This window comes from Citrus sinensis, chromosome 2 (assembly GCF_022201045.2).
Source record: "Citrus sinensis cultivar Valencia sweet orange chromosome 2, DVS_A1.0, whole genome shotgun sequence".
In the NCBI taxonomy this organism is placed as follows: Eukaryota; Viridiplantae; Streptophyta; class Magnoliopsida; order Sapindales; family Rutaceae; genus Citrus; species Citrus sinensis.
In genome coordinates this window covers 26,215,105-26,329,939 of record NC_068557.1, presented here as the reverse complement: position 1 = coordinate 26,329,939, position 114,835 = coordinate 26,215,105, and the positions used below count along the sequence as shown (strand labels likewise).

At 33.3% G+C, this 114,835-nt stretch overlaps 13 protein-coding genes and 1 long non-coding RNA gene across 17 annotated transcripts; 6 read left to right on the top strand and 8 right to left on the bottom strand.

The window, feature by feature from the left end:
- Positions 1–372: 372 nt before the first annotated feature.
- Positions 373–2,079, bottom strand: LOC102612926 (pentatricopeptide repeat-containing protein At5g66520-like). The gene has a single exon (XM_006468527.4). The coding sequence runs from the start codon at positions 1,865–1,867 to the stop codon at positions 503–505; it is 1,365 nt and encodes a 454-aa protein (XP_006468590.2). The 5' UTR covers positions 1,868–2,079; the 3' UTR covers positions 373–502.
- A 10,307-nt stretch (positions 2,080–12,386) lies between these two features.
- On the top strand, positions 12,387–13,750 carry LOC112497189 (transcription factor MYB86-like). Its single transcript, XM_025094887.2, has 2 exons — positions 12,387–12,609; positions 12,708–13,750. The coding sequence occupies exons 1-2, from the start codon at positions 12,480–12,482 to the stop codon at positions 13,592–13,594; spliced, it is 1,017 nt and encodes a 338-aa protein (XP_024950655.1). The 5' UTR covers positions 12,387–12,479; the 3' UTR covers positions 13,595–13,750.
- A 2,232-nt stretch (positions 13,751–15,982) lies between these two features.
- On the top strand, positions 15,983–27,845 carry LOC102613228 (uncharacterized). 3 transcript variants are annotated; one of them, XM_006468528.3, is made up of 13 exons: positions 15,986–16,226; positions 16,345–16,469; positions 16,893–17,033; positions 18,392–18,522; positions 19,303–19,533; positions 19,999–20,180; positions 20,656–20,756; positions 21,667–21,825; positions 22,637–22,692; positions 22,777–22,834; positions 26,936–27,056; positions 27,147–27,254; positions 27,345–27,845. In XM_006468528.3, the coding sequence occupies exons 1-13, from the start codon at positions 16,217–16,219 to the stop codon at positions 27,461–27,463; spliced, it is 1,542 nt and encodes a 513-aa protein (XP_006468591.2). In that variant the 5' UTR covers positions 15,986–16,216; the 3' UTR covers positions 27,464–27,845. The 3 variants fall into 3 exon arrangements, with proteins under 3 accessions (XP_052290746.1, XP_006468591.2, XP_024950654.2); XM_025094886.2 differs by lacking the exon at positions 16,893–17,033; XM_052434786.1 differs by lacking the exons at positions 26,936–27,056; positions 27,147–27,254 and having other exon boundaries at positions 15,983–16,226; positions 27,345–27,543.
- A 5,223-nt stretch (positions 27,846–33,068) lies between these two features.
- Positions 33,069–34,656, bottom strand: LOC102629434 (peroxidase 7). The gene is made up of 3 exons (XM_025094945.2): positions 34,282–34,656; positions 33,836–34,178; positions 33,069–33,736 (listed from the first exon to the last, which is right to left on the bottom strand). Exons 1-3 carry the CDS (start codon positions 34,615–34,617, stop codon positions 33,324–33,326), a joined length of 1,092 nt encoding a protein of 363 aa, XP_024950713.2. The 5' UTR covers positions 34,618–34,656; the 3' UTR covers positions 33,069–33,323.
- Positions 34,657–44,698: 10,042 nt separating this feature from the next.
- LOC102629727 (LRR receptor-like serine/threonine-protein kinase GSO1) lies at positions 44,699–49,528 on the top strand. Its single transcript, XM_006468591.4, has 2 exons — positions 44,699–48,843; positions 48,927–49,528. Exons 1-2 carry the CDS (start codon positions 45,459–45,461, stop codon positions 49,295–49,297), a joined length of 3,756 nt encoding a protein of 1,251 aa, XP_006468654.2. The 5' UTR covers positions 44,699–45,458; the 3' UTR covers positions 49,298–49,528.
- A 382-nt stretch (positions 49,529–49,910) lies between these two features.
- LOC102613610 (uncharacterized) lies at positions 49,911–51,965 on the bottom strand. Its single transcript, XM_006468529.4, has 3 exons — positions 51,797–51,965; positions 51,527–51,664; positions 49,911–50,158 (listed from the first exon to the last, which is right to left on the bottom strand). The coding sequence occupies exons 1-3, from the start codon at positions 51,885–51,887 to the stop codon at positions 50,142–50,144; spliced, it is 246 nt and encodes an 81-aa protein (XP_006468592.1). The 5' UTR covers positions 51,888–51,965; the 3' UTR covers positions 49,911–50,141.
- A 1,515-nt stretch (positions 51,966–53,480) lies between these two features.
- Positions 53,481–59,274, top strand: LOC102613905 (uncharacterized). The gene is made up of 7 exons (XM_006468530.4): positions 53,481–55,106; positions 55,207–55,328; positions 55,790–56,710; positions 57,143–57,704; positions 57,795–57,933; positions 58,037–58,130; positions 58,239–59,274. Exons 1-7 carry the CDS (start codon positions 53,943–53,945, stop codon positions 58,354–58,356), a joined length of 3,120 nt encoding a protein of 1,039 aa, XP_006468593.2. The 5' UTR covers positions 53,481–53,942; the 3' UTR covers positions 58,357–59,274.
- Positions 55,616–56,206, bottom strand: LOC127899100 (uncharacterized). Its single transcript, XR_008050955.1, has 2 exons — positions 56,072–56,206; positions 55,616–55,986 (listed from the first exon to the last, which is right to left on the bottom strand). It is a non-coding gene; the product is annotated as an uncharacterized LOC127899100 (long non-coding RNA).
- A 4,355-nt stretch (positions 59,275–63,629) lies between the features above and the next one.
- On the top strand, positions 63,630–66,254 carry LOC102614205 (hypothetical protein). Its single transcript, XM_006468531.4, has 5 exons — positions 63,630–64,365; positions 64,522–64,579; positions 64,737–64,820; positions 64,946–65,081; positions 65,343–66,254. The coding sequence occupies exons 1-5, from the start codon at positions 63,804–63,806 to the stop codon at positions 65,628–65,630; spliced, it is 1,128 nt and encodes a 375-aa protein (XP_006468594.1). The 5' UTR covers positions 63,630–63,803; the 3' UTR covers positions 65,631–66,254.
- An 8,765-nt stretch (positions 66,255–75,019) lies between these two features.
- Positions 75,020–78,532, top strand: LOC102614492 (galactan beta-1,4-galactosyltransferase GALS3-like). The gene is made up of 2 exons (XM_006468532.4): positions 75,020–76,550; positions 77,832–78,532. Exons 1-2 carry the CDS (start codon positions 75,283–75,285, stop codon positions 78,175–78,177), a joined length of 1,614 nt encoding a protein of 537 aa, XP_006468595.2. The 5' UTR covers positions 75,020–75,282; the 3' UTR covers positions 78,178–78,532.
- A 4,879-nt stretch (positions 78,533–83,411) lies between these two features.
- LOC112497296 (uncharacterized) lies at positions 83,412–86,403 on the bottom strand. Its single transcript, XM_052435300.1, has 2 exons — positions 84,546–86,403; positions 83,412–84,409 (listed from the first exon to the last, which is right to left on the bottom strand). Exons 1-2 carry the CDS (start codon positions 86,367–86,369, stop codon positions 83,540–83,542), a joined length of 2,694 nt encoding a protein of 897 aa, XP_052291260.1. The 5' UTR covers positions 86,370–86,403; the 3' UTR covers positions 83,412–83,539.
- Positions 86,404–92,764: 6,361 nt separating this feature from the next.
- On the bottom strand, positions 92,765–94,511 carry LOC102630905 (uncharacterized). The gene has a single exon (XM_006468595.3). The coding sequence runs from the start codon at positions 94,016–94,018 to the stop codon at positions 92,942–92,944; it is 1,077 nt and encodes a 358-aa protein (XP_006468658.2). The 5' UTR covers positions 94,019–94,511; the 3' UTR covers positions 92,765–92,941.
- A 137-nt stretch (positions 94,512–94,648) lies between these two features.
- Positions 94,649–99,141, bottom strand: LOC102614778 (ycf3-interacting protein 1, chloroplastic). 2 transcript variants are annotated; one of them, XM_006468536.4, is made up of 5 exons: positions 98,586–99,141; positions 98,328–98,441; positions 96,689–96,769; positions 95,381–95,545; positions 94,649–94,982 (listed from the first exon to the last, which is right to left on the bottom strand). In XM_006468536.4, exons 1-5 carry the CDS (start codon positions 98,922–98,924, stop codon positions 94,965–94,967), a joined length of 717 nt encoding a protein of 238 aa, XP_006468599.2. In that variant the 5' UTR covers positions 98,925–99,141; the 3' UTR covers positions 94,649–94,964. The 2 variants fall into 2 exon arrangements, with proteins under 2 accessions (XP_006468599.2, XP_006468596.2); XM_006468533.4 differs by having other exon boundaries at positions 94,649–94,855.
- Positions 99,142–109,930: 10,789 nt separating this feature from the next.
- LOC102631205 (probable purine permease 4) lies at positions 109,931–111,423 on the bottom strand. The gene has a single exon (XM_006468596.3). It carries the CDS (start codon positions 111,209–111,211, stop codon positions 110,060–110,062), a length of 1,152 nt encoding a protein of 383 aa, XP_006468659.1. The 5' UTR covers positions 111,212–111,423; the 3' UTR covers positions 109,931–110,059.
- Between the last annotated feature and the right edge of the window lie 3,412 nt (positions 111,424–114,835).

Sequence of the window (114,835 nt, the reverse complement as noted above, 5' to 3'; positions counted from 1 at the left end):
GGGAGAATGGGGTAGGCATCCCCACCCCCACCCCGCCCTATTGCCATCCCTAATGAAATTCAACTCAAAGGCCGAACCGCCGGAGCCTTTAAATACTTCTATGCTACCAAGTAGTAGGACGAACGCACAATGATGAATTATTTCTTCCTCCTCCATGGATGTAATTCGGTTTCATCTTCTTATGTTCTCTTTCTTTTCTTTTTTTTTTTCTCTTTAAAAAAATTGAAATGATCTTCTTATGTTCGCTCAAAATAGGATCGTATGAGCTGTAAGAGAGTATGTTCGATGGTCATGAAATTAAAGATCATTCCTCGCACAGTGGCACAAGATAGTATTGTTCAAACACGTTAGAGCTCTTAGCTCGTTCGCCAGTAAAATTAAAGTTGAAATCAAATTAGCTAAAGAATGATTATACTGATAGACTACTCTTTCTGTACAACAGTAACAACTTAAGAATGTAAATAATGTACAAAATAGAGTCAACGACTGAAAGCAGAACTAATTAAGCATAACAAATTCTCCTAGGATGATGACAGTTGCTGTGACGATCAGGTTCAGGTAATGCGATGACACTAGATCCCCTAGCCTTCCTCACATTTTGGTTGAGCATTAATTTCCTCACCCTCTCTGCACCTTCCCACTTCTCATTCATAGTATATAAATCACAAATAAGAGTGAAAACCCCGCCATCATTCTCTGGCTTTACCATCCTTAATGCCTGCTTAATCACTCTTTCAGCCATGTCAAACTGCTTATGCTCCTTACAAGCAGCCAGGAAAGAACCCCAGATAATAACATTGGGTTCAAGCCTCATTGTTCTAATAACCTCATAAGCTTCCTCCAAAAACCCTGCCTTGCCAAACAAGTCAACCATGCATCCATAATGCTGAATTCTTGGCTCCAAATCATACTCTTCATCAATCATCTTGAAATACTTTCGCCCCTCATCCACTAACCCCGTATGCACGCACGCAGTAAGAACCCCTGTGAACGTCATTTCATTAGGTTTCACTCCCGTTGCTTGCATCATTTCGAACAAAGACAATGCATCCTCACTATAACCACGATGTGCCGACCCACAAATCAATGCAGTCCAGGAAATCACATTCCTTTCCTCCATCAATTCAAAAACCATGAGGGCATACTTTAAGAAACCGCACTTTGCGTACATGTCAACCAAAATGGTTGCAATTTGCTCATTCAACTCCCACTCGTTTTTTACTATGAACCCGTGAGCAGATTTCCCCATCAATAAACCAACAGAACCCAAGTGAGAACATCCTGAAAGAACTGCTCCAATTGTCATTTGGTCAGGTGTTAGCCCCTCGTTGCTAATCATTTCTCGAAAAAGCTTCAACCCAGGATCATAAGCACCGGCATTCAAATACGCAGCAATCATGGCAGACCACGATGCAACATTCCTCAAGGGCATCCGTTCGAAGAAGTCACGCGCTTCGCAAACGTTGCCAGACTTTGAATACCCTTTTATCATCGTATTCCACGTGACAGCATTTCTCTCAGGCAATTCATCGAACAGTTTACGTGCGAACCCGAATGACGTAACTACGTACTCATGGAGAAGAGAAGTGGCCACGTATACGTGGGAAATGAAACCTAGTTTGAGAATATGAGAGTGGAGGTGGTGAATAACAGTGAGATTGTTGAAATGGGTGCATGATTTGAGAATGTGGAGTATAGAGAAACTATCGGAGGGAACCGATTGGCGATGCATTTGTGAGAAAAGTTGCATGGCGTTGTTGGATGAGGAAGCATCTTTTATGGCTAAAGCCCATGTGTTTAAGTGTTTGATAAAATGGCAATTTTGATATTTTGTTGTGGGTTTTAGCTGGCGATTGATCACAAGCATAACTTTCTTCTTCGCTTCTATACAGCTCCCATGGCTTTCTGTGTAAAGTTTTGCATTTTTGTGTTACGGTGTCCTAACTTTGGAGCCCAATTTTACCTGAGCAAATGCTAACTGGACAAAACAATGACAAAAATTTTTTAGTTAACTTTGAGAAATTTTTTTAAAAGAAAAATGTAAAATCATTAAAAAAAATTTAAAAAAATTCACATAAATGTTTTTACTTTTATCATATTTTTATTCCTTCATCATTTTCTATTTTATTATGCCCAGGGTATATTGGGTCTTAATTATTGAAAGCTTATTTTAATAATTCTTGCAAAATGGAATTAGTAATTGTTAATTATAAGAAATAGATTCATAAAGTCTATCAAACATTTAGTTGACGTGTTTTTAGAATTAACCCAATCAGGAAATTTGGCAATAATAAGAAAATTGTTTTCATTTTTGAGAATGAAAATATGCTAGCACTTATGAAAAACGATTTATATGTTAAAAATAAATTACATGTTTGTATCTGTAAAATGAAGTTTCCGTATTAAAAATGAAAACAATTTGATTTTCTTGCCCTCGAAAAAAAAAAGTCAATTCGCTAACTTTGGATTTTTACTAACCACAAACGGTTTTTTGTCCCTTTTTTTTTTTTTTCTAACTTTGCATTTATTTCTAGCAAATAGTAAAATTAAAATTTTCCCAAGACACTATACTATTTCAACTTTTCAAGGCAATACAAAAAGCAACTTTCCAAGAAAAGAAAAATAAAAGCACTATTTTCTTATAATTTACCAGCATTAAAAAAAAAATAATAAGTTAGACCTGCTCTAAAAGTGACGGAATAGCCCTATTATATTTAAAGGAAAAAAAATCCAATACGAGTATGTTATATTTCTTATTTAAATCATATTATGTCTATCTTATCGAATTCTTTTCATAAAGATGCAATTTTTTTATTTTTTATTTTTATTGAATGATCACATCAGTTAAAGGTAATTGACTTATCATTTTAAGAATTTTAAGCAACAGAAAAGGGTATAGTGAATTGCAAGGGTGTTAATACGTGATAGTTTTACCAAGTTTAGGGGGTACATATCGGTATCATTTGTCCATTAAATTTTTTTTTTAAAAAAAAAGGGAATAGTAGTATGAATTCTTAGAAAAGCTTGATTAAATTTACTTTCTGGAGCTGAATTTTATTCTTTTGAATTTTGGAAAGATGCACCTTGTAGAAGTATTATGTTAATTAGATTAATTTTTATTTCTCTTTCGTCGTACAATTAGTTCACCGTTTCACAAATAGGCAATAGCTTGATTTGACATTGTTATGGGCTCAAGTATCTTTGTAATTCATATGCATATAGTATCCTAGAAGACTGATTTGTGTGCCCAATGTTGCTTTGCTACGGGACTACTGTTTTTTAAAGTATTAATTCTTTCGATTTGTCCATGAATAAAAATAAAACAATGAAAGTGGCAGTTTCAAGAGAACTAACGTTTTTTTTTTCGAATGATCTGAAAATTTTAGCTGAACTAATTTATAACCGACAACATAAGATGATGATAACTACATATAATATATATGAAAATATAATTAATCTTGATTATACATGGGTTTGGCTCAGTAGTTTTCAAATAGCTTTATTTATTTATTTTTTACCTATACAAATTTCTTGCAATATTTTTTATTTGTATTATTCTTCTTTGATCCAAAACATCTCCCCTCAAGAAAATTATGTATCCCTTAGTTAGAATCAATCTGTGAAAAATCAGCATAAAAACTTTTTTTTTTTTTAATCTATAAGAAAAAATAGTAGTTCAAAAAATTTACAAGAGAGAGTCTTAATTTTTTTGTTTCCAAATATGGCTCTCACAATTATGAAGAGATTTAGGCAGCATTCTTTTTTTTTTTTTTTGTTTAAAATCTGAATGGGTCTAAATTTAACTGAAGTTTAAATAAGTCTGAATACATATGTCTGAATAACATATTTGTTTTTCTGTTTTTAATATATGAATATAAGTGTTAAGTGTTGAGTGTTAGAAAATGTATATTTATAAAGGAGAAAACCATCATTTTACATTTCAAGTTTTACTAACAACTCTTACTTTTATGTATTTAACCTTCTTGTGATGTAATTACGTGTGTGTTATTTTAATTAAGTATTTTATGGGCATTATAGTCATTTCACAATAAAGAAGAGATCAGACGGCAAAACGGACATCACTTTTGAACTCAGGACGATCGAAAACCTTAGGAGGAGCATAAAAGGAAAAATGGCACTATTCACATGTACGGTACTATTCACGTATACGGTACTGTATATGTTACTGTTCACGGCACTGTTCACATAGACGGATCGATGGCGTGGCATTGACCGATGATGTGGCATTGACTGATGAAGTGTCACGATCCTGTTGGACTAAAATTCTTATGTACTGTTGATGGTGACGTGGCAGCATATCAGTGGACGAAAAATCTCGCGTACGGTGCATGCATTACACAGGATTATTTTCAACCAAACCGTGTTACTGTTCATCCGGGTCAAACCGTGTTACTGTTCATCCACGTGGTCAAACTGTGGACTGTTGACTGATGACGTGGCGCAATCCTGAGCGTCCAAACTGTTTTTAATCCGATGGCCATGATTTACTCCATGTATCTATAAAAAGGGGGCCTCCCCCCCCCTAATTGGATATCTCTAAATCCATTTTCTGTAATTCCTTCTCCATCTTGTATTTTCTTTGTATTTTAATAAATTCCCTTTTTGCCCCTAATTCAATTATGAGTAGCTAATTTTCTTTCAAGCTTGGCTTGAAGGTGAAGTCTCAACATGTGTCATGGGCTTAATTTGGTAAATTTATTTTCTCTTCCCCTCTAGTTTTTGTGGATGTTTTGACTTCTCGTCGACAAATAATAATAATCTTGTCTAGATACCGCCTTGGTTACACCGGCTCTCTAGTATAAGGTTATTATTATTTGGCACGATAAGCCCTTAGCACCATATTGATTAGAGCGTGGTTCATGAGGTGTGGATTCCCCCCTCATGATTTAATTGGCATTAATACGGATTATTTAGCCCATGATGCATGTTGATACGGATCCAGATACCCAAGTACGTCAATTTAATCGATTTTCTCTACAATTTATTTTCGTCATTGCAATTCCAATTTTAGCATATTTTAAATCACTTCCACCACAATTCCAACCACCCATTTACAAAATTATTTCTATATATAATTAAAAATCCACCTCCTCGTGGGATCGACATTCGTCACCATTAGTCTATACTACAATAGATTCGTGCGCTTGCGAGTACATTAAAATTTGCACAACATTAAGTTGTTTGTTTTTCAAAAGAAAACATTTGAAATATGATATTTTGACATATATAATCTCATAAATATTAACAATACTTATATTTTTTGGGTAAACATGTGGCAAGTTATAAATAAGTTATTTGATTAGTAAAAAAATGATAATATTTACCTTAACAAAGCATGAAAAATAAAATATGTATTTAAGAAAAATAAAATATGTATCTAATACATAATATATTATATTTATATTGTTATTTTAGTATATTATATTGATATTTTTTCTTGTTAATTACATAAGTCAATCAAGAATTGTTTAATCATTAAAATTAAAATTAATGTATTAAATAAAATTCAAAATATATTATAAAAATAGTAAATACAAACACGAAAAGATGGACCAAATTATAAATTACACTCACCTAAAGTTCTATTATGCTTAAAATCCCTCATGCTCAAAAGCCAAAAAAAAAAAAAAAAAAACATAGTTGAATACACGTATATAACAAAAAAAGGATACATAAAAAAATAATAAAAGGATAATTCATATAATAAGAAATAAATTTATTTAATAATAACATTAATGAGAGAAAATATTAAAGTTATATTTATTTATTTTTCTATTTAAATAAAAGTCAGAATATTTAATTTTTTTCATTCGAATCTCAACATCTTATAATAAGATATAAGTGATAAAAAAATAAATAAAATGAAAATTGTAAATGTAAAAAAAAAAAAGATTCAGACTTTACACAAAAATCAAACAAACCCTTAACTTTTCACAGAATAGACAAGAGAAGAAGATATCAAATATCAACCAACTCAACTAAAGAGTTACTTGACAAGAATGTCTTAATCAACCATAACAAATATCGATACTATAAAATAAAAATATATCACATATACATTTATTTTGATATTTATTAATTATTGTGAGATTATCAAAAGAATAAGAAAATTAAGTACTCCGACAAATTTGAAATTAATAAGTAATCATGAAAGCTACAAATTGTAAAATGAAAAAAAAAAAAAAAAAAGACACACCCCTCCCACTAATAAATTAATCAACACGTCCATATATCTGATGATTTGGGATCGGTATGATATATTACCAAATACAGCTGGGCAGCTACCAAAAGCAACTGAAGTCAAGTTATGTTATTGTCAAATTAAGACTCGCGTCTTTGCAATAAATATGTTTGTCGGTTTGAAGTGAAGACTTCGATCATCACTTGAACACTTCATCTTCCCTCATTATTTAATTTCTAAAGCATGGAAATCGATGTCCTTATTTTTTTTTTTATTTTTTTTTTCTTGGTGCCATTAGAAAGGCAATGCCCAAAACAAATTATTTCATTCCTCTCTTTGCGTACGTACTCAAATGATATAAAACTTCATGAAATTTATGCAATTAATTATTTTGTTGCTTGAATTTTTAGAAATAGACAAACTGGCTTTGCAATGCTAGAGGTGTTTTTGGTCAAAATTTTAATGTTAATATATATAAAACACAGCTGGCCAAAACCACAAAACACACTCCATTGTTTTTAATTATAGAGGAAAAATTTTACATGTATTTGTGTTGATTACAACTAAGTCCCGTATTTGAGTTTAAATTTAGGTAACCCTAAATTTTGTTCTTTATTTTCTAACTATATTATATATGTATTATGTATGGTCTAGTGTTGTAAAACTTAATTTGAATGTCATCAACATAAAAACTGGTGGTGTTGTAGTTGTACATTCATATATAATTAAACCTAAACACACACAAGGATTGCTTTTTGGATCCAAGTGATGAACTTTAAATTTTAAAACATGCAAGTCGTACGTAAAATTGTTTAAAAAATAAACCAAACATGCTGGAAACAGTGGAACCGGCTAAGTTACTTTCAAACTTCTCTAAATTTCCGAGTGGCTGGAACACTATTCTGACTGAATACGCTAAAGACTTCAAAACCCATTTCGTAATGAACTAAATAAAATAACAACCATGGCAATGATGGTTGCAGCTATCAGCCAATCACCTTAATAAATACCTATACGATTCGATATATTTGAAGAAAAAAAAAAAAAAAAACTTTACCGGCAAGATTTCAAGCTTAATATATTTTAATTTCCTAACAATATTTAGATGCTGACCATCTTCCCGAACACATTAAATCACTCATAATATATAATCTGAATAAGAAGTTGATAACAATTAATTTTGTTTTGTTTTTTCCGAGTAAAATCTACCCATATTTATAATTAAAAATATGCTCAAACTTGTCTTGGTCAAATTGACAAATGACCATAAGCATGTAGCAATTCAGACAATAAAGTAAAAAGGGTAGGGTTAAAAGACACCCACGTGATCCGTATGGTTGCGGAAGAAGAAGGGAAACGGACTCAAGAGTTGTTTCGTGCATTGAGAATAGTATTATTAAAAGGATGGTTAGTGTTAATGTATGAGTATGAGAGAGATTATATAACAACCGCAAGTGTGCATGCTGTACAAGAAAAGAAACCCCTATGGATCGATGGACATATAAACAATAAGTATATTTGGAGATCTGAGAAAGAATGCATAAAGAAGTTGAAATGAGTTGATATATTATCAAGACATTGATAGCTCGACAAGTGGGGATAATCAAGTTTGTTTGGCTTTTGAACATTGAAAATGAATTCTAAAATTAAGATCATGATCATACTAAATGTCGGTAACAATAATTTATAGAGGACAATTTATAGTGGAACGGTACTCCATCAAGCCTAATCATGCAATTCAGGTCCCCTCCTTCACACAAGGGGAAAAAAAGCTATGGCTTAATCTGCTGTATTTAGTCAATTGCTAATTCTAGAAGGTTGAGGCAAAAAGCTTAGCAATGTCAGAGCATTGATTTGGCTATAAACTTTTATTTTCTTTTCTAGTAACAACAGACATTCTAAAATTAAGAAATTTTTGAGTGTTATTGGAGCACTATTCCTTTTCCATTTATTCATTGTCATGTGTATGATTCAACTAATCATGATAATATACACATACTCATGTGGCAAGTAATAAATGGATGAGGAGAACTGCTCCTTGAACATCTAAGACCTTTTTCCTAAAATTTTATCTCAAATATTGTGGCATGGATGTATCATTATTCATTTAGTAATTAATAATTTTAACAACTTTCATATGAATTAATTATTATCATCTCACCATTTAATTGATAAATGTTATATCACTTGAGATAAAATTTTAAAATAAAATTTTGAGATGTACAAGACTCCTCTTTTTTTTTCCCTCCCTCTCTTTTGAGTCAACAATTCTTTTTTTGTGTAACCTAATATAATTATCTTGACTTTGCATCTTTTCATGGTACTATAACTAGTTTAATTTAAGACAGAAAAGCAATGGATTTTATATTTAGCACTTATTTTGAGGCAAAAAAACAAAAATGACAATCAATGAAATATTATTAAAATTAAGCGGGTTTGGAGGGTTTTAAAACATGTAAGGAAAACAATTGATTTCACCAAACTGGAGCAGAGTTTTGGTTGCTTTCCACTTGTTTAATTGATAGAACTTTTTATTTTTATTTTTATTTTTAATAAAAGAAATAGAATATATAGGAAGACGACTTTGATTTGAGTCTCACTCGCATCATGATTAGCCGAAGATTTGATTTACATTCATGTACTATTTTTGGCGGCAAGTGACACGTGGCATCAACCTCTAGCTAAGAAAAATAAAAAGAGCATACTCCATGATTACTCTTTTATTCTAGCCTAGAGAAACATTTCCACTTTGCCCTTGCTGTAATGATTCTTGGGTGAAACCAGAGATTGACATTTCTCTAAAAGGTCTGAAGAACACATATGCACTGCACAAAGTCTGTGTGCTTTAAACTTGTCACGGCTTTGCTGCTTTGCTTTTCCACGTGATTTCCTCTCAGAAACAATTAAATAAAAATTATAGTTTAATAACAGAAAAACCAAAGGGTGAAATCATGACTCATGAAAGCGGATATAACCAATCATCATCATCTTCGTTGACACCAAGAAAATTGACACCCTTAAGCAACGGTTGAGTGGAGAAAGGGTACATATTATGCCCTACTATTTATTTAATATATATGCATATACTTCACATGAATTTATGCATATGGCTGTATTCATATAATTATACATGATTTTTTTTTTCTTTTCGTGTGTAATAAGAATCAAGCCTATAATTGCTAGGCGCATTATCTTACATTGGATATGAGAATAAAGTTAGAGGCAATTCTGATCCAGTGGCCAGGACCCTACACTCACAACTGTGAGGGTAGCGGTTCGAGCCCCGCGATGCATGTAGATGTTTATTTTCTTCCTTAATTATATTATATAATTAAGTGAAGGCAATCTTCTCCTTTTCGAAATGTGAATGTAGTAGATCTCCCTCGAATATTTGAGAGGGTAAAATTTGGGCAGTGCTATATAAGAATTAATGTAAACTAATCCCAGTAATTGTCTGATTGTAAATATTAGTTGTAAATCTCATATAATATGAGTTGTAATCTGAGCATTAGTCTAATGTAATTCAAAAAAAGAAAAGAAAAATTTTATAAAAAAAAGAAAAGAAAAAACGTTAGAGGCAATTCATAAACTATCTTTTTTCGTTGTTAAAATTAAATTCATGCATAAGACAAGAACAAGTTACAAAGATCAATATAGCTGAAAATGAATATTAGGCAATATATTTGAGCTTCAATTCTTTTATGATCTAGACACATGAATTTCTGCATTAATAATTATTTGATATCGAAATACTTTAGATTACGCAGTGTGCATGTATATTTTTATTTGAGAATTACACTCCACCAATCAAATGCATAAAATTTTTCGGTTATGCGTGGATAGACACTGCTGTATGTCTAGCTATAATTTAACAATGCATTATATAGATGATTAAATAACGCAGTCGATCCAACCTCAAATTTCGCATTTAAAAAAAATGTGGAGAAGAAGCTGCATGTGGGATATATATAATACTACATGTAAAAGTTAAAAAATGGCACACGTATTATTGAATTAAATATTCAATATCAATGCACTAATATAATTGTCACCAATGAGTGACTCACTTTGCATCCTGACATTATATGTATAGTGAATTTTATAATTAGATGGTAATCATATTCTAGAGAGGAGAGAGAGAGCTATTTGTCTGGAAAGCTTTAATTTGCATGTTGAATTTTGATGCAAGAAATGATTTGTGTTATCTTTGAATCATTAAGTCTTCTCCAAAATCAATGGCCATATTATCATTCATCCTCCACCATTAATCATATCTCTTTTCCTTGGGTAGCTAGATAGATTGGATAATATCTTTTCATGCTATAAATAAAGTAAGCTAAATTGATTTTTTTGACCTCTATCTCCCTTAACTCGACTGGTTAAAAAAAACAAATTGATTGATAATCACTCAACCAATAAACCCCTTGAGAGAAGAAATTAGAATTAATTTCCTTCGTACAATTTTAAATAGAATTTCATATAAAGAAATAGGCTTATGTTAGCTAATCTATTGTATGTAACTTGCCCTAGTGGCAAGAAAATGACTAATATGATTTATTAACTAAGACTATGTTGAAAATTAAACTTACTTTCAATTTTTGCATGAGAAAGTAAAATTTCAACGAATTAACTTGACTCAGCAAGAAGAGAAGAAAATAACAATTATGTATTCTCCAAAAAAAAGTGGGCTCGAGAAATTCAACTCCAAAAAAAAAAGGCTATCAAAAGTGTATACAATAATATATAAACTATGTATTTTAATTATTGGTTTCTTGTTATATTGCCTGTCCTTGTGACAGGTGAAATATCATGGTACACTTCAATATCATGTTCATGGCTGTCTATAGAGACAAAGATGCACTTTAATTGACCTAATTAGACCCTCAAATTCTTAATATGTATATTGAGTCAATCTTTAAAAAAATGTTATTGTGCTTTCACCACTCTAGGGGTTAAGGTTCTTGCTTCTTTATCAAACTTCCTATTATTATTATTATTATTATTTTATTGTTTGTTCGTATAATATAAAAATCCTTTCAGAAAACAATTTAGATAAACTTTCGTAGAGATTTTCTAAGGTTTGTCAAAATATCAAATGGGTAAATTTTATTAACCATTAAAAAAGCTAACATTTTAATTTAATTGATTGTGATTGCAAAAAAAAAAAAAAAAAGTTAACCTCTAACCATTATGGAATCCAAATTCATATTAATAACAGTTTTGGGATCTTATTTAATTGAAAATTTAACATTTTCCTCGTACAGTTTTCAACTTTTATCCATTACTCCTATAATAGCTTTCATATTACCCAACTACCCCATGATGTCAAAAAGTTTAATAAAAAGAAAAAGTGAATGATATGTGACCATGATGAATTTTTCAGAGAAAATTTCGATATCAAGGAGAAATAGTGTATGATTGAAACTACGAGGGGAACTCGCGTAAAAGCTGAAAACTCTGAGAGGAAAAATGTCATTCTCCATCCTTTATTTATTTGCTAATAATTTAACAAAATTCAGAGGTTTTTGTAGAAGCACGAGCTAAATAGCTGAGTTACTCTCGACAGATGTGAGAGATTAATTTTTCTTATCACTCTCATCATATTCAGCTGGAGAATTGAGAGTTGTCTAAGATTTATACTATTAGTCCAAAAATTATTCTTGACTTATGTGGAAATTTTTTTCCCTATCAGTTTAGTAAGAAATCGTAGAATATATTAAAAGTAATACAACCAATTAATGTATGTATGACATTTGTAATTGAATTTAATATAACTACTACTTTTTTGTTGGTTTTTCAAAATAATACACACATATCATAATATCATTTACTACTTATTACCTTTAATGTATTTTAATATTTCTCCAGTTAAGCAAATTGTTCATTTTCTATTTTTCGCTTCTAGTTATCAGTGAATAAATTAATTAAGAAAAGTAATAATCAAGATGTTTGTGGTTCATATGGTTGAATTTGAAGCTGCCGAAACACTCAATGATACCCAGTTGGTCCTCCTCTCAATTAATGAGTACGCCTCAAGTTAAATTTTTTAGCCACTCTCTCTTTCTCTTTGTCTCTATCATAGAAGTATATCTAATGTAGGCAAATTATTTAAGAGAAAAACATCCACACTATATATAGAGAAGAGATCATTCACGATTTCAAAATTGGAAAAAGATACAAAGAAGCAAGCACGAAGCAGCATAGAAAAGATAAATTAAGCAGCTAGATAGCTCTACCTGTGTTAATTATTGAGAAGCTTGGGGAATTAATTGGCAGTATGGGACATAACTGCTGCAGCAAACAGAAAGTGAAGAGAGGGCTTTGGTCTCCAGAAGAAGACGAGAAGCTTATCAAACATGTCACCACCCATGGCCATGGCTCTTGGAGTTCTGTTCCTAAACTTGCAGGTGTATATATGTATATGTATTGATAATATTACACACAGGATGTTTTTCTTCTTTGACACTCCATTTTTCTCTTAACTCGTTTGCTACTAATATCGCAGGTTTGCAGAGATGTGGGAAAAGTTGCAGGCTGAGATGGATAAATTATTTGAGACCAGATCTGAAAAGGGGTTCATTTACAGAACAAGAAGAAAGGATCATCATTGATATTCATAGAATTTTAGGCAACAGATGGGCTCAGATAGCTAAGCATTTGCCTGGTAGAACAGACAATGAGGTGAAGAATTTTTGGAACTCTTGCATAAAAAAGAAGCTCATAGCGCGGGGGATAGATCCCAACACTCACAATCTCATCTCTCCAACAAGCTGCGCCCAAATTTATACAAACAGCACTTACAGCAATGCATGCAATAAGCTTCCTCATCAAGTCCAGCTTTCAAACTCACCGGTTTTCTTAGCAGATTCACATATGAAAGAGATCATTAAATCTCCTCATCTCACATCACCTTTTAATAATGTTTCTTCTCTTGATCTCATTAATACTACACAGTACTCTATATCACCATCAATACTGCATGAAATCTCATCATTGTTACCAGCCTCTGAATACCAAAACCCTAATCAGTTTTGGACTTTACCAGAGCAGAACCCACATGCTTCTTCAATGGAGTCTGCAAATCCATGCGGATTTGGGCTCATAGATGAGAATAATGGCCTGTTGGGTGGCAGCTGCTTTGAAATCACTGAAACAGATGCAGGAAAGGAGACGATGCTGCAGCCATTGATGATTGATGCTCAACAGGAGAAGGTTTGCGAAGTGGGAAATGGGAAAATAACAAATGAGTTAAATGATAATGGGCAAAACATGAATGCATTATTTGAGAGAGCCGACTTTGATTTTGATGATCATTTGGTGGAGTCTACAGCATTGTCGTGTGGAATGTATTGTAATTTCAGTCCCATAATGAACCAATTTGCATGGGATTAATCACTGACATGTATATTTTTGTCAGGAGTTGTCTCTCTAATGATCTAGATAGCTCTTTCTATGTAGTTGTCTCACGCGGTACTCTCAGTCTCAGACAAAATTAATGGTTGAATTAATCTCGTTAAATATGAAATAGACATTACAGTATTGTCTGTGTACCAGTTTGTGTCTTTTTATTTACTATATGTATTTTCTTGTTTTCTTAAAAGAAAAGAAATCTCTTTCGGTCTCGGTTTTTGGGTTCATGGGTCGAGGCTTTAACGGTCAACCAGACCGAACAAAAAGAGGAAATTGAATAGCACTTTAATGTCTCATTGACTTCGCTGCCTCAGTAAAATAACTCGACCTTAGTGGTCGGGGTTGGCTTTGGGATTAGGGTGTGCATATATGAATATGTATAGTTCTTTTTTTTTTTCCCTTTATCTTTTTAAGAGTAATGATATAGCTACAAACTCTTGTACAAACTTATTTTGTACAAACTGACGTGGCATGATAAGATTGGTTGAATTAAATATCACTTGGCCCACATGATTTGTTTTTATTATTTTATATTTTCATTTAACCAATGAATTAATGCCACGTCAGTTTGTACAAAATAAGTTTGTACAAGAGTTTGTGGCTGTATCATTACTCTCTTTTTAATCACGTTTAGTGAAATTATAATAAAAATGCCGTAATTTGCCTTCTAATATTTGGAAACTTATCTTTCCTTACTAGTAATAAGCACCAGGAGCATCAAACTTTCCCCCACATTTGTAAGGAAAGGAGTTACAGCCCAACTAGTTGAATGCATCCGTTGTAGTTAGTACACTGTACGTCAGTTTTAGGAATGTTGTGAACTATGAAACAATTGATGATTTCATAATTCAATACCCCAAGTTTTCATTAGTGATATGATGCAAAAAGATTATAATGATAATTGCTAAGAGTTTCGTTGATTGTTCGAACACCACGTCTTACTCTGCTATTGAGATCGAAGATTAGAGTCTTTCCGTTGTTGTTGGAGTTAGTTTTTCTATTTCTTTTTAAGTTGATTTTACTTTAGACTAATATGATACATTGAGACAAGTCTAAAAAAATTTGTTATGTATTCTATAATATAACAATAAAAAATAATTTAAAAATTAAGTCTAAAATTATATTCTGAAGGAGAAAATAATCAATGTACATATATTCAAAATTTTATTGTTAAATAAACAAAATAAAAATTGTTAGTTCCATTCTCATCATCTCATGCATCCATGGGAAAGTGAGAATCTGGTTACACAACAATATTACTGGATTCAAAATCTTATCGATCTATCTAACAATAAGGACAATGCAGATTAAAGAGGCACGTTCCAAGTAATATGGTAAAAATATTAAATAGATATAGATCGAGAACAAAACGGTTAATTAATAACTATGTTAACTAATTACTAAACCATAACAACAGCAATTAAAGCGTTAACAATGAATAATTAAATAGTGATGATGATAAAAAGTGGGAGGAGGGTTAATTTCTTAATAATTTTATCTTACATAAGTTCGGCAATTTAAAATAATTTGGGCTTTTAGGCCCAGGGACAGCATTACCTATTTGAGCTGTGTTGGGTCTGAGATTTTAAGTTAAACCCAACGTTAACACCCCCCCCCCCCCCCCCCCCCCAAAAAAAAATCTATTAAAATTATAAAAATAAACCAGTGACCAGTGTCTGTTACCAAGAGTCTGAGTTCGTATCTTAAAGGAAAATATTTGGCAGAGCTTAATGTATATATTTTGGTATTTTCTTTATATTATAGAAACTCATTTTGTACAAATTGATCAAACGTAAATTTATTAGTTGAATGAGAAGATAAAATAGTAAAAATAAATTATGCGAGGTAAGAGTGATTTAATCCAACTAATTAAATTATAACACGTCAATTTATATAAAATAAATATATACAAGAGTTTGTAATTTTATTATTACTCATAAATAAATAAATAAAAAAAAATATATATATATATTACTAGAGATTCATAAAATCAACCCTTACCGTTATCATAAACATATTCATATTTTTCAATTAAAAAAATGTTTACAAAAGCTTTTAAATATATTTATTTTTTCCTTTTAGAAATACAATTGTTATTATATATAATTTTTCATTTAAAAATATAATTTTAAAAAGTAAAATAATGTTATGAATTTCAGTAATTAAGTCTCAGTTGATATGATATTCAACTATTCAATAATAACGAAGTAATTTTATTTATTTATAAAATTTACTATCAAATAGGTTAATGATGCACATTAGTTGTGAGAGCTACACAGTCAGCATGCATGCACAATTACTAATTTACCATGTATGCAGTCTGCGAAGGTAGAAAGCTTAAAACGAAGGGGGGTGAAAAATGAAATTAAACCGAACAAATAATAGACATCAGTCAGTAACCCAACAATCAGGAGCCAAGCCAAGCGTGTCCCTCTGAAACGAAGCGTTTCGACTTTCGCCGCCAACAAGCAAACCGTATGAAAGAATAAAATAACGGTAGGAGTTCAGACGCTTCCACCGCTTCTTCTTACCATTACAGACTTGCGTCCCGCTCAACAAAACGATTCATCCTCTGTCGTGTGAAAGCAAAACGATTTAATTTCCATGCCTCAAGGTTCTTCTTCGTCTCTCCCTTTTCGATTTGCTATCCTTATTGTGTTTTGGTTCAGCATAATTACAATATAAAAATGAAAAATATGTTTAATGAATTATATGTATAACGCGTCTGGCAGAACTTCCTGGGTTTTATTATGATGCGGAGAAGAACAGGTATTTTCCCATCAAAGGCCCAATTCCGGGCACTTCCCGTTCTTCTTCAACCGCTGCTCAAAAACCAATTTCAAAGCAGCCCACCCGGGTAATCTTATTTCTATGTACTATTTCATGCATTGTGCTTACATTAGGAAGCTGTTTTCACTTAATGGGCATAGATTTTATATGTATATTTCCTTAGGCAAAGGTAATGTTTTATTATCTTTAGAAATTTCTCTGGTAACTTATTAACTAAGCTAAGTGTAAGTGTTTGGTGAACATTAGATGCCAAGTAGATGTAAAATGTCGGGTCCCTGCAGGTTTCTTAATGTTAATTTGCTTTGAGAATTTACTGCATTCCTTTCTTTTGCACGTGTGATGTTACGGATCTCAGTGCCAAATCTGTTAGTGTGGCCGCCTCAGTACCACTTCTCCTACTTTTTCTAGGTTCAGCCTTTAACATAATTAACTCTTGGTCTTATTTTAACCTTTTTTCCTTTTTTTTTTTTTTTTTTTTTTTTTTTGGCAGGCAACCAATTCATCTCTGACTGGAGCAACAACTTCCAAATTGCTTCAGGCTAGAGAGTTGAGAGGTAATGTTTTCTCTCTTAGTAAAGGGAAGTGTAACTTTAAGGAGGAGTTCCAAAAGAGACTAATATCTCAACCAGTGGTAAGTTGATGGAAAATGGGTTTGTGATTTTAGAAGCTATACTTCTTCTTTTTGGAGCATCATAATGCCATCAGAGTCCTCACATCCAAATCCAAGTTCCCCCACTTTTGATCTCTTAATCAAATATCTTCTTTCAAATTATCTTATATTATTCCATGTTTCAGCGTAGACAGGTCCCTAAGATTTTTTCCTTTTACCTGAAGTTATTCGAACATTGGTGATATCTTTGGCTTGGTTTCTTTATTAAGTGTATCATCCAAGGGATTGTAGTAATTAGTTTTTAAACAGGAATTATGCTTAATATGTTTTTCAAATTTAAATAATTTATTTGAAAAATATAATGAACAAATTCTCTATTTTTAGTTATAGAAATTCACTTTAAAAAGGTTTGCTGGACTTCTTTTCCATTTCAACTCACCGTTTTATGAACGTTATAAAAACGCACTTAGAAGTCATCTTACTTAAATCTCAAACTGTAAGATTTGCAACTACAAAAATCCGTCTAAAGCTACTAGATTGAGGTGAGATAACCAACCCAGATTTTATGGACACATTCTTAGGATTGCTCCATAAAGAAGAGGAAACTGATCTCCCAAGGAGCAATTCCCAATCCAATTATCTTCAGAAAAGCAAATATTCTCTCCATTACTGGTTGCAAGGTAAACTGAAGGTATTACTTGGAGATGGCCTCCCAAGGATTTCTATGAGAATCAGAGGTCATCGTTTTAACATCCTATCCATTAGAGTGACGACTGTATTTGCTTCAGCGGCATAGCAATTTAACTGGGAGGTCCTTTGTCCCGCCCCCCCGCCCCCCCCCCCCCCCCCCTCAACTCCCAATTCCTAACCCTCCACTCTCCAGTTTCTTTATGCTTGTCAAGAATGACCCAAATTGATGAGATGAAAACCTTTACCTTCATTAAAACCTTCCCGTAAAAATATTTCAGCAATCTTTCTATCTTTTTGGCAACCACTACGGGCAGTCTTGAACAATGATAAATATTGGAATCCATTACTTCTTATTTGGAAAAGAGTGGTAACTTGATTTGAAGAGCCCGTGTGTATCTTGAGTGGCTTTACTGCATTGGATCTTGAGTTATTTTGTAGATCTTGTAGATGTCTGGAATGAAAGCAAATCCATCCTCTCTTTTCTCTCTCTTGGATGCTCCCTGAGAGATTAAAGTATGCTTATAATCTTGTTTTTCTATCTAAATTTCTCCTTAGATTTGAAGCAATAGTTGATTCACATATTTGTCTTTGTCTTATTCACTGAATTCTGTATGGAAAATTGTTACAAAGCTTGAGTAATCTATAATTTAAGGTCTTTGTGGTTTTTTTTTTATCCCCCGTCCTATTAGGTTTGGAGGTATGAGGCGACAAATCAAACAGGTGACATCACTTTGGAGCAAATAGAACTGAATGTACAGACGCCTGAGGGTCAGTTCAGAACCGATGTTCTATTAACTGGAAGTGTAAATGGCTTCTTCAGGTATAAATAAAGTTATAATCTGATGTTCTTGTTACTGGTCTTGTAACAAACATACAGGACCTCAAAACTGTGTTTTCATAATGACATAAATATCAAAGTTTTTGATTATTGAAAGTAGAGATTATGGAATAAGAGTTACAAGATTTTGAAAAAATACTTAAACATCATCATGTATTTAAAACTTTTGTATCGTCATTTTTCATACAATTTGTTTTGACAGTAAAATCCGAAAACATATGTTTTATTGAAGGGAAAAAAATAAACTTTAAATGAAAATGTCAAAGCATAGTTATAATAATATTTTGTTTGATTGAGTGGAAAAATGAAAGAGTATGTGTTGGGCACTTTGATTGATTGAGTGGAACAGTGAAAGTGTATGTGTTAGGCACAGTTGCTGGTTAAACCAATGGGTGGAATTATTTCTTACAAGTTTTAATTAAAATGATACTAGAGCTAACTCAGGCCAGAACCTGAAGTAATAGTTTCAGACTTAACTATCTGCATCGTTGTAAACAAATATTAAAAATTCAGTAAAACAAACCTTCACCCAAATGAAAATAATTAAGTGAAATCAAACTAAAAAGGAAAATGCCACTAAGTACTGAAAGGAAAAATTTGCTTTACATAACTTTGCTGTCCGATAGTGCCCTGAAATAAAGTTCGTGTCTACATCTTGGCCTTTTTTCATATTTTGATAATTTTCTTTGTAAATATATATATCTTTCTTTCCTCTAAGTGTTTATCACAAGCTATTGCTTTTTACGTTTTGTGCTATTGCAGTTTGTTTGAAGTTGGAAATGTAGGACAACATGCTCATGATACAGTTAAATTCATTCCCAGCTGTGTGTGGCCTCGCATCAAAGATAATAAAACAGAAAGTTCTAAAGCACCTGAGCACATATGGAGACTGAATAAAGCTTCAATACTTATGCCATCAAGTGTATCTTGTATCAAATTGTTTGGAAAGCACCCTTCTTGTGCAACTGATGGTGGTTCTGTCCGGCATGCATTGTATCCTTCCATGATTACAGATTTTGGAACACTTCTCTATCTTGCTTCAGCACATATAGTTTCTTGATTTTTAGGTTGTTTACTCCAGTGATAACAGCAATTATTGATAATTCTGGGGATAAAAGATGTTTTCCAGTTATAGGTAGCAATTAATCTAACCTTAAATTTTCTCTTAATTTTCTAAGTAATAGTATTGAAGCTTACATGGAAGAGGAGGTATTTCTATTTGGCTTTGGAATGTTGAGTTATTCTATTGAGAATCACAATTAGATTATCATGTTGCTTCATGTCTTTACTTGATTAATATATTGCAGTTTCTATTTTTCAGTTTGCTTTTTGCCCATTCTTTTTCGCTTGTCATACATATTATTTTTATATTAATTTGGTTTTTCATAGCTTACCTGATAAATAAGTTTTTCAAAGTTATAGTATTGGAGCTCGCAATACCTTAACTTCAGAAAACAGGATCACTTCCCTGGGGTCGGAGACAACTGGGGGATCTATTTATGCTCTTAATCTTGACAATCCATTAGATATAGGTCCTAATTTTTCAATCATAAGACGTAGCACCATGCATTTGGTTGCTTCATTCAAGTGTACAGTTTGGACTGCAGATTTCTGTACTAATCCAAGTCAAGCAGTGATTGGCAAGTTTTTCACTCTAATTTTTAGTTTCCATATTGCTTATGAATTTGGCTTTGATGTTTGTTCTATTTGCTACTGTTTAAATAGTCAGCCTCTCCAGTTTGTTACAGAATTTCTGCATTGTAAACATGGTTAGATTCTTCTAGTGCAGCACCGGTTCAGTAAAGGAAATAACTTTATGTAGCTTGTGTCAAGCAATCATTTTTAATTTGTTTGCTTTCTTTATGACTTATTAGCCTTTAGCTTGTGAAGTATATTTTATTTCTGCATTATGATTTACAAGCTTAAATTAAATCATCCTGTTTGAATGTTAGAATTGAAAAATAGATAAATCAGTGACTGTGTTTGGCTTTTAGAAGGAATGTAATGTTCTACACAAGTTTCAATTGGATCAAGTTGAGTCTAACAAGAAAACAAGAATAGTTACCCTGCCCTTTGTTAAGGTATTTATACACTTGTTGTTTTTGCTTCCTATAGGAACCAATCTCGGTGCTGCTATGGTCGACATGGAAACAGGAATGACATCATGGGTCTGTCGTAGTAAAAGTGATATTCTGGCACAACAAGTTATTCATTCGGTAACCTTTTCATCATTAAGGTTCTCTAGATGCACACAAGCTGGGTTATTCATCATTAATGAAGTTTTTGTCTACTTTTATTTATTTTGAAGAGGGAAGGGAAGGCTGGGGGTTGGGGGGTTGTATGTTAGTTTCTTAGTGGATAACAAACTAAACAGAATTAATTTATTAGTAGGGAGAAATGAGCAAAGAAACTCCTTGGGGAAGGGGAAGGGGAAGGGTATCTTTCCAGAGAATGAAAACTCATAAGCTTTTGTCAACTACAGAGAAAACAACCCAAGATCCCTACAGGAAAAATATCCTCAAGAAATGAGAACCCTTTCACTCTTTAAATGAATGAATAGTGGAGAAATGGAGGCCTAGAAGGCTGCGGGATCTTGTCCTACAAACAATTAACTTGAAGTAATGTTGTTCCTTTCTTGCCAATCTCCAAAAAAGATCTAAGACAACACACTTCCAAAGAATCATATAAGTTGCTTGATGATCTCTGTTTCCTCTATACTTGGATAGTTTACACTTTTGGATATCTTGGTCACGGTTATCTCAAGACAGGAGATTGAAGTGACAAATAAATCCTATCTCACATTTCTAAAATGCCTCATATATTGTTTGGACTAAATTTAAAATGATGCAGTTGGTGACAGCTCTGATCATGGACCAGTCATGTTCATGGATTGGTGGATGAAACTGAATAAACTCTAAAGAGTACTATCATTCTAACTCCTAGATCCCTAAGAAGGCAGTTTTCTTATTTTGTACACATCTGGCACTCTGAATTATTTTTCTTATTTTGCACGGCTAACTATTCATTCATTTTTAAGATACTCCAGTTACATAGTCTCTCTCTTCTTCCTAGGCCAACTAACTTTGGATATCTGTGAAATTGGTAATGATCGTTTCTTGTGTGCAGGGAAATGTTGTTTTATGTGGATTCAGGAATGGAGCAATTGTGACAGTTGATGTTCGTGAGAGACAGCGAGGGTGTTCTTCTAGAGCTGGTAGACGACAGCGGATACCTTACTCCCGTTTGCAAAGAAATGATCGAGTTACTAATGAACAATGGTTTGAGGTATATTTTACTTTTTTGTTTATTTATTTGTTTAATATTTTTCTAGATAATGATTTTGTACCCTTTATGCATAACTGCATGACTAGAACTCTTTTTGTGGTGGATGCTATATCAACTTACCAAATTTTTTCAATTTAATTTTGTTCTAGATTAACAGTTGAAAGTTACTGAAATTCCTTGCTGCTTTGACAAACAGTAATTCCAGTCAACTTCGTTTTGCATCCACCAATTCTTTGAGAAGAGATCACTCGTTGTACTATCTTTCATCTTATGTGATCACTAGTCACTACTTATTTATAGTTACTTGTTTCATTCTTATGATTAGATATATGACTTGACCGTTAAACAACTAACTAGGAGATGGGAGTATAAGAATCTAATGTGCATAGAAAACAGAGTGTGCACGTGCGTCTTGTTTAATCTTTATGTACTTTTGTTGTCAATGATTTCGAAACCAGATCGAGATGAGATGGAAGATTTTTGTGAGAATATAATACCGATTGAGTGGGCTGACTCTCTTGATTTTGATGGACCCTTAAGAGGATGTGTAATTGTTCTTTATATATATATATATATATATATATATATATATAAATATATCCCTTGTAGTTGTAGTTATAGGAAAATAGTTTTCCTAGGTTTATTTTAGTATTAATGTTATTTTTCTTCTGTATTTTTTTTTCTTTATTTTAACATGGATTGTTTCAACCAATATTTTTACCCATCTGTCATGAAGTTGCATGCGTACCTAGCTTGAACCCCTTGTTTTGTCTAAAGTGTGACTAATGAGTCTAGATCTTATGTTTTGCAGCTGAAGGCAAACATTTGGCCTTCCCACACCACTTTTATGCCTTCATCGATATCTTGGTTAGTGGCTTTTACAGCATCTATTCTTATAGTTTCCAGTTTTACTGTTATTGTCAATTTTATAACTTTTATTTAACACTTTAGTCTGCAATCTCTTCAACTCTACGACCAGTACTTCTTGGCAAGCTCAATGGATGGAACGGTTAGTGTTCAGTTCTTTCTCATTATGTGGATATTTGCCATCCCAGTATTACCCTGTTTTATGTGCTGCAATATTACATGATGCCTTCTATGCAATGTCAAAACATTATATTTTGTTTTTCATGTCTAGTATTATTTGCTGCAACATTAATAATACTTGAATTTTTTATGGTTCTGTTTCCATCAAAACACTTTTGGTGGGAGATTCTTCTCTCGGTGACTACTGTATAGTTAAATCAGTCACGGTCGAGGTTCAAATCATGGTATCATTTATGTTATCCTAAGAGATAATTTTATTGTCCAATGTCTTATTTTTTTTGCCCCCTCACAAACTCAGTGGACGCTTTTTGCAATTTTTGGTTTGTTCGATGTGATGATACGACATGCATTTGTGTTAACTATTGGTAAAAATGCAGTGTCAAATTTGTCGTCCAATTAGCACAGTGTTGTTGACCCTAGGTTTTATCTGGCTTAATCAGTAACAACTGCAAGATATTTTGTTGGTGTATCTCATGTGTGTTGGTTGAACAATGATATTTTAGATATTTCTTTCTTTTAAAGAGAATCTGGAGACTCCCTTATAGGGCTTAGGGTTAAATCAGGGCTGATTTTTATTAATTGGATCAAAAGAAAGAACAATCCTGACCTATAATTCGAGAGATAGGTCAATCTCTCCCAAAACTCCTAATTTCTCCTAATACTTGACAAAACTCAACATAAAACCCTAAATGACTCCTTATTCTCTTATTTATACTTGAGACCTAATTAGTAAATAAGCAAAACTACTAAACTGCCCCTACCCCTTTATATTTGTGCCTAACATGAGTTTTCATCGATGTAACATTACTCCCCTCCCAAAAAGACAGCTTGTCCTCAATGTTGAATCTTGGAAACTAATGTTGTATCAACTCATATGGCTCCCATGTCACCTCATAGCCTGGCAGGTCTTTCCATGTAATCAACACCTCCTTATTAGCTGGTTGTCCTGTCGCCCCTTGGCGTACTTCTCTACAGCAACCAGTTCTAGCACTACCTCCATATCCTCAGTCAGTGGTGGCGGAAGTGAAGGAGATGGTGTATGTTCGCCAATAGCTCATCTCATCTGCAACACATGAAACACTGAATGAATGATCGATGTTGGTGGCAACTTCAATCGATAAGCCACTTCTTCGATCCTTTCTACGATCTCATATGGCCTAAAATGCTGAGGGGAGAGCTTTTCATTCTTCCATCGCGCCAGAGACTTCTATTGATATGGCCGTAATTTCAGATAAACCCAATCCCCCACCTTAAACTATACGTCCCTCCTATGACCATCGACCTGTTTTTTAATTATCTGCTGCGCCTTAGACATATGCCTCTTTAACTCTTCCAGTATTCGATCCAGTTCCTCTAAATATTGATCTACTTGTGACACAAGTGTTGAACTCTGCACATAGTACACTAAATGCGGAGGGTCACGCCCATACAAGATCTTAAAAGGGGTAGTCTGCGTAGCAATGTGATAAGAAGTGTTGTACCAATACTTTTCCCATGCTAGCCACCTCACCTACGGCTTAGGCGTGTTTGATGTGAAACACCGCAGATAGGTCTCTACACTCCAATTGACTATCTCAGTCTGTCCATCAATTTGTGGGTGGTAAGCAGTGCTCCCTTTCAAAATTGTTCCTGCATCCTAAACAAGTCCCTCCAAAAGTAGCTTAGAAAAATCTTATCCTGGTCTATTACTATCGACTCTGGATTTCTATGTAAACGTACCAACTTTCGCATAAACGCCGATGCAACAGTCACAGCAGTATAAAAGTGTTGTAGGGGCATAAAATGAGCATACTTGCTTAGTCGGTCGACCACTAGCAAGATCACTGTGTACCCATCCGACCATGACAATCCTTTATTAATATCCATCGTCACCTCCTTCCAGATCTTATCGGGTAGTGCTGATGGCTGCAACAACCTTCCCAGCGCCATTGCCATGTATTTGTGGCACTGACATACATCACACACCTTGGTACCATCTCCTTGACATCCTTCTCCATCCCCGCCCAATACAGCTTTGCTGCCAAACGTCGATAGGATTTTGGAACAACAGAACGTCCCCCAATAGTACTCCCATGAAACTCCTGCAACAACTTTGATATGTGGGGTGATGTCCTAGGCAGCACAAGACGTCCTCGATATATCAGTTGTTGTCCATTCATGGAATAGCCCGAATATTCCGTCTCCCCACACAATAATGCAACCCAGATCTTCGCCAACTCCTTGTCCGCCTCAATCTCTCATGACAATGCATTATAATCCATCACCAGAGGCACTGATAAAACTACCATTTGAGGTTCCTCATCCCGTCACGATAAGGCATCTACCGCCTTATTCTCCAACCCCAGCCGATACTATATCTCAAAATCATAACCTAGTAACTTCGACAACCAGCGTTGGTATTCCCCAAACCCCAATCACTATCCATTGCTCCAATAGGAACTTGAGACTCCGCTGATCCGTCTGGATGATGAAACATTGCCCTAAGAGGTATGGTCGGACACTAATAGGGGAAGTCTCTTCCTTCAACATTATAATATCCTCATGTTCCCATCGCGGAGGTAGACCACTGGGCATCTGTAAAACCCCCCTCAAATTGCACCAACAGTTACTGAATTGGTTCCAGAATAACTATTGATGCCTTTGTCCGTACCCCTTCTAGGTTATGCAGCTCCACCAAGAATCCTTGTTCCGCATATTGAATCGCTTTTACCAGGGTTTTAAGTGACACCAAGGTTTTGCATAAACTCGAATCACCCCCTAGTACTACTGCCTGACCACTTATTCAAAACTTGGTTGTTAATAATTTCCAATTCGCTTTCATCTCTCCCAGCGACTGTAACCATTTCATTCTCAAAATTGCGTCTTGTACTTCCTAAGTCCAAAGGAAGGAAATCCTCCCTCACCTGAACGCCTGGTAACAGTAAGATTAGCCCCCTGCATATTCCTCTACTCTTCTCTACTTGGCCCATCATTGCTGCCGGTGGTGGGTTGAGATGGAGTTTCGTCTGTTTCAACAACATGGCTTCGAGGGATGAAAATTGTTATTGAACAGTGTTAAATCGCTGATCAATGGTGGCCTTGAACGATCCCACCTCCGCTTCCAAATTCTCTTCAAGCGCATCCGCCTTCTTCGTTGCCATTGTCTCGGGATCCTTGCTCTGATACCACTTTGATAGGGCTTAGGGCTAAATTAAAGTTGATTTTTATTAATTGAATAAAAAAAAATAACAATCCTGACCTATAATTCGAGAGGTAGATCAATCACTCCCAATTTCTCCTAGTACTCAACAAAACTCAGCATAAAACCCTAAGTGACTCCTTATTCTCTTGTTTATACTGAATAAGCAAAATTACTAAATTGCCCCTGCCCTTTTATATTTGCGCCTAACATAAATTTTCATCGGTCTACCCTCCCAGATACAGATAAGCAGAAGATTATTCCTTCTGTCAGTGAACATTGTCATGATTGGTTAGATTTGAAAAAAAACCATTATGCTAAATGATGTTTAGATAAATAGATGCATTTCACATATCAAAATCTCACGTTTTGAGATTTGAGGTGCTTCTATTAGATTTTTCAGACAGCATTCTTCCCACTTCTTGAAAGAGAAGATTTATTCTCTTACCTGCAACATTATAAGCAAGTATAGGAAATGTTGATTGATTTTAGATGATATAGTGTCACCTTGGATATTTTCATTAGGAAATTGTTTACCAAGAATATCTTGTCAGAGCTGCTTGTACTAAACTTTATCAAAATGTCAACATCCGTTTCTTTGTTTTTCATGTGTGTCTTGAAGTAAAGTTGGATCTTGAAGTTAGATGGGCCCGGACTTCCAGATTATTATTCTCAATCGGCTTATTTTTAGTTGGGCATATAACTCCCTTATATCATGTGCTCTGTCATATTACTTATTGTTATCTTGCTGCTACTTTCATAATCTTTTGAGTATCAGTTTCTAAGATAAGGTTTGTTAGATTTAGTTAAGGTATACTGAGAAGAAAAGATAAATAAGCCCAAGTTCCTTCATCTGTTCCGTGGGCTTATTATTTCTCTTAACAGGTTAAGCTTTATGATCATCGCCTAACTACGAGAGGGGCTGTACAATCTTATGAAGGGCATGTAAATTCTCATACTCGAATACAGCTTGGAGTTGACCAATCTGAGAGATTTGTTATGTCCGGTTTGTAACCGTTTCAATGCATGTTATTTTCTCTAAAGGAGTTTCAGAGATTGGAGCTCTGACAATATATATATATATATATAAAACTAGGTGGAGAGGACTGCAAGTTACGGATTTGGAGCATCAGGTCTGGTGAACTGGTCTTTGAGGATAAGTTTTCTAATTCAGTCCCATCTGCTGTGTGCTGGAGAACTCAAAGTATAGTTTAATTAGCCTCTACATCATTATTTATCCTGATTCTATTTTACTTGTTTTTCATATCCCTTTTAATCTTCAACTCTTCAACAGGATCTATGGGACCGCAGATTGAAGGGAAAATCCACGAAGAGTTTGACTTAGGGCAGAGACACAGTTGGGAGGCATGGATTGGAACACAGGAAGGGCTGTTCCGCATGAACTGGTCCTGACTCAGCTGCCGTCTTGGATCCCCATGTGCAAAATATACCAGCAAACTGTGTATGGTTCAATATGCATGGCAATAGACAATAGTTATTAGCAGTGGCTGCAGTAGTGAATTTATGACCCATTTTCCGGATTCGGGTTTGGCTAACAACAATTTGGTCTTTTATATTTCAGTGACCAAATTTGTATTCTAATTTTCAGAATTGACTCGCTCTAGCTAAGTTTAGAAGGATTTGTTAACAACATACATTGTAGCTATTTTTTTTTTGCAAACTGCACTACTTTTATAGGAAGGTGGGATGGATGATATCGTTTGTAATCTAATTTATAAAATCTCCTGAGTGGTAACGGAGATGTAAGGTTCAATAGAGTTTGGCTTATAATTAATGTAATATACAAAATTAAAAATCTTATATTGATCAAATAAAATATATAAATCAAAACAATGGGTATATATAATATGCTAATGCAATTGAAAATTCTTCAATTTAGATTTAACATATTAAAGTCCGGAAGAGTTTATAATATTGAAATAATGAGTTTATTTCGAATTCTAATATGAAATTTTAATTGAGTACCTTGACTCATAATGCAATTACCCAAAACAAGAAAAGGCTTAAATAGTGCAAAGCATACTGCATGCTACACACACATTAGTACATTACATAGTACTCTCATACTTTCAATTTTAATTTCAGCTTTTAGCATACTGCATGGCAAGTGTTTGTTAATATTGTCTAATCAACCTGTTAATGTGGTCTAATCAACTCACAGTGATTAGTTTTCTTTTCTATCCATGCACAAAAGGATATTGGTCAGTGGTCACCAAGGGCTCCACTTTTTGTAAAGGAAAAAGCTTTATTAAAGAAACTCGTTGATCACTTTCATCAAAGGAGACGATCAGTTCTCTCGCTTTCTCAGTGACTACACTCTACCGATGATAGGTGATTTATTTGAAAAGTGAGTTGTTATGTCATAGACTCATGGTATTGTTTGTTCATACAAGCGTAACCAGGACGGATCTAAAAATTTAATTTATTAGAGATAAAATTATAATAAAAATTAATAATTTATAAAATTGATTCTAATATCAAATTTTTTTTTATAAATTTATTCCCACTGAAATAATTTTTTTATAAAAATTAATATGAAAATAAATGAATTTTTTTATTGAGTAGTTCAATTTTTCCATAGTACTGCCCTCTATGTAAATAAGCATTACAATTTTGTCTTTCTACATAGTTCCACCATGTATGATTTTATACTTACAAATTTCTTACTATTAGACTTCTAACCTCACATGTTAAATTTATAATTTTATTTAGTAGACTTGTTATTTATAACACCAACTTTACAATCGTGCATTAATATTTTATTGTATACCTTAAAAGATAGGGAATAAATGAATATTTACTCAATATTTAATTGTATAATATCCTTTTTTTTAAGGTTTCACTTAAATATAATTGTGGTTAATCTTTCAGTTTTGAACGTGTACATTGGTCTGTTGGGGGAGGTTTAGGTTTGGTGCATGGTTGAGTAATTGATACAAAAGTTTAATATAAGTGATAAACATAAAGCACTCCAAATCAAAAGTGATAAAGGTAGACAGAATGATGCTTTGATTGCCAAAAGCAAGTCATCTTCACCTCCTCTTCTAGTCCCAGACAAAATTGATATGTAAACTATTTGCGAGAGAAATAGAGACAAAAAATTTTAGCGTTAATATGTAGTGGTCTTTTTCTTGACTTAAACTTGCTTTTTGCAAAGTTATTAGAATGATTAAAAAGTAATGGAATAAATTCCTACACAAATATCCTGTCTTTGTTACATGCAAAAATTAATGGAGACAAGATGCCACCAATGTCAAAGCATTACTTGTTTCAAGATTTTGTATTATGAATTCGTAAATGTGCATGTCAAGTTTCAAGTTTTAAGTTTAATACTAATACAAAAGAAAAGTATACATTAGGTTATAAGTCAGAGTCTCTTATTTATACGAGTGGAACAATATTTTCTTCCAAAATATTTAAGAGTAGATTCAACTCACTTGTACCTACATATTTAGGTTGCAATTATAATAAGTTTAACTAATGTAAGGAATCTGACCAATTATTGAATATCAATGAATTTTTAAAATAAAGTTAAGAAAAAAAAATGTAGAAGTTTAGTCTTATTTGAGCATGAAAGTTACCCATCCCAAATTATATCCGGAAGCTTTTTGAAATTGCATAGGTAATTCCACACATTAACCAACAAAGAATGGTACCAAACAAGGGGATAAAACACAGGAGAAGGCAGAAGAGGACATAGAGGACACTTTTTATAGTGATTCAGCTTTTAAAAGAAGAAAACAGTGGGGACAGAAATGTAAGTTACCATAAGAAAACAAGGGTTAATTTGGAAAACAAGGGCAGAAGGAAAGTGACCATTCACCAATCACCATTGCTTTGGATGCTAGGTCCTCGTGACTTTACGCGAAAAACAATGGAGTCTTGGGCCTCCTCCTTTTACTTTCATAATTACAATTCAGTCTCGTCTTCAACAAAAGGCCCAAACCCACATACATTTTTGCATCATTGTGTTTCTCTCTCTCTCTCACCATTTTTTTTTTGTTTTTTTTGGCTATGAGATTTAAAGGATCGTGGTAGAAAATTTTCGGAAATTTTTATTAAATTTGGGATGCTTTTTTTTTTTTTTTAATTGAATCACAAAAACCCCCTTGCAGCTTAACACTCTAATTTTATGGTTCCATTTTCTCATTCAAGAAAAGAAAGTCTAGGGCATCATCTCGAATGTGCTATGATGTACATTCATTTTAAAAGTTGCCGATCAAAATGTATACAAGACATGACCCTGGCTGCATGATTGTTCAACAAAGATCGAATGTGTTATAGTTTACCCGATTTGTGAACGAAACCGATCTCAACAACATTAGACATACTGAAAATGTAAATTATGCTAGCACTTCTATCTATTTTTTTTTTATATGTTTCTTTATTTCTTTTTGGATATGTTGCCTTCAAGAACTGATAAATTAAAAAAACTAAGGGTTTCTTCCATTTAACTAGTAACCATGCTAATCTTCTGTCTTTGGGATGTAATTGATAATGAATAATCTCGTGATTTTGATAAGCACTTTTAGAAAATTAAATAGGTGGTCCTCATTCAATATAAATATATATTTATGGAGGCCGACAACAAGAGCGTTAACTACTAAATAATAATAATAATAATAATAATAATATATGACAGTATCACTAGCTAGCTGCAGCTGCTGGGAAGGAATGTGGCATAATTATGAAAAATCATCAAAAGAAGGCAAAGAAAGATAATGACTAGAATCTAAATCTCATGTACATACATCCTCATGGTTGAATGATTGGTTGGTACTTAGTAGCTCGCTTACCAGCTGGGTTCTATCTCTTTCAAAAAATAATCATAAAAATGAACTGTAGTGATATTACATTGATGTAGTAGAAGAAAATTCAAAGATATATATAAAGGTGACTAACACGTAAGCTAGCTCTCTGTGTAAAATATTTATAAGAAGATAAAACAAACACAAACTAAAAAGATGAACAACTCATATATATAGATATAAACTTAATTAAATTACCTATTTGAAATGGGATTTGGACCACTTGGAACTTCATGGGCACTGTCATTGAAGATCTTTTCTAATTGGCCTCCAGGCTCTAAGGGCGATCTTCGAGCTCGAAACCTCTCACTCTTCTCAGCCGCCACCGGAGGAATTTGATGGACTGTGTTTGTGTTTGAATTAGCCGTCTTGTGTTTTCTTGTGGCAAAATCCATGTTGTTTGATCTCTTCAAATGCACAGGTTCTTCTCCATTTTTTGTGTTGAGTGAATAATAACGAGGAAGATTACTTGCGGTGTGAGACTCCTTGTCAGCAGCTGCACTGGCTTGGATTAATAGAAGAAGAAACAAGAAGAGGGTCATGGTTGTGATATAAGGGGACATTGCAGCACTAGCCATGCAAAAGCAAGAGATCTCAATATAAATTAAATCATCCAAGATTTTGGTTAAGTAATGATCAACATGCAGGTGCCAAGGAAGAAATTAAGTTCCGAGAGTTCAAAAGAGGGGCCAAAAAAAAAAAAGGTGCTTGTAGAGGAAGTATATTTTATGTTTTCAATGAAGAGGGTAAATTTTTAGCTAGGTTTATTCAAATGAGAGAGAGAGAGACAGAGAGTTAAGGCCTTGAGGGGAAAGCAAGAGGTGTCAGTGGTGGACTACTTTTGCAATGTTTTTGAGGTGGATGGCTTTATCAGTGTCCTGTTCTTATGGCGGTGATATTACATAAAAATAAAGATTTGACTACTATCCATATCATCTAATTACAAGTATCTTAAGTCAGTTGGAAGTTTATGTCAGATTTTAGGTTACAAGTGGTGTATAACAATTTTAGATATACGCAATTCTAGCATACTTTCATGAATATCTACATCTAAATTTTCGAGTAATTTTTAAATAATATAATAATTTGTATATTTCAGTTTTCTAAAAAGTAATAATAATAATTTAGAAGAGTAAATTTCAATTCATCTTTTAAATAAAATGATAATATTTAATTTACTTCTTAAAAATGTGAAAGTCTCATTTTAGTTCAGAAGATAAGAATAAACGGGAGGTGGGTTGATTTTTTTTTTTTAATCATCTTTTTGGAGGTATATTGAAAATTTTTTATTGAATGAATAAGGAGGTAGGCAGCATGAAACTAACTGAGTGTGGTTGTATTTGTGTGGAAGAGATATGAAAGTGCTGGATATTGGATAGGGAGAAGCAACCTACAGTCTCCTAGGAGGAGAACCAAGGGTTAGCCCACAAAGACATTGAGAAACAGATGAAACATTTACAAGCAGTCAAAAGTAAATAAATATAATAAAATTTCGTCTGTTTTGATGCTCGAAGCACAAACATCCAATATAAAATTCAAATAGAACTTTGGCTTCCACGATATTTACAAGTAGAAGCAGTCAAAATAAACTTTGTTTTCATGCCAAAAGCACAAACATACTGTACAAAGCTGAATGAAAAGAATTCGCTTCATGCCAGGCACAAATAAATTAATGAATTTTGTTATCTTTTGTTAATGAAAGGCTTTTCATTTAATTAATAATAATTTTATCAGCGAATAACAACATCTAGTGTATATTTAACGGGAAAATCTTGGGTGCTTCTTATCATTTCCATTCAGTCCTTGCAACATATATACTTCAACTCATTTTTTTTTTCGGTGTATTAAACCATTTGGTATCCGAAGACCACATTGGGCCTCGACTAATCCAGATTCGAGCCGGGTAGGACCCATTTGGTAGCCAAAGACCATATTAGGCCTCGACTAATCTAGATTCGAGCCGGGTAAGACCATTAGGGTGACAAAGCTCTCCCAATAAGTATTTAACGTAGCTGCATTCCCAAGCCTCGAACCGAGGACCTTGGTTAAGATAGAACAACCTTATGCCAATTGATCTACGCGCTTGTTGGTATACTTCAACTAATTATGATAATATGTGTACTTACATGACAAGTATTGAATAAATAAGAAGTAACAATTTAACATCACCAAATATCTTGTCATATTGAACACTTTTATCTCAACACAATGCTTTAGGAGCACCACAAATCTTCTCATATTTAACATTTCCATCTCAACACGAAAGGTTTAAATACATACAGTTCCACAACAAGAAATAAAATAACTGTGGAATGATAAAAGTCAAAATCCTCAGCAGTATTAATAATTGCAATAAAAGCTGAAAATCAGGCAAAAAGAAAAAAAAAAAGAAAAGATCAATAAAATGAACACATTAATGTTTGAAGCTTGGGAAAACAAACTAATTAATAGCTATGAGAATTGACAAAATTGCAATTGGTGCGGATTTCTCCTTCATCTCCTGATAAAACATTAACTTTGCCAAATTTTTTCATGGAGGCCCCGAATATTTGGCCGTAGAGGAAGGATGGCATGCTAGCCAACGCTTTAGCAATGGGTTCAGTCCTTTTATCAGAGAGCAAGAGTTGATCTGTTGGTAGCAGCCCCAAGCCGTTTTGAAGATTTTTATAGTACATGTTGTCAAATTTCCAGGGACTTTCAGCATCCAATTCAGCATCTTCTGATGCCCATCTGCATCTTCTTTGCAAGAAGTTGAGGTATTTTTCATTAATGGAGGGATCCGGTTTCCCTGTCCCTTTGTAATTGTAAATCCTGTCTTGAACTTGTGCACATGATGTCCTACCGATTGTATGTGCCCCTGGAGAGAGAAAAATATACACATTAACACTTAAGTAATAAATTCATAATTTCTGAACTCTCGTGAACTTAAAATATATATATATATCTTTGGAATTACCTGAGAGAATAACCAAATCGGACACTTCTAATCCCATAGATTGGAAAAACTCGAGCAGGGTGGTAACATTGTCGTGACCCATTGGCACAATGTCAGCTTCCTTGCCAATAGACACTCGCCCGTCTTTCCTTCCTAAGGGAACGTCCCAGTATTCACCACCAAGAAGCACGGTGGCGTCCCTGGCGGCCGCTGCCAGAATGTCGGCACAGGAGACGGTTTTCGGGCATTCCTTCTCCAGCTCCGCCTTGATATCATCGATCACCTCGAACCCTCTCAGTGTTTTGCTTACATTAGCCCTTCTTTCGCTTCCGTCGTTGTTCAAAAGAATTGAACCATCACATCCCTGCATTATTAGTTAAAATGACACATTGTTTTTTAGTATGTTATTTTAAAAATTACTTAACGTTTTAATAAAAGAAAAAAAAAAAGAGATACTATTTTCTTACCCTAACTGCGCAGTCGTGGTAGTGCAACCTTAGAAGGCTGGGAGCAATTTTGTAATCCTTGTCAACCCATTCTTTAACCTTTTTATTGATGATTTTTTCAACGTTTTTATTTGGACACCTCCGATGATAGTAAGAGGAGGATGGCCATTCGTCGGAATGCAACATCTCTGACGATGCAAAACTGTCGTCTAAACCGATATCACCAACTGGGAGGTCAACATCCAACGGGGATTTTTTATTTTGATCTTGCTCATTGTAGGCTGCTGATGAGATTGAAATCAACTGAACAAGAAGAATGATGAAGAAGAAGAAAGAAATAGAAGAGGAGTAATTCATGGCTTTGTTGTTCTTGTTTCTGCTATATAAGAATTAGCTCTGAACCAAGAGAAGCATGTGTTTTTTATGAGCTTTCAAAATTTGTTTCGACTTGTATATATAGCATTAGCATGCGGTGAAAAAAGAACCCATATTATTATAACTGGGAAAAGAAATACGTGAGACGCACTCCCACAGAGACAAAGATGACATGCTAGCATGTATTAATATTGTAAGAAGAGTTGACAATAATAGTTTTGCTTTATTTTCTAATTATAATAAAGGAAGTATATGATTTTAAATTTCTAAGGTTGGTCAAAATGGATGCCCAATTCCAAGCCAATTATTAAGATTAGTTCTTTTTAGCAAATTTTATCCAGTTTTTGTTTTAAATTTTAAAGCGGAGACATAGCATTTGACCGAGTATGTTTTAAGATGGATAGCTTAACTGTGATGGTCTTATAAAATAAAACTGCTTAATTAAAGTTTGGTAACAAAATGTGTGTAATGTAATTTATGCTAGTAACAATTGAGATGAGAAAGTATCATGAGATTTGTCTCACTATGAGATGAGAAAGTGTCATGAGATTTGTCTCACTATGTGGCCCATTAATTAGTTTGTTAATGATATTATTAGTTTTTAAAATTTTAAATGTTTTAAAAAAATCGAAAAAATATTTTTGGGGATATCAAATGTATGGTGACTTATGGGCCAACCAAATTAAACAAACAACTCATTTGACTAAAAGACCGGGTTCAAATTAAAAAATAAAATGAGTGCTACTATTGGCACCCCCTCCGAATCTTTTAAAACCCGTTGCTAATTTTTCTTGTATTAATAGAAATGGTAGGTGCATTATGTTGGACATCTAGTTATGCAAGGAATCTTCAGTTTTTTGAAAATAAGAGTGAAAATTCCCAACTATCAGTGACTAAAGTAAAAGCCATTGTGGAGTCATAACAAAAGAACTAAAATGTCTCTCATACGGCAAAGTCCACATCGGTAGCACCAAATCTAGTGAATGGAGTCCCCACCAGAAGGATGGATCAAAATCAATGTAGATGCAGCAATGAGAGCAGAACAACAGATTGTTGGGCTGGGGATTGTACTTTGAAACTCAGATGGAATTTTGTAGCAGCTGGAATGAAGAGATCAACTTTCACTGGTGAAGTTTCGTTTACAGAGGCTGAAGCAGCCCTTTGGGGAATAGAAGCTGCAGAGTCCATTGGTCACAACTCAGTGATAGTGGAAACCGATTCACAAGAGACAGCTGATTTATGCCTTAATATAAAAGGCAGCAAGCAGAAAATAAATTTTTTGGGTGATTTTTGAGATTCAACAGATTATGAATAGATTGACAAATGTTAAGATTCGGCATATATAGCAAGCTTGTAATTCCTTAGCTCATTTGATAGATAAACTAGCTCTAGACAAATTAGAGCCTAATGTATAGCTAGGATAGTATCCAGTTGAACTTATGTATTTATTTTCTGATTTAAATGGATGAAAGGTATATTTTCTTAAAAAAAAAAAAAAAAAAGGCTTCATTTTCAATAAACCCATTAACTTTTTACCATCACCACCACAAAATAATCCTGATCACATTTGGCATCCGACATCTTCCGACCAAACAAATCCATCAGCGGCCAATAGACAAATTCTAGGAAGGAGGCCACTTTAGTAATAGAAGAAGAAGCCAATATGAAGTTAATAATTACAAGAAGTAAACAAAAAGTTTACATATTCCTTAAATGAAAGCTCCCTTTTTTTATCATTTTAATTTATTGCGCTTTTTTTTTTTTTTTTATCATCATCAGTAAACATGAATGAATTCATAATACATACTAAAAGAACGAAGCAAAAGGACGAAAATAAAAGAAACGCAATCGTAAATATTCTACATATGTAAATTTGTCGACCACGACATTGAATATAAGTTTAGAGAAAAATATCAACTAAATTTCGGATTTTATAGGTAACTCTCGGGAATCTTATTTCACCATAGCGAACATATTGAAGTGGGGTTAAAGAAAGAACAAAGAGATGAACTGTCAAGACGAGACTTATTACAAATTATATGGGATGTACCGATGTTGAAATTTTTAAAAGTGTAAATATACGAAGAAAGGAGTTTTAAAAGATCTATAAAGGGGCAGTGCCCATATTCAAACTCAAAAAAAAAAAAAAAAAAAAAAAGATGAGGCGGCCCACTGCATATATTTTGATCGGCATTAGTCATGTTTTGGATTGGGCTTAAACAACAGAAGATATCAAATGAATTATGATTCGTTGGATCTCGTCCACAAAATTGGATTGTGAAATGAAAGATTAGACAAAGTGAGTTTTCCGATTATCTTGTCAAAATAAAATCCAAAAGAAACATCTTTCCTTTCTTTTTGAGTGCTGCTATTTACCCCGAATTTACACCCCGAAATCAAAACGCACCGTTTGCTCTGAGTTAATCACGTGTCCATTATCTTGCTTTATATAAAGGAAAGAAAAAAGTTGGGGAAAGAAAAAGCAAAAGCAAAGCTGTTTCTTCACGTGTTTCTTCAGTCAATGTGTGGGCCTAACTAGAAAATTTGTTGTGTCCAGCTGTGGTCTGCTTATTTTAATTTGCTTTGCTATTTCCTTCCTTCTTTGTTATTTCCTTCTTTGCTATTTACTTTGCTTTCGGGAAGATCTGAAAGAGAAAGAGGAGTTCATTGCTTTACAAAGTGAAAAACTCTACATTACAAAACTCATAAGTATTTATTGTTTCTACATTTAGTTGTGCTGGACAAAGACTCATTTATTCTACAGCATTTTAAATTGACCATTTTTCTTCTTTTGTTCTATTTCAGAATCAGTTGAAAAGACCATGAAAGCATGAATAAATGAAGCCAAAATGTGATATTTTTTTTGCTTTCTTGAATATCACGATTTCAAGTATGAAGATTTTGCCATGCAAGAATGTTGTGTTCAAGTTCCGCATGTACATTATGTCAATAAATTTCTTAGCTAGTTCCAAAATAAACAAGTGAAAACACGAAGGAAATTTCTTGGAAATTCACAAAACTAGAAATCGCTATAGGATAAAGAAACAATTGACATCAACTAATCAATTAATCAATTGCAAATTAATACATAGTACAAAATAATACAACTTAAAAATAACACTTGAATAGATAACATATCACAACAATTACAAGTATTTTAATGTAATCATATTTTGGTGTCTGTCTCCTTCGAAGATCGTTATCATACAATAATTGGAATTTAACGGACAAACACTCAATCTCTAATGCTAATTTTCTAACCTCCTCCACTAACATCAATTTTCTCTTCGCTTGGTTTACGATATTCAGCCCATTGAAAATTATTACATCTTTTACAAAGCCAAAATTTACGATTTGGATTCTTTGTTGTACGTGACGTTAATAACTCCATGTAATTACCGCATCCGTTAAATAGCTGCTGTGAGTTTCGAATTTCACTTGTGCTAGTTGACATTATGGTTAATTGATTTCCGAAACTACGAAACAGAAAATAAATCGAAAATAAATCAGAACATACAACAATTACAACACCAGTTACACACAAATAAAACAGAAATTAAATTCCCAGGGTGTCAAAGTGTCCAATTCCCAGGGTTGGAGGAAAATAAAATAGAAACATGAGAAAAGCTCTCTCGAGATTGGTTGCCCAGGTTGTTAAACAAGCATGGTATCTGTTACCCATAATGATTCATATACTGAAGCAATATTCGTCCATTCAAATATAACTACATCAAGTTCCTACAATAATAATAAATTATCATCAAATTTTCAATTTCTTGCTTCCACCATTTATTTAGCATTTTAATCAAACTCAAAAAAGCCAATCAATTCAAGCATACATCACAAACATACCAGTCTAAACATTTTTAACTGGTAAAAAATTATTAAAAAATAGAAGAAGCAAGAGTAAGTCAAACAAAAAATCACTATGTTCATAACCAAACACCAAGCAACCCTCTGTTTCACCCCTGAAGAAACAGAACACCACCTCCCCAGAAGAAATGACCAAAATAGGCATAACACAGATAATTAAGGATCTAAGCACAATAGCAGCAAAGCACAACCGATATTCATCATTCAAAACATCGAAATCCAAACCAAAGGAATCAAGTACAGAAGCCTTGCAACTAACAATAAAATTCTTTTCCGAAGATAGCAAAGCGAAATATGTAAAATCTGTCCAATTTAATTTTTGTAATTTACAAAATCTTATAGCAATCACACCCACAGTATCCGACTCGATAACTAATTCAATTAACCAAAAATAATTAAATAAATAAAGCTACCGCTACCACAAGAAGCCAACATAAAAACCACCCATCAGATGATGATACATGCATCAAATACAATAACGAAAATTGAACGAGAGCAAGAGAACGAACCATCGATCAAGAGTTGAGGGAAGGGGGGGGGGAAAAAGAGATTGAATTGAGACGCAAGTGGCGTGGTTGAGTGGATTTGAAACCAAAAATGGAATGAAATCCTCCTGACTTAACAAACGAATCTGCCTGAAGAAAAAGAGTGCTGCTAACTAGAAAGAGAAATGGAAAGTGACGAATCTGCCTGGAGAAAAAGAGTGCTGCTAACTGGAAAGAGAAATGGAAAGTGAAAGCAAAATGTTTACCTTGCTTTACAGATTGCTTTACGGGCCTAACTAGAGAAATGGAAAGTGAAAGCAAGGAAGTGGAAAGTGGAGGTAAAATGAAGCAACACGTGTGGAGAGAAAAAAGTAAACGGTGCGTATTGATTTCGGGGCGCAGATTCGGGGTAAATAGCTTTTTCCTTTCTTCTTTTTCTTTTTTTTATAGATACCAAAATACAACTTTACTTGATTGAAATTGAAAAATAACAACGTGAATGGAGGTAGGAATGATTCCATCCAAACTACAGGATTTTCAAATTCTAAAGCTTTCTTAGTTAAAGAGTGGACAATAGCATTATATTCTCTTAGTATATGGTGAATTGTTGACTGATCCAAGCTCTGGAGACTATAATGAATAGTTGAAATTGTCCAAAAGATTTCTGTCAAGCTGTCTTTCATGTTCAAAATTAAGTACACTACTTTCTTCAAATCAGATTCAATGATCATTAAAGAGCAACCTGAATTCCAAGCAGTCTTGATACCCAGTCTCACAGCTTCAGCTGCCAAATTAGCAATATTATTTTGGAACACTGATATTTGAACTATAGTTGCCATTACATTTCCATTTGAGTCTCCTATTGCCACTCCCAGCTTTGCCATTCTATCCTTCATCTTCACTGCTGCATCAACGCTAACTTTGAACCAACTAGAAGGTTGGGTTTCAAGTCTGATGCCTGTTCACTTGCTAGGTTTGGGGAGATTTAACAAGCTGCACTTTGATTCTTCTATAAGATTTCAGAATTACTTCAGCTCTTGCAACTAATATTTGTAAATCTTCTTTCTTGTTCTCAAAGATGAAAAACATTCCTTAGGTACCAAATAGACCAACACAAAGCAACTATCGACTCTAACTCCTTTGGCCACTTTTTCCTCAGCATTTCTTGTAGCACACCCATCATATATCGGGGGTCCAGTATCTTAACATCATTTGCAAAACTAATAAACTTCCACACTTTTTGAGCAGCTTTGCATTCTACCAGAGCATGAAAAACATCTTCATTTCTCAAACCACATCTCTAACAAAGAGAATTATGCATAATTTTCCCTTTTCAAATATTAGCAGTTGTTGGCAGGAGGTTTCTGACAGCTCTCAACATGAAAATCTTAACTTTTTTGGTAACTCACTAGACTATATAATACTCCATTGATTTTGAGAGCTGTCTGAACTACGAGGGTTATCTGAAAATTTTAATTTTAGTGCAAGTTCATATCCACTCTTAACAAAATACTGATCTTTTCGTGGAGTTCTCATAAGCTGAATCTGCAGGATCTTGTCAGTATCTTCCTTCATAAAATGCTATTGAATCTCTTTTTCGTTCCAATGCTGGTTTTCATTTTCAATTCAGCAACCGCTGCATGAATTTTAAGTTATATCATATAAATAAATTATTTAACTCTTAAAAATTTTGATCCAGAAGGTATAATTGTAACGATTGTTTTTTTATAACTGAGTAATTAGCTCAAACTAGAAGGACTAAATGAACAATTACGTACCATTAGAAAGGGTGATGATATCTCTACCCTATAGTTTTTGTAAATCCACCCCATTTTCAAAAAATAATTACAAAAGTACACATTATTTTTAAAAAATTTCAAATAAAAATGAACTTTGGAGAATAATTAATTAAATCTATCGTAATTTACTTTTTTTTAGTTAGATTTTTTATTATATTTGATTATAAAGATTGTTTTTGGCATAAGTTTAAATTGACTATTTTATTCTTATAATATAAAACTACCAAGAATTTACTTTAACTTAAATATTTTTCTAATTTTTTTACCAAATTCATTGTTTCTTTCTGATACTACTTTATTAGTATAATTATTAAACTTTAATTAAACTAACATAACGTCTTTATGGCACAATACCCAAGTAAATTATTGAGCTCTCAAGTTTATGTCATTTACATGTAAAGGTAGTGGAAACAATAATTATATTTCATTTAAAAGTGTTAGATAATAAGTCACGTGATTAAATACCGAAATTATCAGACATGGTACCTCATGTCTATTGGGGCAATTTGGTCGTTTTTTTATATTATAATGATAAAATAGTAAAATTCATATTAAAGTTTATGATCAAAGATGGTGAAAGAAACTTAAGAAAAAAAAATTAATAGAATGATTTAATTGATTAACTGCATAAAATTTTTATTAATTTTTTTTTTGAAAATATTGTGAATTCATTGTGATTATTTTCTAGAAATGGGTGAACTTACAAAAATAGTAGTGTGAAAATATCCCCACCGCCTTAGAAATTATGGTTAGTGATGAAAGTTGCGAAAGAGAATAGTTTTCAAAAGATTGTTGGTTACACATGCTATCTTGTCAGAGTTGTTCGTTCAAATCTTGTAAATTTGCATGCTTACATAGATGGTTGATTTCGTCTCTGATATATTGTCCAACAACTCTTTTCCCTGGTCATTTTTCAACCGACCCAGATTCCATTATCGAAATTGGGAAATATCCTCGTTAATTTTTTTCCTGTAGAAGCAAAAGCAAGTTTTTTATATGCATGTGAATTACAAAACGGGATACGCATGCATGAAAGTCATCACTTCCGAACAAGTTGAATACATGTAATCTTGTTTTGGTTGGTAATAGCTGGTATGGTATAAAAAGAAAGACGACGAACAAATTTGAAAGGGATGAACTCAAAAGGCTTCAATACTGTGGCCGTCAATAGCAACTCGAATGTATCTCTTTCACATGACAATTAGATTTTGATTTGGTCAAGTTATTCACATTTCGTTTGAAATTCTTGTATGAGATGATGTGTGGTTCGAGAACAGTACATTGTACATAATAATAAGTCGATGATGAAGCTATTTATTCACTTGATATATCTTTTAACTTTGCAATGAACCAAATCTCTTATAAATCAAAATTGAAGGTAGAAATTTGGAAGATACATATACACTGAGAATTGGGCTACTTATTTTCTAACATTATTTTGAACGTGTATCAGCATATTTTAATTTTCTAAGGAATAAATAATTACTTGATTCGAATATTGCGACATGGCATATGTATGATTGATCTCTACATCATTAGAAACTAATATTATTAATGTAGCCAAATCATTGTCTGAATAATTTTGTCAACTTAATATTATTGTATAGCGTGATGGGATAATATTGTTTGATTATCAATCGATAGCGCCATATTGGCATGTATACACGAATTATATTTAATTGGTCACGGGATAAGAACCTTTTATCTACATGCGTGTCCTTTTATATGTAGGCAAAGTGATGCGTGTCTCAGATTTATCATGAAGCTAAGGCACAAGAGCTAATACATTTTTCCCTTTTTTTTTTAATTTATTTAATAGATGTAGGTGGGTTAGAGAGAATTTTTAATACTGGTAAAATGTAATTAAACGCTGTTCGACATCTAAATCGTCTTTCTTGTCTTCGATGCCTAAATAACACATAACGTTGTTCCTAATTTCGAGATATTTTTGTTAGGTTAATGCAAGAATTAATATCTACTTTAGAGTGATTTTGACATTAAATTTTCAACTAATTAACAACTTTTTTTTTCCTTTTCATGAAATACTCTTTAGATTGAAAATAATACTGAAGTGCGATTATTTCAGTTATTATATTACAATACACATATCACAAATTTTCAAATTTCAATCAAGGTCATTATTATTAGGTAGGGAGATAAGTACTTAAGTAGTTTTATAAAAGTAATTTTATTACAAAAAAAAGAAAAGAAAAGAAAAGAAAAGAAAGAAACACTTCCAAACACCAAATACTAGCATTATACATACATACATACATACATACATACATACATATATATATGTGTGTGTGTGTGTGTGTGTATAAAGGAAGACACATGAACAAAGAAACGTACTATAAGTCAGACAAAGGTGAGTCAATCGTTGTTGGCATAAACGTAGTTTATGTAACTTAATTTTGTACTTCTTAATATTATCTTGTTGTTAATTTGTTCTTGATAATCAATTTTCTTTTTACGTAAGACGATTAGTTTTGACCCAAGTGTCCTTGCTGTTAAATTTAATGCATGGCTTGAACTTCCAAGTCTTCAAGCGTAGAATTTTGTCTGTACGTCCAATATTGAGGTCGTTTTCAAGTGTAAATTATAATTAAATTACAAATCAAACCATTTCATGAGATTATATAACTATTTAACTTCTCTTATTCGTCAATTCGTGCATGCAATAATTCTAACTTTATGGGGCCTGCAATCTAATTTTATATCAATGCAAGTAAATCATGAAAAAGATCGAAAGACGTATATTTCGTACGTTTTAAAAAATAATAATATTATATAAAGCTGTTGGTGCACCTGAAGGGGACTAATTAGAGAAAGTAAAACAACTTATTAATCTCTTTCGTTTCCTGAAGTAGGTTTGATTTATTTGCAAAGAAACAGATAAGAAACCATAAACAATTACTTATATATATATATATATATATCATTCTCAAGTACGAACGTCCGTATTTTTTTTAAGGCGGACACATTTTAAAACTGTGCGGTTTAAGAGCGGTAGTTATTGAATAAATTATAAAATCATGTAGTTTTAAAGAGTTAAAAACTAACTATTTTAAATCCCGCAGTTTTAATTTTGTTTAAGGCTTACAGTTTTAAAGTTTTCCCGTATATTAAAATTTTGGACTGGAATATATATATATATATATCTCTCTCCCTCCCTCTCTCTCTCTCTCTCTATATATATATATATATATAGATAGATAGATGAGGGTGCTCTCTTTATTTTTTCAATGTGAACACACAATTAAGCCATGACACTTGATAAAGTTATTTTTAATGTTATAGTTTAATAATATTAAGATATGATTATATTAAATTGTAAGGTTTAAAAATGTATCTGAATGAAAAAAAAAAATTAAAGACGCCCGCACTAGAAAAGACCTGTATATATATATATATATATATATTTTATGGAATGAGATAATTGATAGGCCAAGCACAAACGCATTAATTAGTGTATTTGGAGAGGCTGTAGGGTATATTGCATTGCCATTTGCATGGGATTTAAATATAAACGGAAGGTCACAAAAGGACATCGGGATTTGGTAGCTCAAACCAATAAGAACAATTAAGTAAGAGCAATTATTAATGGTAATATATATATTCAAGAAAGTTGATTATATTCAAGCTTTAGATTAATTAAACAAGACTATTATGATGGATGATGCTTTGGAGTAAGTTGAGCTTTGGAAGTTTGTTGCATGCGTACGTACGTGGGGAATGTCAAGAGTTTGTGGGGACTTGTTTGACTTTGTAAATGCTTCAGAAGAATCACTTAATTAAAGTTGGATATATCTCAAACAAATTAATTATATTTCTCATCTTTTTACCATTTTGAAAACCAAAATGGAGACGTTGGCTTCTATAAATAATTTTTGTATGCAAATAGAAATTCAACCGCTCACTTTCGCATATGTTAGGGGTTTAAGTAATACTGAGCTAACACACTAGTAACAAGCAAACCCACAAGCAGAAGCAGTCAGCTATCAAACCCCAACCACTGTATCTTCCCCAATGACATGTAAAAACCCCATACCATACCCCATCTCTATTCATTTCATATCATATGTTTGATACATTTTGGTCAAATTTTGATTTTGGTTTCAAATTAATGTTGTTCCTCTGACCCATTTTGACCTAATTCTCAATCTACCCGTCACTGCAAGCTGCAGCATTTAAGAGTGTTGGCTACAGCTCTGTATCTGAATAAAACAGTTGAATCTAAGCGGTTGCCATTTATGGCTTTCGTTGAAGTTAGCTGCTGACACATAGCGTGTGCTCTTATTTATAATCTCTCTTATCCCCTTCTACTCTTTGTCACAAATTTTAAGGCCACCCTCTGCTGCAAACTACATACAAGTCAATTTCTTGCATGCCTGTACAGTTCACTTGTTCACAACCCCCATGCAGATGCGGCATTCCTTCATTTCTCTGTCTTGTATTTTGCTCAAACCACGAGTCTTCTCAGCTGTCTTTATTAATGCCTGCTGCGGCTTGACCAAAACTCAGCTCTCCAATCCATGCAGTATCCCAGCATGCAACAAACCCCTTAACTAGCAATATAATTAAGCTTTCTCCATCTTCTTCTTCTTCTTCAAAGCCATTGATCAGTTGAGAGAGAGAGAGAGCTTGTTTTCTTCTTTCAATCAATATGGTCATGTTCAAGCAAGTTTTATTAGGTCTTTTGCTTCTTTTGCTCTGTTTTTCACCTGGGTTTGTGCTTTGCAAAGATGAAGAGCTATCAGTTCTTTTGGAGATTAAAAAGTCCTTCACTGCTGACCCAGAAAATGTGCTGCATGCTTGGAATCAAAGCAACCAAAATTTGTGTACTTGGAGGGGAATTACATGCGGGTCGAGCTCAGCTCGTGTCGTGAGTCTCAATCTCTCTGGCTTGTCACTCGCCGGGTCAATATCTCCTTCGCTCGGTCGTTTGCAAAGCCTAATCCACCTTGATCTTTCTTCTAACAGCCTCACAGGTCCCATCCCAACTGCTCTCTCAAACCTTTCTTCATTGGAATCTCTGCTCCTTTTCTCTAACCAACTCGCGGGTACAATCCCAACTCAGCTCGGATCACTCACCAGCCTCCGAGTTATGAGAATTGGTGACAATTGGCTCAGTGGTTCTATTCCTACTTCGTTCGGTAACCTTGTCAACTTGGGCACTCTTGGTTTAGCGTCATGCAGCCTCTCGGGTCCCATACCGCCACAGTTCGGCCAGTTGAGTCAACTCGAGGAGTTAATATTGCAGCAAAATCAACTCCAGGGACCGATTCCTGCTGAGTTAGGAAATTGTTCGAGCCTGTCTATTTTCACCGCAGCTGAAAACAATCTCAACGGATCAATTCCTGCTGCGTTGGGTCGTCTTCAGAACCTCCAGCTTCTTAACCTGGGAAACAACAGTCTCTCCGGGGAGATTCCTAGTGAACTCGGTGAACTCAGTCAACTCGGCTACTTGAACTTGATGGGGAATAGGCTTGAGGGTGCAATCCCAAGGTCTTTTGCTAAGATGGGTAATCTTCAGAGTCTTGATTTGTCTATGAACAGGCTCACTGGAGGAATTCCTGAGGAATTTGGAAACATGGGTCAGCTTGTCTTTTTGGTTTTATCAAACAACAATATTTCAGGTTCAATTCCCAGAAGAATTTGTACCAATGCTACCAGTTTGGAGCACTTGATTCTAGCAGAAATTCAACTTTCTGGTGAAATACCTGTTGAGTTGAGCCAGTGTCAGTCACTAAAGCAGCTTGATTTGTCCAACAACACACTCAATGGAACAATCCCCGTTGAGCTTTTCCAGCTTGTTGCATTGACTCATCTCTATCTTCACAACAATAGCTTGGTGGGTTCAATTTCTCCATTTGTAGCCAATCTCAGCAATCTACAAGAACTGGCTCTGTATCATAACAATTTCCAGGGCAGTTTGCCTAGAGAAATTGGAATGCTTGTGAAGCTTGAGCTTCTTTATCTCTATGACAATCATTTATCTGGACAGATCCCTTCAGAGGTTGGCAATTGTTCCAGCTTGAAATGGATTGATTTCTTTGGCAACAGCTTCACTGGGGAGATTCCCACATCTATTGGGAGGCTAAAAGATTTGAATTTTCTTCACTTGAGGCAAAATGAACTTGTTGGTCAAATTCCCGCCAGTCTGGGTAACTGTCATCAACTAATCATATTGGATTTGGCGGACAATAAACTTTCTGGTGGGGTTCCAGCCAGTTTCGGATTCTTGCAAGCTCTAGAGCAGCTCATGCTTTACAACAATTCTCTTGAAGGTAACCTTCCTGGTTCACTGATTAATCTTAGAAACCTTACCAGAATTAATTTTTCGAAGAATAGATTGAATGGTCGCATTGCCACGTTGTGTAGCTCGCATTCTTTTCTTTCTTTCGATGTGACAAACAATGAATTTGATCATGAGATTCCTCCCCAGTTGGGAAATTCACCTTCTCTTGAGAGACTAAGATTAGGAAACAATAAATTCATTGGGAAAATCCCATGGACTTTTGGAAAAATCCGTGAATTGTCGCTGTTAGACCTCTCTGGAAATTCACTAACTGGACCAATACCAACTCAGCTTTTAATGTGCAAGAAACTGAGCCATATTGATCTCAACAATAATCTTCTTTCGGGAGCAGTTCCGTCATGGCTCGGAACTTTGCCTCAGTTGGGCGAGCTTAAGCTTTCCTTCAATCAATTTGTTGGGTTTCTTCCTAGAGAACTATTCAATTGCTCCAAGTTGATTGTGCTTTCTCTTGATGGCAATATGCTTAATGGAAGTCTTCCAAATGAAGTTGGCAATCTTGCATCACTTAATGTCTTAACCCTCAGTGGTAATCTACTATCCGGGCCCATCCCTCCTGCTATTGGCAGGCTAAGCAAGCTGTATGAGCTTCGGCTGTCAAATAACAGCTTGAATGGTGTAATACCTTTAGAGATTGGACAACTGCAGAATCTCCAAAGCATTTTAGATCTGAGCCACAATAATTTCACTGGCCAAATCCCTCCTTCTATGGGGACTCTGGCTAAGCTTGAAGTGCTCAATCTTTCTCACAATCAACTTGTTGGAGAGCTCCCTTCACAACTTGGTGAGATGAGTAGTTTGGGCAAACTTAATCTATCTTATAACGATCTTCAAGGCAAATTAAGCAAGCAGTTCTCTCACTGGCCAGCTGAGGCATTTGAAGGTAATTTGCATCTCTGTGGTAGCCCTCTTGATCATTGCAATGGCCTTGTTTCCAACCAACATCAGTCCACAATAAGTGTATCATTAGTGGTGGCAATCTCAGTAATTTCAACTTTATCTGCAATTGCTCTGTTGATAGCTGTAGTCACCCTCTTTGTCAAACGCAAGCGTGAATTTCTCAGAAAGAGCAGTCAAGTGAACTACACTTCCTCGTCCAGTTCCTCCCAAGCACAGCGAAGGCTGCTCTTCCAGGCTGCTGCAAAGCGAGATTTTAGATGGGAAGATATCATGGGAGCCACAAACAATCTTAGTGACGAGTTCATTATTGGCTCCGGAGGATCTGGAACAGTTTACAAAGCTGAACTTGCCAATGGAGCAACGGTTGCAGTGAAGAAAATTTCTTGCAAAGATGATCATCTGTTGAATAAAAGCTTCACCAGAGAAGTTAAGACACTAGGGAGGATAAGGCACCGGCATCTAGTCAAATTGATGGGGCATTGTTGCAATAAAGGAGCAGGTTCAAATTTGTTGATATACGAGTACATGGAGAATGGAAGCGTGTGGGACTGGCTGCACAAACAGCCTGTAAATATCAAGATGAGGAAGAGCCTTGATTGGGAGGCAAGGTTAAAAATAGCAGTGGGATTGGCTCAGGGTGTGGAATATCTCCACCATGATTGTGTACCCAAGATCCTTCACAGAGACATCAAATCAAGCAATATATTGCTTGATTCCAACATGGAGGCGCATCTGGGGGATTTCGGGTTAGCAAAAGCTCTTGTTGAAGATTACAACTCGAACACAGAATCAAATACGTGGTTTGCCGGTTCTTATGGTTACATTGCTCCAGGTAATAAAACTGTCTGCTTTGAATTTTAGTACTGATTTTATCATGTCATACTGCTCTTATCTAACATTTCAGTCTGCTTTCAGAGTATGCTTATTCACTCAAGGCAACAGAGAAGTGCGATGTTTACAGCATGGGGATTGTGCTGATGGAGCTTGTTAGTGGAAAAATGCCAACTGATGCAACATTTGGGGTGGAAATGGATATGGTGAGATGGGTTGAGATGCATATGGAGATGTCAGGCTCTGCTCGAGAGGAGTTACTTGATGATCAAATGAAACCACTCTTACCTGGAGAAGAATGTGCAGCATATCAAGTGCTTGAAATAGCACTGCAGTGCACAAAAACCAGCCCCCAAGAGAGACCCTCATCACGGCAAGTTTGTGATCTCCTCCTGAATGTATTTAACAACAGGATTGTGGATTTCGACAAGCTTCATATAGATCCTTATGCATGACTGATGTAATTATATTGTCAGAGCATTGACGTTTAATATCAAGATGCAGGGTACTACTGGTTAGAGCGGTCTTTTGTTCAGTGGATTTTCGGAAAATAACTTCCATTTTTCAGTATTGATGATTGTTCACCTGTATTTTAATAATTTCATCTTTTATATGTCTCTGTTCACAATACTGCTTCCCATAATCCATGGTCCATTAAAAAATAGAATCCCAATTGAAGCTCGCAATTATGCTAGTAGGATGCCATGCCCCTTTTACAGCCACAAAGCTTCGGATAGACGAAATACTACCAGGCAGCTTCATGCAATTTTATTCATAATCTTGATTGTGACCATATTGGCAAATGCTTCAAACAATTTGGCAAACTGGATAAAAGGGACCATCTGATTCATCTCAATATTGAGCCGACTTAATAGATGTCTAGCTTATTAAAGAAATACAATGCAGCGGCACTTTAAGTCCTACACTTACCAAGATTCCAGGTCTAAATCAACTTTGCATACACCTACCTTTTAAACGTTCATCATGAATTTTCATTAAATCTGCACAAAGTTATTTTTTAACAAAAAAGAGGGGGGGGCGCATGGGCAGAGAGAACTAAACATGATGTTACAGACAAAGAAATTCCCCAATTGCTTCAAATTATTATGGAATGTATGGCATCAGCCGGTTCCAACAAAAACAGCACAGAGCTTATGTTCAGCAAACTTAAAAATTACTTCCTTACAAAGAGAACAAAAAACAAGCTTATCATGCCAGTCGTAATTATCAAATTGAAGGCAACATATTTTGGAAAAAGAAACCTTCTTTGGAGATGCCACAATCCCCCGCAGACCACCACTACTCATCATCTTCATCTGCAAATGGACAAAAAAGAAGTTAAAGACAAAATTCTGGTGGGTGCATTTTTTCTACCATAATAAAAATGATGTGAGGTAATCAGTAACAGAACATGAACTGTCATCATCATTTTCATTTAGCTGAACTATGGTAACCTAACGCAGATAATGAGTCACCTCACAAGAAATTTTTTAAAGTGGACAGAGTGACAGAGGTTCAACATAGCTATGACTCTCATGAGTAGTGCCTTATGAAACTAAAATTAGAAAGATATATATATTGCTCCAATGGCAATTTAAGGAACTTGTTCATATTTGCAAAACAAAGCCATGAAATGAACCAAAAATGCAGTAAAAACTTACAATCTTTCAAACAGCATCAAGCTGTAATTTTTGTGATAAACTGCAGGCACAAGTGAACATACATAAACAGGCAGCACAAGCTGACATGCAAGCAATAGTTATCACACTATGATCGGCCAACACAAGCTGGTAAATCAGACCACAGAGCATTCTGGTTTTCCAATTGGGCCACTTGCCAACCTGAACAAACCCAGTTAATCTTGCCAAGGTCTTTACCTAGACCTACTATTTTGGTATAACAGATTATTTTTACCTACTTTCAAACTTCTTATGCACCTCCTCTCGCTCTCTCATATGGTATGGAAGACAAAGGTCCAAGAAAAGTACAAATACCAGATAGGACAATATCAAATGGAAATCTCCACACTTGTGGTCTAATTCAAAGTTGAAAACCAAATATACATTCTCTCTCAGATGTACAAGAATGAAGAGGAAAACATCAGTCATTTGTGGAATAAGCCTTTTTGGCCTGCTGCTGCCTTCGGGTGATTCCAGCATCTTGCATCTCTTTGTTTACACGAAGCTAAATGGCCCAATATTTTATGGGAATTAGACTAAAATTACACTCTTAAAAAAGGTTGCCACTTACAGTCACTAATTATTTCCACAGTCCAAAATCATGTGTTACATATCAGGACGGATATCCCAGCTCAATTATGGCCGCACCTTCCTACAACCAAAACTCATGGGCTAAATCTTGAACTTAACTTTTGAATGCAACCACAACCACAACCACAACCGTATTCCAATTTTTGGTCCTAATCTCATATATTTGTATTCGACAAATAACAATAATGTTGTAAAGAATTGCTATTTGACCATTCACAAAAAAAAATTCTCAAACATTTAATATGTCAGCCAAAGAATCAAAAGATCAAATTGTTTTGACATCAAGCTAATTACAGCTTCAATAAAATATGGCACGAGTATTGACATAGCATCAGAGCATTTAACGATTCAATAATTCCAAGATAATCAACAGAATTAGAAGTAAAGAAAGAATAATAATAATAATAACAATACCGAAATAACGGCGCTCGTTGGCAGCCTTGGCCTTTTCAAGCATTTTGTCAAGGTCTTGCTGTAGCTGAGCATCCCATTTGACCAACTGGTTAACAAACACCGCCCCCAATCCCATGCCCAAAAGATGTTCCCAGGGATCTGCACTCATTTAAATTAATCCCAATTAAACAAACAAACAAACAGACAGAAAATTGAAGTCAGGGTTTAATCTAACCAATTATAAAAAAAAAAATACACAGAAAAATTAAAAGAGAAAGAAGAAAAGCATACGCCTCATATATGGGAGCTTTCGAAGTGCATTGGAATACATCTGGGTTCCCAATCCCAGCAATGCTCCGATCATCGTTGCACTCCACGCCATTTCTTTCTGTTCCTTTATTTTCTTTTTTCCAATTTTCCACTTTTTCTTCCTCTTGTCGAGTTGAGCGAGTGTGCCTGTGACTTGCGATTAACATGGTTGTAAAACGGGCTTGTCGGGCCGAGCAGGTTCGAGCCCGAGCTAAAAACAAGAAGCCCGTAAATTTTCCAGATGGGCCGCCCTCAGGATCCAGTCAACTTACTATTGTGTCTGGTAGGAGTGGTAGTGGATTTCAACCCCCTCACTTAAAAAAAAAAAAAATTAATAATAATAATATAACTAACATCACCCAGATAATAGCATTTGAACCAACCAAAATTGACTGTTTTCTTTGACAATGTATATACTCATTAATTTACTTAAAAACTTAATATGAAATTTTGTAAAAACAATATTGTTCTTGTGGGCCCACAGTATTATCAAAGAGCCCATTTAATAAACTGAGTAGAGGAGAATGAGAGTGGAGGAAGAACCCTATATTAGAAAAAAATGAGTTTTATCATTCATGCATAAAAATCAAGGCCAAAATGCGGACATGGCAACCCAATTAAACAGCTTTGAAATAAGTCAATTCAAAGCAGTCATTAAAAATGCACATGACATATATAGTATGTACAGAGGTGCATATCCAAGTCCCACGCTCTTCTCTTTGGATAAAAATCAATCTTTTTTTTTTTTTAATTTATTGTTAACTTTCGTGCTCTAACTCTTATTTATGGACCCACCGTTTCTCAACGGTTCAATCATAACGTCTTTCGCACCAAAATTCCTCCGCTCTTTTTAGGGATATTATCTTTTGGTCCCTAAATTATTAAATTTAATATTTGAATCCATAATACTTCAAAATGTAACATTTAAGTCCCTCATCGTGTTATTTATGTCATTTTTTACCGTTGTATATGGCTCCGGAGGACTAGCAATGCATTCTTCTGACTCGGTCAGTCGACAGTCAACGCACCCACAGTTCATCTTATTAAATTTAAAACAAAAATTGATTCGATCATCTAAGAATAAAATAATTCAAATTTTTTTCGAAAATTTTCGTTACAATAAATTAATAAGACGGTTACACTACTTAATTGAAGTTATGCTAACTAAAATTAAACATATTAAGGAATTGTATTTTTTTTTAATTTAAATTTATGGAAAACTAATTTATTCTATACTCTTGTGAGTGGTGTTTAAATTTTAAATCTGTTATCTATTTTTACCCATTAATTTTTTATTTTTTTTAATTTATCACCTAGAGTATAAATTTTTTTTGACTAGTTAAAAGCATTAAAAAGCCAACTTTTTTTTATCTTAAATTTGAATGAAAGATTTTAATTTGAAATATCAAAATTATCTAACTTTTTTTCAAAAAAAAAAAGAAAAGAAAAAGAGTTTAACCCAGTTAAAATTTCTACTTTGGTCAAACATCCCAAGAGTATTAATTTCTTTACGGACTTAGTTACATATTTTTTAAAAATTTATGATATCTATACAAAATCTTATAGAAAGGTGAACCAAATTGTAAATATGAAGAAAAAAATTCCCTCTGTTTTCGTCTTATTTATGATACCACAAAGAACAAGAAATTTCCAGGAGAATCTCAGTTGTTGCTGCTCTCTCTGAATTAATTAATAGCCACAGTAATACTCACAAACACAAAAGCTACTTCTCCTTCCCTTCTCTTTCTCTGTCACTGGTTTTTTATTTTTTCTAAATAAAAATTGTTTTTGTTCTGTTTTTTATTCACTCTTTTTTAAGACAATACAACCACAGAAGATTTCTTCTCTGTTTCAATTACAGAAAAACGAGCTCTAATTTTAGCAAATGAAAACGAAAATGAACTAATATTCGGTGGGGTTTATTATGCATAAGCGTATAACAAACCAACCAATTTCAATCGTACAATAACAGAGCAATCTGTTTTTTTGTGTGATCAATTTTTTCTCTCCAGACATTGGTTCGTTCGTTTTCAATCCCCACAGACAATGGCCTTTTTCTTGTTCATTTTGGACTTTTTGTAGGGTATTTAGTTTATTTATTTTATTCTTTCTGCTCTCGGTTTCGACAATGGCTTCCTCGCAAGTCGAAATCGTTTCGTCTTCACCATTTGGTTGTGTTTTGAAAGACCACAACAGGCGAGACGGATGCAGAGAGAGAAATGCCAGAGCCGCTGCTTTCCAGAAGAATTTGAAAGAGTTGGTGAGAGATCATTTTCAGAATTGCATAACGGTCTCTGCAGATGATGACGATGAGAATTCGAATGCTAATTCACATAAGCGAGTTGGGTCTTGGGTTGCTAAAGAAGAGGGGGCCAATGGTAACGAGCAGAATCATAATCGGAACTTGAGATTCCTGAGCAGTAATAACAATGGAAAAAAGAAAAGAACTGCTAATGATGATGACTATGGATATGGTTCTTCGATCCTGAGCTCAAGGCAGTCGAGGATTTTGGATAGGTGGGCGGCGAAGCAGGCCCGAGAAATGGTATCAACGATTGAGAAACAGAGTCAAGAGGCAGAGCTATTGGCTTCCTCTGCTTCTGCTTCTTCGTCATCAAATCCCAGGAAAGAGAGCTTGCAAAGCCTCCAAAATCCGCCAGCTGAGTCAGAGGCTTCAACTGCGGCTGGTAATCTTGGAGCGTCTTCGCTTGTTCAAATGTGGGAAAGAAGGCTAAATAGATCAAACAGTTTGAATAATACCCTGAACCCTGTATCAACTTCAGGCAGGACAAGTTCAGGAGTTAGCAACAATGACAGTGAAGCTTCAAGAGCATCTGAAATGGGGGATTCTGCCGATGAGAAAGACGAAGCTCGGACTTATAATGAAGACTCTTTTGTAGATTGGGAGTCTCAATCTGATAAGACTGCCCGCAGTGAGCCACCAACTAGGAGGTATTCAGATGCTGGAGAAAGTGAAAAGGTTAGAATTGCTGATATAATCAAGAGGTTGACGAATGCAAGTGATGATGTTGATGATCATGAAACCGGTACTAGTCAATGTGAATCACCATCAAGGGAGCGCAGGCATTTGCCTGTATTGGATCAGGCTGCGCCAAGAGAGGCGCAAAGGGAAAACAGAAGCTTTTCGCGGGTCATATGTTCGCCAAAGATTAGAGGGAGGCAAGCTTTTGCTGATTTGCTTATGCAGCTTGAGCGCGACAGGCACAGAGAACTTGATGCATTGGCAGAGCGTCAAGCAGTTTCAAGATTCACTCACCGCGGTCGCATTCAGGTAAAAATTTTTATTTTTTTCATACAATGTTCTAAGTACTTTACAAATTTCTTACCATTTCAACACTCAGATTAACTAATGTTCTGTGATTAATTTGCAGGCAATGCTTAGGCTTAGATTTCTACACCGTGGCATGGCAACTCAAGATCAACAATTATCACTAGCATCCGGTTCAAGATCATTTAACCGGTTATCACAAAGGTCTGCAATCAGGCATCTAAGGTAAATAAATGCAATTTTTTTTTTAAAACCATTTTTGGAATTGAAGAATCATTGACATTTGCTCAGGATTTAATACAACAGTAACCATGCATATGACATTAATGCTTTAGTACTCAGAAGAGAATGGATATATAAAATTAATAAATGAACTGCAAAGAAATGATAACTGTGATGAAGGTTAGATTAAAATGATAGAATCAATCCATTCCTTCTGTTTGTGGATTTCTAAGCTTCCTTTGGTTATGATTGCATTCTTTGTCGCAGACCAGAATGTAGGCAAGACTAGATTAGTTTGAAAATGGATTTTAATATTCAATAAATTCTTACAAGATTGATCAAAATATTTTTGACAAGCATTAGCTGAATCTTGCTCCTTTTAATTTTCGAAACATTCAGCTGTACTATTATATGCTGGGAGAAATTGTTGCTAGTTCTGTTAACATGGATGTAAAAAAATTCAGGGATAAATTCAGCCCTGCTGCTAATCATGGAGTCACAGCCCAGAATGAGGCAACTACTTCAAGAAACCCCCATGTGGAGATGGAAAATAACACTGTGCATTTGAAGGATTCTTCCAATGCCAGCGGGCTAAGAGAAGTCGGTCAACTTCAGGAAGCTACTACGGCTGAGAGAATGAGTGCAGCTTCAGAAGATAACTCTGTGTCACAAAAAAGTGAAGAACATCAGAAAGAAGCCAAATCAAAAACTGATGCCACACAGAAAGGAACTAAGATGCACACTACCTCTGATCATCTGAAAGAAGCCACTCCAGAAACTGATGTCACACAGAAAGGACTTAACATGGACACTACCTCAGATCATCAGAAAGAAGCCAGTGTGAAAGCTGATGCCCCACAGAAAGGACTTAACATGGTAACTACCTCAGATCATCATAAAGAAGCCAACCTGAAAACTGATGTCAAAGAGAAAGGACTTAACAAGGAGACAACCTCTCTTGAACCACGAGGAACTGCTGAAATGATGACATCCTTAGACGGTAGGGGTATAAGAAGTGGGATAGCAGAAATCCAAGAAGCCAACACCCATGGGAAATCACAACCAACAGCATCCTTCGATGGTCAGAATGCGAATGAAATGGCAGATGAAGCAGAAGAACAAGAGACCAATGTACAGCAACAGCTTTTTGTTGGTCTACAGGAAAATGCAGAAACAACAGCATCCTTGAATGATTGGGATGAGAAACTGGCTGAAGAAGAAGAAGAAGAGACCTACTTGCAGGACCAATTTCCAGAAACCAATTATGACTGGATTAGTGAAATATCTCGCCCACGAAGTTATTGGGAAGATCGTAGGCAAACATGGTACCGGGAGATGCTTAATAGCAGCTCGCAGAATGAGGAGATACGCCAACTTCTTGAAAGGTATGCTGGCTTTTGCTATAATTCTTTATTTCCTCCCCTTGCACTCACAGACATACAACTCTAATGGAAGCAAAGTAATTACTTTATGGCAAGATTAAATAAAAGGTGGTTCAGAGAACATTTAAATACTGTGTTTTGCTACAAGAGCTAGCTTCTTACAGTCATTATCACAGATAAGAACCTGACGCATTAAGCTTGGAACAAAACGCTCTCATGGACAATTTTTTCTTACTCATATTATTTTTATTAATTCCAATCAATGGAAATTATTATCAGTAAATGGTGATATGAACTGATGAAGATAAGTAGCATAGATTGATTAGTTATATGAGAATAAAGATATATTCTCATTACTAAAGATCTGTTTCGCTTAGAAGATACAAATGTTTATCACCCTATATTGCAAATTGAATTGCCAATTTGTGCCTGCAGAAGAAGAGTATCAACTTTTCTTTCCAGTGACTTCCGGGACAGAATGGACCAATTGATGACCACTCGTGTAGAAAGACAAACGGAGCTAGAAGCCTATCAAGAAGAAGAAGAGGAGGAGATGAGTCAAGAGAGAGTAGGCCAATTGTTGTTGGCTCACCTACAAAGACATAGGCATTCAGCAGCTAGTCAAGAAGGAGAGCAAGCAGAAGAAGGAGATCAGGTGGGACAAGTAGCTGAACCTTTAGTAGTCGAAGAGGAAGAGCAAGAACCAGAACACCGAGAAGAAGATGAGGAACAAGAAGAGGAAGAAGATGAACCTGACGAAGAACAACGGAGTCCAACAAGTCCTCTGTTTCATGAAGCAAGTGATGATTTTGATCAATCCTCACCATCTGTGCAAATGACTTCTCCATCTACGACACAAACATGGAGTTATCAAGACCATGAAGTTGGAGATGAGTCTGATCCAGTTGCATCTACATCTTCACCCCAGCCTTTACCGGCTCAAGCTTACTATCAAGATAGCCGGCAGTCCTCTTCCTCTACGAACCACATATCAATAGTGAGTATCACTTAAATCTTCCTCTATTGATCTTAGTTGAGCCTTATTCAATTCCTCTTCAAAAGACTCAACTTGCTTGAATACTTGAAGGAAACGGAACTCATTTATGATTTAAGAGGGCAAATTGAACAACTCCACCGTGAGATGTCTGAGCTGAGAAAATCAGTGCAGAGTTGCGTGGACATGCAAGTGAAATTGCACCAATCCAATCAACAGGAAGTTCATCCAGGTGAGCTGGGGGACACAGAATTCATATCTTCTTCATTTAGATGCCGTCTTCTTTGTTTGGTCTTTTATCATTAAGTAAATTGCAATGACAAATTTTATTACAGTTCAAGGGATGGGGAATAACTCGCTTTATGGGGCACCAAAGAAACGCAGTTGTTGCATTTGCTATGAAATGCAGGTGGACTCACTTTTGTACAGGTTGGTGCCTTAGCTTGGAACCCAAACAATCCTTTCTCTGTTTGAATCCCCATCTTCTGAGCATAAGAAGTACTCATCTCACCACCTAAATTTGCTAATGCGATACAGATGTGGGCATATGTGTACCTGTCTCAAATGCGCCCATGAGTTGCAATGGAGTAGTGGAAAGTGTCCAATATGCCGGGCTCCAATTGATGACGTTGTTAGAGCATTCATGGATTCATAGAGTTCCGGTGAACGAGTTCTTGCGCTAGAGGACCGTCTATATTGCTGAAGCTTGGATCGAAAAATGCTAATACTTTTTTCTTGCCTTTTTTTAATCTAATCACCATAATTCTACTTCACCCCAACTTAATTAATGTTAATCATGATTTCACCTCTGCACATATGTACATGTTTTTTGGAGGGGAGACAGACAACAATTTCTCTCTACAGACAATTTTCTTTTTTTTTCTTTCTTTCTTTCAGAAAATTTCTTTGACCTGTAGCTATATGATTGTAAATCTGACCAGATTGACAAATGAATGCTTGTTCTTCACTGGTCATGTCACCATCCTCTGTACATATTATACATTGTGTAGACAATGACAATAACAAGTTTCAATCCTCTCACTCTCTTTCACTAGAAGAGCGTGTGTGTTAAGGTAGATGCTGGGAGAATATGTAACCAAGAATTTTTCTGGGTGACAGGAAGTTTCAATTAGGAAATACAACATTGTCAAAGTGAGAATGCCTGTAGAATAATGAGTAGTCTACTTCTATTGTTCTTTCACCTTGTTGAACGTGGATAACATTAGATGACTTGCAAACAATGCTTCAAGAAATAGTAAAGATATCTTGAGAATCATTTTTTTTTTTTAACTTTTATGAAACTGAAAACTAACCGACGCAGCTGTATTAAACGAGAAGAACAAAAAACATAATCAAGAAAATTAAGAAAGCTCTTTGAATGATAAAGACTTATTAACATGGACAGTTAAAACGATCTTAAGATTAGGGAAGTTTGGGCTAATGCAATCTCTTCTACTACAATCTGCATTGTATATAAGACAAAAAGTAGTTGTATTGAACCTTAACCTTGTTCATTGTTGTGCGATGTATGTGAGGGATTCGGATTCAGTGGTGAACTGACCTATATTCAACTCTTCATAATCTTATACCACACGTTCATGTATAACAATATAGGGTTAAGGTTTAATTAGTTTATATTTTTATCTAATAACTACTAATTATATATTTGTAAAAGGTCAACTCAATACTGAATCTAAATCCATATGTGAGATGTCTGCAATGCAGAAGTTTAAAGAATTCTCACATCCTAAAATAGAGAAACTATTGTATCAGTTTACACTTAGATTAAATATTTTTTTGGAAGTGTTGAAGTTCCTAAAATTGAAATATGAAAGTGTAAATGAACCCAAAAAGCTGCAGGGGATGATGAGATTATAATAATAAAAGGTTTAGAAAGAAAAAGAAAAACAAAGAAGCTGCTAAAATTGAAACCAAGAAGTCAAAAATCTTCCGGGAATTATGAAATCTCTCTTAAACATACCTTTCAGTAGACCTTGATAAATTTTTCCACTACTGGCCAAGGCCATATTTGTTCAAATAGAATGTCATATCTTGAGAGTTGAAAGATCTTGATCTCCTAATAAAAACTTTTCTAAGGACAGCAATTTTTTCATGGTTTTAGTTTACTTCTAATCTTTTGTTATGTTATTTCAAATATTTTGTTATATTATTTCTTTAAAGTAGATATGATCTTTTTTTCATATAGATCAGTTGGTATAGGGTTATTCTATATTAACTAAGGTATTCGGTTTGAGGCTTACGAATACAGTTGCATTAAATACTTATTAGAAAAGTTTTGCCGACTTAGTGGTCCTACACACCTCGAATTTGAAATGGGCTCAGTGTAGTCTTTGGAAACAAGATTAGTAATATACCAATATATATATAGAGAGAGAGAGAGAGAGAGCTTGACAAATAATATCTTGATGCAAAGTTAGTTTTAAAACTTATTAATACCACTTTGAGATTTGGTTACGCTGAAATGAAAAAGGAAGAATTCATGCTTACATAATCTATCATCAAATCTCATAAATGTGTCATGATCAATAGTAGTAAAAGCTCACCAGAATGTTAGCATGTGTTATGATTGATAAGCACATGGGGTTAGCTAGTAGCTTTATTAGCATCACAGATGGACACGCAACTTAACAAAAACCAGGACCGCTAATGGCCCCTACGTTTCCACGACATCGATAGTTTTCGAACTTGAAAATGGCTTAAACCAGTGCATTTATTCAATTGGTTAAATGTTATTACAGCATATTTTATCCTATGCTCTGGTTACTTTAATTAGCTTCTTGCGAGCTGCGTCCGCACAAAACGACTCGTAGGCTTGTGTTTAGACTCATGTGACAAGTCCGGTGAATGAATCATAACCTTAACAAGGCCCTCCACATACAACTTATCCTCTTAAGTAAATAATAATGATGGATCTGCATCAATGTCCCCTTAACAAAAGAAATTGCTTAGAGCACATAGACATTACATTGAGTCCAACGTCACTTGAATATACAATATGAAATGTCTTTGTCACCCCACGATTCCTCAAAGAGACGCCAAGCAGCGAGGTCCACATTGCCGTTCTGTGCTTGGTGTATAAACAGGAACAATCACTTTTCATTAATGCAATTGTGATTGGCTTGCAACAGCTCACAAAGGCAAGTCCAATTATGTTAACTTATTCTTGTTTTCCTTTATTGCATCAAATTGCTCTTTATGATAAGGCTCTTAACAGAATATGTTATGTGTCTCTAGCCCCTCATTATGGGTAACAGCTATTTTTGTTCCTTACATTAGAATCATATAAAATGATATATAATTAATCACTAAACCCAAAAACCTAATTAGCTATTAAGGGCACATTAATTTAATACTTAATTTATCTAATTTTGAAATTGAATGTATTAAACATTAACATACTTTTGATACAAATATTTTAAATTTTTTATTCAGCCTAATCGAAATCAAATCCCTCCCAATCCGTGTGAATCCAATTTAATTAGTATATTCATTTTAATGCTATAATACTTCAGTACGAGACAAATCCTAAAAATTGTTTTAGCTTAATTTTATCAGGCATAACTGATTATTTTTTATAGTGCGGAGCTTAGGAATAAGATTATAAAAGCTAAAATTTTTTATCTCCACTCGATGTCCGAAAATGGTTCTCACGAAATAACCAAACTAAGAGATAGGAAGTAGGAACCTCTATATCATCAGTTAACTGATAAACAGATTTGATAAATGAGTGAAGCCAGCAAAATATTTGAATTTGAATAACAAAGAGTTAAATTGTGTCCCAAATATTTGAGGACACCATCCCCACATATTATTGGAAACCATATAGATATAATGCACTTGCCCCACAGAAATCAGGTTACCGTAGGCAACAGAAATGGGCAATGCCTGCACTTTTTTGTTCTCGTGACTGCCCGTTGCAGCATTATAAGGGCTCTGTAGCATAAGACAACTTCAGGATTTTGATTTTTGATCGTACAATAATGCATTTTAGGTGGTGTTTTTTTGATTTTATCTTCTTTTCTCTTTCTCTCAAAGAATATGTCAAATGAAAATAAGTATTACTTGTTCACAGGCACAAAACAAAACAAAATCTTCATCCTCAAACATAGAAACAACCCATTCTTTAAGATAGAGAAGCTCCCTTCCCTTCAATGGCTAAATTAAAGGACATTAAACTGATACAAATTAAGCTTTGACGTCCCTTTCTCTTTTACGTTAATAATCAGTGCTCTAATCCATTTAATTTTAATCATGTGTTTTGCTTCAAATTTTGTCTCCGAAATGCCTCTCATCATGTATGCAATTATGCTGGAAAAAACACGCCGCCCGTCTCTTTTGTACAGCAATTAAAGTGACCAGGATGTCCCCCGGAATTTATTATCACGTCTTATTAAATTATTGGACAGAGATTAAAAGTATTATACGTCTTTCATTTTAAACCATAGACCAGAACTAATAACGTGACAGGCACGAGGATTCATAAAAGAAATATTTACACCATCCATCCCCCATTACTTAATTATGTTTCAAAAATCAAAACTGGTTTGTGTCATTTTGACAAGTTGATTGTTGTTGCTTTCTAAATTTTAAGTCAAAATAGGCGAATAAGTGTTCAAGTTTCATCATACAAGATCAACTGTGGATGACATACAAGTTTGGAGCTATTAATTCAATTTTTCCAACAAAATCAACTGTACATGATATTAGAAGCTCTCTTTGTGTACAAGCTTCCCTGGCCTTATTACGCTCAAATCATGTGCCCTGCCCTGTTTTGCTTTCGTAGGCTTGGACCTTTTGCCGCAGATCAATAATTTTCAAGCCAATGATTGAAACTTTTTAAACATATTTCAAGTATAGTCATTAGCGTCTTAGTTTTACCAAAAAAGAAAAATTTTGCCAAAAAAAAGAATGTCGCCTTAATTCCATAGATTAGGAGTTATAGTACCCATTGTTGGAGGATAAATTAAATTCAGTCCTGGATCATGAAACGAATACGGGGTTTGATTTAAAGTATTCGATTAATTTCAACCAAATGGTCCATTGGCTAAACAATTGGGATTTGGGACCATTTGAAATTTTCAATTATGTGTCAGCCTACCAAGATAGAAATTAATCATAGAAAAACTTGCTCTAGGACAGCGGCTAACCGGATCTAAAATAACAAAAAAAAGGGCCTCTCTGAAACCTTTGATTTTGACCATTAATAATGCATTAGTGTAAAATATACATCTTCTTAATTGTGATGTGTGCATGAGTCAAATTTCAAATATCTTTTATTACCTCAAAATATTATTGTGAAGCAATGAATCTCCTAAGACACTCTTCAGCCACATCAAATTTTTGTTAAAAGCTAACCAAAAGTTAAAAACATCAACCTCAAGCGAATGACTTTGCATTAGATATAGGATATTATATATATATATATATAGCTGGTTTTTGAGATTGTCAGCCAGCTCTGAAGAAGGACAATGATTGGTCTCTCTCACCCTCTTGCCTCTCTTATCTTCCCACTTTAGCTTGGGATTTGAGAGAAGGCAAAGGCATAGACTAATGTGCAGTAAAATAAAGTGGGCAAAAGAGAGGGTCCATTAGGAGGCTGGCAATGGCACCACAATACCATCCCCATCACACTAATCACAGTTACCTCCTTTTTGTTCGCATAAATATGGTTGTAAACAAAACTCGTTTATTGTAAGCGTAATAGTTAATTCAAGTGGTAAAACTTCTTTTAAAAAAATATATATAAGATAACCCCCTTATCACATGGATGCTGGTAAAATATTTTGAAGTTCAAATCCTGATCACATAGGATTGAGGAGGGAATAAAAAATTAGGATGATATCACTGTCAAGTTGTGCTTCCATTAGTGAGAAAGCAACGACCCTAGCAGGAAATTGTATGGCAGATGACCACCCCTCCATGTTACAACTTCAAAAAGCCTGACCCACATTTCCAATTTATAAACCCAACAAATTACAATTCCCATTCCAAACTCCACTTCAAGTCCTTGATCTTCCTCTTCATTTACTCCTCATTTTCTTTCTTGCAGAAGCTTAGACTACATCAAAGAAAAGAAAAAAAATGTGTTCTTCAAAGTCTAAACTGCATTCTGCCACTCAAATAAATGGCCGTCCTGTGCTTCAACCAACTTCTAACCAAGTTCCAAGCTTGGAAAAGCGCAATTCCATTAAGAAAACTGGTTCACCAAAATCTCCTATTACTACTGATAATGTTAATAGCAAGTCTTTCACAAAGTCTTTATTGTCTCCTCCAGTTTCCCCAAAGCTAAAATCACCAAGACCAGCAGCAGTAAAGAGAGGAAATGATCCCAATGTGCTAAACACCAGTGCTGAGAAAATCATGACACCAAAAAAGTTGGCAAGTTTGGTTAAGAAGCCCAAAAATGTTGGAGTTGCACCATGTTATGATTCTTCATTGATAGTTGAGGCTCCAGGAAGCATAGCAGCAGCGCGGAGAGAACATGTTGCAATTATGCAAGAGCAAAGAAAGCTGAGGATTGCTCATTATGGAAGAACAAAGTCGGCCAAGTTTGAAGGAAAGGTACCTGGGCTCGACTCTTTTGCCAATGGTGACAATAATGATCGAGAGGAAAAGAGATGCAGTTTTATCACTCCTAATTCAGGTATTTTTAACTATAACACTGTTGTTTAACATCTGTAGGACCAAATTTAGATTTTAAAATGTGCCAACGTCTACACTTGAGGAGAATGACTTAGTTTCTATATTTGCATTTAAGTTAGAGAATGGAATATGAAAAATTTACTTTTTGTTTGTGCAGATCCTATATATGTTGCTTATCATGATGAAGAATGGGGAGTCCCTGTTCATGATGACAAGTAAGAATTTTCTCTCTACTTTTCTGTAATACTTCAATTAATATCTTAAGCTCTTTAGATGAAACTGGTAGCTAATATAAAATATTAATCAATAAATAATTTGATAATTTTTCCCTTAATGCTAATGAATTATTTTGTTTGGTTTTGTGTTATGCAGGTTGTTGTTTGAATTGCTAGTTTTGACTGCTGCACAAGTTGGATCCGATTGGACTTCTGTCTTGAAGAAACGCCAAGCATTCAGGTGGGTGTGATTAGAGAGAATTAAAAAAAAAAAGTAAATTAATTAATTAATCTCATACCATTTTTAAGCCACTTCACTCTTTCAAAAAAAAAAAAAGTGATTAAATTTAGAATCTGTTTTTGCAGAGAAGCATTCTCAGGGTTTGATGCAGAAGTTGTTGCCAAATTCACTGAGAAAAAGATGACATCATTAAGTGCTAACTATGCCATAGATTTAAGCCAAGTTCGAGGCATTGTTGATAACTCCATTCGAATTCTTGAGGTAATAAATGATATTCAATTGGAAAAATTTCTTGAGTGTACTATAAATTTGAGTTTTGAACTTCGCTCATATTGGATAGGAAGGGATTTTATTTTTCATTAAAATAATACCAAAAAAAAAAAAATTACTAGGCATTTGCCCTATCTTAAAGTTGTTGATGTTACTTAGATGTCTTGATAATAGTCCTGCTTAAAGTTGTTGATATTACTTAGGTGCATTGTTAATAGTCCTGCTTGTTAATAATTTCAATTAATTTTACAGGTAAAGAAGCAATTCGGATCATTTGACAAGTACTTGTGGGGATTTGTGAATCACAAGCCAATCAACACCCAATATAGGTCAAGCCAAAAGATCCCAGTGAAGACCTCAAAATCGGAAGCGATAAGCAAAGACATGGTGAAAAAAGGGTTTAGATTTGTTGGACCTACTGTTATTCACTCATTTATGCAAGCAGCTGGTCTCACCAATGACCATTTGATCACTTGCACAAGACACCTCCAATGCACCGCATTGGCCTCTCATCAGCCAGCCGTAGCCCCAGCCCTGTAGGACAACAATCCTGACAACTGAAGCTAGCTAAGTTAGCATATATTCTCTAACTATAGATATTGTCCTATAATATATGATGTAGTTTTAATGTGTGTAACAAGTAAGACTTTGTTGGGCGTTTTGAGGAAAATGTAATGTGACATTATCACTGTATGTTTAAGGACGATTAAGTTTTTTTGTTAGATTTCTCAAATTACATGTAATTTGAGAACTACAAGAAGAATGGGTGTTGTGACTGGTGAGGGAAGGCAGAGGGGAGACAGAGAACATGTGCAGGCGGGCAGGCATTGGGATTCAATTGATTTTTGTGATCCCCACATACAAGAAGTCTCCATTATTTGCTTCCTTTAAAATGGGTGCTGGGGATGATAATCAGTGCCAGATTGATGGGCCATGGGAGTAGGACCCCTTTCTAAATATTATATTTAGGTAGGTTGAATATGAGGTGTATAGATATTTATTTCTGCTTTGAAATTATGGAAACTTTCTTCCTCATCGGTACTGGTATATCACTTTCCTTGTATCTGAATCCTAACCTTTAGTGAGTATAAAGTTTGTATATCATGAACTAGTGTGAATTGTGAGTGTTAAGTGTGAAATGAATTATGGATACTTGCTTCTTAATTTCTTTCCTCCTAATCTTGGCCACCCAAGTCAAGTATATCTCCATACTCCATGCACTCTTAATTTCTTTCACATTTCAATTTAAAAGATTGCAAGTCTGACAGGCAGCAGTGTACCAAATATTCATTTCGATATTGTAAACATTCACTATTTATAGCACTATCTTTTTTTTCTTTCTTTTTCTTTTTTTTAGTGGGCTTTCGCATGCTTTTGGGAATGAAGCATTAAAAAAAGATGTATGAATGATGACTGTTACATTACATTAAAATTACTGTAAAGCGCAATTGAATAGGGGAATCCAAAGCACTGTTAGCTTTGTGTTGTGTTGACATTCCCCCAAATATGCCTTTGCTACAGGGTTCTTTTTCAATTATTCTTCTGCAGAAGCTCCTTTATATTTTTTGCAGTCATTCTGTGCCAAAAGAAAGCAAATTCTAACAACCATTGCTGCTTCAAAATTAACCATTCAAATTACTGGATGCAGCAAATGAATCGTTATAAATCCTTTTGCTGTATTTTCACATTCTTTCTCGGTTAGGCCCGATCTGGGAAAATGCAAGGCTGCAATTAACGGGCCAAAAACTCATGGGCTTGGTCCCACTCAGTTTTTCATACAAGCCCATGAAAGTAAGATAGTGATAAGGGTGGGCAAATCCGAGTTCAATCAACTTAATCGGGTTTCTGGTTTATTAGGTTTAGAAGAAAAAAATTATTCGAACTCAATCCGAACTTGTAATTATATTTGGATCAGATCGAATAAAAAATTTGATAGGCTTTTGTTTATGTGTATGTATAAATTCTATTGGTAAAACGCATGCACAGGGTAAGTAAAGCAAATTATTTGATTTGTAATGCTTTTTAAATTGAAAATAACAGTCACCCATTGCGAAAAAAAAAAAGGTTATATTATCACATTACAATCACACATCACACGGTTTAAGCAATACAATTACAAATAATGCAATGAAAAATTGAAATTAAATATTTAATATGACATAAATAAACCATAAAAAATATTGTTGGATTTGGATCTACGAAGGTGGTTGTCGAGGTGAAGCAAGCTGCAGCAGTAGTTGCAATGGCTGGTGGAGCAAGATGCAACAGCTGACGAGGTGGAGCAGACTGGCCGCATCAGCATATCACAATGACTTGGCTTTACATTGGAGCAACAGCTCGTGTCGGTGCATCACGGTCTGTATGTGTCTGTGGTTTCGTCGGTGACTTGGTGGCTCAATGCTGTCAGCTGTGTGTGTGCCGCCATGTCCCATGTTGTGTGAGCTCTGAGCTCTGTGTCTATGGTGCGAGGCTCTAAGCTCTGTGCTTGTGGTCATGAGCTAGCTAATCGATTTAGAATTTTAGGTTTTAGTTTCTGAATTCATTTTAAAAAAAATTATGTCAGTATCCAACCTGATCAGATTTCAGATTGGATCGAGTTTAACCCGATCGAATTGTGATCCAATTAAATTGGATAGAATCTCACACGATTAAGTTCGAATCTTTATCTACATTTAATCTGAATATGTATTTTTCGGGGTCGAATTGAGTTTGGTTAAATTCCCACCTTTGGTGATGAAATTATAATCCAAAATTTCGGAATTTTTTTTTTCTGTTTTATAGTTCTGAAAGTAAACTAGAAAATTTTTGTTATTTTTTTTTATAAATAAGCTTGAACATCAAACTTTATTTTTGAAATGTTTACACAAATTATAATCAACTTCAAAAGTTTACATTTTTCAATAGGAACTCATATTTAAACATAGTTTATCTTATATCCTCTCCATGAATATTTAAATATATAATAAGTAAAACTTAGGACCAAATAAATTAATTGAAAATTTTTGACTTAGCAAGTGATATAAATATAAAGTATGTACTATATTAGTAATTAGTTAAAGGAACATGTTCAATCTAATGTATAAATATTGATAAAAGAGACAATATTTAGTTTCAAAATAATAGTACATGTATCTTTATAGTGTTATATAGAATCATCTTAAAAGTCTAAACATTTATATTATATTCAGAGTATTTCTCTCAATATAAGTTTCATGAATACAATATATTATATAAATTATTGTTCCAAATAACTTTAAAAAATATAGATATTTTATTCCATCTTAAACTTTTAATGCAGTATAATATATATTTTTTGGAATATACATATAATTATTATTATGTGGATGTAATTTCCTTAAATGAGATATAAAAAAATGAACAATTTATTATTTTTTTATAACTTGTCTAATTAATTTTTGTATGACTAAACAGAAATTAATCCTCTAGAAAAGTTTTACTATAGTAGATAATACCACCAATTGAAAGTTGGCTCACCTTTCTAACGCTATTTAAAAAAAAAAAGGAAAAAAAAAAAACGAATCCTAGCTAGCTAGTATCTTTATATCTCATCACAGTAACAAACAATAGAGCACCAAGTAGTACCCACATCGTTCGTAAGGTTCCCCCTCCGTATTGTCGGTGACAACCTCGTTGTTATTTCGCCAGATAGTTTACACCAATCTTTTTCCCTCCGTATTGTCGGTGACAACCCCGTTGTTATCTCACCAGATACTTATGTATCAATTAATTAATATCCATAAGCATCGACTTCTATTCTCAAAATTAATGAATAACGCTTTATGGGGGAAGTCCAGAATCAAATTATTTTTACTCCAAGTGCTGAATTCGTGGAAACTTAATTTTACATAAATTATAATACATTTAATTTATTAAATAGGTCCATAAGACTTGAGACTATTTGCACTTTAAAATTACTCTTACTCTTATTTCAATAAAGAGTTACGTTATTTGAACCCACAAATTTACTTCTTATTAATTAATATTTTTTTGATAAAATTACTTAATTAACCATTTCTTCTCTTTCTCTTCTCAATTTTATAAATTTTCATTAATTCATTTAGATATATTATTTTAACTGCAAATAATTGATATCACTAAATAATAGAAATAAAACTCACCATTTAAAAATAAATATCAACAAATTTTTATCAGTCATGAAAGTTAGTGAATACAAAAATTAATTTTTATCAAACACAAAAGATAATGAAAATTAAGGGAAAAATATTGTTATATATAGAAAGCATAAAATATAAATCATGATATACCAAGGACTACAAAAATGAATTCAAAAGAAAGTGAAATTGAGTGTTTTGTTTGCATAATATGTGAGTAGAAAGAAGATGCACAATTGTAAGGTAGAGAGAGAAAGAGATTAGTGAAGGGTAATTTTGAGATTTTAATTTTTGATAATAAATTTATTTTTTTAAATGGGTGTGGAAAAGAATTTGGTGGATTCAAATAACCTCACTATTTAATAAATTAATTTATTAGAAAAAATACCCATATGTAAATTACTAATAAGGATTTTCCAATCTCTTAAAAAATATTTAGTTTAAAAAATAGCAAATCAATACTTTTAACATTTTTTTAACATATTTTTAGTTCTCTAGCCATAAATCTTAAAAAATCAATTTCCAATCTCTTAAAAAAAAATTTAGTTTAAAAAATAACAAATCAATACTTTTAATATTTTTTGAACATATTTTTACCGTTTGATTTTTTTAAAAGTATTTTCATAGTGTTCTCCTCCTTCTACTTCCCTTTTCCAGACTTCTTCTTTTTCTTCATCTACTTCTTCTTCTTCTTTTTGGCCAAATGGCCAATTTATTTTCTAATTTTTAGGCTAAAAACTTGGGGTGTATAAATCAATATTGAAAAAAATTAGGGTGTATAAATTACTATCGAACATATTCTTTAATAAACAAAAGCTAATAACTGAAACTTGTGTTAAAAAATTTGTTTAGAATATAATTTGATTCTATTGTATATACTAAATTTTTATTAAGTCGTTTTGGAGGTGCAAAATAGTTTGATTGGTGTTTTAGTAAATTAATTTTTTGGAGGTGCAAAATAGTTTAATTGGTGTTTTAATAAGTTAATTTAACTGGCTTAAGTAAGCCTTTTTTGGTATTTTAAAGAGTTTAGAAAGTAAAACTTAATTTTTTAAATTTAGCACATAAGTGTATATAATATCATAGTATTCAGAATAAATTTTAGAGTGTAAATATCCTCACTCGTTCATGAAATTGGAACCCTTGCTTAAATTATCATATTTTTTTTCTTTCTTCTAGTGAAAGCTGATATTTTTAGAAATTAAAAAAGGAGTAATAATATACATTCTAAATTTTTATCTCAAATTTTATTTAAAATATTTATTGAATGATTAATAATTTTGTATAAAATTAAAGTGAATTAATTGTATTATTTTATTACTTAATAGAGTTGCCGCTTAATTAATACGGTATAAAACCAATAACGTTTTTGGTATAACATATAAATTGATTATGACCGTTGGATTAGCACTGAGGATTGATAATCGTACGACATCACAACTAATAAAGGTAGAATGATTACGAGTATCATAACTGGGCACATGCGAATCGTGATGAATGGGGACCCAATCCGTAAATATTTGTTTCGGAACGATGGGAACAGCCTACCAAAGCTTGCCGCCAAACACGGGGTCTTTTTCGGTGTCTCCCTCACATCACGCGGCGTAATTATTATTTTTTTCTAAATACTATTATTATTATGGCTTTGATAATGTCACTGTCACCTCCCACACTTTTACATTATTTATTTATTTTTTCAATAACATCTCTCATATTTTATATGCAGATTAGTTATTTTGTCGCAAAACACTCTAATTAACACAACTTGTGTTATCTGCAGAAATAATTAGATTGTCTTAAGCTATAATTAAAAAAAGAGAGAGAGAGAGAGAGTAAAAAATGGCCGAAATTAAGTCTCTTCAACTATGGCTGTAATTGCCACTTGGGCTTGTAGTTCAGTGGTGAACTATTGCTCTTAAAATCAAGTATGATTATGAGTGTAATTGTTCGAGTTCTTATGAACTCAACCTTCCTCAATTAAAACATAATTATGTAGAAATTATTTGTAATGTCTTTCTTTCTTATTAAATACGAGTAGAGTAGAGATATTCTTTTTCTGTAATAAGGGATAACTGGCTGAACATGTACTTCATATAATAAAAATGTAATAATATAAGATTTCGTGAGTGGAGTAGAGACATTCCTCCTCCGTGAGAAATATTTAACTGAATATATATTTTATAAAATAAAAAATTATAAATATTAATGTAATAATTAATTATTATAATAATTATAAATATTTATGTAATAGAATAATTTGATACTTAATCAGTTAAAAAAAAAAACTATGGCTGTAGTTTTAAGTCCGAATCCCCCCAGTATTCAAAGAAAACTTTATCTTCAGGAGCTGTCCTCCTCGTGATTTATGGGGAAATTTTAATGGACGGAGAGTATCTAACCACGTGGCAAATTCAGATACAATCAAAAGAATGGTGTCTAATGGGCAAAGAGCCAGCTGGCCACTCAGTCCAGCTCGTCGTCAACCCTCTTCTATTATTATTATTATTATTATTATTATATTAGTATTTATGTGTGTGTTTTCTTTTTTCAAATCTCTCGCTTCTTGATTTAATAATCATTGAGAAAATCTTGTCTTTTGTTTTTTTTTTTTCCTCCCAACCTCACCATTTATTCTAAGTTTTTTCAATCTAAATGAAGAAATTCTAATTTTTTTTTTATGGGATAAACACTGATTAAACTCTGTAAGATTGTTTAGATAGATTAACCAGTTATGGTAAGCTGAAATAATTGCAACAAATTAGACTGATTTTGGTATTTTTTACTTTTTAAGTAGAATTGAGCAACAACAACAACAACAACAACGTTGTTCTAACCGCCGACATTATAAATTAGAAAAAAAATAAACAAATAAAAGTTTTTGAAGAAGAAAAAAAGGATTGTACTAAAACACGTGAGATCAAAACTCAGCTTTTTTGGAAACCTCCTTCATAGAAGGCTGCAAATATGGTCAGTTTATAATGGACACCGCCAAATTAGAAAGTCAATCCAAGCATCCTGTAGCCACACCAAAACAACTTTCGTATATAATGCAATTTGTACTGCCCTTAGTTTTGCTGGCAGTTAGTTCCAATAAAAATCAATTTCTTCTCATGTTGCTCTATGATTCTAGCCGACACGATAAACTAATATCAAATAGATAAAAGTTAAAAAAAAAAAAGAAGAAAAGAAAAGAAAAGCCCTAATGCATGTGAGATCAAAGACTCAGCTTTTGGAAGCTTCATTCACGAGGGCTGCGAGCGAATTCAGTCCATTTTATAGTAAGCTATCAAATTATAAAGTCATCAATTTATGCCTACACCAAATAAGTTTGATTCGCACACTTGATTGGGCTTTATTGATGATGCATGCAACACTTCATCAAAATATAATGTTGAGATAAAAGTAAGAGAATCGAGATGACTGGTTATTAATTTTTTATTATTATCCTAGTTACTTGATTTAATTGGTAAACTAAAAATAAAAATTAGAGTGAAGAGCACTCATTTTGAAAAATAAAAAATAATAAAAAAAATTAAAAGGAGGAAAAACATGTTTATGTGAAAACGGTCAACTGGCCTTGATTCCTTTTGAAAGTCATATGAGGCTGAGTCCTGCACGCGACGTATTACAGGGAAGGGTTAATCATATCTCACACAGAAATAATGATACTAAAATTCATAATTATAATTATTAAAAATCATTTTAATTCCCCGCTTCTCGTGGAAAAATCGAAGGGGTCAAAAACCAAAACGCCAAGGCCCAAGCTCTCTTTTATTTTTTATTTTTGTTACAATCAACACAACACCGAATTCCATGAATGTCTGGAAAGATCCCTCCTTAGAACACGTATAACCTTGAGAAGCCCACGTGTCGTTTTTGAAACGTGTCAAATTCGTATTGCATGTGGCTTCTTTTATTTAATTTTTTAATTTATTTTAACATAACGAAATTATCGTCCCCACCGATACTGTCCTTTTATAGGCTAGACAGCCCATATAGACAAGGACAGGAGTCTTGACAGACGGGCCAACACCGTTGCTCGGAATCTTCCACGTGTCAGCGCTCGAAAATGATTTTGCACTTTTTGCACCGATGCCCTTACTGTTTATGTATAATTCAATTTCTAACACTTCATATTTCATATTCTTATTTAGGACAAACTTTCGAATTTTTAACTTTTGATGGGCAGATTTTCAATTAATACAAAGCTCTTGTAGTTAACTGAAAATGTTATACCATCTCGCTTCTTTAACAAGATTCTTCCTTTAAATTTGTTTAGCTAGCACTCAATTATAAACCAATAAAAATATGACACATTTTTTTTAATAATAATCATTGTTTTAATTGCAAAAAATATAACTCTACATTAATTGGCTTTAACATTTATGATTTTAAGAGAGTTTATAATTGTGTTAATCATTTATTACCCAGAAACAGGTTAGTTGTTCCTTGCCATGAATGAATTGTAAGGGCATTTTAACGTTTGCAAGGCTAAAGTCATTCTTGGAAAGAGTAAAAAGAAAAAAAAAATCTATCAGATAACAACATGAAAGGGTAGAAGTAATAAAAGACATCCCTTAAAGATAATTATAACATTTACAGAAAAGTATAAGGACCCCATAGCAAGGATCAAAGAAGTCCAAGATACTCCCATCCTTACTTGTCCATTGTGTCAGGACCTTGGGCCCCACATTCTTTTCTATTTTTTGGAATTTTGAGCCCCACATTTTGACACGGCAATAAAGTGGTTAATATTAATTACTCAGTTAATTACTATTTACTGTTTTTAATTTATCATTTAACAACTTCAAATTAAAGTCCATTTTAATTTATTAAAATATTCCCCTCAACCGAGTAATATATAGTAGAATCTCCATTATATAACAATTTTTGACAATCCTAAGCTAATGTGCTAAATTAGTAAGACAATATTTTTTCTCTAAAAACTCTTATATAATTCTATGATCCCATTCATATAATAAATTAATAATTAGTTAAATTAAAAAAATTAATTATGATATTTTATTAAATAAAATATGATTAAATTGTTACTTTTTTAAAAAATTTAAATATTGTAAGATTTCGTTTCTAATTTTTCTAACTGTATTTACAAGTGTTGGAGTTGAATTCTCCAATTGCAATAAAAAGTACGAAGTGTTGTTGATGCTTTAAGTGCATTTTTATATATAACATGCTCTAAAGCTATTATGGGATCCTCAGCTTTGTCATTAGCGAGATTTTCAATGATGTTAGCAATGATTTCTTCTAAATTTGAAACCTTGTAACCTGTATTTCATTTGATTGAATTGATAACTCATACAAATGAATTTTTAATAGATTAATTTATATTCAATTAGTTAGATACGTAAAATACAAAAAAAAATTATTGAACTAATTCGTGTTCAATTGATTAGAATTGTAAAATACAATAAATTTTTTGTTGATTAAATTACACTCCATAAATTAATAAATTATTAATTGATCGATTAACTAATACATCTTTTTATTAATAGATTTTGTACGATCTCAATATTATTAATATATATAATTTATACTATAATCAAAGTCATCAAATTGCCCCTTCTTGTTTAGTTACAAGCCATGTGATCAGTTTAATTAACCTTTAACACCAACAAAAGATTTGCATCTCTTATAACAAAAAAAGAAAGTAAAAAAAAAAATAAATAGACAAAAGTATAGACATTAAATTTAGTTTGAATAAAAATCGGGGACTTATGTGATAAAAGAATTCGTAGTCAGGCTGTTTATATACAGGTGAACGTTAAAACAACAATAATGTTAATGGAAATAACAAACAAGCCTGCCGGAGGATTAGAAATAGGAAAATCAGAGCTATAAAAAGAGAGTTAAAGAAGAGACGCAGAGAGAGAAGGAAGGGGAGAGAGAGAGAGAGAATTATTGATTGTTATTCACATTCATTTATTCAATCCTTCTTTTTTCTTCTTTTTCTCCACCTCCTTGAAAAAAAAAAACAATCTCTTCCATTTCTTCTTCTTCTTCATCTTCAATTCCTCATACATAAAACGCAAAGCTTGATAATGGCGACGAATAAAGAGAGAGAAAATCAGAAAGACAGGGGAGGGGAGAAGAAGATGCTTGTTGGGGTGATATGGAACTGTGCAGCTGAACTAAAACTCATATTAGTTGCTCTTTTGATTCTCTGTAGCGTCGCCACTCTCCTTCAGTTTTTGCCTTCTCGTTTCACAATCTCCACTTCTGATCTTCGTCTTTGCATTTCCAAAATTCCCTCCCAAACGGACCCTACCGCCGACACCAACACCAACACCAACACCAACACCAACATTCCTTCTCAACGTTTACAGATTCAGCAGCAGGAGCAGCAGCAGCAGCAGGCGCCGCCGCCGCAACAACAGCCACCACCGACACCTCCGCCGCCACCGGCCCTGGAACATGACCAGATCCTCAACAACAGCGTCCTCAAGCGGGCTTTCAATCCCTACGGCGCTGCGGCTTATAACTTTATCACAATGGGGAGTTACAGGGGAGGGTTTGGTACGTTTGCCATCGTTGGCCTTTCATCCAAGCCTCTTCATGTTTATGGCAAGCCGGCTTACCAATGCGAATGGGTTCCTCAGAATGACACCAAGAAATCAACTTTCGCTAAATACACATACAAAATGCTCCCCGATTGGGGCTACGGCCGCGTTTACACTGTTGTTATTGTGAATTGCACGTTTGCCGAGCCTGTTAACGATGATAATTCTGGAGGAACTTTGTATTTACATGCATCTACGGCTGGTGGTGGGGATGCGAATTTTAATTTAACTGATGTGGTGTTTGCTTTGGAAGAGAAGCCTGGGAGTGTTGATTTTAGTGTGTATAGGACTTATGAGCCTAAGTACGATTATTTCTACTGTGGGTCGCCATTATATGGAGGCTTGAGTCCGCAGCGTATTCGGGAATGGATTGCTTATCATGTGAGGCTTTTTGGGGAAAAATCGCATTTTGTGATTTATGACGCGGGCGGGGTTCATGAGGAAGTGTTTCAAGTGTTGAAGCCATGGATGGATTTGGGTTATGTGACATTGCATGATATTAAGGAGCAAGAACGATATGATGGGTATTATCACAATCAGTTCTTGGTTGTGAATGATTGTTTGCATAGATACAAGTTTATGGCTAAGTGGATGTTCTTCTTCGATGTTGATGAGTATATTTTTGTGCCACCGAAGAATACCATCAAGTCTGTGCTTGATTCTCTCATGGGTTATAATCAGTTCACTATTGAACAGATGCATATGAACAGTCAGCTTTGTTTTGCTGGTGATTCAGGAAAAGCTCACAGGTAATTTCCCTTAATTATTATTAATTTTTCTAGGATTATATATTAATTCAAAATTGCTAGTTTCTTAGAATTTAATATGAATCATTTCATATCTGTTGAGATTGAGAAACATTGATCTTTGATGACTAGGAACAAAATTTGGGTTTTCTTTTAATTAAGAAAAACTTCTAGGGGTCGAAGGAAAAGGAATGCAAAAATTTAGGGGGAAATGTTTGTTGCGTGTCTTTAGATTCTAAAATGCCCTGTCGTTTTAATAATTGCCAGATTTGGCATTTGAATTGATCAAACTGAGTGTAGGAATAGTAAAATCAGGACACAGTTCTTGGTAGCTATTGTTTGATCCCAAAGTTGGTTGAATTTTTCCTGGCATGTGAAAAATGCAAAAAAAAAAAAAATCCACCATCAGCAAGTTTTAACTTCATTAACCGATGTAAATGTGAATTCTCAATATCAATAATGCATGTGTGATGAGGGTATATTTGGTATTCTATCAAAGCATGAGCTGTAGGTTAAGATTTAGTAATTGTGGGCATACGAACACCGTGTGGTACTTGTCCATTTGTTTGATTTGTTTTTCTGAACATTTTAAGTTTGTGGTGGTTGAGTGATTGGAACATATTTGAACTGGTGTTGAACATATTTATATGAGAGATCAAGTGGTGTGTGGTTGTTTGGAGTTTTTCTTCTTGTATGTTGGTGTTTGATTCTTCCTTCTCTTCATTGTATTAGAACAGGTGGAAGTGAGGTGGGTCTGAACTTTGTTCTAATGTGACTGACCTATGATTGGGACCTTATTAATTAGTTTAATAGTATTATGCTTCTTTTTTTAAAAAAAAGGTCTCTCAAACCTTTAATCACCAATGCTCTCTTCTTCCGAAAGACATGTAGAATGACACATCAATAAAAAAATGGATTAATTGCATTCATGAAATGGACTTCAAAAGATGAAATATGCAATGGGTGCTGATGTTTATAAAATCTAGAAACAGACATAATGATATGGACATAGATTAATGATATCTTGAGATGTGGGTTTTGTAAACAGTACGCTACTCAGTGTAATATCCATTTTTGGAATCATGATTATGGCCCCTATCCAATGAGCTTCAATCTTGCTAGATTTTGATTTCCTTTTCGAAGAAGTGAGTTGAGTGCTTAGTAGATTATGTTGTTGAATCAGGAAATAACTATTAGAATCTATTCGTTTTTAAAACACATTCTGCAACATTTTTAGTATGGTTGTTGATGCATTTTGTTCATGTTCCTCTTATTTAAATACAGGAAATGGGGATTTGAGAAGCTTGTATACAAGGATGTAAAAAGAGGTATAAGGAGGGATCGTAAATATGCTGTTCAACCGCGCAATGTGTATGCCGCAGGGGTGCACATGTCGCAAAACCTATATGGTCAGATAACCCACAAGACAGAGGGCAAGATCAAATACTACCATTACCACGGCACGATCGCACAACGGACTGAACCCTGCACAACCTTCATCAACTGGACGAGATACAACTTTGAGAACACACCTTATGTGTTGGACATCACAATGAGGGCCGTAGCAGGAGCTGTGAAGAAATTCGAGCTCGCAAAGATTGGCGATAGATTAAAACACACTCGCCAATGACCTTTGTATTTAAGTTAAACCGGGTTTTTTGAACAATCTGAGTTTCTTTTCTTTTCTTTTCTTTTCTTTTTTCCTTCATTATCTAAATATTTCAGGGAGAGAGAGCACGGAACTAGAACACAAACGTATTGAAATTTCATTTGGGGGGTGTGCTCTGTAAGTCCTCTTTTGTATGATAGTTTTACAATTTTTTTAAGGGAGAAAAAAAAAAAAAAAAAAAGAGTACAGAGAGAGTGAGGTACAGGTGGTATATGTGGACTGTATGTGCAGGATTTTTAGAGAGTTACGTTCATTTTTTTTCTTTAACATTTTAATATTCAATTTTAATATATTTGATTCTTGATTCTTTCATTAATTATCAATGGACTTGGGGTTATTTTTGTTGTCGGTGAGAAACGGGGCCACCACCTCTTTCCACCAGCGAGAGCCAGCCAAAGTGCCTTGGGTTGGCTTTGCTGCCACACTTTTTTTTTTGTTTTCTTTGTTTTCCTCTCATCATGGACTTATGCTTCGTTGAAGAGAGAGGTCGCTTTGTGTAATATGGAATTGTAGTAAAGCAGATGGATGCCATTATTATTTTAAGCAAAAGCCAAAAGCCGGAAAGCTGTTGTCCTTGGAGCTTTTTGACAAAGTTGTCAAAAAAGGGGCATGTGAGTTATGATAAGGCTAGCACTAGCTAGAATCCAATATCAAACGTCTAATCATTTAACTAATTCACAGAAGGCAAAAAAATAGGCAAATCCTATCTTACATGCATGTAAGATACATCCCCCTCACATAAATAGTGCATGTGTGGGATCCACACACTATTCATGTGAGAAGAATGTATCTTACATGCATGTAAGATAGAAGGACCCAAAAAAATAAGGGGAAGGAGTGAATTATAAGATTTGACGAGCGAGACAATGAGGATTAAACAATTGGAATACTTCTGGACGACTCTTCTCCCCTTATGTTATATAATACCTTCATTTTCCAAAACAGTTCCTCTTTTTTTTTTTCTTTTTTCTTTTTTTTTTCCTTGTTACCTCGTAATTTTTTCAGTAAATGAGAAATTGTAAAAAATTTGTATGAAAATGGGAGAGATTGAATGATGGTCCATGGAGGAGGGGTTTGGTGGGTGGTCCCGTTGCTTCACGTGTTTGTGAAGCCGTTAATAAAGAACAATCATAATGAATGATGATGTGCTGATCAATTCATGTATAACAAGCAGTAGCATACACTGATACACGTACATATACACTTTGAATTTTGATTGGACTAAAGTTGGTAGGCAAAGGATAGTTCCATCTGTGCATCCTTCTTATTAGTTATTAGTCCCATTACCCTCAGCCAAAGCCAACGGACGGTCCAAAAAGTGATTCACATTCAATAAATTCCCCAACTGTATTGTTGTTATTACCCTCGGCCAAAGCCAATGCACGGTCCAAAAAGTGCTTTACATTCAATAAACTCCCAACTGTACTATTGTTATTCTCTGGCTCACTGCATGTGTATGCTTCACAATTTCATTCATTTTCATCTTCATGGCTCAGATTCTTTTTCAGGCAGTTTTTTTCTTTCTTTCTTTTTTTCTCTCAGCTTGCAATTTTAATGGCTGACAGTAGATTGTCGTTGTACTTCCTCCGCTGGCTAGTGGGTGTGTCATACATGAACGTACTTTATCATTTGAGTTTTGGAGTCAGAGTGGGGCACTATGTTAAGACTGTAAAACTAGAGAGGTCACAGTCTAAAAGAGTCCATGTTGCAGGGTCTAGTTTGAAATATATGTATATACACCCTGTATTGCATCATATTAAAATCATTTATGGGAGAGTTGAAGATAAGGTTGTTTCGTACCCAGTGGCTTCCTGGCCCTAAAAATCAATGAGGCAGGTTAGAAAAATAAATAAATGAGGAATTAACCCTTTTAAGTTTTTAAGGGAAAAAAAAAAAAAAGAACTCTATTATTAGGCTAAATTTTTTTTCAAAATAATGAATGATCCAATCAATTTTAGTTGTTATCTCATTGTTTTCTATTCTTCTCCTACTTTCAAGGAGTGACGTGAGCCACAAATGGGCCAAAGCTACAGCCATAAAAGAAGGGAATTTTTTCAACCATTTCCAGCTGTTGAGTTGAAGCAGTGCTGTACCTGTTTGGCACCCAAATTAAGAAAGCGAGGAAATAAGACAACCAATCTTGTTTTTGTTTCCTTCTATACAATTATTCCTTATTTTAAACACGATTCCTTTTCTTTCTTTTTTTTCATTTGTTTATGCATCTGTCAAAGCCTCAATGTTTGTGCATGTTTCCTAATACTTTAAAACAAATCTTCTAAAGAATCATAGACCTTGATCCATACATAATGATACAAAATTTATCAACCACAAAGTTGCATTAAATAAACTAATTATAATTTATTTAATATAAGAATCTTATTAAGTTACATAATTATGTAACATACATCAATTCAATAGTTATTATCAGTAACACAAAGTTAGTTTTTATTAATTTTACTTTTATGTTACTGGTAACAACTGTTGAGTTAATGTATGTTATATAATGATGTAACTTAAACAACCACCTTAATATAATTTCGTGCTTATCTTGTACGACTCTTAAATTGATTTAACTTACATCAGTATATAACAAAACTCTTACCAATAAATTAAGGGAGTCCCTAAATTACATTTACTGTAACTTAGCATTTGCCATAAATTAAACATCATTGAGGTGCCTTCATTTCTATTTTTCTGTAGAATCACAACATTTTCAGTGCCTCTGAATGACTCACGACAGTTTGCGACATCTTGATAAATTTTCTGAAATTTAAACAAATTCAGGACCCTCGTGTAAAAGCTGCTTTTCCCCTCAATTAGTTATCGTTAGTCTAAGCATTCAAAACTGATGGTAACAAATAAATTAAAACTTCACAACTCAGTATTATCTGGCAGTGCCCAAAAATCTTTTTCATTTTTAAATTTACATATTTTAATTTTTATATATTATTTGTAGAAGACGGGAAATGATGGGGCTCTGAACACATCACATGAAGGCATGTGGATTTGGGAATTTTAGATGACATTTCATATGATATATGTGATTTTTTGGGTTAGGCTTCAACGGAGGAAGGGATTATTGGAGAAACAGAAGAGATTATTTTCTATATTTTACTTGTTTATGGGTCACCTTAAGTTTGGTTTTCGAGTCATTTATTATGTGAGATCTTTGGCCATGTGACTTTATCATTGCATTATTATTATTATTATTATTATTATTATTATTATTATTATTATTATTATTATTATTATTATTATTATTATTATTATTATTATTATTATTATTATTATTATTATTATTCCTTTCTAAGAAGTTGGTCATTGCATTTAATTGATCATTAATTAAATTAGATTTTTTTTGGATTAATTGGTTTTTATTTATTTACTTTTGATTGAAAGGATCTATGGTTGAAAAAGGAGTAATTTGTGTCATTGTGTGGCTTGAATTTATGCGTGTGGTTATGAATATTGTTAGGTTGGATCGTAAGAAACACTACTAACCATTATATGAATATAATTCCATTTGATAATAAATATGTAATGTTATCTTATTTTATATTCTCAATTGATGTGATAGATAATGTGTTACTATTTCATTAGTTGAGTGATAATTAATTATTAAGACTTATAATTTATAATTCAATTGATTAAATTTTATAGATGACGTCACTCATTACAAAATGAGTAATGTTGGTCATCTCAATATCTAAATTTTAATTTTAGTCCCCAATTCGATGTGGTATTAATCATTCATTGAATGATGTTGATAAGTAATTTTACAAATTCATAATTCAATAAATGAGTGGCACATGTTACCACGATTAAAATGTTAAGACTCTCGCATTACTAATATAAAATTTGTAAGTCATCAAAATTATCGCCAGTCCCTATATGGCTCTGCCATTGGTGCTATTCATCAATTGCGGTTGTTTATTTCAGAGAACTAGTTTCCAATCTCCACAGCCTTGACATGCTCAATTGTATAATTATTTGTGGTGGTTAAGGATCATTTCCTTTTAAGTGTTCTTATACATATTTATCACGAAGGTAAATGTGGGGGTCGATGTTCTTGTGAATATTAATTGGTTTGTCTCGTGACGGTTTCATCTAGTGGGATAGTCCCCTTTTGTGTATTCGTAAGAGCTTTATAGCGGTAACTAACTTAGACTGAATGAGCAGTACTAGTATATATTATAGCTACAAATTATAATAATTATTTGTACAAAATAATTGAAGTAGCACGTACTTATAATGAAGATGTTCTATTATCTTAGAAATCGTGTGATTATACCTCCAAGATTAAAAGTGCATACCTATACCGTAAGTCAATATGAAAAATTATAAAAGGAAAATTAATTATAAAATTGTCGCTAATAATTTATAATTATGAACTTACAAATTTGTTTATTATAGATCAGCGACACATTAGAACATTACTGTAAAAATAAAACTGAAATTTCTATTTTGTCTATTATTAACTCTCATATGAAAAAGAAAAATAAATAGAATTAACACTCACTTAGTAATGATGATATTCCAACAGGAGACCGCTGAAATCGAGCTAATACAGAGCCGATGTAGTTTGGGCCAAGTTGGGGTCCTAAAACATTTTTCCTCTGCTTTATGCATGTTTCCAAATGAACACTGGCAAGTTTGAGACACACGTCATTCAAATTTTCTGCAGAGTGGGAACAGATATAAGTAATTAGCAATATCCACGATACTAGAATCTCAAAAAAAAAAAAAAAAAAGCAATGTACCATTAACATCTTACAATAATAATCTTCCTCTTAATAAAAAAAAAACTGAAAATTCACGAACCAATGATGACATCCAATGTCTTGTCTAATCTAATATCTATCAACAAATGAAAATAATACCTATATACACTGTATGGGTGTTGTGACAAAAATAATCATGTCTGCTTGAACTGTATGTAGAAGTTTGCTGAATGTGAAACGAGTGTGAGCAGTGATCTTACAATTAGCAGTGTTCTTATTCTGGTCTTCAAATTTCCGTGTCCCTTAAAGAAGTTGCTGCTCTCTATCTGCAGTTGAAAATCTGCTGGCATTTCAGTTTTATTGGTGCAACTGCTATTCTCTTCTTCTCTTGTGACACGATTTATTTCTATTTCTTTTAAGGGTTTTGACAGCTCTTATTAATTACCTGCTTGGCTGCTTATATTATTTGAGACTCAATTTGTGACTTAGATATTAGGATGCAAAGCATAAAGGTTCAATTCAACAGAAACAGTGCTTGAGCCGAGCCGAAAGGGCTTGTGGGAAATTAATTAATGAGATTAATCAACAGTATATAGATAAAATCACAGCATTAATCCGGCTCCTGCGTTCATCCTCCAAAGTTGCAGAGCATTACTCAATTTCTCAGTCTCTAATCTAAAAGCGTCAGAACGAATACTAGAGATAATGTCCTGTGTTTGCTGGGTATATACGGCCATTTCTGCCTTTAGTTCATCCAACTTCTGCGAAAGCATGGACATCTTCTCATGGTGGTACCGAATGGGGCTGCTTTGATACAGTTCCGTATCAACTCCATAGCGAGCTCGCGCTACTGCCTTCAGATGGTCAAAGACAAAGTCAATTTTAAACCCCGTTAGTTGAGCAGCTTTTAAGTACCACCACCAGGTGAAAAGCAATTTGTTGGTGATGTCCTGAACCTGAGTGCTGCACATGCTCTGCACAGTCGCACACAAAAAGGTGAGCATAAGAGTCTTCTTGTTTTGGCTTAAAAAGCAACCGTCACCCATATCCTCCTGTTTCTTAAGCAAGCCCTTAAGAACTTCGGCAAACGTTGGAATGATTTTGTAATCTCCTAAGCTGATAAGCTCGGACTGCGTGTCCTCCGGACTGATTGGTTTCAGTAATTTACCCGTGTCTAACGAAGAGATATCTTCCACTAGCAATAGGAAATCTTCATCCGAAAGAAAATCTTTTGAATTGCTTACATCTGCTGCAGCTTCATGATGCCTAGCCTCAGAAATTTTGTTACGAATCTTTCGGTTTTCCTCCTCGAAAGCATTGAGCACGTCCATATATGTATTGTCTTTTTCACTGTCGGAGTCGCCCTCTATTATGTCTTTGAAGGTTAAGACTTTACCTATTGTATCACTAGTTTTGCTGTTGATGGTTATCAAATGGACATCTCCGGGCTTTTTCAGCAGAGCAAGTATTACCTACGTATACACCAAGCAAGTTCTTTATGAGATAAATCAAGATGATATTGTTATAAGCTGGTTTGAATAGAACATCCAATGCAACTATTGAAGATTAATATGATTTTTCTAAAAAATAATCAGTAGGCTTAGTTACCTCAATCACACACATAAATTCTGCTATGTAATCACATTCTTCGCAGTAATAAACGCGTTCTTGTTGGTCTCTTTCCTCCTCACAGACATCACAAATTTGCGTACCGGAATTACCATCAGCATGTTTATCCATGAGAGTTAGCGAATGTTGATGGTGACTCATGTGTTCAATAGTTAGTGGCAGTGGAGAAAGCATGAGATGGAGAGTGAAGTTGCATTTCAGACAATCCTGAAAGGATGCTTCGCTAATGGCAAATTTGTATTTCCGGCATTTGGCGGTGTGATTTAACTTTTCAACGAAAGCATAAATAGGGTCACCACCTTCAGATACGACTCGAGATTGTAGTGTAGCGCAATCAAAATCTAAAACAAAGTCACAAGAATCACATTTGTAAATGTGGCCATGTAAATATTTCTGACAAGCATCGCATGTACGGCCTCTTTCACCATCATTTGTTGTGACAGTGAGAGGATGTCTGTGAAGGACATGTTGGATCTGCCGTGGCATCTGGGCGCAGGTTTTGTGAAGATAAATTCTGCAGGGATCGCAGCCATACGTTGGGTGATTTTGATCTTGGATTAGTACCTTCCCACATGCATAGCACGGAACATCATCATTTGTCCCATTTTCAAGAGGAAGCAAGAAATGGTTGTGGTCAAAATGTACCAGTGTGTCATTGAGTGGTACCTCAATGACCGTACAACGCCAGTGTATGTAGTAGCCGCATTCAATACAACAACAAAAGGGATTCTGTGGGTCTATTTCTTCCTTGCAGGCGTCACAGTAAAACAGATCAAATTTATCTTTGACAAACGAATCAGTAGGGAGAGTGAGAGTGAGAGAGTGGCCATGATGTATATGCTCAACGATTGGTGGTGGTGAGGCTGGGCCACACTGGACATGAAATTTAAAGTCACACTCAACACACCGGACAAAGAATGCGCCTGGCTTAGTGTCAAAACTGCATGCTTGGCATGTGGTAGTCCCCGATCCCGATTTCATTAGAACAAGAAGATGCTCTTGACCTTGGTATCTTATTTTTGGCTTGACAGATATACAATCAAGGTGCAAGTCAAAGTCACACTCATCACATCGGTAGTGTTTGGCTGACATAATCATTGAGTCACATGCATCACAATATAATAAACCACGAAATGTATTTTGAAGTTTCAAACTATGGTGCGCATGGAAAGGGTGTAGGACTTGTTGCGGCAGTTCACTACATGAATTATGGATATAGAACTTACACGGGAGGCAGCCATAGCTCGGACCAAGAATGTTGTTTCTGCATATGCGACACCATTCCTCGTCCACCTCTAAGCGGATCAAGGGATGCCTGTGGCTGAAATGTTCGATGATGTGCTCTTGAACTCGATAATGTTCGATGAGTGTTGCAGCACATGCAAAACCAATCTGAAAATTGCACAAGTCACAGCAGTACTTATAGCCTTTGTGCGATTGGTCGCAGAAATCACATCCAAACTCTAGAGTCCTCTTGAAAGAGAAAACATCTGATTCTTCTTTGAAGCGGAAACGGCAATGTGGATGAAAGTTGGTTTGGAGCAGTTGGGGTAATTCGGCACATGATTGATGGAACAAAGGAGAGTCAGAATCGCAATGTCCGCAGATATAAAAATTACCAGAGATTTCACCGAGGCAAGCAAAGCACCTCTCTGGACGAGACCCGCAGGAGCTGCAATTTTTGGATTCGTCAAAGTAACGACAGAAGCCACAGCGACGGCAATATCCTTTGTAGTCATGCTCAGAAATGAATGACAAGGGATGCTGGTGGACATGCATGTGCAACTTTTCACTCTGCTCCATCTCTCACCTCTCATTCCTCCTCTTCCCTTCTCTGTTTTGCTCTTGCAGTTCGATTTAGTTTACCAATTCGGGAAACACCTCTACATCATTACTCTAAAACATTTTCTTATTGGAGGAATCTCACTCGTTATCACCAACAATGGAGTTGACTTTAGGGAAAAAATTAATATATTTAGCGTATCACGTTACATGAAGCAATAGATGAGGATTAAAATTTTAATTGAAAGATAAAAAATTATTACTGTGTGCCCATTGGCTGTGTATTAGTCTAATATATATCTGTAATCAGCTTGTTATTATATTCTCATCTTTTGAATCTGAATAAAAATTATATTTGACAATTCGGTGATCACTTAATTTGAGATTCGTTTTCTTTTTTCTTTTTCTTTTTTTAACTCTTTTGGCATTAGAGCACAAAAAATTAGCTTTGTTAAATGGTTGGTCAGTGATTTCATAAGGTTTGTTATCCTTTCACTATGCTAAGTATTGTGAAATAATAAATCACTACATGAGTGATTGAAATATAACACTTTTAAGTAATTAACTTTTTTAAAAATAACAGTTTATTATATTAATTGACTTGTTAGTTGACTGATAAAATTTTAATTTTACCTGTAATGAATAAGTCCCAAAATAAAAAGAAAACGATACAAATCAATACCATGTGAATTTATAATTTTACCTTGTTCTTACTGCGAGTCGCTTAAATTTATAATGATATTTGAATGATGATATAGCCCCTGCAATGGATCTATTGCATGATCAATTGTAAATTAATGGAAATGTAGTACATTGTTATTCTTAAAAAGTTAATGTAGTAAGGTGTTACCTCCAGTGGCGGATTTAGAAAAATAATTTATCGGGGGCTAAATTAGATAATAGTAAAATATAAAAAACTAAAATTTTGAATATATAAAATATTTACTAATACATTTATAATTAGTCTTTACGTATTTTTGTTATGCAATAGACTCATTATCAATATTATTAAATTTATTGTTTCTTATATAAACAACCAAACTAACACTTATCACATCCGATTCCAAAGATGATTCTTCATGAATTTTATTACTGAAAACGTTTGTTCCACTATTATTATATAAACTGGAAGAATTAACCATATTTTTTAGAATAAAAAATATTTTGGGTGGTGAGCTATCATTATTTTTAATTAAAATATAGATTTTTATATTTTTTTAAAGTTAAAATTTAAATTTTATGGGGGTTTATATTTTATAGTGACTATTTTAATAAATTTAATGGGGGCTAATTAGAAAATTAAAATATTTTTTTCTTTTATTTTTAAATTTTTTTTTTGGCCAGTGGGGGAGCCCCCACTGGTCATGTGCTGCATCCGCCCCTGGTTACCTCTCAATAATTCGTCTAGTAATTTGTTATTTCATAATACTTGCCATATTGAAAGAATAATAATCCTAAGACCTAATTACAAATTTGGATTTCATTTGGTGAAAATACGATTTTGCCTGTATGACATCAATGTGGCAGCATATTTAGATTAACACGAGTGATAGAAATATAATAATTGTTATTTTTAAAAAGTTGATGTAATAATGTGTTACTTTAAATAATTCGTGTGGTGATTTTTTTTCAATATTTGTAGTAGTGAAAGGATAATAACATATTTCATAATGAACAAATAATGGATGAAGTGCACCTTTGACATTGACTTTCTTTAATTACTTTGTCAACAAATCAATTCCCCGCTTTTTCCTGAATTTTATTAAATCAAATGCTTTTTTAATAAAAAATTATGATATTACGAAAGATAATTTTGGCTTAATATTACTTAACTAATATGCCAATTAGTAATCGACGTCCAAAATGTGAACGTGGCTAAAGGTATTAGCTTTGACTTAGCCCTAGAGTTTCTTGAGTTCGACTTAAAATTTTAAATCACTCAATATAGTTCTTAATTAAGCTAGAAAAGAAATTGTACTAATTCCTTCATCACTTTCATGTCGGAGATCTTTTAGCCAAAACACTTGGGAGTGAAGGATTTTTCATTTTTTTTTATTTTTAATTTTTTGGGCAAACATAATTTTTTAAATGAGTAATGCTATACATCACAATTTTTTTGTCCCAAAAAATTATCCCAAATAATGTGGCATTCAACAATTGGTTGATTAGATAATACAATAACTTCATTTAGATCTTAAAAAATTACCAATCGCTTAATGAATGATAAATTGCTTTGGATAGAATTTGGGATTAAAACAAAAAATTGAGATGTGTCATTATTTTTTTTTCAAAGAATTTAGACCCGTAATTAAAGGATAATTGTTATTTTATGCACATGTTGTGTAGATTTTGAATTTACATCCGAGAATCACGGATTACAAAAACATCCGGAAACTAAATATAAACAAATATGTATTCAGAAGTGAAGGGGAAAAAAACACTTTAATTTTTATAAATGTATTGACAACTCATATGACAGGTCAACAATTGACGAATATGATTTAAAAAATTTAATGGTGTGTTTACTAATCAGTAATCGAAATAGAGTGGAATCGAAATAGACTGGAATCAAAATGAGGAATGAGAATCAGAATAAATTATTTACTTTAAATGTGGGAATCAGAATTGGAATGAATTGTATTGTCATTGATGTGTTTATTTTATCTTAAAATCAGAATAGATAGTTATAAGTTACTAAACTGACCTTAGTTTATTATTGTCATAATAATAATAATAATAATAATAATAATAATAATAATAATAATAATAATAATATAAAGAATGATAAAAAAAATATTAAGATTTAAGTGGAAGTAGTATAGTCACTTTAGGAAATGAAATGTGAACATGATTAGATTTGAATCCAATATTGTATTAATTTCTTTCTCTCTTTTTCTTTTTTCTTTTTTCTTTTTTGTTGGGAGGGGGTCCTTCTAGTGTTTTAAAAATTATATTGGGTCAGCCCATATATGCTGACCCAATATTGGCTGTTGGACACTTATTATTGAAACCTATGGCCACTCCTGCGCCTATCTGCTTTTTTAACTATTTTTTTGATAGGCCTTTTTATGATACCGCAATTTCTTTTACGCTATTAATATGGACGGTTAAATTTAATTGATGGTACATAATATTTAGGGGTGTTCGCGAATAAGATTTTACGAATTGTACATTAATTTATATTCGATCCACGATTTTATGAATTATAAATTTTCAATCCAATCAAATTCACGGATTTGTGAAATTCAATTCAAATCTAATCCATACATATACGGATCGAATACAGATTTGACCCAATCTACCATTTTGCAAATTAGTTTGCAGACCAAAATTTTTTAATTTTGTTCAATCCATGAACTAACTAAATAAAAAAAAATTAATATAAAAATAATGTTACTACCGATCAAATTTAAATTTAAATAAGATTTAAATAAATTAATTATTTAAATAAAGTTTCAAAATATAACACACCAAAACAAAAAAAAAAATCTTATTTGTTTAGATCAGTACATGGAAATTAACTATTTAGAAAGCTATATTTGTTTATTTAATTATTTTTTTATTTTTTATTATTATCGGATAAGATATAATATAGTGTTAATGTAACTATATTTTAACTTATTTATTTACTAGTAAGTACTAATTCCTTATTTACAACTTTTTTAATTAAATAAATACTTTTTTTATTTTTTGCGGAGTCGTAGATTTTTACGGATTTACAGAAGTAGATTCATATCCAATCCACCGATTGCGGATTATCAAAATTTCAATCTAATCCAATCCACCAATCCACGGATCAGATTTTTACATATCAAATTTCTCCAGACCAGACGGATTAAGCGGATCGGATTGAATTCTGAATACCCCTAATAATATTTGTATTAAAAAAAAATTTGTAACGCTAATAACAACATAACGAAGTGAGTGCATTTAAATGAATGTCATAAATTAAATTAATAAACTTCTTAATGAAATTGTCTATAACATAAGAATATTTGATTACCCATGTTTTAGTAATATTTAATATTATTAAAAGCACCCACTATTTTCTACATATAAAGAACTATTGTATAATTGATCATGAAGTATTTATTACTTTTAATATCCATTTAGCATACCTATACGGCTATACCATAAAATTACGGTTTATCTTACAATCACTATTCTCACATATTAGGAAATTATCCAAGTCCTATAAAATTTAAGTTCCATAAGTCTATTTTAATTTTTTTTTCCAGTATCACTTTTCTGATTTTATAAAAGGTGAATCCAATATATATACTTAATTATCTTTAGTTTATAATTCATAAAAAAGTTATTTTATCAATATTCTATAATTGTGATTATAAAATTTTATGTTACTAAGAATTACTACTTTTGTGATGGTAATTAATGGTGAAAATTGAAAAGAAAATTACCTGCAATAATGTTCATACGAGAATGAATGAGGAAAAAAAATTCTTTGTTAATTTTTATTTTTATTGTAAAAACATGGTTTGAACTATTTAACTTAAAATTTTGACACGAAATTTGAGCCATTAATCTCTCACAATCTAATAGTTGATATTGAAAGTAAAAGTATATTATAATGTCAAATCATCTAGTATTGAATTGGATGAAATCAATAATTAGAATTTTGTGCAAAAAATTAAATTTAAGTAGCTTTTATATATATATAGTATCATTAATGATATATACCAGATAATTTATTACAATGCATTAAATCATTAATGTTTAGGTATTAATGGTTTTCCAATTAAACTCAAACAATATGAATTATTGTAAGACCTTATGGAATATCTTAAATAAAGTGTAGTTGAAATAGTTAATTACATTTTACTTATATACTATTTTCCTTTATCAATTAATTAAAATAAAAAAGAACTTATGTTTATATGCAACATGAAAACTACTTGTTACTTTTTAGTTAATTAATTATTTATACAATTATTAAATGAATTTTAGAGATTAAAATACTGAAATCCAAGGATCCACAATAACTGTATTATTAATAATGTAAAAACTTATATGGTATCATATAAAAATCCATTTTAGATAGAAGAGAACATAGTATTGATTTTCCCTTTTTAAATTTTTATCTTTCATCTTACGAATCACGTCATGTGTAGTAACAAATTAATAAAGTTAATGGTATTTTTAACCTTCTTTTTTTTCAAAATCCCATAACGAAAATTCATCAAAAGCATGTGAATGTGAATGTGAATGTGAATGTGAATGTGAATGTAAATTCCATCCGGTAATGGTAAAGAAATTGCTAGTGGGAGATGTGTCTTAATTAAAGTTCATCACATGGTCAACTCGGATGCATGTATCATAAAATCTATTTCCAAGATATTTTTTTGGCTCTGGGTAACAATTGAACAAATTATTTCACAAGCAAAGAAAATTGAACTTGAAAGTTCCATCGATAGAACAAAACATTAATGATTCAACGGACGGCGGAGGAGCGGCACGTCCGCAGCGATCGGCGTCGATGACTAATGTTGGTGGGCGCGGGTCAACAGGAGCGCCTTGCGGCTACGTTTTACGTTTGAGCGACGCTACTAAATAAGTAATGCTAGGTGTAGAGAAGCACGAGAGAAAGACAAGAGAATTTTGTCCTCTTTCTCTTTACCCACTCACTTTCTCTCTACCATTTTCTTCTTTATTTCTCTTATTTTCTCTCGTGCTTCTCTTCACTAAGCATTTTCCCTACTAAATATTTTCGTAGCACTAGTAGTAACTAGGCCCTACGGATACAATCATACAAATGAGAAATTGAAATTTTATTTTACTTTATATCCAACAGGTCGTCTAGTTTTAAAGTATATAAACGACATTACATAAAATAATTAAATTTTATAATTGACAAGACAACCAACATATTTTCATAAGAGCACTGTTAAATGAACAAAGGAATGACAAAGGGACGACAGAAATAAGTATCTGTGGATCTACTTTATTATTTATTGTCGGCCCCACAAAACAAATTAAAAAAAGAAACGCGTGAAACGGCTGCCGTTTCTGTCGTCCATTTGTCTTGCATTTGTTCGTTTATCATTTTCCTTTTCATAATCGATAAGCGTAAAAGATATGCATCAACCTAGTCTATGGATGCGTCGTTTCTATTGTTTTATAGAAGCAGTACGACATGATGCCTGAATGTTTCATATCTCCTTTTCATAATCGATAAGCGTAAAAGATATGCATCAACCTAGTCTATGGATGCGTCGTTTCTATTGTTTTATAGAAGCAGTACGACATGACGCCTGAATGTTTCATATCCCTATACTTTGTATACGTGATTTTCATCATATAATCATATGCATACATATTGTTATTTGAGAATGAGACCTCAATTTTTGTTTCGACCAATTTGAAGAAACATGAAACATTAATAATTCTCACTAGTTTATAAATTGAATTTTATAAAAAAGATTTCAATATCATGTGATTCATGTAAACTCAACACGTGCCAAAATCACCTAATTTTTAGCATTACACGAAAAGAAGTTCCATATTGCATATAGTTTGCGTTGCATAAAATAGCAAGGCCAAAATACCAGCATTCAAGGTGACAAAATATGTGTATCTCAAGCACTCTGAGCTTCTAAGAAGGCATTGAAGTCCTCCCTGGCCTTGCGCAGGCGAGGCGTAATGCAAGAAGCTGGAGATGAAGGGTATGATGTGGGAGATGACACAGAAAACCGAACATGCCGAGAAGGTTCTTGGGATTTATGGGCTGACGTTGTGGCTCTACTTGAACCATTTTTAAGAACACCCTTTACATCCTTGTCGAATACGAAAGCTGCATTGATGGGAGAGTGAGCGTCGTTCGCACTGTTTCTGATCAACTCCAATGGCAGATCAAAGTAGAGGTTCATGGAGTCTCCGTCTTCTTCATGTTCATTAGCAATAGCAGATGACGCCCATGATCCACATTCGAATTTCTCTAAAGAAACTGTCCTGGAAATCACATTTTCCATCACAACCATTTCCTCCTTTCTTGGCCTCACTGCCTTCGCTTTGCCGAAGCCTGGGAGAAACAAGCAAAGGGCGCTGCATTTGAATTCCGGATCATCATGAGAATCCATGTTCTTGCTACTGCCGTAATGAATGAACTTGTTGGTGTCAGCTCTGGAGAAGCTGGCATTTGACATTTTGTTGTATTCGCCGGCATCCGGTTTACTCAAGCAAAAGTCTACTTCATCTGAATATGCACTGGCTCTTCCTTCGCCGCAAGACTTGCTCTTTCTGAACGATTCTTCTTGCAGCGAGGACGTATGGGATTGTACTACAGCAGATTGCTGGCGGACAATGTTGTGTACTTCACGGGGAGACGCTTGACTTTCGTTTTTCCATCTCTTCTTCGACAGAAATGAGCTCAACCGTGGGGATGATACAGCTGAGTTCGACAGGTTGTAGCTTAAGAACTTGGGTTTTGCAGGGGGCAGAACCGGCGGCAGAGGCACAGTGGTGTCTCTTGCGGATGTAATAACTGGAGGCAACATCAAACTAAAACTAGGTTCCCTTATTGATATCGGATCCACCAATATCTGCTTTTCCTTCTCGGGGCTCTCCTTCTTGACTGTACTTTTAGCTTCTTCGATGATGTAGAATCTTGAGTCATCGACACCATTGTGGACTTCCTCTTGTCCTGGAAATGACATGGTGTTAGGGCAGAAACCGCTGGGATAAAGCAAAAGATGGCCCGGGCTACTTAAAAGAGGAAAAAAGAGGTAGAAACAAGATAGGACGTGGGCAGCATGCCGTTGGCATGTTAGTTGGTAGTGATATGCATGTTCTCCATTTCCTCAATAATATATAAGGAGACATGTCTCGATAAAATATATTCTTCTCAATACGAAAATCAAACAAGCAATGCATGCAACAACTAACTGAATATTTTTTGTATTCAAATGGGACTTTTTTATCATGCTGATGGCATAGCTACTCTTGAGTCTTGACATATAAAAAGAAAAAGGAAAACAAGAGCTTGAAGAGAACACAAGACAGAGTTCTAATTTTTTAAGTTAACGATGTGCTCACATTAAAACAACATTTATGCATGAACGCATGCGAGAATCTACACTATACGCTAATAATAAAGTGGGTTTTAGGGAGTCTTTGATCACAAAGTGTGAATGAAAATTGTACCCAGAAAAGCAAACCACTGAAAGCATCAAATCCATGAATATTCTGTGTCATTTATAATGACTCTTCAGCAATAGTTTTACTAGATTTCTGCGCTGTACAAATAGCTCATGACCAATTAAAAGAGGAAAACTACTTTACAAATGTACATCCAACAGAAATGTTATTTCACTTCACTAATGTGATATACAAATTTAATTCAGGACTGTTGAATCTGGCGACACAAAGGTTATACACTGAAGTTAAATGACAAGACAAAATTTCTACTGGAGAGAATTATAGAACAAAATTAAGACAACAGAGATCCCGATGATGACTGGAAAAGCCGTGACTAAGTACAGTGCTCCATAACCCTGCAAGACAATTAGCTTCCTTGGTCACAATCCCCAACGATTGCAGAACATGAATTTCACAATTCCAAACAGTCGGTGTGTTAATGCTGTCCTCACAAAGATGTGCACTTCAATCAGCATTCATATTCTAAAAGCATTTTAAAAATCATATTAGTCAACTGGCTTTTCAATAATGTAACATTGTAATAAACTGTGTTTACCCATAGGGTTTGATCCCCACATTTTTGTGGATTAACCTTTGAATTAGAAAGTAAATTTCAATAATCAGTTTGAGGCAATCAATTAGTATCGGTATAATGACAAAGTAGCAGTCACAATATAAGGGGGTAACAGCAAGTAATAATTTGTTCATAATCTTTTAGAATTTGACCAGTTTAACAGCTGCTACTTTAATGAGAGCAGCAGCAACTCCAAGATACATTGGACAAAGACAGCCTCATAGTCATGGTAAACAGAAAATTTTCTTCCAAACTGAAAAATAGCCAGACACAGATATCAGAGAGAGAGGGAGAGAAGAAAACAAACCAAAGCGGAAGGCACTTCTGGGTCATCACCACCCCCCGCATCTTCAATTTCAGCAGCTGAATCCCAATCAATGTTCAGTCTCTTTGCAGCCATTTCAGGATCAATACCAGTGTCTGTAACTTTAGCATACAAGGATTTGCTAGGCTTCTGCTTTGTTGCTTCCACCTATTCAAAAAATAAAAAGAAAAAAGAAAAACAGAGCTAATATCAATAAATTAGCAAGGAAATTAGCTAATATCGGTAATTCATATGCTTAACAGTGTCTTGTCCTGAAGAAGAGCTACACAGATGCAGAAGTTAAAGGAAATTTGGAAAAGAAAAATGTAGCATAAAGCTATTAAATTAAATTTTAAGAAATTTTCTTTCAAAACGGCATCAAATTATGTTCAGGAAGCTTGTATTAAGCTTAGGAAAGTTTTTACCAAAAAGATAGGTAAAATTGATTGAGATGAAAAGTTTACAGCTTATAGACACTATAATGTTTGGATCCATCTGTAAAATTCAGCTTAATTTGACCTACCATGTAATGAGAGGCTCCCTTTTCATTAAGGAACTCCATATGAAATCTAGAAAATGGTAAGCTGAACATGATCTTTAAAGGAGAGTTTCCTAAGTATGATGTGATGAAGAAAGAGCGAAAATTGCATTTGAAATGCCCAAAATCCAAGGAAAGAAGCATCTAAAATTCTAGTATGAGCAAGATATGGAGGAAACATAATCCATATAGACTTTACTGGTCTTCAGCATACAACTTTTAGATCCATCAAAATACAGAAAATACTCTTGTTTTGTTGCTCAAGCAAAGTTTTCATCCATGAGAAGTCTTTAATGGGGTCCTCACATTTCTTTTTCAAGGTGCTTCTATAAAGAAACAGTTAATACAATTTTGAAAATAAAGAAAAGCAAACTGGTTGCTGTATAGTTTAATATCTACCACAAGATTAAGAATATTTAGGAAATACTACAAGCCAGTAGACATTCCTAAGTTTCCATCGTGTACTAAGTAATTTACAATAGATAAAATGTTACAAAATAGACCCTGCAAAGTAAAATCTATGAAACCACTCAGAAATTATCAACAATACATCATATAAAAGATAGGGAATCTGTACAAAGCTGACAGTGGAAAGGCCATTCTGCCTCAAGCCATGCATAAATGGGAAGAAATTTCAGACCGAAACGGTAAATTCAACCTAGAGAAAAGTGTACACTAATCAACGCTAGTTGCCCTGTTTCAATGTATGTGCACATGCAAATATCACACATCTCAACATGAACAAGTATAATGCTCTCAAAGTATGTTTATACCTCTAAATTAGGCCATTGGACCATTTCCTCGGCCAGCATTCGCAGCGCAACACGATTTTTTGGGACCTTTCCTTCATTCACCTGGTAGACAAATGATTAAATCATCATCAATCTTGCAAGCGAGGAAAAGTGATTTGAGGCTATCAGTAGACTTTTAAGCTTTAAGGCTCAAACATTAGACTGTAGTGTCTTTTAACACTTGACCGCATTGCTATATAAAAGCTTGGATACTCCTACTGAACATAGGAGAGGAGATAATATAACACAAAACCTAGTGCAGAATAAAAAAAAAATTACCCTGAGCATTTCCTTCCAACACCTCTGTGCTGGTTCACCTAGATCCATACACTAGCTTGCTAGTGACTATTTACCTATGTATTGTTTGTACCAAATGCCACATGTCAATTCTTTGAGACAATAAACGCTACAATTTCTTTAGAAAATAGATGTGTCAAATTCCCAAGAGGCTTTGCCTGTCAGGCGCCAAGACACGGCTTGCCATGTCTTTGAGGAATGAACTTCATTAACAAAGATTGTGATTTTTAATGTATCCATCTGGGACAGAATGGCCTAGTATAACCCCAGACAGAGTAGACCAATAAGCACCTTAGATGACATAAAAAGGGGTATGAATCATTGAGAAGAGTTCCTCAACTTATTTCCTGTGTTGGACACCTAGGGGTCAGTCCCAGGTAAACTCTTACCTGAAATATATTTAACTTAAGTTGGTAGAATGAATTAACAATACATAGAGATAGAGACCCTTCTGCAATGATGGGATTATGTGTTCACTCTGCTTTAGAAATACCATTTAGTGGAGGACAAAGGTAACTGTCAGTCCAGTTGGCCTCATAGAACTAAGCTCTAGTATCTGGGGCCCCCAAGGTTTATTTTCTACTTTTTCTAACAAATGAAAAGAGTCTGGCTTCCCCCTCACCTGCTTCAGAAAATGATTTGTTATGCCACATTATATAGGTTCTCCTGTCAAACTGGACAACAGCCGTATTGCTATACGTACCCTGGTGCATTTTTATTACATACAGGTTGTTTTCTCTTGCAAACTAAGATACTATTATCAGCTCAAAAAATCTTGTGGTTTGCTGTCTGCACCTAAACTTTTGACACACTTATCATCTCCTTTAACAATGATCTGAAACAGCTTTTTTCCTTAATTATGCAGCAAGAACCACAGAAAACAATTGAAATAAAATATTCAGACCTTGCCGATTGATGCATTTCCTTTACTAGAGTCGGGGGAGATAGATGGCAAAGATTATTTCATAAGAACTCTCCTTAAATGCATTTCTATTAAGCCTATAGACATTAAATTGCTTCAATAAGTACAATGCAAAATACCACTTAGTATCATGAGAAGAGATCAATGGACTTTAAAACTCTTTAGATGATCTTTCAATTAACAAATATATTAATCTACAGCAACCTTTATCACCATTGAATTTTGCAACATCTTTCCCATTTGTAAACTATTCTCTAAATTACAAAATATTCACAAATTCAAGTAACTCCTCATTTCATATTTTAGCCTTGAGGAGAAATTTCCAAGATAATTTCAATTCAAATGTTTTGTTGGGCTACAAATTGAAAAACATCAAAAGTAAATGAAAATGCAGGGACTTACTTGCTCCAAAGCTTCAGCCAGATCATCTCTAGTAGGAGCATCGGAATCTTCAATCCCCAACAATCTCCTTCTCTCGACCTCTCTTGGGTCCTCAATCATTATGGTAAGCTTAACCTACAAATTCAGAAGCCACAAGTCCAATTTTTCACACAACTTCAATGCAGAGATACACAAAAATGTATAATTTCATATAAATTCTCCAAACTCAAATGCATGCATGCTAAGAAATAAATAAAATTCAACAATGCTAACACTTACTTCGCTGAAGAGCATGTCACGGTTTTTCCTGAGAAGCTCTAAAACTCTTTTAACCTGAGCAATGTTTTCCAAGTCTTCTGGGGTCGCTTCTTCTTCTTCTTCTTCATCTTCTTGGTCTTGGTCTTGCAGATCATTTTCTTGAGCGACACGCAGATCAGTGTCTCCTTTACCAACCAAAGCAACAACCCTTTGACTACTCCTTCTGCTACAACAAAGACAGAGCTTTGAAGCTCTCCAACTTGTAGCGGCAAACAAGGGATGGTGTTGATTGATCTGATTGTCGCCGTGGCGTGAGATGATGGGTGAAGCAAGCGGCATTTGCGGGAAAGTTGCCGCCATCTTGTTTGTTTTGCTTGAAAAGACTTTATTATAGCTTTTGTATTTCCTTCATCAAATTCAAAGCATGAATTTAGTTCCCAGATGAGCAATTCCCCTGTCTTGCTCTGTATAACTCTATCGTTGTTTTGCTTTGCTTTGCTTTGCTTATTCTTTGTTGCTTGCTTCACCGAGACTCTTTTTCATTCGTATGGTTAATTTTGCTTCTCACTTCTTGGATTTCGTGGCCAGCGTAACAGATTGGCTTTTTAAATTAACTATTGGATACTAACATTCAAATCCCTACTTGTTTATAATATTTCAAATAAGGATATAATTTATATAATTATTCTAAATTGTTATACTCTGAATATAATAATTTACTGGTGATATCAATAATTTAATTTTATATCCCTGAAATAAATCAGCATATAGAAAAGCTGATTTTAGGGTATGAAATTCAAATTTTGGACTTGATTAATCCATTTCTAAATGGATTTTTTGAAAATGACAAATTGAAAATCATAATATGAAACATAATATAAATGATGTACTTTATTGTAATAATTTATAAACTATGTGCCTATGTGTTAATTAACCCATAAATTGAGGCTCGCGGTCGCCGAGGGCTGGGCTGGGCTCTTCTCTTGGATTGGTAAAATCTGGCCTCAATGCAAAAGTGACCTGAGTTTAGAGCCGGTCTTTCGACCCGACCAAAAGTTTTCATAAAATCTTTTTTAATTAAAATTACTTAAATAACTAAAATAAATTAAATTATTTTTATTTTAAATGGATATTTAATTAAAGACTTAAATGAAATTTTAAAAAAAAAATTACACCCGTCCCATTTCATAACTTATATTTATATTTTAGATTTTAATTGAATTTTTTTAGAGACATTTATAAGAGTTTATGATTATTGAGATAGAAACTATAGAGTTAGAAGAAAATAATTAAAGATTTTAAAAGTTTTTATTTATTTTAGAAATAAAATTTAAGAGAAATATTATTTTTAAAAGTAAAATTTTGTAGTAAGATGATTGATTTTAATATATAATTAGTATTAAATAAATTAAATTGGGGATATTTTAAGAACTAAAATTCAAAAGGGGTGTTATAAAGAATGTAGAGGGGGAAAGCTCCGCCAGGACCACTCCAGAGTTTATGACAAGAACGCTTTCCCCCCCCCCACCCCCCCCCCTCCCCAAACAACAACACACACTTATAATGTGTTTACTTAAGGGTTTAGATAATGAAAGAAAATGAATGAATGAGAATAAAACTCATGTTTACTTGATAAAATATAATTTGAGAATAAAAATAAAATGTGTGGATCCCACATAATTTAAAAATAAGGATTGAGAATCTCATTCACATGGGGGGTTGCGAATGAGAATGAAATTCATGTTTGCTTTTGTATCCCTATAATTTTTTTATATTTCCCGAATTACCATTGTTCAAATCACAATTAATTTTATTATTTTAAATGTCATTATTATTATTAAATTTTATTAACTTTATTATTTTAGTTATTATTAATTATTGTTATTATTATTTTTATTAATATTATCATTATTATCATTATTTATTATTATTATTATCATCATCATCAAAATTTATTAATTTTATTATTTTAAATATCATTATTATTATTATTATTTAATATAATTTTTATAATAATATTTATATATGTATCTAGTTAATGAAAATTACATTATTTAATACTATGGATATTTTGATAAATTGATTCTCATTCCCATTTATTTTGCTAAGTAAACACATCAATGATATTTTAACACATTCTCATTCCCATTTATTTTTGCCCAAGTAAACATTGGAATCTCATTCACATTCCTCATTCTCATTTTATTTAATTCTCATTCCCATTCTCAGTCCATTCATATTCCATGAAGTAAACGCACTAGTAATGATTGTATGCTTATTACTGCATATTTTGACAAAGGAGATGCTAGTATTATTTGTTTTCTAGTAATATTACTTGGGAATAAATTTAGAAATTGAAAATATCCAAAGTTTAGAGAATATCTTTTAACTATAATAAATGTAAAAATTGAAATATTAAATTATATTAAAACCAACCATCCTAGTTCCTACCACAAACTTTAAAGAAATATTCACTTTCACACTAATGTTGGAGAGAGAGTTTTTTATTTTATAGAGTGCTACTAGACAACGAGAGAGTTGAGAGAAACGACATCCCAAGCTGTCGTTTTGCTATCTCTCTCTCTCTCTCGCCATTTATCAATTAAAAATTTGATAAAATAATGAAAAAAATAAAAATTAACAAAAAAATCCAAATGAAATCCAGAAAGCAGATCACTCTCAGCTTATCCTCTCACCCTTCAATTTGCATTTTCCTTCAATTTAGAAATTCTCTCTCCCGAAGGACTCCTCTCCAACACCACCATCGTCGACCACCGCAGCCACATCTTATCACCAACACCGCTGACGACGACGGTGACGAATAGAGGCAATAACGAATAGGAGCTGTCGGTGTGGCACCACTGACGACGACATGACCGCTGTTGTTTTGAGGGTGAATTGGGTTGTTTAGTTTCGTTGTATGTGGTTTGATTTGGGTTCTAGGTGTGGTGACTTTGGTGGCTGTGAAAATTGCAGAATTGGGTGGTTTTTGTTTTGTTGTATGTGGTTTAAGTTGTGTGAAAATCCAACAGACTTAATTCAGCTGGTAGAATTGTTGTGAATTTGAGAAAGCTAGTTTAAGTTGTGTGAAAATTACTAAATTTTGATTAAGTGTGATGTAGATAACGAAATGCACAATTTCCATTAATTTTATCAAATTTTTAAACGATAAATGGCGAGGAGAGAGAGCAAAACGGCAACTTGGGATGTCGTTTCTCCCCATTTTCTCGACATTTATCATTTTCCTATTTTATATATATTGGGTGCGTGATAAAGTAGGGATGGCTAGGAGTGTATGTGTGAGTATATATATAGTTTTTTTGTCTGGAATCATAAAGTGCAGTAAATGTTAGGAAAAATTTTAAAATTGTGGAGTTTTAAAGACTTAAAATTTAGGGAAAAGGACACAGAGACCCCCAACGTTTGAATAAGGGATACAAAACTCCTTAATGTTTTAAAAAAGACACTCAGACTCTCATTTGTTAACAGTAAATTATAATTTTACCATTATACCCTTATAGCATATTAAAAAATAATTGTTCATTATCCAATTTATTTCTATATTATTAATAAAATTACGAATATAACTTCATTACCTAATTTTTTCATTTAATTTTTATCAAATTTTATCTTCAAACTAAATAAATTTAATCCATTGCTCAAAAATAAAAATAAATTAAATTGATTATTAATATAATAAAAATAACATATATTTAATATAAAAATAACATATATTAAATTAAAATAAATTTAATTTATATATGGAGAATTGTTATTTTTAAGAAATTACCAATTTAATTTATATATAAGAAATTATAAGAAATAACATATGGAGAATCGTTATTTTTATTATATTAATAATCAATTTAATTTATTTTTATTTTTGAGCAATGGATAAAATTTATTTAGTTTGAAGATAAAATTTGATAAAAATTAAATAGAAAAATTGGGTAATAAAGTTATATTCGTAATTTTATTAATAATATAGAAATAAATTGGATAATGAATAATTATTTTTTAATATGCTATAAGGGTATAATGGTAAAATTATAATTTACTGTTAACAAATGGGGGTCTGAGTGTCTTTTTTAAAATATTAGGGAGTTTTGTGTCCCTTATTCAAACGTTGGGGGTCTCTGTGTTCTTTTCCCTAAAATTTAAAACGCTTAAATCACACGGTTTATGTGTTTTTTCAGACGTTTCCGCACTTTAAAATTCCGGACTAGAACATTTTTTTTTCTCTCCCTCTCTCTTTATATATGTATGTATGTATGTATGTATGTATGTATGTATGTATGTATGTATGTATGTATGTATATAAAATCATAAATGAAAATAAAAGTGTTAAAATGGGACTGCATTTGGGATGATGCGTGGGGTCAGAAAGAATTACGCTCCATGAAGTCTCTTTGAAAGTGAACATGTGAAATGCCTGGTCAGTGAAAGCCCATATAAGAAGCCTAGATTTTTAGTAACCGAAACAAGTGACACTTGGATGAACCACCGAACAACAAATGCCTACATATATTGCACAATATATTCTTATGGTCAGTGAACGTGAGGCTCCTTGAATCCTCATTTCCTTGTTTCATGTGCTCGCTCGTTGCTGATGGAATTCTGTCCAAAGAAACAAGCACCCGGCCGCTATTTGATGCATGCTTGCGTACTTACCCTTATAATAATTATTAACCTTAACCTTTTATCTGGATAATATAAATGAATGGATGGCTGGATCATATCGATTGGAAATGTACGAACAGTTTATATATATATATATACACACATACAGAGAGAGAGAGAGAGAGAGAGAGAATAAAGGCACAAAATTCGTTGTCGCGGTTTGATCAGTAAAGCTGGAATCATAAATCTTTATTTTGTGAAAAGAGAGATAATACCGATGGAGCCAACTCCCAAGTGTATGATTCTTTAAAAAGCAAGATTGATATAAGGCTGACCAGAATGTAGATAAAGGCAAGTCCTGCTATATATATATATATATATAGATATATCACAAGCCGCCCCTGAAGTGGCAAACTGGCAACAACGCCCCTTGGGCACCGCAAATTCATAAAGCAGCTAGTAGTACGTTGATCGTGATCCATCAGGATCAGGGCTTTTTCTGCCTTTGCTTTCTCCCTACCAATTTGATCCAGTGATAATATTTCAGCTATAGTAACTGTCTCTTATCTCTAGCTTTAGGGTAGCCTATTTGTCAATGCACGGCGTCCTACAGGTGCCAATGCCAATGTCAGTGTCGTGCATATATACAATCTTGATCTCTTTTCTTTCTCTTTCTCGATAGCTTGTACGTTGCTTTATTCACTTGAGCTATCTTCAAATTAACCTTTATAGTTAAAGCTTGTATTTCATGGTGAAAAATAAAATCCGTCTCGAATTATCCAAAATTGTTACTTGCTAGGATATAATCAACTTTATAAAGTTCAGAACGTGAATTTTGTCTACATATATGGTGGTGTAAAATCTCCCTTTTCTTTTTCTTTATTGATTCTGGGACAAATTAATCCCACTTTTAAGGCTTGTGTTTGTTTTATATGCTTTGCTTAATACCTAAGGCCTAGGGGTTAATTATTCACTCATGTCAATTTAATTTATGTGTCTTTTTTGTTTTATATGCTCTCTTAAACCTACGAGTTACGAGTCATCCAAAAAATAAAATTAAATTGAGATTTGCATACCTCTCATCTGTTAGATTTTTATTGTGCATGTATTTATTTTGATACAATTAATAATGAAGAAAAACCTGTAGTAAAATTTTTAACAAAGAGTATCTATACAATATATAACGCATAAAACTCTTTATAAACAATAACTATCATCAAACATCTAAGTCTCACTTATCAAGTATGTTTGAATGAATACGATGGGTTTATTGTTTAAAGTTTTTTTTTAATTGTTTAAAGTTAAAACGTTATTCTTGAGATGATACACTATTAGCTCATAATGGATTATTAAATAAGTCAGTGTTAGGGTTATTCAAATGTTGCTTATAAAGTATAATGAATGGATCTCCAAAGGAGCTTTATAAGATGATTATCTTAATTCACTGGAAAGAGAGGGATGGTATAAGCAAATCAATCAAAACGGAAGTGGGCTGCTCTTTTTTTTATTATTTTTTCTTTTATTTGGTTTGTTAAATACAATTAAATCCCGACAAACATCAAGCATTCAACTAATCAACAAATCATTGTCCGGTAATAAAATATTCAAATTCGACAAAATTTGCTTTAGTTGACTTTTTAAGATCACTGGCTGCTAGTACTTTAACTAGTTCATCATCATTAAAAGTTAAAATTATATTATATTTGATAGAGGGCAAAGCTTATGTTACATTTGCTATAACAAACAGTCAGTATATTTGGGTGGTTGGATTTTAATATTTTTCAATCCAATGAATGAAAATAACTTTAACCTAAAACGAGGTACGGGTGTAATAGCTTTTTACAATATTTTTTATTTTGAATCACATATTTGTTTATTTTTTCAAGTAAGTCCTCATTAATTTTGTATAACTAAATGACTTTGTTAACCATCTCTTCTACATTTATTCTTAAAAATTTTTAAAGTTTTTACTATATTTTTATAAAGATCTAAATAATTATCATATTCATAAATATTTACAAATTTTGAATATATATTTTTATCTGCATTTATAATTTCTTATCTCTCCTAAGAATAAACTAGATTATATGTATGTATGTATGTATATAAAATTTATATTTAGCATCTTGGATTATAAGAGATATTATATGTCATAAATATGTTATGACTCTAATAAATTACTAAAAAGATGTTACAATGAATAAATCATTAGAATCTCTAATAATTTTACAAAATATATAAATTATTGAGTTACCACATTCTAACTACATACAAAGAGGATTTTCTTATGAAAGAATTTAATTCTTTGATCCGATCAATGATTCAGATATGTGGGAAAATAATCAATTAAATTGATTTTCACTATATTTATTAAATAAATTAGGAAACTCAAATTTATTTATAAATGATTTAGAAAAAGCAAACGATACCACATTGTAGCTATATACAAAGAGGATTTTCTTACGAAAGATTTTAATCCTCTAATCTGATCAATGATTTGTACATGCAGGAAAATAATCAATTAAATTGAATTTCACTATATTTATTAATTAGGAAACCCAAATTTATTTATAAATGATATAGAAAAAGTAAACAAAATATTAGAAATTAATAATTTTAATGAAGAAAACATCAAACAAATTAAAAAGTTAGGAGATCAAATGAGTAAAAAATTTAATAAGGTTAAACAATTAATAAAAAACTTCACATTGAAGATAATAATATATTAAAGTAAGAAATTGTTAATATAATAAATAAAAAATTAATAAATATAAGATTAAACAAGTTAGAGATTCAATTAGATAAAATAAAAACTTGGTACTGAATTTGCTATAAATATAAATAAAAAACTTAAACAAATTGAAGTACTATTGCAGTGTAGTTTGGGGTTTAAAATAAAACTTTAAAATTTATTGACTTTTTCATAATTATTAACTTTTTTGAGGATTCAAAAATTTATAGCTGTAACTTACAACTGCTGTAACATAAGCTCTGCCTTCTAAAGAGGAAAAGAATAAAAATAAAAAAGACAAAGCATTAAAGAGGTATTCCTTTAGTCCTTTCTCTATAATTATGATCATTTGAGTAATATATTTTAAGACCAAATTAAAGGGGGTGTATGTATATACCAAATGGTTGTGGCGGCTCAGTTGGTAATGTAGGCTGGGTTTGTGCGAAGAGTTCTCGGGTTCAATTTATACTAAATACATCATTTAGGAGGGATAAGAAGTTTTAACTATGACTATACCCCGAATTCGAATTAATCAAGGTCCAATGTGATCACCGAAAACCGGATGGTTTAAAAAAAAAAATGGATGTATGTATTATATTCACCTATTTAATATTTTAGAGTAAAAATTTAGTAAATAATTTGAATACAATAAAAAAAAACACACATGTAAAGTTCAATGCAATTAGACCCTTAATTTAATAAGTAAAAATTTGAAATGCCGACATGCTTTTGACATATTGAAAGAACATGTGTATATTTCAATCAGAAAAAATTATGCTGTAATCATTTATATATTACCCTCAATAGTTATTTTTAGTAATTGGTTTTATTGATAGACCGTTGTATTTTGTACTTTTTTTTTCTTCCCACTAGTTGTTAATTGTATTTTTTTTTGTTTTTTAATAATAATATAAGTAAAAATGGCATAGCTGACTAGACAGCCATTTGTATCTTCTGGTTTATATATTGATATGTCCATCCACGTACATAAAATACATAATATAAACACTTTTTAAGCATGCAAGACCCACGTACTTCATGATTTTATATATTTAAAGTTTCATGCAATAAAAGGTTCACTATAATCCCATCTAATGACATAAACGGCATCTCATTTCTCCTGTAATTTGGTTTAAAAAAGACAATTAATTAGAGTTACAATTTCACTAGGACTATCCAAGGTTTCGCCAAGATTTGGAAAATCTTAAAGCTATGCATGTATGAGCCAAAATTAAGATAATATATTTTTGTAATAATTTTTTTTCTGTAAAATCTTTAAGTAATTAAACAAAAGAATATCCAACGTTTCTACCCTACCAATGAAGATCCACCTCTCTCTTTCTCCATTGGATTTTAGAATTTAGAGTTTTAATTATTATTGATTAATTTTCAATATTATTATTTGTAGCTTTCTCTTTATTAGTTGACCCACCACTTACATTAAAGAAAGACTCAAGTCATAAGTAAACACACAGACGCCCACCAAATTAACTTGTTCTTACTTAAAAAAGGTATCATGGAGACAAGCTTAATCAAAATCCACACATTAATGCCTTGTTACATCACCATTAGTGTAGCTACAAATAAATTAAATTTCAATTTTTTAAGTAATGGACAACAAACAATGTGCTTCATTTTGTTTCGTATGCGGACAAAATTTGTTGATGGATGATGAAAGATTAATAAATTACATTAGCTTGGTCCTCTAATTATGTATTAAATTATTCTAATTAGAAATTTTCTTTATATTGAAAACAAGGACGTAGCACGTGGCACTTAGTGCGAAATGTCAATTTAAGATTAATTATCATTTTCATTTAGTAGAAACAATGGATATAATAAACAAAAGCTTTTTTTTCCCCCCAAACCAAAAGTTGCCTAAATTAAATATATCTTCAGTACATTCTTCTAGACAAAAATTTGAATGAAATCATCAAGCTAAAATAAAAAATTACACAGAAAATTAGAAAACTGATAACGGGTCCATGTTAAGATGATCTTACAATTGAGAACTATAATTCAATTATATAATTTTAAGATGATTTTATGATAATTTATTAGGGATACATGTACGTTATTTAGAGGTGACAATTTGGGTCAAAATTAGTTTATTCGATTTGATTCGATGTGAATTAAATGGATTTATGTTTGAAAAAAAATTGATTCTTTTAATAAATGGGAGAATTCAATTTGATCCGCTAACTAAACAAATTGAATCCAAATTTGTGGACATTGATTCATTTATTTGTTTTGGATTTGTTTAATAAATGAGTTATAAACGAATCAAATATGATTCATTCGTTTGAAGTTCATAAATTTTTTGTTTAATTAAATTACTTATTTATCTTTAAATATGTACGGAAATTTTTAAAGTTTGAAGGCTAATATTGTAATTATAAATGATAATAAATTTGTATTTTATAGGATTTTAAATTTGTGGTCTTTTTATATTTATTTTGCTTAATAGTAGTTTACTAATTATATTTTTGTGAACAAATTCATATTCGATTTGATTCATTATGGGTTTGTTATAGGATAAATGAATAGTAAATGAATCAAACAGAATATTTGTTTAATAAACGAATCGAATTCGAATCAACAGAGTTTTGACACAATTCATTTATAATTCGATTTGAATTCAATTCGTTTGTTCATTTTGCTGCTCCTAACATTATCTGTTTAAGCTTTAGCTTCGTTTCGAACCTTCGGTCTCATATATATATATATATATATATATATAAGAATTTTGACGCCATTATCTTATAAATTAAAATTACATATATAAAAACTAGTCATAGAAATTTGTCCATAGAAAATTATTTGGAACTTCTATAATAAGAGAAAGAACTTAAAAGGGTATATTATGCAATATATTTAGTATAATTGAGTTTGTGCACGTAATTTTTATTTTTCAGAGTACATGTAATTTAATTCATTTAGGATTAGAATTCTCTCCTATTATTTTTCTCTCATTGTCTCATTTAGTCTTCTAAATCTAGTGGAAAAGTTGAATTACTTATAAATAAAGCGAAAAAAACTTGGCTTAATTGTCAATATCAAAATTTAAAATTTAATCTTGAGTTCTTGACCATTTATTTCACTGGTTAGGATAGATTATGAGAAGGAAAAAAAAAAGAGAGAAAATCTTTTTTTCCAATTAATTTACTCTCCTCTCTCACTTTTAAGTCTTTTACCATGTTTTCTTGTAGTAATTAGTTTGATTCAAATTCCTATAAATGTTTTATATTTTCATTTTCCTACAAAAATTAATGATTTTCGACATAAATGACAAAACTTTGGAAAATAAAAAGACACCAGTGCAGATGTTTCATTACAGGCATGAATCATGATGCACTGTCATACAATTCTTTAATAGTAAAGTTTATCAAATTAATGCAGACTTTGTAGAAATATGTTGTCTAGCGGCTCACGTTATGGTTAAGTTTGCTTTCAAAACTATTGACTTCGTGGTCCGGTTGGACGATATGCTTTTCTAAATAAATTGTGTGATTCTTAATTTGTCATCCTAGGTTTAACATATGAAATTATTTTGATTTATATATTAAGCAAAATGGATACCTAGTGTCAGAATAATTTTATTTTTCTTTCCTCCCTTCATATTCTGATCACCAAATAAAAAATAAATAAATGATAATATTTAATAAATTAACTTGAGTTGGTGAGCAGTCGTATGGTCACCTTCAATGGATCTATATTTATTCAGAAACCCTTCCAGTTTATTCGCTGTATTTATTAATCAACTTATATCTAGTTTACTAATGATAATGATGTTGATAACATGAATGGGCTATGATTTCAAACAGTCATATCCCTTATCCCTTCGAATTATCATATCACGCACTCTCTATAGTTAATTCAAAGAAGATTAGTGGGTGAGTGGTTTTTAATTAAAATTTTAAGATTGACACTTCTGTATTCGAATAACGTATCAAGTATTAAAAAATTAATTTGAGCTGCTTTGCACGTACCTTCAATTTAAGTTTGACAAGAATCATATATAGAACTAAGAAAAGGATAACATTAATATTATAACGTCGATATATATCTAATTTACATATCCAGTCATCAAAACCAAAATCAAAATCACCATCACATATGATATGATATAATATATTATACATAATCAAACTGATGCATCAGCTGCTGCTGTTGTGACATTAATCTGAACCATCTCTTTCTGACTCTCCACTTTCTCTGCTTCTCCGAATTTCTCTTTCTCTTGCAATTTCAATTTCACATACATGCCATACACATAAGAGCAAAAGCCCCAAGCACAAAGCACAGTCGAAACAGCCTTAACGCCGCCAAAACTGTCGCCGTAAACCACGACCCCGGCGATAACGTTCATGGCCAAAATCGCCGTCATGCTGATCCCTCCCGTCAACGACGACGTCAGGAACACCATCCCCGCAGTACCCATGAAGCAAAGCTGCCAAGTCACCACATTGCCGATAATCGTCAGGCAGTAAACCACCGGCCCTTTGTCGTAAACCGTCTGTGCCTCTCTCTTCATCTCCGGATACCCGCCGTCCGACGCCATCCCGACGGTGGCCAACGCCGTGGCGGCAATCTCCATTACCAGCTGCATTTCCATCACCATTGAGTAGCAGTAAACTTTCTTGTAAATCATCTCCATGACTGGCAAATACAAAGCAAATAACAAGCCAGCACCAACAGTGCAAAAAAACCCTATGAAATATTTCGATTTGGGCAAGTCAGGAGACTTGTCATGGCCCGAGCCTAGGGCTAAGAGCACTGAGCTTAGGGTTAAAAGAATAACACAGTTGAGATTTGAGAAGGTGATTTTTTGCTTTACTATTATGACTGAGAAAACGAGGTTGAATAGGAGCTGAGATGATAAGAGGAGGGCTGAAGTTGAGACCGGCAAATATGAGTTACCCCAAGAGAAGAGAAGATTGTTTAAGCCTAAGAGGAGGCCTACCAAGATTGACAAGGTGAGGACCTTGGTAGTGAAGTGTGAGAATGGACGTCGCTCGGTGCACTTGAAGAGGTAATAAGGGAGGAAGATTGGTGGGAGGAGTAGAGGAAAGCCAGCGCATTGAACCCAAGTGGAGACCCAACGGCTTGAGCCTTTGTGATTGAAGTAGTACTTTGAGAGCAAGCTTGCTGAGACTGAGCCTACAAAGAGGCAGAGATAGTTGGTGACCAAGAGAACGAGATAGCTCTTGCTTGTCTTGGCCTTTTGGTCCTCTACTCCTTGTCCATGCAACTGGGTTCTTGTTGGTGGTGTTGTTGCTGTTGCGGTCTTGTTCATCTCTATGAATGGGAGAGGAGGGAGAAGAGGAATTTTGCACTTGTGTTTCGGTTGTGGTTGTGGGGCTTGTTTTTGTACTAAGTGGTTTCACTAATATAAAGGGATCAGTGAAATTGATGAAGCTGGATGATGATGATGATGATGTGCTTTTGCATATATTTGCTTTTCTTTTCTTTTCAAGATTTTGTTGTAATTAATAATTAATTAGCAACCTTATTTAAGCCAAAAGGTGGGGTTATTATATGTTAAAATCGTGGGGTCTCGATGGACCTTTCGGCCGATAAGGGAGAGGTTTGTTTGAGTTTAGTGATGGTCATTTCGGTTGGTTGGCGGCTTGATTTAGGCTTTAGCCAAATATCCAATCATTATCAATGAGTTTGATTTTCTAAGATAAGCTTTTTTCTTTAATTGCATCCCCATCCATCATCTCATTTAAGGAAAATTAAAAGAGAGAGGGAGATTATTTTAGTGGAATCGACATTGCACATAAATATTGGATGGATGATGGACACTAGGTGCTTATAATCTATGTAACAAGGAAAATCTATAAGTACAGATTAGAGAAAAGATAATATGAAGTTTGAATATGTATATACTGACAAGATTGATGGGTACATTGTGGATGGTGGGCATGATTATAAGATGGAAGATGACATGATATATTCGTGAATTTAGTAGAGTGCTTAATGGAGAGAGAGAAAAGGAGAAGAATAAGTGGAAACGTAGACAAATGGCAGTTGTTAGAAAATGGCAACTACAGATGTAGAGAGAGTTGTGAAATTGAAACGGTTACTTTGACTGTTTCTGTTTCTCTTTCTTTTGCTTTATCTTCTTCTTCTTCATAAATTTATATATACAACACAAAGTTAATGAATGATGCATGAATCATGATGCATTGTCACGGCAGCGGCATTGACAAATGCCGAGCGTTTCGGTTTTTAGTTAAGCGGGTCTCTCGCAAGTGTCCCTCCTTTTTTTATTTCTAGCATGCGTTGCCAGCTTTGCCCGCCGTGGTTCATTTTAGGGGTGTTCGTGGATCGGATTTTACTGATTGGATATCAATTCATATCCGATCTACGATTTTACGGATTATAAATTTTCAATCCAATCCAATCCACGGATCGGTGAAATGCAATTCAAATCTAATCCATACGTCTGTGGATCGGATGCGGATTCGACCCAATCCATATCCAATTCGCCATTTTACGGATTAATTTGCGAACTGAAAATTTTTAATTTTGTCCAATGCACGAACTAACTAAATAAATAAAATTAATTAAAAATAATTTTACTACCGATCAAATTTAAAATTAAATAAGATTTAAATAAATTAATTGTTTAAATAAAGCTAGAAAATACATTTAAAGTTTCAAAATATAATGCACCAAAAAGACAAAAATCTCATTCATTTAGACCAATATATAGAAATTAACTATTTTGGAAGCTATATTTTTTTATTTTATATTATTATCAGATAAGATATAATATAGTGTTATTGTAACTATATTTTAACTTATTTATTTACTAGTAAGTACTAATGTCATATTTACAAGTTTTATTTTTTAATTAAATAATTTTTTTTACGGATTCACGGATTTTTATGGATTTACAGATGTAAATCCAAATCCAATCCACCGATTGCGGATTATTAAATTTTCAATCCAATCCAATCCATCAATCCACGAATCGGATTTCTACGAATCAGACGGATTGAACGGATCGCATTGGATTCTGAACACCCCTAGTTCATTTTACTTAACACACTCATTGTTTTTGTTTTTATTTTCTTTTTCTTGCTTCATTTTTTTTTTCAAAACTATTTTTCTTTTTCGATGATTGTTTTCTAACACATGTATATTTAGAAATAATGTATGCCCAAAACAGGTTTGCTTTTATGATATGTTTGGTGTGACTTTCAAAAATATTATTTTTGAACTAATTAAAAATTATGAAAATGGTTTTTTCTTTTCCCTTTTATTATGTAACAAATTCCTCTTTGATTCGTTTGTTGTGCACTATTTAAAACAATGTTTTAGGGTGTGTTTGAAAATAAAGTGCTGTAACTTTTAAACTGCTATGGAGTAAAAGTTATAACTGTGGAGTATAAGTTGAAAAAAAAAATTTACTAAGTTGTCAAAGCCCAGTTACAAGTGTTACCAAACACCTTAGTAGCTGGCTTTGACAGCTCAGTTATCTCACCACACTCCCAAACGAACTCTTAGACCAATTAAGAGAGAATTGATGATTTAGAGTTGGTAGGGAGAATAATTCTAAAATTAGTAACACAACCAATATTAGATAATATCTGCCAAGATTTTGCTCATAAATATTAATGCATCTAGCTGGGCAAGTCTAGCCTTAGGCTGGATTACCATTTAAGATTTTGAACAAGTGAATTAAATTCATGATTTGAATCAGATTATGGTGGTTGTATTTTCTATTTTTACACGTAATAATGCCCATATTGATATTTGTAATAATGAATGGTTATTTTTTTTAATCTATATATTGATATTTATCTATAGTAGACAAATTAATGGGACAACCCAACCATTTATTTAATATGCTCAGTCAATTATTATGGGTAAAATTGGCAAAGTCTTGACCTCTACTCACTTTGTATATACACAACAGATTAAAATGGCACTCAGAATTTATTATTCATGTGTTTGGTTTTAAAAATAATTTGTTTTGCCCAAAAAACAAATGTATTGAATCGGCAAAAATGGATAATTTACCCCATTTTGATCCAAATTGTTGGACCTTATTGTTTTTTAAATTAAAAAAACTAAAGTGTAATTTTTCATGTACAAGATTTTAAAAAGAAAAAGGATATGTACAGTCAAATTTTAAATAAAAACAAAGGGTTTTGTTTAATATTGAGGTGCTGTAGTTTTTTAGGAATAACTACTGTAAAAAAAAAATTATAATTATGAAATAAAAATTAATAATATATAGTAAATATAATTTTTAAATAATAAATTTAACAAAATTAATAAAAAAATAATAGTTCGTTCATCATACAAATATAAAATTAATTAATTTAGCTTCCAAATTATAATAGTTAGTCTTTACCAAACACTTTAATATTATATTGTTACCCTACAGTTGTTCAAACTCAATTTCAAATGCAACCTTAATTTAGGAGATCAAAGAAAACTTCATTTGCACAAATTTTGTTGATATTTTATATAATCCAAGAGAGTGTAATGTTGTAGCTCATTCACTAACTAAGATAGCACTTGATAGACAAGGTACAAACATTTGGCGGGACTCATTTTCAGCTGAGATTATGTCAATATTCGCATAGTTGAAATGTTGAATGAATGAAAATGGTACTTTTCATTAAAAAGAAAAAAAAAAGTGAAAATTATCCTTTTATCCAAGGACCTGTCTATGGTACAGATTCTGTAACAAACATCTCCCGTCATCCCACCATCCGATATTCTATTGTTTAGTTTCTCACTCCACATCCAACCACATCCAACGGCTGATGCTGCAGTCTGTACCTTACAGATGCTGTAAGCTAGTCGAGTCCTTTATCCAAATATAGCATTACATACAATACACGTACACATGCATACACAGTGGTCTGCATTAAGCTTTGCAATTTGCGTACATCTG

Coding starts and splice junctions, on each gene's coding strand:
- LOC102614205 (XM_006468531.4), top strand. CDS start 63,804: ATGTGTTCTTCAAAGTCTAAACTGCATTCTGCCACTCAAATAAATGGC. Junction 64,580..64,736: donor GTCCCTGTTCATGATGACAA/GTAAGAATTTTC, acceptor TGTGTTATGCAG/GTTGTTGTTTGAATTGCTAG. Junction 64,821..64,945: donor AAGAAACGCCAAGCATTCAG/GTGGGTGTGATT, acceptor CTGTTTTTGCAG/AGAAGCATTCTCAGGGTTTG.
- LOC102614778 (XM_006468533.4), bottom strand. CDS start 98,924: ATGGCGGCAACTTTCCCGCAAATGCCGCTTGCTTCACCCATCATCTCA. Junction 98,442..98,585: donor GTGACATGCTCTTCAGCGAA/GTAAGTGTTAGC, acceptor CTGAATTTGTAG/GTTAAGCTTACCATAATGAT. Junction 96,770..98,327: donor TGGCTGAAGCTTTGGAGCAA/GTAAGTCCCTGC, acceptor TTTGTCTACCAG/GTGAATGAAGGAAAGGTCCC.
- LOC102630905 (XM_006468595.3), bottom strand. CDS start 94,018: ATGTCATTTCCAGGACAAGAGGAAGTCCACAATGGTGTCGATGACTCA.
- LOC102629434 (XM_025094945.2), bottom strand. CDS start 34,617: ATGAATTACTCCTCTTCTATTTCTTTCTTCTTCTTCATCATTCTTCTT. Junction 34,179..34,281: donor ACCACGACTGCGCAGTTAGG/GTAAGAAAATAG, acceptor CTAATAATGCAG/GGATGTGATGGTTCAATTCT. Junction 33,737..33,835: donor CGATTTGGTTATTCTCTCAG/GTAATTCCAAAG, acceptor TTCTCTCTCCAG/GGGCACATACAATCGGTAGG.
- LOC112497296 (XM_052435300.1), bottom strand. CDS start 86,369: ATGGAGCAGAGTGAAAAGTTGCACATGCATGTCCACCAGCATCCCTTG. Junction 84,410..84,545: donor AATTTATGTGTGTGATTGAG/GTAACTAAGCCT, acceptor GTGTATACGTAG/GTAATACTTGCTCTGCTGAA.
- LOC102629727 (XM_006468591.4), top strand. CDS start 45,459: ATGGTCATGTTCAAGCAAGTTTTATTAGGTCTTTTGCTTCTTTTGCTC. Junction 48,844..48,926: donor TTATGGTTACATTGCTCCAG/GTAATAAAACTG, acceptor GTCTGCTTTCAG/AGTATGCTTATTCACTCAAG.
- LOC102613228 (XM_006468528.3), top strand. Junction 17,034..18,391: donor GACTAATATCTCAACCAGTG/GTAAGTTGATGG, acceptor CCGTCCTATTAG/GTTTGGAGGTATGAGGCGAC. Junction 21,826..22,636: donor CTAATGAACAATGGTTTGAG/GTATATTTTACT, acceptor TATGTTTTGCAG/CTGAAGGCAAACATTTGGCC.
- LOC102613610 (XM_006468529.4), bottom strand. CDS start 51,887: ATGGCGTGGAGTGCAACGATGATCGGAGCATTGCTGGGATTGGGAACC. Junction 51,665..51,796: donor AAAGCTCCCATATATGAGGC/GTATGCTTTTCT, acceptor AAATGAGTGCAG/ATCCCTGGGAACATCTTTTG.
- LOC102614492 (XM_006468532.4), top strand. CDS start 75,283: ATGGCGACGAATAAAGAGAGAGAAAATCAGAAAGACAGGGGAGGGGAG. Junction 76,551..77,831: donor GATTCAGGAAAAGCTCACAG/GTAATTTCCCTT, acceptor ATTTAAATACAG/GAAATGGGGATTTGAGAAGC.
- LOC102612926 (XM_006468527.4), bottom strand. CDS start 1,867: ATGCTTGTGATCAATCGCCAGCTAAAACCCACAACAAAATATCAAAAT.
- LOC102631205 (XM_006468596.3), bottom strand. CDS start 111,211: ATGAACAAGACCGCAACAGCAACAACACCACCAACAAGAACCCAGTTG.
- LOC112497189 (XM_025094887.2), top strand. CDS start 12,480: ATGGGACATAACTGCTGCAGCAAACAGAAAGTGAAGAGAGGGCTTTGG. Junction 12,610..12,707: donor TTCTGTTCCTAAACTTGCAG/GTGTATATATGT, acceptor CTAATATCGCAG/GTTTGCAGAGATGTGGGAAA.
- LOC102613905 (XM_006468530.4), top strand. CDS start 53,943: ATGGCTTCCTCGCAAGTCGAAATCGTTTCGTCTTCACCATTTGGTTGT. Junction 57,705..57,794: donor CTACGAACCACATATCAATA/GTGAGTATCACT, acceptor GAATACTTGAAG/GAAACGGAACTCATTTATGA. Junction 57,934..58,036: donor TCAACAGGAAGTTCATCCAG/GTGAGCTGGGGG, acceptor ATTTTATTACAG/TTCAAGGGATGGGGAATAAC.